General features: G+C 38.0%; 1 protein-coding gene and 2 long non-coding RNA genes across 3 annotated transcripts; all 3 read left to right on the top strand.

The window, feature by feature from the left end:
• Positions 1–17,219: 17,219 nt before the first annotated feature.
• On the top strand, positions 17,220–19,568 carry LOC118253109 (uncharacterized). Its single transcript, XR_004780331.1, has 3 exons — positions 17,220–17,322; positions 17,709–17,818; positions 19,289–19,568. It is a non-coding gene; the product is annotated as an uncharacterized LOC118253109 (long non-coding RNA).
• An 11,673-nt stretch (positions 19,569–31,241) lies between these two features.
• LOC126913409 (uncharacterized) lies at positions 31,242–34,421 on the top strand. The gene is made up of 3 exons (XR_007708643.1): positions 31,242–31,286; positions 32,177–32,750; positions 33,403–34,421. It is a non-coding gene; the product is annotated as an uncharacterized LOC126913409 (long non-coding RNA).
• A 28,465-nt stretch (positions 34,422–62,886) lies between these two features.
• On the top strand, positions 62,887–85,341 carry ZBBX (zinc finger B-box domain containing). Its single transcript, XM_050712588.1, has 17 exons — positions 62,887–62,980; positions 64,112–64,199; positions 65,036–65,149; positions 66,927–67,020; positions 69,318–69,366; positions 69,514–69,623; positions 74,015–74,182; positions 74,633–74,792; positions 75,998–76,118; positions 76,640–76,770; positions 76,984–77,087; positions 77,403–77,535; positions 78,492–78,659; positions 80,862–81,017; positions 82,726–82,962; positions 84,531–84,669; positions 85,249–85,341. Exons 2-17 carry the CDS (start codon positions 64,132–64,134, stop codon positions 85,322–85,324), a joined length of 2,028 nt encoding a protein of 675 aa, XP_050568545.1. The 5' UTR covers positions 62,887–62,980; positions 64,112–64,131; the 3' UTR covers positions 85,325–85,341.
• The last annotated feature ends 58,838 nt before the right edge of the window (positions 85,342–144,179 follow it).

Raw genomic sequence — 144,179 nt, forward strand, 5'->3', positions numbered from 1 at the left:
TCATTCTATAAATACTTACATGGGCATAACTAGTAAATTTAGGAAAGAACAGAGAAGCTTATAAAGCTGCAGAAACTGTTGCAGGAAGATCACTTCAAACTGAAGGAGCACAATGCTATAGGACTACTCTTCGGGTGTAAATGATGAATAAATATGGCCAGACTTCTCTTACACACTGGCCTGGTGCTGTACTGCTCATCTGGGGCGAGTGCCTTATCCGGAGTACACCAGCTGGGTCTTCGAATTCATTTATCTGCTTAAATGCTCTAGAAAAGAAAAGCCATGCATACCTGCTGCCCTCTGAAGTAGCACTAGATGGATAGCTAGGTGAAAGAATGGAAAGTCATGCAGAGTTTTTGGAACTTCATTTCGCTTGAAAAGAGTGTTTGGTACTGGGGAAGCTATGTCTGCCAATTTGATTCCTTGATGGTAAAATCAAAGAGGCTGTCAGGAAATGAACCGTTTCTGTCCATCAGTTCTTCCTATACCTTCATCTTTTATTGCATAAAGCTACCTAGTATAGGGCTAAGCTCCAGGTAGTCTGGCCAACGTGTCTTGTTCGTAAATTTACCGTGACTTTTTTTTTTTTTTTTTACCTTTTCAGTAGTGGAAAATTATTGTAATCCATGCCTGGTGATCGGAAAACTTGAAAATTGATACCAGGTCGCACTCTTCTACTGTATGCAATGAATACATATCTAGTAGTCTTAAAACTTTGCTTTATCTTCCACTGAGTACAAGCTGGGGCATATATTTATCTGAATTTTATTATGGTTTTGCACTTTATCTTCAAGTTACCCAAATAGCTAAAGATAAGTTTCTCTTAATGCATTTATAATACGGTAGCTGGTGTTGCAAATTGGTATCAGAAAACTTCTGCTGTGAATGCGGGTTATACTTGATATGATAATGTTAACGTACAGAATAAAACTTTGTGTATTTGTTAATAATGCAAAGAAACATTGTCTTAATCACTTCTTTTGATAGTCATTTATCTAAAAAGAAATGAAGAAAAACATTGACTTATTTCTGGTTAGCAGCTTCCTGCTTTAATGCTGAATTTTCTTTCTTTTAAAGTGTGAGATATGTCAGGTGCCCAGCTTCAATCAAAACTTTGTCTTGAGCTGACATGAGGTAGTGGGTGTGAAATCTCATGGAAGAAGTGGCTGAGGCCTGATGTCAGAACACCAGTTCATGCAGGCAGTAAGTTGGTCAGGTAGTATCAGCCTTGATTAACCATCATCTTTTCATGCAGTCTTAACTAGGTTACCACCGAAGTGTTCCCTCCGAGCGTTCTTTTCAGATCTTTGACTGTATGTCAAGGTGTTGTGGTTTAGCCCGGCTGGCAGCCAAACACCACACAGCCATTCGCTCACCCTCCCCCCTCCCTCTCCGGGATGGGGGAGAGAAACGGGAAAGTGAAGCCTGTGAGTTGAGATAAAGACAGTTTATTAAGACAGGAAAAATAATAACAATAATAATAATAATAATAATAATAGTATTAATAGTAATAATGTGTATGAAATAAGTGATGCACAATGCAATTGCTCACCACCCGTTGACCGATGCCCAGCCTATCCCCGAGCAGCCGCCCCCCCACCCCGGCTAGCCACCCCTATATATTGTTCAGCATGACATCAGATGGTATGGAATACCCCTTTGGCCAGTTTGGGTCAGCTGTCCCGGGTCTGTCCCCTCCCAGCTCCTGCTGCATCCCCAGCCTGCTCGCTAGCAGGACAGAGCGAGAAGCTGAAAAGTCCTTGGCTTGGTGTAAGCACTGCTCTGCAACAATTAAAACATCAGCATGTTATCAGCGCTCTTCTCATCCTAATCCAAAACATAGCACCCTGCCAGCTACTAGGAGGAAAATTAACTCTGTCCTACCTGAAACCAGGACACAAGGGAAAACATACCTTGTTTATTCTGCAAGTGTTATCTGGTCTGTTTATTTTTCGCCAAGGCTGTGCGCTGCTTTGTGAAATGGGTGGGGAAGGGAAAGGCTGTCTAGACAAGCTTGCCACAAATCTCAGGTTTAGCTAACTTCATTCTGAAAGGAATAAGAGGGAGCTAAAATAAACATCAGTTAAGGTGTGAGATAGTAACCATCACATTTGGCACGGCATTGATGATCACTTACCCGTGGAGCAGGCGCTGGCTGTTCCCGCTGAGAATATCGCTGTGCCAGGCACTGCCTGGCTCCATCTTCCTGCAGTGCCGCTAACCAGTGCCTTCTGAAACGGGTACTGCAGGCAGTTTCTGGTTGTGAACTGTGGGAGCTCTTCCAATTCATGTAGTGGTTCAGTGGCTTTGCTAACTTTGTCATTTTTCACTCCACGGTTTTGGTTTTCCCTCGTTCTGTTCTGGGCAGACTTTCCGTTCAAAGGAGACTAGTAGAAAATGCACTTCAGGAACAGAACCACTCCTGAGTTGCAACCTTAGGGCTAAAAAATAGCACTCAAAAGATGGTCCTGGGTCATCAAGCTTGGCTTCTTACCGAAGTTAAGAATTACCTACCGTATAATGTTGGTCATAAATCTATCGAGTTCTATTTTAAACCACCTTCCTTGTCCTCATTCCTCTTGTTAGGTATCATTTAAAAATGGTGGGGGGGGGGGGGGGGGGGGAAGAAGCCTTCAAATATGGAAGCTTAATATCTATCATAAATTTAATTTATGATGAAGAATTCACTAACCTTGTTCACAACCAATTGTTCTTTTCCCCCTTCTTCACTTAGCCTTTTAATGTGTTATGAGGGTCTGATTGTATCCCATCTTGGGCCTCACTTTAAAAATACACCATCCCAAGTTTTTGGCCTTCTCTAAAAAGAGTGGAGGCGTAGGCACTGCTAAGTTTGCCCCTTCCAGGCTGATATTAAACAACTTGTCCTCATGAGGTGGAGAAGAAGGGCTTGGCTTATTTTGAGATGTCCCTTCTTAGTGTCTGTCTCTCCTGCCCTGCCGCTTGTTTGTGATCCTGTAGGCATGGTGCTTGATTTCTGAGACAATGCAAAAGAGTTCTCACTAGGTACAACACGGTTGGGTGGTGTAAGCCTCTTCTCCATAACTTCTCATTTTGTGCCTTTTTCTCCTTCGCCTTCACCCAGATACGGCTGCTACAAACAGCTCAGGAGGCAGAGCACGCGTGCTGCTGGGGCTGCAGGCAGCGCACAGACACATCAAGGACTCAGGCAGTGCTGGGAGAAAAGCTCTTCATTTACGCTGGGGCTGACTCCTAGATGCTCACGTGTGATTTTCTTCTCTAATTTTGCACACATTGTTTGTCTCCACTATTTTTTTCAAAACCTGCCAGCACATGGTTCTTCTTTACACCCATTGCAAGGATGAGGAATGCAGCTTGCTGACATTTGAGGTGCAAGGATTGTTTGTGCCTGCATTGCCCTCATCATAAAAAGCTCAGACCGTGATAACGATACCTGGACACTATCAGAGTATATGATTATAGGACAAAGGGTTTAATCTCTTCCCTTCCATCACCTTGCAGTGCTTTTATCACAGCTCAAGTTGTGTTAAGATCAGTAAGGCTTGACCTGCAAGCACGAGCAGTGAGAATCTGTAATGTTAGGAGTCTGCCGTTTGTGCAAATGTGCATTGTGTAAAGATCACTTTGGTTGGAAAGTACCAGTTTAAAATCTGTCTTTGTTTAGACTTTGCTACTGGTATTCTTCTAGAATTTTTCTCACCATTAAAGATTCATGGGTGCTTCCTTTTTCAACCGGTAACTGAAGGTTTCCATGGAGGAACTGCTTATTTAGGGATTGTCGGGGATTGTGACACCTGTGAGCACCAAGAGCAAGGGATGCACAACGACTGCTGCTGCAAACATTAAACTTTTCTACCCTAGAGACACGAGTGTTCCTGCTTACTGAGTGTCTTCAAGAACGAACTGGAATTAGAGCACTAAGCAACGCGTTATTGGTGACAAGGTGAGCAAAACAGGTTTTCAGTTGCTGATTTCTAATGCGTGCTCAGATGTGTTGTACCAAATGTTTGTGAATTTGCTTTCTGTGCCAGTCAAAGACATCATTGTACCAGATGGATGTAATGACTGGAGAGAATATTTTGTAGTATTTCACTAAACTAAGAAGTTTAAAACACTATATCTAAATTAGGCATTTGTCTTTGACATTTTATTATTTCATAATTGTAACTACCAGGCTTTTCAGAGTGGGTAATTGCTTTTTTCCTGAAGCTGTATTAGTCTTCAAGGACAAGTGATGGGTGAAATAGAAGCCTGAGTGCCTGAAGTTTTAAAATAAAGAGAATCAAGTATGAGCTACAAGTATAATTCACTTAAACTCCCTTTCAGCTGCTGGGTATCTAATCTCAGACAGAGCCACAGTGAAAAATGCTGTGGATGAATTTGAAAGCAGACTGAGTATAACCTTTAAGAAAATGCAGGACCGTTTCATGGTAAGTGAATTTTCTAATTAAAATGTTAATTGGAAGGATTTTGCATTGCTTATCGAGAAAGTGTGGTAACCATTTTTCATTGCTGTTTGCATAGCCATGTGGTATTAATAATTTTGTGTGCTTTTCTGCATCTGCTTAATGAGAGTGACAAACAGAATTTTCTGAAGTGGTTCATAATGGAACATCAGAAATTCCTGTCAAGGATGTCATGCAATAAAGATATTTATTATTATTCTGCAAAGGTAATGATGGGCCACAAATGGAAAGGCAGATGCTTGAGGAAATTTCCAAACTTTTTGTGTGGTTCTAGCGTAACGGTTCTGTTTTCTCTGGAGATGCAGAGTCACTCAAGTCACCCAAATGCTATCAGGAGGCAAAGAAAAAAAAGTGTAAAAATGCAGTAGAGAGTACAAGCTGAAGTTTCCACTCTGAGCTACTGAGCAGGCGTTTGTTTACAGAAAGCTTTGTCAAAATCAAGTTTAAGAAAAGTCCCAAAGGAAAGTTCTTCTGGAGTTTCACAAAGAGCTTTGGTTGCTGCAAGTAGGGGAAAAAAATCCTATTTGATATGAACTATCAATATCTAAGGGGCAAAGGAAAATTAAACTGGGGCTGAGTTTTACTTGCATTTTTCACATTGCAAAACTTTAAATGTGAAAAATTTAAACATTAAACAGTGAAACCTTGTGCAAGAAGATATTTTCTATCACAGAAACATCTCAAACGAGAACTGAGCTGTTCTTTCCAAAGAGAAAACGTCAGCATTATTGAGGCATAAAAGCTAAGTGTTTTTTTTTTCCTTCTAGCAGAAGGAAAGCAAAATATTGCTTGTATATTGTGAAATAAAAGCAATAACAACTGCTGATGATGCCAAAGTAAGTGAAGTTCAGCCTGTTGACCTCTTACTAGCTGGAGCTGTTTCTCATGAACACGCAATAATGCTGCTGTAATTCTCTGCCAATATACGGAAACAAGTTGCATTAGCGGAGTAATGCATATGGCAATTACAGCTGAGGTGCAAAAAACCCTGTTGTAATCATGTCTTTGCTAGACACAAATTAAACTGCGAGGCTGGCGTACTGGAATAATTAGAGATCAAAACTGCTATTTGGCCAATTTTCATTTACTGAGGTGTCAAGTGTGATGGGTAACCTTGTGCCAGCGCTTCATCTGCAAGGACGCCGGGCCTGCGGGACACGCTCCCTCTTCTGCTGTCTGCACTGGGGGAGGAAACCAGCGGCCCCCTCATGCTGAGGTTGCTTTTGTTCACCCAACTCCCAAAATGCTCGGCGAGCAGCCACTGCTTCTTCCTCTGCTTTATATATGTACGTATATATGTGCATGTATATATATATATATATATATGATGATCCTTATGGGTCCCTTCCAACTCGGGATATTCTATGATTCTATGATTCTATGATATAATCTCAATTCTGGAATCTTAAGAATAGGGTGCAAACCTTTCAGACTCTCCAGAGAGCATGTATTTACTCATTTCAGCACAAAAATCGTTCTTTACTTCTGCAGGCCACAAATCAGCCTCGTAGCTGTTGGGTTTAGAGCAAACACTTGTGGGCTCTGGGTATACAGCTGAGGGCAGGTGTGATGGGGAGGATTCTGTGGCCGTTCTGTGTGAGGCCTTGCCCTCAGGTATGCTCAGTGTCATACCTTTCAGCACACACTTTTTACTTGTTTCCAGCCTCTTCTGTGGCCTTTGAGGCTGGTTGAAACAGATGGGGTTCATTTGTTCAAGGTACACCTACATACTGCCATTTATTTTCATAACAGCAGTCTTTGGGCTTCCTTTTGTGTGCTCAGCCTGCAAGCTCCAATTTCTGTTCTTCTCCAGGCTATTCGTCACTGTCCTTCGAGCCTAACTTTAGGAACAACTGGAGAAGTTCATCATCAAAAATTCCTAAAATAAATGGATTTCGCTAGGGGAATGGCCCAGCTGCAAACCAGCCATTTCTGCTCATCTCTAGTCTGTCACTCTGAATCAAGTGCCTGCAATTAAACTGCCGGAGCTGGCAGCTTTGTGGGGTTTCCGATTTCATAAAGTCTGAATTTTAAACCTCTTCCCTCAGCCACTTGTGCACCTTGCATGCAGAACTTTTTGTCACCTCTACATTTGCAGAAAATTATACAGAGAACATGTAGTAGAACTGAATGAAAAGCTTGGTCGTTGCGTTTGTTTTCTTGGCCTCTGAAAAGTAACCAGTGTGTTGAATGCCTTGGGGAGGAGAGGGAACGAAGATCTGTTCTTGGCCCTGCTAGCAAATCTGCGGCCACTCAAGATAAATTTCCTTCCTGTTCTGAGCTCTTGCATGCACACAGCTCATTCCTTCTCCTGTTTCTGCTGTATGGTTGACATCAGGTCTTTTCTTAGAGGTGGTGGACTGGTTGTTTTGTCTCTACTTTTGCTGCAGTTTTGACATCTCAGAAAAGACCGTCAGAGAACGAGGACGGGCTTCTTTCAAATGGTGGTCGCGCTTCCAGCGATCCTACCCTTTGTGTGACCTCGCCCAATGTGCTTCATTTCTCTGTGCCTCAGTTCCCTGGTCATTATTTAAGGAGTACGCACAATTGGGCCCTGATCTCTGCTACATTACTGTAATAATAATAAAATTTCCCAAGCATAAAGGAAAGCTTTGCAAGCCAATGAGTCTGTCACAATTTTAGAGTGCCGTATAGTCTTTGGAATGAGAAACATTTTAATTTTAACAAGGGCAAATCACATAGAGTATGGGAGAATTCAAAACCTAGATGGTATCTTTTAAATATCTTAGAATTGAGGTAAAATAGAGAAGTTAGTGTCCTTCAGCTAAAGGGCTCGGATAATTTTCTGTGTGCCAGAGAATATCAGAGAAGCAAATACTGGGGGAGAATGGTCAGAGCTTGCAGAATATGGTTGTGTGAAAGGTGAAAATCTTTCCTGTCTCATTAAAGTCTGCTGCCTGGTTTCCTCCTGGGAATACTGAAGATACTTCAGCAGCTTAGATTGCTCCTTCTCCAGCTGAGTGTTCACCAGGACCTGCAGAGGTGCCAGGAGGAACTGATCCATGGTTCTCTGGGCTGCTATGCACCATTTTTTGGGCATCCTGCAGCCACCTCACTGCTGCCCGTGCACCCTCCTGGCTTCAAGAGGCAGCACTGGTACACACCAGCCTCCGAGACAGCACCGGGGGGCTGCTTTATAGGGTGGCAGCACCCTTGGGGCAGCGAGAGAGGAATGAGAACGGGAGAGATGGTCTTACCCACCTTCCCCGTATGCTTAAATAGGTTTCATTTATGTGGCAGAGAGAATTTCCGAGCTTCGCCTTTTTTCCCAAAGATTGTTTGAAAAATGTCTAGAACTAAAATGTCACCTCTTATTTCCCTATTTCTTTTGTATCTTTTCTATTTTAGGAATACAGTAGGAGCTCTTAATCTTTATGAAAAATTACTCCTAGGTGGTCTCTATTTCAACCTTATTCTAGAAATGTAGCATAATTTATGATATTGAAATACCAAAAGTTGTCAGCTCAGAATGGGGTCCTGTTATGCTTCATTTTGTGCAGAGACGCAAGATGAATTAAGGGTGAAAGAGCTTGGAGTTTAAAACAGTGTGACTCACAGAATCGGGAAGAAAGGAGTTGTGCCAAAGATCACTGGTACAATGTACGCAGAAGCCAGGTTTCTTTTGCCCCAGCTTTTTGTTCTATTGAATTATGTCACTTCTTTACAGACCAACCTGCCTCTCTAAGGGGAAAAAGTCCTACAGCTTGATTTCAGCAACAAAAGGCTGTTAGGACAGAAAGTCACAGAAAATCATGCAAAAGTAATATCGTTTGCAGTATAACATAAAATTTAAAAAAAATAATAAAAATCCCTTGATGTAAGGTGGCGGTAGTTGAGAACAGGCTCACCTTTGACTTCAAGTTGTAGTCTGGTCATACACTCTACCTCCTCTTAACCCTTGCTTAGCATTACATGCTGATTACAAGGTGAAAATAGCAGAGAGTAGGGAAAATTGGCTGTGTTAAAACAATGTTTCTGATCATCTGCTTCGGAGCCTATTCACCGGAGCTGGCACGGATCTTGCTGTATGTATTCATTTAAAAAAAATTACATTTTGAAATTGAGTCAAGTTAACTAAAGTATGGGATGAAAAAAGTGGAAAGTGAGAGGAAGCTGGCAGTGTCAGAAGGAACAGAAGGAAATGTTTTTATATTAAGAGTCCTTGTAGGTTACACTGATAGCCCCAATTCTGAAGACATTTTGGCACATACAGTCGTTGTGGCTAAATATGTGCTTAGAATATGCCAAGTTGCTTATCTATGTTTTTGCTTAAAAAGACTTGTATACAGTGTCTATTGAAAATAAAAAATGAAACGTTGAACATCTTGGGAAATCATTGCTCTAATACTTTCTTCATGTAGCATGCACGTGGTAACTACCAAATGCTCTTTTTCTCTATACTGCAGTGTGTCATTTCTAAGCAGCCTGACCATCTGTAGAATAGAAGGTGACATTTTGAGGGTCCCGTGCTGAAAGAGAAGCAGATTTTGTTCATATCCTAATAGATCTAGGTCAACTTGCTTGAGTGCAAAACACCTTAGGGGGATATCTTGCTTGAGGAGTGGCTGTGGTCGGCAGTGTGAGGAAGACCTGAGAAAGGGTCCCATGATTATTGCCTTGAAACAGAGTGGGTGAAGCATCTCCGGTATTTTTTCTCAGAGAAGTATGTTATAATTGTAAGGGACAGTGGTTAGATGCAAGATGGAAAAGTACATGTATGGTTCTGGCGACCTCTGCTCAAAGAGATTGCCTTCAGTGGAAGTGGAACCAGAAAAGTGTATTTAGGAAGATCAAGGGAGTTGGTTAATCTTTTTGTGAAGAGAGATTAAGGGTTGGGCTTGTTCAAAATGTTAGCAAGGTCAGAAGAGAGATTATAAATTCCTACTTAAATATTTGAAATAGATATTAAAAAAAATGTCTAAGCTAAAAACTGGTATGATTGTATGATCAAATTACGGCTACATGATGACAGCAGTTTTATTAGCTACTAAAAGTGGGGTTTCCTCCTTGCTTGAGGAAGAATTTGTGTTCCTCCAAACATCTCATGAGGAAAAAGAATTAAGGTGGAGTTTAGCGAGTTCTTGGAAGACATTGTGTAACTGAGCACGAGAGCTTCTGGGGACAGGAAATTAGATGAAGCCTATAAATATCTGAGGCTTATCTACACATAAGGCAAGAGGGTTAAAGGTTGTTGGGTGAGTGCTTTCCACACGGTATTTGCACTGCACTCATCACAGGCTTTTGCTGGTCACTGGCTGGGGCTGGGAATTCACTTTTCTCCTCCTCAAATGCTGTCATTTCTTTTTATTTATTTTTGGTGTCTGTGTGTGTGACGGGGGATATTTGGGCTTTTCTCACTTTCTAACTAATTTGCCTGCAGTCAGCCAGGTAGCGCTGGTGCTCCTATTGGCATAAATGTTTAAGCACCTGGACACTGTAAACTTACTTTGTATGTGTATATGATGTACTTTGGGGATATAAGATGATGTCAGTTCCGTTTAATCTTCTGTAAAGGTCTTATAAGTTGTAAATTTCTAGGCAGGCTGCTGTGACCTAGAGTGTGTGGTGATCTACGGAATAGATGTACTGAAGCTCCGTTCTCTTGTACAGTTCAGTGAGCTTCAGAGTACAATTTTTTTTTTGGAATAAAAAGTGCCACTTTGGACTGTTTGAAACTACCTGTAAATGTGAATCAAATTTTGTATTTCAGCAAAATAAAAGGGGGGGGTGGTGAGGAAGGAGGAACATTGCTATTAAAAATCATAGAGCCATAGAATGGTTTGAGTTGGAAAGGGACCTGAAAGAGAAATAAAATAAAAATCAAGATTACTTATCTTAATGCTTGCAAAATAAAGTTTTACCCCTTTTAGAAAGTGACATTTAGAAATTTAATTTTTAAGTTTTGTTTTTGTTTTGTTTAAATCTGTATTAAAACATTTCTAACAGGAGAAAACCCATGATTCAGTTTGGAGGACTTTTTTATACATCTTAATGAGAAAAATGATTTTGTTTCCGTTTGATTGCGGGTTCAAGTCACCAAGCCACAACATCAGTTATTCTGTCTCTGCTCGTACTGTCCTGCAAAGCATTTAGTGTAGATTACTGAGCACCTTAGAAAATCAGGCTCTTTACTTTTCATGAAGCAGAGGTCCCTATTCTTATGAGTGAAATGCTATTCCTCAAATATATCATTTGCAGTCTAGACTATCAATGTAAAATACGGACTTCTAGAAATAGCAATAACAAGATATTAATAGAATTGACCTGAGTTTTAGTTGGGATTTTTCTACATAAATATTATGAAGCTGAATTTCACTTCTTTCTCTCATATTTTTATTTGATATAAATACGAAAGAGTACTTGCTAGTCTAGACAGGGATCTGCCGTAAAGACATGGGGTTGTATTCCTAACTTTATTCTCCACTGCTCTCCCCCAGGCCCCCCGGCCTGGAGTAAGTACATACTTTTTGTTGATAAAGGACAATTGAAGAAATTGAGGTAAAATGTGTGCTTTGGATAATTGCCTAGGAGATTACTGATAAGATACAGCAGCTTCCAGCCAAGTTCACCAGATCAGGCTGAGCCCAGCAACCACAAATCACTGCCATCTGACAGCTATTCAATAGATCATCTGAAATAAGCTTGTGGTCTCAGGTGTCCAAAGCTCAAAAAAACTCATTAGAATTGGAATTAATTTGCACCTTTCATACTTTCAGCAGAGTGCCTGGCCCACAAAGAAGGCAATACCACTGCATTCCCCAGGGAACCGAAAAGTGTTGGAATTACTTTTTTTTTTTGAGCTGAGTAGCATGCAAGAATTTCACTCTTGCCCTCACAGTTGTAGATTTTAGCAAGTTGTTGGGTCTGTTTCATCTTTTTACTGTGGAATTAAACTCCTCCTCGAACGTCAGGAAATTTTCCAGAAGAATCAATTCTGTCTCAAGTTATAAAAAAACATTTCGACATAAATTCTATAGTAGCTTTTAATTTTTCAGCTTAAAATAAAACAAAAAATCTCTCTGATTACATTAAAAGTCAGACTCCTCATTGCTGTCATAATCTGGCACATTTGTGGGCATTTTTTGTTTTGTTTTTTATAAGCCTGGGGTTATCCGGTAAGTCTTTGTAGGCTGAGGGAAGCTATGATTGCATTCATATACATTTTAAGCTAATAAAAGAGTAATAAAAAAAACCAACACAACAGTTGGGTGAAAGGACAGTACTAGCACATGAACATTTATTAATTGGTCTTGAATGATTTAGGTAGGCAATTATCATTAGGGGAGCTAGTTTCAGTTCAGCTGTCCAGTGGGAACTCTAAAAAGAAAATATAAACTATCAAGCAGCAAGAAACTATCCAAACTACATTAGTCAGATTATTAAATTTCTGAAAAGATTTAATAATACGTTGCTTGCAGCTTCAGAGGTTTGGACCCACTGGCCTAGGAGGTTTGTTCTATTACTGTACCTATGCATGACCTGAATGAAATGCAAAGGTAGGCAGGAAATATCTCCCTGAATCATAAGATGATGGAAATTACAGGAGAGAAGATCTCTCATGTCATTTAGTCCATTTCCTTGACAGCACAGAACATGAATTCAGCCTCACTGTTAGAGCTTTTTTCTAACATTCAGGATAAATTACCCTCATCCTAGCTGCAAGCCATTACTCACATTTATAATCATCGTACCACACTAAACAGTTTTTTCTATTTACGTTGGCCGCCTTCAATGACTCTCACACTTTGTCACCCCCTTATTTGTCACATACCCAGGCTATATACGTTTAGGTCTTTTAGTCTCTCCTCCTAAGCAAAAGCCCTTCTGCCTCATTAAGGAAAACAGCCGTAGCAGTCATACTAAAATGTAAAGAGCTGCCAGATAGGAATTGTTAATCAGGTAGGATCTCCATGCTACACTTGGTGCAACTACCTTGTGCTGATTTGAAATGTCAAGGTTGACAGAACTTTTCTGCTTTTTCTCCCCTCAAGTTAGATCTTTGGCAGGTACAAGTTCCAATTTCCCTGTTGAAATGATCAGCTTCTTCTGAAGAAAGCTGCAAAATATTTTTATTGAATCATCAACTGATCTTTCCACCCACAATGTCACATTATTGAGGTGAGCAGTTACGATTGCCAGAGTACATGCAAATTCAGTCAAAACCCCTAAAAAAAAAAAAACACCAACCACAAGATATTGTGTTAGTGTGGGATCCATGGCATGGATATCCTAATCCTTTGCCCTGCTGGTACTACTAAATGGGGTCCTGCTGGATGTAGCGGACAGCTGCTGGAACCATACCAACCAAGCACTAGCAGTGTTGAGGAAAAACATTGTCAAAGCCGGTTTATCTTGGTTGTCATTGATTTTACTTGGAAAAGTGCCCTGAGATTTAGTAGGAAAGGGCCTGTAAACTTGATAGATCTTGAACCAGACCCCTGTTTATTTGGATATGTAACTGATGTACAGCCTTATCTATGTCTTATTTTTATAGATGTAGAGGTTGCATGCACATCCTAGGCCACTGAATGAGGGAGAATTTAATTCTTATTTTCTGCCTTTTTATAGTACAGTGACCTTGGGGGCCAGATCTCCACGCAGTGAAACCCGCAAGTCACTGGAGCTCTGCTGGTGTATACCTGCAAGGAGTCTGCTCCTAGAGAAGGTTTTGCCGAGTATCCGAACACTTCTGAAAAACGATTTCGAAGAATGAAGTAAGACATCGCTGAACAGCTGAAAATCAAATGCTCTGCTTTTTAAAGTGGATTTGACGTTGTGGTTTTCATAGCAATATTTGAGTTTTCCCTCCATAATTGATGTTTGAGCACTGCCATAAAGAAATTAATTCCGTCTCGGCCTGCTCCTTTTCCCCAGTTTTCTTCTTTATGAAGTTTTTAATTTGTTGCGTACTTTGATGTTATGGAAATTACTTCAACATCACCTTTTAGTCAGACATTCTCTGAGGAGCATGACTTAGAATACAATTTAGTCAGAAACGAGTTTATGTCTTTGTAACAAACTGCAAATTACCAAGCTCGTGAAACACAACTTCTCATAAATGCCACTTACAACCTTGCAAATTCGAGTCCTCAAGCAACAGTCTGAGGCTTTTAAACTTTCTCATTTGTCCTTCTGTACGGACTGCAGAGCAAAAATTAAAAATTCATTTGGATATTAACTCAAAAAAAATAAGATGGTGATTTCTCAGCTAGTTATGCATTTTGATCCCATCATAATTATACTGTAGAGTAACCATGTATTTGTGGGAGAATAATTAGTGTATATTGTAAATATTAGATACTGGTTTTGCTTTGCTGAGTGAAGAATAACTAGCCTAGCAGGGTGGACAAAATTGAGATAATTTAAGAGAAATCACTGCAGAACCCTGTTTGGAAAGAAATGGTAGTGGTTTTGATGTCAAGTCGATGTCAAGTCAGTTGCCACCGTCCATTCTGTCTGTATGGATCATAACTGTACCAGTATGCTTACTGCCCAGCAGTGTGATGTGTTTCACCACGGTTGGTTCCTTTCTTGGTCCATTCTAGGGCAATGGATATCCTACAACCATCAGTCTGTAAGAGCTGATGCCACTGAACGCCTCACAGGAGTAAATGTATGTTTTCCAACATGTGCTCAAGTCCATGTCCTTGTTCTCTACAGTCATATCAAATACATATTAAGAACCCTGGAGGGTCTCCAGAAATGCACTAAAGCATGTGAGTAGTCTTGACTTAAAGCATGAGAGCTTGGGAGCTTGCAGGATCCAGCTCTCTGGGATTTATTCAAGACAAATACATTTCTTTGGAATGTGGGGAACATTTTTAATGGTCTTGGAATCAGCATGTAGCTGAAGTTTAACAGGTCTTTCTTAATTATGTGCCTACTTCTTTGTGGATCAATTCTTGAATCTTTTTTTTTTTTTTTAACATACTTGTTCTTCATTAAATGCCTTTATTTCAAGTGTAGCCACTGTTATTAATGTGCCAGTATGGGGAGAAATACTCCCTTTTACAACTAAGTGTTTCAATATCGCCCAAGGAGCTTACGCTTTTAATTTCCATTCTCAACTCATCTTAACTTTTATGGTAAAAATATTCGAAATTAATTCTCTCTACTAATTTACCATGATTTATTACAATGGGTAGGAGTGTGTATTGTGCCCATATTTCTTTTACCTGTATGCATATTACCCATCAGAGTGAATTATCACATCGGTCACAACAGTGTCTGTGATTTCCAAAGACAAATCAGCTTGCAAAAAGAAAAGATAGTTTGGAAAATCTTTGGTGAAGTTTCAGGTAATGGAAGGCGGAATTAAAAGAAAAAACATTATGCGCTATTACCACTATAATAAATATAATATAAAATAAAATATTTTAAGAAAAAAGTGGATGACAGCTTAATATGTAAATATATATATATATATTGAGAAATGAGATAGTTCATTAAGTAAGGTAATTCCTCCCCTCTGTTCCTGAGTCCTTCTTGGTTTAATCTATTTTGGTTTAATCTCTTTTGCTTTTTGATGTTGAACAGCTACTGCTGGCATTAATCTTTGGGACCACTATGTCATGACAAAGCCTACTGGTGCTCTCAGACTACTCAGCCAATGCAGGAGATGTTCCCATTTAGGACACTATTAGCATTGACTGGAGCACGCTGACTGGGTGCAAATGTTGCCCTTTGATTTGGTTGCTCAGCTTCTGTGCACATACCTTGTCGGGTGATATTTATTGAGTATTTAAATTACTCCTAACTCTTTTGTGTAGTGTTTGCTTTAATGTAAGCTGAAATCTACAAAACATGGAGAAAAGGAAGGCTGGAAGAGAGGTGATTATCTAGCAGCTGTGGCTGCTTCTTGCAGTCACACTACGGAGATTTTCAGGTGAAGCCTCATGAGAACAATCAGAGAACACCTGCGTGGCAGCACAGAGGGAACAACTGCCTCAGTGGCTGACTTGTAGAGCTGCAAATTGCAGGCCCTTAGGATTACTAAGACACAAAGGTGGCTAAAACACGAAGATACCTACTGCATCATGCAACAGAAAAGATTGAGTGTTCTTAAAACCATCTCCCCAGGAGGTATTTCAATATATTTTCAAACTTAATGCTTCAGATAGTTTTTATATCCAGGCCTTTTCCAATGCAAAGGCAAGTAAACACACTTCCAATAGTGTGTAACATTTTAAAGTAGTACTAATATTAAAGACTTTTTGCTTTTCAGCAGAGTAGGGCTAATAGATTTTACTTTTCTGAACTGTAGCAAGTACATGATGTTCTTAGCACTAACACAAGCCTGTTTGATGAATCTAGGTCTGTGTCTCAATCTTCTTCACTCTGAAGGATGTTATTTGAGCTTCTGTCAGAAGGAAACTACATCTAAAGTCTTCCTCTGTGCATTACAGTTTTCCTTCCTTTTTTCCCAACAAAGTTCAGCTTCTGAGAAGGCGTAGGTGTTGACAGCCTGGGAGAAATTACTGGCGTCAGTGATGCTTTGTTACAGGTGAGACATGAGGACAGCATGTGCTTGTCTTCACTTGGTAAGAGCTGTGTGCTAACACTTGAATTTACTGCTCCAGCAAAAGGCTGGATGCAAAAACACAGACCCAGACCGTCAAGACTGCATCAAGGCTTCTCTGCCACTTACTGCAAGTGAAGCCTAAGCAGGAGATGTGTGCCAAAACACCACTGAGGATTTCAGCTGCAGAGAAGAGCTCAGTGCCTGCAGAGGCTGTTTGGGATGGAAAAGGCTCCTCGAGTGTTTGCTGCTGTGGGGCTGCAGGTGGTCGTGCTGTGTGTTCCCCTGTCCTGGCTCCCAGGTACGTGTGTCCTCTAGGCCCCTGCAGCCACAGGCCTGTGCTGTGACCTGCCTTCCTGAATTGCCAGCAGCTAAAAATTTGTCAGGCCCCGGAGTGGAGGCACCAAGAACTTACAGTGACACAGGGGAAGCTGTTTGATGACTTCTCTGTTTGATCTTGATGACTTCTGGAGTTGAATTTCTGATGGTGTGGGCATCTTGGCAACTCTACTTCTATTCTCTGCCTCCTTTGGCCTTGTGCAGGACGAGCCCAGTGTGCTGGGCTATCGATACACTGGAGCTGCAGGTTTCCAAGAGTGCCACAGAGAGTAGGCCTGTAATCTGTAATAGTTATAGCCATATGCTTAATAAAAACCCTTCACAACACACCAAGTAAATAGTGGTTTAGGAATTACCCATTCATTTATGTGCACAGTAGACCATGATATTTCCATCTAAGCTGTCGGTCTTTTGCAGCAGGCCCTATGTGATTCCTCAGGAGGTTTTTTTATCGTATCGCTTCCTAAACTGCATTATTGGCTGCAGAGCTCATGTTTAATATTTCCAGATCTTTGGAGACCCCTGCAAAACGTAGGCCTGAAAACGCAGTTTCAAGTTGTTTAAAGTTTTCTCTGTTAACTCTGCCTCTAATTGTTTTCTGCATGCCAGAGCAGGAGATTTGTAGAAATAACGATTTTGCTTCCTCTCATTTGCCTGATTATAAAACAAATGTTTCAATGCAGATGCATCAAGTGAGAAAGGCATGAACTGTGGAAAAGAAAATAAGCGTGATTCATTAGCTGAGACATTGCATTGTATTGAGATCAGGAGCAGGTCTGATTACAAACGTGCCCTTTTACCTACTGTGTGACCTTGGATAAATCACCTATTTGCTTTTTGTCCACCCTTTGAACATGCAGTATATAAGCCTGTCTAGCCAAAGACTGTGTCTCAAGAACAGATGACTGCAAGGGCTAACTGGGCTCATGGAGTTGATTCCCTTGCAATTGCAGGCAGCTGGGCAACAGGAGTTTTGTTGTAAGTGTCCTCTCTGCTCTGCTGCATTTATCCTAGCAGAGACCTCTCTGCTGCTCCATATGGCAAATGTAAAATCTTCTGTAAAAGCATGTGAAAGCCACAAAATATAATGTGCCAGAGTAGGAACGTGATATCACTGGAATATAGTTTGTATTCATACAATGAATAATAAATAGTACAACAAGGCCCTGGCTATTGATATAAAACAAATAATAATAGAAAATGGTCGTTGACAACTCTTTACAAAGCAAACCAAAATGTGTTTAGTGGTAAATGAGGAAAATAATAAGCAAGGCAGACCTTCTGCCGAGCGAGATATTCATTTCTGCATCCCATTCTCAAGCAAAAACTGGAGATAATTGGTGATTTCTCTATTATGTTCACAGGTGTTGAGGATCTGGGGGCATTCAGCATCAGCTGTGCATCCAGAAGATTGCTGGCTTGTTCCCAGAGATCTGAAATCCCATTCTTCTCTCTCTTTTAATGGAGCTCAGAGGTACCCCTTTATCTCATTTGATAATTGACTGATGTTACTGAAAAGGAGCAGGAAGCTAGTAGAAGGGTCAGAGGCAGCAAGAAAGTTGTTAATTGTGTGCTGGGTGATTTAGCTGTGAAGTAGGTAAAGGAAGAAAGTGAATCAACCTTTCTGCATTTCTTTGATAAAAAGCTTGAAAGTGTGTCCTTAGAAGAGATTTCCAAAAGTTCAGAGGGATGGAAAGAAACAACCCTTTACTTCAGAAAGGAAATTATCTCATACTGACGAAGCCTAATTGTGGTGCTTTTTGACACTGCCTGGAGGGGAATATGGGTAGTTTGCTTCTCCTGAATTTGAGTTGAACTGGTGCACTAGCTGAAGTCCTTCAGCCTTTCCCAGCTGAACACGGCTTAGTTTGTGATAAGGGTTCAGTGTTACAAAGAGATACCAAATCTTCACGTGTCCTGTGCTTCAGTGAAGCACCGATAACAGAAACAAACCCCCTGATGTGAGATGTTCTAGGGTTATCTCTGAGGAAAGCTGCTCTTCATGTGACTGCCAATTGCAAATGAACTTGGTTATAAAATTCGTCTTTATTGCCACCTTTCCATATCCCTGAGGTTAATTCTGAAATATGCATGAAATATAATTAGTGCAGATCCATTTCTGCCAGCACGTTTTACATAAGTGGCTCCCAGTGGCAGACCTGGATGTATTCATAATAAAATGATTCAGTTAAATGTAATACCACTTGGTATGCAGCATGAGTGTTGTTTGTCTTCACAGTACTTTAATGATGCACTGCAGTCTTTGGTATCGAAGCACTACCTGCATCTCAATGAAGAGCCATGGTTGCTATACAGGGGAACGCCTCCAATAACATTTTCTTGAGCTCAGCCAAAACAGCATTCTTTATCTCCTGTTTGGGATGCAAACTTTGGAGCATATTGTGTACTGATACGGGGTATCGTGACTTTTGTCATCACTTTGTTTGATGCAAATGAATGTTTATAGCATGGCAGCAGTGCTACAATCTGATTTAAAAACAGGGGGGAAAAATATATATATATTTTTTAAAAAGAAATAAAAGAAAAGCATGCAGTGATCTAGTTTGCTGTCACGGCTGTCTGTCTGTGTCCACCTGTCTGAAAGTACTCAGATACTCAGAATCCTTTCCCTCTGGACAGGGTATTTGCAGGTTAAAGAAACAAGTGTTTCTTAAAAATCTCACTTGAAGATTATTTTAAACTGTTTATGAGAAGTTACTTGGCTGCTTCATTAACGGGGACGCTAATGTAGTCTCTTCCTAGAAGCCCGTGTGGTTAGCAATTATCCCTTTACAATTTCTCATTGTCCGTCGCTCAGTGCTAAAACAGCTCTTGGAATCATTGGAGCTTGTGCTGGGAAATCGTAGTCTGAATTGTCTTTCTGCAACAACTTTTGGTGCACTTGAAATCTATCATCATGAATTGCTGTTTGTGTTTGGATCAGGTTCGGAAGGCGAGCTCGCTTGAGAGTTTTTTCCTGTCTTCGGAAGCTGCATCAAAATGTCACTTGCCAGCATGTAAGCAGAAAATTGTTTGTCTCCAGCTCAGTAGAGATGCATCATGCCACAACAAAAAACAATTTTGCAAAGTTAGAGCCAAAAGAACCAATAACAACATTCTGCAAGATCTTATACCATATGGACGAAGTCAGTGTCTGATCTGATAAGGAGGAGGTACAGAGCTTGGTCGTGATGCTGGGGTAAATGTGCTGCTGAAGGGAACAGCATTCAGACATGGTAGGTAAGCTGAACCCCATGCAGTAGCTGGGGAAGTCACCCAAAAAGTGTCTTTAGCATTGGTATCCTGCCTGGTTTTCAACTATGACTGTTGGATTTTGCCTGTACAAGTCCTCTTATGTTTATAATTGACCAAGGGTTTTTCCTTTACTGCCATGCTGCTATAAAACACTGGTATGTATTCATTGTAGCAGCAGCAAAACTCCTCTGGGCAATGGACCAATTCCTATATGTTTTCTATGAAAGACTTCAAAAGAAATTAGGATTGGGAATGCTAAGTATAAAATTAATTTTATTATTAGTAAAATTTCCTTAGAGTAACATTGTTCTCAATGTACATATGTTTTCAGTTTAGCTGTTGAAGTTGAAGGCTCTGTGAGCCACAAAATCAGAATCACAAAGAATGGGTGACTAATTCCTGTAAGAGAGAATCATCAGTGGATGCTTTTATTGCAGGGACAAAACCATCTATAAGCCTTTTTTGGTAGTGGTATTCAAAAGTTTGACGTATGTCTGAATTTGGATAATTAATTTATTCTGAGGTAACACTGAAAAGATAAATACCCAAAGCATAGACAGTAATTTATGATACAACCTGTTGTTGAGAAGGTGATACCAACCTTTTCAATTTAAAAGTTGAAAAAATCCCTATCTAAAGTGATGAAAAATGGTTGTTACTATTTTTTGTTAGAAAACTTTTCCCTTGCTGCATAACATTTACCCATCCCTCTTTTATTTCTGCATACGTTCGACATAACTACTAGAGACATTCAGAGGAACAAGCTAAGACGTTGCTGCATGATGATCTGGGAATTGATGCTTAAATACCTCAGCTTCTGGCTGCAATGAGAATCATGGATTTGACAGAAATGTTGCATTTGTTGTCCGTTTTTCTGAAATTAAACGTTTCTTCAGGAAAGCTTGTAATAAAATATTACCTGTGTGAGGGAGAACAGAATCATCTCAGAAAAGCGTAAAACACAAGTCTGGTAGCCTGTTTAGATGAATCAGGCTCTTCCGTAGAGCTAATGTCTCACACCTGTAAATGCAAGTAATCTAGATTGATTTTCCTCAGCTGATGAGGGTAGCTGGTATTTAGACTTAAACCTAATATCTTGCCCTGTGGCTGTTGTTTGCTATTGCTAAATAGAATCTGTGAAACTTGCATTTGCTGAGTTTTACACCTGTCTTCACTTACACTGGTGTAGGGGCCTTGGATACCCTCTGTGCTGTGTTGTATTTTCCCTCTGTTATCTTCATACAATTATAGATGCTGATTTTCTTGAACTGAGCAGTGCCTGGGAGGACCCAGGAGTACACCTGCTGGGAGTGCCCTGTTCAGGATCACCCACTGGTAGGTGCAGGACCACAGTTACATGGGGACAGCCCCACCAGTCTCCACACCTGGGTGACCTGCTCCGTTTCCACTGGCACGTATCGCAAAAACAGAGCGGTGTCATTAGAATATTACATCTGCCTGGTATAAAGAGAAGATTTAACCATGGAGCTAGGCACTGAAAATTGTTTGCAATTAGCAGTAAATGTGTTAATAAAAACACCTATTAGAAATACGTTAAAAAGGAGGAAAAAATCCTCCTATAACCTCTCACCCAGAAAAATGCTCTTTGCAAAAGCTAGGAAATGAACCATGGAATTTAATGTTAAATTCAAAACCACCTTCACCATCCTGAGTGGTGATCATATCCCAAACTGCTCCCACAGTGAGCAGGGGTGAGCTTGCAGAGACTCCTTCACAGCAGGAGCCAGGCTGCTGACTTTGTGCGATGCTTGTGAGGCCAAGTAAATCTTGAATTTTTCTGCTTTTGTAATCTAGTCTCCCAAGAGCAATGAAGACATTTCAGTGCTGAGCTTCTAGATACTGTCAGGAGCTTTACCTGTAACTGCACGGTCCTAAACTAATTTCCTCTCCTTTCTGGCTTTTTTATTAGGGCACAACCACATTTTCTGGGTCTGCTATGCCGTTTATCTGACAATCTCAATGTAGTCAGCAACAGAGCTTATGTTTCTTGGTATTTATTCTTCGTTTTAATCACAAGATATGACTTTCTGCCTCTCAGTCCTTGTTTAAGTCACTGCAGTGAGTTAATCACAACCCTGAGCGTGTTGGTCCCAGGCCACAGAAGAGCAGAGGGGTCCCAAGAGGCAGCCCTGGGCCATTAGAAGTAGTTCAAACATTAAAAACTTCTGGTAATGGAGGTTCCCTTCATTCCTCAAGTGATTTATTCTAGACTTACTTTCTCCTTAATGTTAAAAAGCTTTTTCTAAAGTCTAACTACATTTTTCTTCCTGCAATTTAAGGTCCCTACTGCCTGCCTTATCCTCCCATAGTCATGGACAACAGATTATTCCCTTCTTTTAGTGCAACAGCCTTTAGTAACTGAAGATGATTATCATATATCTCTTTGGTCTCCTTGATGCTAAAATAATCCTATACTTTGCCTTATTTATTTCCTCGATCCATATCCTTTTTGGACCTCTCTCCAGCACTGGATGTAGTGTTGCCCTGGAAGCCTCCCCTCTTCAGAAGTCTTGCAGATATGTGAGCATATCTGTCATAACCAAGGCGTTCTGTATGAAAATGATCATGATTTCTAATTCATTCTCTAATGGTAGGTCGGGAGTACCCCCACATCCACATCACCAATCCTTTCCATCATCCAGGTAGTTAATGAAATGAGTGAAGGGAGCCAGACTTCTGCCCACCTTCAGACCTGCAATGCCATAACACCCTCCCACTTCGAAAATAAATCCCAACAATTATCCACCTGCTTTGCCTCTGTCCCATAATAGTTTCTTCTTGACAACTAATTAGGAGAATGTCTAGCTAAAATCAAGATATATTCTTTCTGTTATGCTGCCGTGAAAGAAAAAGAGAAATGCTTTGTTCTTGATGAGTGAATGACGGCCCCTGCTCGCCTCTGTTACCCTCTGCTGCTTACCAGTAGTATGATCATTTAATTCCTGATCTTAATTCCTGATTTTTTTCAGCATTACACAAGTGATGCTGTCTTGTTCTTGTTTTCTCATCTCTTTTCCCCCTTTCCTTCTCTTATAACAGACAGAGAGAACAACTGCCTTTTCAATTTCCTGATACCGTGATGTCCATTTACAGCACATGGTAGCAGGAGTTTGTCCTCTCTGAGCAGGCTAATGTCCACTGGCCAAAACACAGAAAAGAAACAATCACAGTGTATTTTATGTAAACGTTCTCCTAACTTGTAAATCTGATCTGACTGATGAATTCTAAATCTGGGCTGCTGTCTTCTCAGTCCCCTTGAATTTCGTGGTCCAGATGCTGGTAATTCATTGCTCAAGGTGTTGGTTAGCCAGGGGAAAGAAAGAAGGTCTGTCTAACCACCACACACCTTGTGTTAGATGTGTCTCCCAAACTGTGGGTGCTGTGTGGCTGCTGTTTGTGGGGGTGCCCTGTTTCACGCCTGCTGATGACTCCAGAGGAGCCAGTCAGCTGTCTTTCTGTGAGCCATAATAGTGTGGGATCAGACATCTTTTAATGAATTGAAAAGGAAAAAAAATAAATCAATGCCAACTGCTCTGCAATTTGCATTTCAGACGTTAGTAATTCTGCAAGTTCGGAGCAAATATGTACGAGATTATTGTAATGAAGACATATATAGTGAGACTTAATTCTTCATCACAGTTTCTGTTTTTCCCTACGTAATTAGCTCAAGCACAGCATCCGCTGCTGTCTTCCCGGTGACTGGCAGTGGGCAGAAAATCCAACAGTTTACCGGTTGTCATGGCAATGCTGAGTTTTCTAGCACTATGGCCCTGATGCAAGTGAGATGAGGCTTTTAATTGGGAGCACAAATGGAAACGTAAGGGTGTAGTAAAGCTCATCCTTCTCCTTTAACCTGTCAAGGAATTGGCTTCTCTTGCAGTTTTACTCATCCTGATACAAAATGTCAGAACAATAGCAGATTTTTCCACTGCCTTGCAAAGAAAGATGATGAATTCTTAGTGCTGTTGGAAAGTTTAGTTTGGTGTCATTGTTCTTCTAAGACCCTGGATAAACACAGAAACCATGGCACATAATCCTTGCTCCAAGGAATGTGCAACACACAGTAGAAATCCCATTTTTCTTACTCAAGTATTTGCAGTCAGCAAAAAAAAAAAAAAGGCTGTATCAGAAACCATGCAGGGATGTGACCTCAATGCTCCTGGCTTCCCTTTAGTGCAGCTTTCTAGCAGTCCCTATAACATGCCATGCCCTCTGTAGTACGAGGCTCTTAAAAACCAAAGCAGGATGTCTCGTTGTAGGATGTCTCGTTGGAGTACTCATCACTTAGAGCGATGTGTCACCAACTGGTTAATAGGGCTACAACTACAAGATAAATATTTTGAAAAGGGAGCTAGGCTGGTAAAGATAACGTGCTAATTTCTACACTGCCAGTGTCTGTTCAACTGGTGTGTCAAAAGGTATTAAAAATTAAACAGGTCTGTAATGTTCTCAAACGTTTGGCCATGTTGCAAACCACCTCACGAGCTAGGAAGACTTTAGTCTTGGACCCGAGTGTACATGCTGCAGGCGAAAATAAGTTTTGCAAAGAACTGGCCAGTATGTAGCACTGCTAATTTTTAACCTGAAGGCACACCCAACTCTAACTTACTGACCAAAGTCACCTCTTCAGAGGGGGCCAGCTCTGACACATCCCATTTCATTTACTAGTTTTGTAATAGAAAAACATCATATATCAGGAGATGGTAGCAGAAAATCCATATGCAGGGAGTTCACAGTGCTACAGAACAGAGGGCAGTAGTGAAAAGTGTGCTAGCTGAATAAAATCAGTGCAGAAATTCAGCAGCTGCTGGCCAAGGAATCATTCTGATGGTTCCCAACACAGTGCTTGCTTGCTAGACCGTGCTGTTGCTTAACCTTTCTACTGGGGTTTAGATAGTCACTAGATTTGTCTCCAGACGCTGTCTATCTGGCTTATTCTGGGGATTAACCCAAATTAGATGGACTTGAAAGTCTGCCACAAACTCAGTGAAAGAGGGGTGCACATCCTGTAGCTATAGGAAATATGGCAGCCTAAGTCAAACATACTTGTTCATATATTTCTGGTATGTCACAGGCAAAATAAAACAAACAACCAAACAAAAAAACCACCTGTATATAATGACAAACTCTTTTTATTACTATGTTCTGCCTTGACTCAGTGTTGTAACCTAAGGCCAAGCTTATGCCCTTTTGCCTTTCCCTATTATCCACCATGCTGACGCTGAGGTTGATGTGCAATAAACTCTTGGCTTTGCCTAAGAAGAAATGCTCTTAGAGGAACGTTACTTCAAAGTAACTCCACCCTAATAATAATAATATGCATTTCCTGGAAAGGAAGCTTCTCTTAATGTTACATGAGGACTTGTCTAACGACAAATATTCTGACACTTTAGTGGGATTTAGTGACCGAAACGCTATACACAACTCCGGATACAATACAATTACATCGCGATATCTTACCCCTTTATGGAAAGAGATTGAGCTATATTTGCAGGAATGTAATAGGAAGATTAGGTCTCCTTTGTCTTCTTTATTGACTTTTTTAAAAATAGCAATACAAAACCATGGCCCTATTTTAAATAGGTAATGATAAGAAAAAAGCAGGTACATTGGTGGTGTTCTTCAAAGAATAACCTAAGCAAAGTTCACCTTTCAAGAACAGAGTTTTAAATTAGTGTCTTGAAGCTGAGATCAAATGTTTCCAGCAGGAATATTATAGCAAGGGAATTCCTTGTTTCAGTTTTTCTGTCTTGTAAATAAAAGTGGAAGATGAAGCCTCCCTGAATCTTGCTTACATAAAATAAATGTATGCAACACCTTTGAAATAGATTTCTGCCACTTAATATGCATAGCTGGAATAGCAAGAGATGAAATACATTCCAGCTTTCATGGCAAACACATCTTAGTTGAAATTATTGTCAATATAAATTGTTGCTACATGAATTATATTGCTTTTAAAATAAGATGTACTACCAATATTTCCCCAAACTGCATCTTTTGAAAAGCTATTCTAATTACTAGAAGCCAGAGAGTAAATTAAAAAATATCTGACTAAGAAAAGCACACATATATGTGTGGCAACATACAAACCCTGCTTTATTGGTGTTTAGAATGATGTTGGGCTAGTGTAGGAAGAACTGAGTTACAGATGAATAAAAAATCCTTGCATACAAGGTGAGCATGCTGGAGCATAGCTGAGCATTGATCTAGGAGGGGGCGTATCGATGGCCTGAATTTTCTTGGGCTCAGTGGAGATCGGTATGTATTTCTGAAGTCCTTTGAGCTATGATAGAGAGAACGGTGAGGCATTGGCCCTCCAAAAGGGTCATGTGTGTCCATCGGTGCTCCTGCTTTTGTGGCGGGCTCCTAACTTAATAGTATACCGTCAGTCGATGTTTTATATTGCACACCGAGCCGGCAGTATCCTGCAATCCCAGGTGAACAGTGTGCCCAGCCAGAACAAGGTATGCAACGCATGCTGAATCTCTTATATCCCAGTACATTAATTTAACTGCACGTGGAATAGCTGCTTCCACATAAAAGCAATGTCTGCCATATTCTGAAGGTGTCAGAATTGCTGAATATGTATAGGATTACCTGAAAAAAACAGAGGAGTTTCCTTCAGAGCACTAAACTGGACAAATACAACCATGGGTATTTGGATAAATTTTTTGGATAAAATTGTCTAACTACCATATCATCGGCTCATCTTCTGCCTCTGATATTCAGTGCTGTTACTGTCTCAATGACCTGCAACATGTAATTTAAATTTTGTCTGGTTAAACTGCCCATGCTGTCAGTACTGCTTTCTTATGTGTCTTGATGGATAAAAGTCCACAGAGCGAGGTAGCTGTAGGATGTGACACAGTAATTTCCACAACCTATTTTTTTTTCGCTCATATCATTTTTTTTCCCATTTAATCCTTTTGTTTTCCATGCATCATCTTTAATTTATAACAAATGAGACATGAGATGCATTCCTTCATTGCCTTATTGATTCTGAAATTACTAGAGCATTTTTCTGCTTTGCCTATACTAGGAAGTTGTTATCATTTTTTTCTTAATTAGAAGTTTGATTTCACTGTTGGCATAAACTTAGTGCTGGAAAGGACAGAGCAGTTGCGGACTCTCAGGTCCTGGTACTAAAGAGGCCGATATTGGTTGCAGGTTGTGACAGGTACATATATGTTATAAGAAAAAGTAGGAAAAGATATATTCTTGAAATGTATTGTTTGCTTCATTTTTTAAAGATAAAATCTATCAAAGTCTAATTTTCTCAAAGCTTAGTAACTCACTGGTTGGTTGGCAGCTTGGTTCAGGAAGAAGATTTAGGTCTGGCTGCACATCACTGGGGAGAGAATATTGCTTGCAAAGTTGTAGCCCAGTTGAGGAAATGACTTCCCATATCTCTTACAAACTACGGCACCAGTTCTGCACCGATGAATCTCGAATCCTGTTTCAAGCCAGGGGTCAGTCCATATTCAGGCTACTGTAAGATTTGTGTTTACAGTTTAGGATTGCCCCAATATTGACTTTCTGAGGCTTTGTTCTCTCTGCTTTGTAGTAGAGGAGGAAGTGCACTTTACCGTTGGTCAGGATCATCAAAGAATGGAAACAATAAATACATGTAAAAGCACTTTTTTATTTTTTTATAACATATTATGAAAAAGCAAAACATAATTTGCTAGCATTTCATTTGTAAACTTAGAAACTAAAAAAATACAGATGTTGTACTTAAAAGAGATGACTTACAGAGCACTGGGAGATGAGGAATAAAAAGGGTTACATTGCTTTTGTGTTTTTGTTGTTGTTGATGTTTTCTGAAGCTTTCAGTACAAATATTGTCTTTCTGTGCCTTTTAGGATATAAAATGAGCAAGCAAAATCCTCAGTTTTGGCCACAAACACATTCAATACAATGTACTGGAAATGGGGAAAAATGCCTTTTACTCTCAATAGTACCTCCCCATAGGTACACACACCATAGGTGCCAAAACAGTTGTCTGTTTTCTCTGATAGTACCTTTGCCATGTCCGTTTTTCTACGATCTTGCTATTTTGACCCCTTGGGGGAGGTATACTTTTTGCTATCATCTGGTTCAGCTTGTCGCCTTCTAATCAATAGGGATATAGAAATGTGAAGAATGTAATCAATGAAGTGTCTAGCTGAAATTTCCTTGTCTTTCATAAAATTCTGTGTAAGTACAGGCATCTGCTTAAGCACTGTTCATTGGAAAAGCATTGACACCGCTTCTTCAGGTGGTCAGGTCTGCACACCCGTGGGGTGGATCTGAATGTCACCTGAGGTTGGGATGTCACTGGGCTTTGTAGGTAACATGTTATGACATATTCACAATTAATACTGATATGTCTGCTGAGAAGAACATGCATCGTGTTAGGTCACTACAGCTGCACGACACGCAATGCTCGATGTCAATAGGGAAGCAGCCTCTGGGGCGGTTACTGACTCCTTTGATTCATCATCAGGCAGCGTTTTATGGCATTTCAGTTCAAAATTCAGATCAGCCTATTAGAAATAATCATCCTGTTAAAGTCACCACTGATAAAGCACTTCTCTGAAGTAGTAAGGTGTGACTAGATTAATTTGCTTCTGACTGGCTTATTTGCGCATCTTTTATGAGGCTAATTACAGTCTTCCACCTGAACAACAAACGTGAAGCGATTTTCTGTCTGAGCTGAGGGAGGGAAAGGAGGGGTCTCGGTATCACATCCGTGCTGCATTTGACTGCCAGGTGCTGCTGATACAGGTAGCAGGATGGTTACTGCCTGCAGATCCTCCTGAGCCTGCCATCAGCAGCACAGGGGCTGGCTGCAGCCCTGCACGGCAGGACCACGGCGCTGGCTGGTGGCCAGGCCACACGACTTACCAGCCACCACCACGTCGTCCTGTAGCTATTATATCGAGTTTGGGCACTGTGGACGAATATTTTTGTCTTCTTATGTAGGCATTGTTTTTCCCAAAGTGTGTATGTACGTGTGTGATTTACGGTGCGGTGACTGAAAGGGCATCACACAGGCTTCAAAATAACATTTGCCGTGTAGCACATTATGCACAAAAGTACAGCGTGTACCCAAAAATAAAATAAATGAAGGATTTCATAGTGCTATATGTAATCTTTATTCCTTATTGGTTTCGTTTGGAATCTGTACGTTTTAGCTGCTTAAATAATTTATTGGCTTAGTTGGCATGTGTTCCTTAGCAGCTTGTTGTAGCAGAGAGAGCAGGTAGAGCATTCAAGCTTTTAATTTGGATGTTTTATGATACTGAAGATCGCAAGTTCAATCTTTGCTAGTAGAATCAGCAGTTACACAGGCACTGAGAGAAGACAGGAGCCTCAGCTCTCACTGATTTTGAGGAGGCAGGACTGAAAGCCCCTGGGAATGTGCCATGTTTCTGGCCTCAGAGGGTTGGTGAGAAATGCTTCCCCCTTCCTTGCTTCTTCCATCCACCTGCCACAAAGACTGAAGGAATCAGTCCAGGCAGGAAACCAGCTCAAAGCCATCAGGCACCCAGCATTTCTGAGGTGCTCCCAGATGGAAACCTCGTAATGCAGGGCTTCACGTTCATGCCACAACTCCGCGTTCTCCTTCGATCACACACACTTGTCGTCTTGTGAGATAAGAACCTGAAAAAAAACCTCCTCCCGTCCAAGGATAGGGGAAAAGCAGCAGGGAGTAGGAGCTGGGAGGGATACACAGAACAGCATCGTTCCCTTTAGGTCCCCTTTCTCACTTTAGAAAACCGTTATCAATATTCCAGTACTCTGATCTTTATAAAGAGCCCTTTTCTCTGTTTCTTTTGCAGTGACCAGTGTTGCACCTGTATAAGAATGCAAATTCCCTTCATCTTTTAAAGGTGAACTTTCATACGGCACATCCATATACGAATTCTGGTAAGAAATCTTTTTCGTGCTATAAGTTTGGCATGCAATTGGCAGATATATTGAAAATTAGTGTTGTTTAGACCAGGGAGCTATGGTGGAGAAGTTGTTTGGAATAGCAATATGGAAAACGCCTGCCTTCAACTTTGCTTCAATCCTCCCAAGCCTCTGCAATCCAAACCAGCAGAAAAAGCAACTTATCGAAGTGATTTTGTTGAGAACTGGAGGTGACATGCTATATTCTCCTGTGCATATAATATCCTGGGTGCTACTAAATTACTGATAATTGAGTGCAGACTTGGGGGGATTATTTACAACGCTGTCCTGTCAGAATGACAAAAAGCAGCCTTGAGGTGCTGCTCACTTTATTCACCTCCTCACTCTCAATATATTCTCAAGGCTATTGCTTCTGTCTACTGTCACAGACCTACATCAGCATTTTCATATCATCACCTCCAGCGAGGAGCATTCCCTTAATTTCTGCCTTGTTTAGTCCTAGACTATAAATAACACTAACTGCTCATGAAGCTGAGCCTTGCAGAGCCCTACCCTGGAGACTGCTCAAAACCTGAAAATTTCATTGGTTTGACAGTCTTTCCAGACTAACACCTAATATATAATAATCCTTATGCCAGCTGGAAATCCATAATTACGGCCCATACTCAACTGTAGCACAGTAGAGGAGAAATAACGTGGAGTACTCCACTGAATGAAGTGTATTGAGAGTATTTGTCAAGCCATTTTCTCTGTAAGGTTCTTATTTTGGCTCCCTCTCCCCTGACTCCCCAGTGAGTATGATGGGAAAATAAATACGGATATTTATGTCCATTTCCAGGAATGCGGTTGCCTCCGCGCACACAGCACCCAGGAGGGCTGTAAGGAATAAATTAGTGATCTACTGCGTGCGTACGCCGGCTATGATACATCTCTGTTGGACTGCTTCTACAGAGCTAAATATTTTAGATGAGGAAGACTTATAGTGCCGTGAATGTCCCCAACGTGCCAAAGGAATGATATTATTCAGCTTTTAGGGCTCTAGTCTTCAGCCTGGTGCTGTTATCCTGGGTAAATCAGTGTGGGGTTGTTGGGGTGAGTGAAACACCAGTGCTGGCTGGGCTGGTGCTTGGGCTGCTCAGAGAACGTGGCCACCGCTGGTCCTGCGGTCCCACAGCCACCCTCCAGAAGTCACCATCCAGCCCTCAGGCGGCAGAAATTCTCCACCTCTGCCGATCTAAAAGGAGCGAGGGCAATTTGTGTTAGCTGAGGATCTGGCCCCGTAATTAGGTAACGCTTTTTCCCTTCAGACAGCTGCTGGTGTGTAGACAACTCATTGATGTAGTGGCTGGGATGTGCAAATGAGGCAGCGGCTGTGTTTTGTGCTCATTAAAGAAGGCACTAATAATCTCGTATGGCCACCATCTGCCACCTTGTTTGTTGAGTTTGATCGTTAGTCAGTGAATGGTTCTGTTGAAATTCAGTGATTAAACTCCGGGATATGATTCTCTTTATTTTGATGAAAGATGGCAGAATTTAGCTCATTATTATAAAATTGTACAAACGTGAAAGTTCTCCTAAAAGGAGATTCAGATTCGTAAAGCAGATAAGTGCAAGAATGGAAAAATTAGCTGTGAGTTTTTGGAAAGCCTATTTACAAACCAGAAGCTCCTTGAAAATACCTGGGAATGTCTCTTGTAGGTGCCCGATCGCTAAACCAGCATTGTGGCTCTGCTTAAGACCGTCTGCTGGAAGGCACACCATGCCCGCAGGTGATTTTAATGACTGACACCAATTTCAACAAGATATTATGAGCCTTTTCTTTCTAGACAGTAGAAGGAATATTTCATTGACAGGTGTTTTAAAGTATTTTCTGTACACTGGCTTGGCTCAATTTGTCTATAATGAATGAAATGAATTTTTGGGAAAAGGGGATTATTAATGATTCTAATTTATTAAGCATGCAGTGATCTTTAATTTTCTCCTCCTACAAAGAAAGGTTCACTTAGAGACCTTGAGATTTTTAATTGCGTGTTGGATTTTTTTTTTTGAACAGCAAAGCATTAATTCTTGTTATAGACCCATTTCTCTTTTTACGTGAAATGATTTGACCATAACTGATGCTGACGGGGAATATAAACACTCTAAACAAAGTCTGGCAGCAAACAGAATTGTAATAAGTACTGATTTATAGCCCATGAAAATGCTCTAAAGTCAGGGAGGTTGCGTAGGATATAGATGATGGCACATTTTGTTTTTGTGTTTGTATCTTCAGCTGTTTTCTGTCTTGAGAACGTAAAACACATTCCCTGTTGCTTTGACTGGGCACTCTTTGAATCTGCATTGTATGTCAACAAAAGGAACTGAAAAGCTGCGGATTTTTTTATTATGATTGAAGAAATCTCTTCAAAGGACTATTGATTTTTTTTCCCCGCATCTATAAAGTATATTTGTTTTCACTGTTATTTTCACTCTAATAAAGAAAACTGTTTACACAGATTTAGTTTGGATCACAGTATCCATGAATAGAAAATAAAGGTTAAATTTCTGAAAGAGCATTTTTTGTCCTATAACTCTTCTGTATTTTGCATCGCTCTGGGAAATGAATGCTTCTAGCAACTAACTTGCAATATATACTCATGTGGATGGAATTTATTTGCAGATTTATCCCATTCAATATTTAAAAACTGGCTGGAACAAGGAGTTCATGCACAGCAGAGACTACTGCTTCAACGCGGAGTTGCCCAGCCTGCCCATTTGGCCCCACTTGTGTTTTAGGTGGAGCAAATTTTGTTTCCCATGGCAGCCCTGGCTTTGCAGTACCCTGGGGAGGCAGCTGACGGCAGGGTGCGATGCTGGTGCTACAGCTGGATCCTCACCACACCACCGATAAAGTGGATCAGTATTTCCTAATAGGAGAGCTGGCAGGGCAGGTGAAAGTACAGAATATACAGGTAGACTTCAAGAAATCAGTCAACTCTTTCTTTTTGTTCTCTAATTTGATAGGAAAAGTGAATAGCAATTTGTTTTTTTCTTGTGGTTTTAATTTTTTTTTTTAATGCTTCAAACTGCAGGTCAAAGCCACTGCGCAAAGTCTACAGGAGCCCTTTATTGACTCTCCTGAGTTCATCCAGGCAGCTAAAGAAAAACTATTTCCCCCTCCCTGCTGACCATAAAAAGGGATTAGCAGAAGGAGACTTTTCCTTATCAGTCCTCCGGGGCCAGGATTACAAGCAGTAAGCAACGACCCTTTGCAAGCTTTCAGACTCCTAGTGTCTGTATTTGGATGCCCGTAAATTTTCTTTTTGGGCCAGGACTGATGTCTGGGTCCCAGTGAGACGGTGCCAGTCACATCCCCTGCCCGGGGTGTCCCAGGCACCCCGGTTCTGCCTTTCCCCAGAGCCCTGCATGCAGAGGGATCTCTGCACCCGCTCTCTCTGCAGCTGCAGCGCTGCTTCTAGCAATATGGGGAGCACTTGCACACATCAACATAATTTTTAACAGCAAAGATATGGCCTGGTTACTTCCCATCTCCTTAATAAGTGACTTCCTTACTTCTTCACAGCCCTTTCTGTGTTACCGGGGAAATGTTCGGGGTCTCTCTGTTCCGCTGTACTAGCACTTTCTGTGGAAGGGCGGAATATTTTAGGAACGACTTTCCCCTCCTTAGACAGTGCTTGCGTAAAAATATGAAATACAAAAAGCGAAAAAGTAGCAGCTGTGGCATGGTAGTTGTTCTCACTTTTAAAACAACACCTTTTAAAAACTGCCAAGGTAGAAATAAATACTATAGCTCCGTGGGTGCCTCAGGGGAGAGATGTGCTTGCTTTCTTTGTCTTTTTTTCTTTCAGGAAAATGGTGACAACTGATATATTTATCTTTATATAGAGGAGAGTCTGCCTATTTTATTTGAAGACTATAAGAAATTATTCAAGCTTCAAGCAACTCTGTGCGCAATGCTTTCAGAAGAAAAATCAGCAAATTGAAAATATTATTGTCTTCTAAAAGAAGGATGTTACCAAAAAATGTACAAGTAAAAAGGTAGAAGAGGATGAAGATACAGAGAAAAAACACTTTTTCTTGACAACAAATCTAATTTTGGTGTGGAGGATGAAGAGTGTTTTTTCTTGTATCTTACAAAATGTGGGGTTTTGCAGTGGTACACTTTAACCCATTATGTCAAAACTGGATAAAAAGCCAAAAAATATGGGACTCTTCAGGTTCAATTTTTTGGAGCATATTGGAAGCCTTCCATATTTTATGCTAAAGAGTTCAAACTGGAGACAATTTGAGCTATTTGTTTGTTAACCTAATAACATTTAATTTTTAAGTAAATTTGTGTACTTTCTCAAACTTTTTCATGCTTGACTTTCCCCATCCTCCAGTAAGCAACACGATTCAGGCCAAGTGCAAAGAGCAAATGGAAGTTCCCAGCATCACCTCCATGTCAGGTGCTGAGAGCTTCTTGTCTACGTGCTAGAAAATGTCTCCTTCAAATGGAACGGGAACGATACAACTTGCTAATAGAGAGTATTGCTAATATAATATATTGCTTTATTAGTATATTTATGGACTCCTTCTCAAAAATAATGTGTGGTTTGTTATAAGCTATTATGAAAGATAATGCTTTGACCTGCTGACAACATGATGTATTAATCTTTATCACTTTGGTATGCTCTTAAGTGTCTCATTCTTACTTTCTGTAGCATGGGCTGTACAGAATACAGAGTAGAATGTAATTGTACCAAAATAGTTTCTTGTATGAAACTTTCTGAACATAAAATCTTGAAACACAGTATTAAAATAATTCTTGGATAACATTCATACATTTAATCTTCGCGATACTTGTTGCTTTGAATAATCTAACCAAAATAAATTAAAATTGAATTTGTTTGTTGTTGTTTTTGGAGTCATTTCTACAAGGGTTAAAGCATTTGTTAAAGATGGAGCAGCAGATAAAGAACACCAGTATTAGAGTGAAAAACACTATTAATATACTATTTTCAAAACACACTATTAAAATCTAGGCTTTAATTTCAGAGCATTCCCCCATATTTCGCTTCATAAAGCGGTTACAAATCAGACCTGAACTGAGCCCAACACGTGTCACTTCCAATATTTTTATAGGAAAATAGCAAATCGCTAAATAGATACCATTTTGTGAGCAGAGCACACGCATGTCTCAATCACCGAGAGAACCATCCAGCAAAACCTTTGTGCTTGTCAGGTTGCAGGGTCTGCATTCTTCTGAGGAATTGCTATTTTTTGCCGATTCCCAAGTGCTGCCTCTGACACGGAGCGGTGCCAGCCCCTTCTTCCACTTCACAGCAAAGCAGGTGCCTTGGAAGGCCTCTTTAGGGAGGGAAAGGCAGAGGGCTTTGGTGTGAGTCTTAGAAGCGTCTAAAGATAAATAGATCTAGTTGTTCCACTTCTGCAACATTTTCACAAGCACATGAAGAAGCTGGCTTTTGGGTGTTCTGGTAAATATTTTACTAGAAAGTGGCCTTATGAGGGATTCTCTCTTTCGCTAGAGCCAGATTCCTCAGAAATAGTGCTTTTAGTAAAAATTGCTTTGGGATCACATCAGTGTGTCCTAGTTTCCAATCCTTCAGTGAGGCATTTCTTAGAGTATGGACTTTTTCTGGAGACATTTATGGTAATGTATAAACCTCTAAACTGGTTTACTAGCTTTTACATAATTAACATTTCATTAAAAAAAGATGATCGGGAGCCTTATATAAGTTGAATTTCTGGTTCACTTGCTAAACATTTAGCTTATATCTGCACATGAGGGGGTCATTTCGCAAATGATTTGCAAAGAGCTGCTGGCCTGATCTCAAGCCCTCCCAAATTGCAAAGATCCTTTCTAGTGCATTTAAAGGGCTTTTCATCTGACCATAAATTGCTACAGCTTGTTGTTGCTTGTGCTCATTGAAAGAGAAGCTGCAGACTTGCAGATATATTTGTGTGCTGTATCGCTCCATCATACAGCAGCAGCTATTTCTGCAAGGGGTAGCCACCTCAGGATAATGATAGAGCACAAGCAACCCTTTGGATTTTGTATTTAGCCAGAGAGTGGTTTATTTTGTGGGAAAAACTGAGAGTAAAAAAAACTTTCCACCTCAAAAGAACATGAAGTTCGGATGTGGTAAACAACTATTTTGACATAATTTCCCCTAGCTACCTGCATATCTAAATACAGAATATTCTGGGCTTACTTTAAGTTTTTCTTCTCAGACCAAATAAAAATAAAAACCAAAGGTAAAACCAAAAGAATAAGAGCTTTCCTATTGAAGGGTAGTTTCAAAGCTCTTTCTTCGGTTATGTTATAAAAGGTATCTGCCTAAAAGCAGCATCCTTGTGGCTGTGTTTAGAGCTTACAGCTTGGCTGGCAGGCAGTAAAACTTATTCTGCAATCTTCCCTAGAGGTCTGTTTCATGCCATATGTACATATACATAAAAAATGCCCTCCCCCCCCCCCCCCCCCCAAAAAAAAAAATCTTTTTATGTACTGATTAATCTCACCTTTCTGTAGCTAAGGGGAAGATGGAAGACAACAGCGCACACAACATCAAAATGTAGATGTTGGCAGGCAAATGGTGGATAGCTGCTCCTCAGATCAATACTTATAGATTCCTCCTGTGAGCCTGACCTTGAGGGAGATGCTTGTGTTTGGCTTACCCTGGTCGGGGATTCCTTGAGTGATGTGACTTGTGGGTTGTATAGATTTATTTGAGCTGTGCCTCAGGCGTTTTTTTTTGCTTTCAGTGTGGGCCCAAACTGCTTCCCAACTGACTCTTATGATTGTTGTTTCAAATGGCACCTAAATATTTATTTTCCTTCCTCAACAAAAGAAGCACAACACCTGAAGTTTCTTTATGCAGTTGTTTTCATAACACACCATAGTAATTAACACTATTAGTTATCTTCAAGAGGCCGGCCCAATTTCCTACATGTACCTGTTTCAGAGTATCTGGGTTCATCTCGTTTAGGAACGACCCTATCTATGCCAGGTAGAGTTTTGGCTTTTTAACTGAAGTGCAATCTCTTTTTTAGGAAACAAGGGCATTTTTTCCCCCTAAAAGACGTTGAAGAATTGACTATTTCTCAGGGACTAAAAAATTATCATGGTTTTATCCTACATATCTGTTAAGAGGTTCTGAATGCTTTTTGCCTTTAACTATATTGTCTGCCTGGTAGAATAATATTATGAAGATTAGATGAGAAAAGTTAACTCATCATAGAAGCACAATTGTACTTAGTTTTTTAGTAAACCTGGAGTTTTAAGGTGTGTTTAGGGCCTTGAACATTGGAGCCCTCAAGGAGATTGATGGTGCAAACAAGTCTGACTTTGTTCTTCTCCCTGAGAAACACTTTAGGGAAAAGATAGAGGAGAGGTGCTCTGAAAACCCGAGTCTTCCCAGCCTATTGGAAAATAAGTAGACCTTCATTATATTCTCATTACTCCAGCTCTCAGCACAGAAAGGCAAAAAATAAAGGTCACTAGCTTTTACCATCTGTGCTAAAATGAGATGAAGGTAATAGAGGACTCCAAGATTTATTGCTTAGCTGCTGATCTGAGGCTTCAAGTAAGTAATAAGACGTATAATCCTATCTCAACAACTTCTTACTTCGTATGGGCATGTTCCATACCCCACTGAATTTGATTGGAAAATCAGAATTTCTTTCATCAGGCGCTGGATTAGGCTTTATAAGTTAATTGAAAAAATTAGTCTGAAATCCTGACTTCAGAATTTAGGACAGAAGAATAGAAGAATTTTAATTCACAAGCAGATTTTTAAAGAATGCATCTAAGAGTATGAGAGACAAATGGTATTTGTATATAGTACCGGATGATTTCTGCTGAAGTATGATGTCTAATAAGATGATAGACTTCCCTCAGTCCATTTGGGGAAAATAACCTTCATTCAACTGTCAAAAAACTGAAGATAGGAGAATGATAGCTGGGCAAGAGGCTGTTTCAGCAATCTTGAGAAATAATTCTTGCTGTAGTGTAGTTACAGCTGAAACCCAGCATCTTGGGACAATTCCTCTTTTCACTGACCAGTGCTAAATGTGTAAGCAAGTGATGATGGCTTAATTGGCTTGTTAAAGAGAAAATTTTAATGGAATGGCACAAAGTTGGAAATGATTCAGAAGTAAATATAGCACTAAAAGGGAGGGTGTAAGACAATTACTTCTGTGCTCAATCTTTACCTAGCACCTTCAGACAAATACATTACGATATTCTGCTATGTGCATTCCTATTTAACAAGTAAAGTCCCAAAGAAATGTCAATGATATCCATCTCAAAATAGATATTTGCTATCTAGGTGTTATCTTGGTTCAGAGAAACATTGCTACTGTTCAAGTCTAAGTGGCTCTCGGCAAGGTTTGTAGAATGCTTAATTTGATTCATTAAAGTAGCTGATTTGTGCATTCATTAGTGTCTTTGCATTCTTGATGAGATGTTCTGATGGCTTTGCAAGTTGTTTTGCAGTCTCTCCCTATTCTTTACAAAACCTCCTACTAAAACATAATTGCTAACAATCTGACTATGTTATGAAGAATATACAACACTTTGAACCATGCACCTTATAATAGCCAATGGATAATGGCTTATAGATACAAATATCAGCTATTTGAAGGTCAGTATTTGGTGCTCTTCTGTGAGATACTATCTGCTTTTGGAGAGATAGATAGCAAAGGTCAATTGCTAAGTTCATGAAAAGAAATGAGGTGAAAGAACCTGATTGTTAGACATTTTGCAGCTGAGTCAGCAAGGTCAAACGTACAATCTTTAAATACTTTGAAACTCAATTGTCATACAAGCTTTTTTTTTTTTTTTTTTTTTTTAAAACAACCAAGTGCCCACTTTCATATGAGCAAGGGATTTTATTTCTCAGCAAGGATTTAATTAGCACTCTCCTTGCTGAGAGCACCTCTCCCTCCCCACCTCTCCTTGCCTTTCCTGTGAAAGGCAAGGTGTAAAAAACTGTGCCTGTAATGTTTCCTAACTTTCCCATTATTTTAGCTTTAACTATCCAAAACTCCTTCTCTTCCAGCAAAAAAAAGAATAGGTCTTACACTTCCACATTACTGTGAGTTGCTCAAAATGAGAGGTGAGAGAGAATGCCATAAAAATAGTGTGGGCAGTGCAATATTAATAGCAAAACACGAATGAGGTGTTAATTGCTATGTGTGAATATCACCAGCATTACCAAACTAAATAAGCACAGGGGCTAGTAAATCTGAATTTTATTTCTATGTGGATTTGGCTTCTCAGTGACTACTGTAGAGAGGAAACAGCTAGCATACAGACTTCTGGTACAGATCTCTGTCATGTTGCTCCAGTATGTCACAGCATAGTTTGAATAGTTTTGCAGCTCACTTTAATGACAATTCATGGTCAAAAGTGTTCAATTTAATTGCATGTTTAAATTGCTTTCTTGTACATGAAATACACAAATTCAGTATTAAACCCTGGTAATGTATTAAGTAGCTGTTTTTTGGTTGTTGACTTTTTTTTTTTTTGAGTTTAACGTACATTTTAATTAACTGGAGCCAGAGATGCAGTTTACACCTTTGAAATTGTAATCCTTTAAATCACTGGGAGTTTCATCCTAAGCTTACTGAAATCAATAGATAAACTCCTGATGCTTCCCCAAGAGCTAAGCACCTGCAATTATAGCTGTAAGGTGAGATTCCACAGTTTGACAAAAACTTGTCTTGAATTTTTTGCTCCTTGGTTTCCTACTCTGCATGAAGGATATACTTTCCTGCCTACACAGTAATGAGCAGGGCTCAGGGAGTATTGTGTACCTTTGATTTTTTTTTTCTTTTTTTTTTTTTTTTTTAATGGTCTCCACGCAGCTAACAGTCATTTGGGAATAAAACTCAGCCTTTGCACACTGGACTCATAGCTTGTTAGATGTAAGTAAACTTTCAGGTTAAATGGCTGCAACAAGTTTGATCTCTGCAGCTCATCTATGTTCTGATGGGAAAATGTTCATCATTTTCTTAACAGGAGACACGTATGTAATTCCTAACAAGTTAATTCCTCAGACTTCCAGTCTGCACTACTCAAATGAGATACCATCAGCTGTCATAGTAACAGCTCATGACTATCATTTAATTCTTATTCGTAAGCTAGGCTGACTTTAGTGGGAGGGATATGTGTGCATAAGAAAGAGCCTTGTCCTTAATCCAGGACTGTAGGAATCCCTGAAGATCAGCCTGCTGTATGCATGTAAATAAATTGTTGCAGGGTAAACCTGCTCAGTCATGCAGACGTTCAATGAACAGTTTTAATGCTCTTGTTTCAACAGAGGATTATTCGATATTTTATGAATCCTTAGTGGCAGGAATGAAGCTATAATAAATTTAAAACATGGGGGATTCACTGCCTCTGTGAGGAAGTAAAAAGTGAAGTTGTCTCCAGGTTGGGAGGGTGTTGGTATGAGCAACGTGTGCAGGGAGGCTGAGAGGCCTCTCCCTTTGATCGCTTCAGGATCTCTGGCTGAATTTTAATACACAGATTGAAGTGGGGAAGAAATAAATTATAATAAGCAAGTAGAAGAGCACCCGTGAAGCCACTTCTTCCAGGGATTTCTCCCTTGTGATTGTCTGGGCCTGAGTCCAGTGCCCTGCGAGGTGCTGGCTCGGCCTGAGGGCTCTGCAGGGCCTGGGGCATCCCTAGAGCACCATCCTCCTCCCCTGCTCCCTGATAGGCACAAAGTTACCTTGCTCTGCTTCTCCAGGGGAAAGCCTTTCCCTCTTCCACCCAGTCTGTCTATTTTCTCGTTCTGTAGGAATTAAGTTCTCCCCAAGATCTTAGCTCTTTCATCAGATTTATTAGGCCTGGCCTGAACTCAAGTGCAAGGGAGAGCCAGACACAGCGCAGTCCTCAGGACTGCCCAAGCCTTGTTTCCCCAATGGGAGAAAACTACCAAAAAGCTAAACTTGCCAGCAGAACTGGAAGCAGAAAATTCGTTGTTGTTCTCTGAATTACAGTGCTTCAGGTCTGCTTCTTTTATTTCTTCCTCTTCCCACATCCTGGTTTTCACAGTGCATCTCAACAAATGCACAACTGATTTTGATGTGGAGTTCAGACTTGTTTTGTTGCCTTGAAAGTTGCATTTGATGAGAAGAGCCTGTTCCCAAAAGAAATTCATGATCATGAACAAAAGGCAAGGCAACTCTGCGAGTGAATGTGCAGTTGATGGCAAGATAAAAAGAAATAAGCAAGCAAAGCTGGAAGAAAAATAAACCTTCTCTTACAAAGGGAGGTGTGTATAAAGAATGCCACATACAGAGTGAAATTGCCTTTGCTACATGCTGTTATTACTTTTTACAGTGCAGTCCCTTTTTTCTTAGGGGCAACATTTCCAGCCATTACTAGGGACCTCAGCCTTAGGCATCTCTTAGGTCTGAACTGGGACCCCATCTCTCTGGCTTCTGTGTGCTTTATTGAAGTAATTGAGATCAATGAAGTTATTTTTATGCTTTTTTTGTCTGTTTTGGGTCATTTTTTTCTGTCTGAAGTCCAGATGAAGGTATTTGGACGTCCTTGGAGTGCTTTAAAACTGAGTGCAACAGAATCCAGATTTGATTTAGACCAAATTGTTTGGGTCCAGTACAGTTTTGGTATTTATGTACCCCTGTCCAACTGCAAGGGTTCTGTAAGAGGTTTCTGTTCTGACCTTAAAAAGAGAAATGAAAGTGTGAGGCCCCAGAAGAATCTTGTGTTTACAAGCATTTTCTTGCTAAGCAGGTGCTGTCCTCAAGGTTTGAAAGTCATTAATTGAGACTAAATAAGTACTGACCCAAACTTTATCTCCAACTTCTAAGCAGACATTCCTTTGTATGTGTGAAGGCATATGCATATGACAATTAGCAGCTGAACTGGATGCTTGATTGGATTAGGTGGTGTCAAAACATCAATCATAGCAAGCATGGCTCTTTTCCCCTTGCATTAAAAAATGGAAAAATATTTTGTATTTCTTCTGGATATGAAGGCATCAATATTCTGACACTGTTTTTCCTCCAATCTCCTTTTTGAATCTGAAGGCCAAGAAATCTCTGTAGACAACCAAATTTCCTACATTTTCTATCTTAATACCTGTTCTGGATAAATGTGGGGAAAGTACTTGACTATTCAAATGCTTGGCTAAATTGAGGGAACTGTTTTAAGAGGTGCTTTTTCTCTAAACTCAAACCCTAATTCTTTCTCTGCCAGGAGATTTGCTGTTCATTGCAGAGCAAGGTCGGATTATAGGAAGAAAACAACTAGCTGGTTTTCAACCTCAGCTGCAGCTTCTGGTCAGGAAATCCTGCAGAATACGCTTGTGTGTTTGTCCTTATTATTTCTACTGGAAATTTTTTTCCACTAGAAAATGGACCTTATTCAAACCAATTTACATATCTTACTGAAATATTGTTAATATTTTGGCTTAACCTCAAGTTTAAGTTAATCTGCAAAATATCCTGTTGATGAATAATTTGCATGTGCATTTTTCCAGACCAAATCCTGCAAAGATTTAAGACAGGTTGCACTGAATTCAGAAGGACTATACAGATTTAGATAGGTTTAAAGAAAATATCTCAAGTGTATAGTTGTTTACAACATTATTTTTTTCCCAGTATTGTGTAAACTTCAAAGTAAATAAAATCTCCTCCTACGAGAACGCAGTCACATGGTAACATGATACTAGTTAATATCAAATATATGTTTGTTAGCTCAGAGCCATTTTAGCACCTAGTGGCGTGGGCATAAAAATCAGTGGACAGCTTCATGAAGCAAACCATGCTGAGGAAAGTTAAGTAATTAAACCAAAGGCTTGAATATAAGAATTTCAAAGTGGTTTTTTTTTTTTTTCCCAGAACAGTATCAGATCTCATGCCTGTGATTTTTCTTATAATTTCCTAGCATTCTCCTGTAATGTTGCTTTAAACGCTTCAGGACCTCAATTACACAGATACTAGATGCTTGATGCTTTCTAAGCTGTGAAAAATTATCCCTGCTATGAGAAACTCTAAGGTAGATAATTAAAGTAATCAAATGCCAGAGTGAAATAAAACAAGCAGTTTGCACACATACAGAAGTGTTTAGGTGGATTTGTAAATGGTATGGCAAAGATCAACAGGATCTTAAATGCAGGGTAGGAGCAGATAGGTTTTGGCTGACTGCCGCATGGTTAAAGGGTGTGAAGAGGCACGGAGGATTGTTATGAAGGGCGACAGAAAGATGTATCTGCACGCACGGCAGGAGCAAAGGGTGCTTTCCCTTTTGACTGCCTGATGCTCACACAAAACATTTTCCTTTTCATATCAGTTAAACTTAATTTCAAACCTGAGGAGTTTCAAGCAGAGGCCAATTTTTAAAAATTGATCTTCTGTAGCGATGCCCTTTCTTGCCTCCCAGAAATGGCAAGCAATTGTTGCTCATCTGCCCCCGATTGGAGTTATGCAGGTCTGAGGTGCAAATGGGCGACAGTTCTGCTGTACCTGTGGCTTAGGCTTGATTATGTCTGTCCTCTGGGCTTGAAATAAAAAGTTTAAACTCTTGAACAAAGAAGATTCCTGCCTTCCCACAACATCTACTTTTAGTCCTAGGAGATCACAATATGATGGGCTTTCAACTAGCAGCACCTTTATCTACAGAAAGGCCCGCTTGGTCATTCTCAGAAAGTTCTAAAAACTTTCTTATGGTACTCTCTTCCTTTAAATTTTGAGCGAGCTTGAATTTAACAAAGGTGGAGTGACAAAGAATGTTTGTAAAATGTGGTGTAAGGACCACACGGACACCAGGATTTCTTTTAGGAATCAATAACTTGTTCTTTATTGATGACAATAACTTCAACTCCTTTATTGAGGACAGGCTCCCTTCTTATACCATTAGCTCTACAGCAGTACTTTTCCACTAACTATTCATTGGTTAACAACTTTGCCCGGCAACAGCAAACAACCAGCAACTACCATGTCTTAATGGTTAGAGAGCAAGCAGCTTGAGACAGCAAGATGTCTCCTGAATCATCCTTCTGTGTTTCTTCTAACTTGTTTACATGCCTCATGGCTTCATCGTCATGAGTCCGATGTTATCACCAACCATGGGGCTTTTCAACCCCCATGGCAATACTCCCACAGTAAAATGTCCACAAATGATGTACAAATAACGTACAGACACAGCACACGCAGACTGGATAACGTTACTGAGCTGAAACGCATTTGGGACGACTTGCATCAGACACAACAACCTTACCTCTACCTCATACAGATTAAAAGCTTTTGAAATGCTCTATCATATATTTCCAGTGCTTTTAGTGTCACAATATTTCTCCATTTTAGATTATCGCTCTTAGGTTAATGCTGTTTTGTTCATGTGCGCCTGTTCAGCTAGTAATAGATTAATTAATTACTTCATTTACAGTAAAAAGCCCCGAGTTGAATTACAGCTGCTGTGCTGACTAAGGAGGATTACAGCAGTTGCTTCTGGTTCTTTTTGCTATGGGAAGAGGTGGAGGGGGCAAGGATGGGAGAGCGAGCCGTGGTTTCGTGTTGGTGTGCACCATTACAAACCGTCCTGCCCTCCAGCGACCGGAAGCTCCTAGAGTTTACTCTGGGCTCCATTTTGCCATCCCACTGAACCCAAACGTTGTTCCCTCTGTTAAGTTCTCAGCGAAGGCACAGCACCCAGCTAATATTGCTGCTTTCAGGAGGGCAGCCTCTCGTTACAAAGCCAGTGCCCACCTGCCGTGGGCCTTGTTGCATCAATCAAATAGGGTTTCATGATAACTATTGCTGTGCCCTTCTTTTAGTCTTTGTTTTTCAAGGCAAACTTATTTTAAAACTTAACACAGCCCTGAACAGTAGGCAGGTGTGATACTGTTTTCCAGGTAGTTGTACGTGTTAATCTTTTAAATGGCTTTGAGAACAGTTAATGTATTAGTGATGGTTACTCACATGAGACAGCCTAAGTGTTAGCAACAGTAGTTAGTGACAGCTATTAACACAAGAAAGCTAAATATTTTAAATGGTCTTCAGTATTGTCACTGCCTAAATCCAAGTTACTTTTGCTTAAGCTTTCAGCAGTACAACAGAGTGGTTAGCGTAGCCTTAATCTCTGCCTTCCCTGAAGACCAGTAAGTTTGCTATTGATCTCAGCAGAAGCTGTTTTGGAAAACTTGACTGAATTAAATATATATTTATCTCTGAAACTCAACATGTTTGGGCATTGATCCAAAGCCCATTAAAGTAAATGGGAAGAGTCCCATTGGTTTTATTCCTTTTCAGATGATGCCTTTAGGGCCGAGCAGGTGATAAACAGTATTATGGGCTTGGTACAGGACTCTCAAAAGAGTGGAAGTGAGATGCTTTTAAAATTCCTGCCTTCAGCTCCCTAACGTGATTGAAGTTTATACTCTAGGTTAACACAGGAGAGAGCTACTATTTCTTTGTATAGTGCTTGTCCAGTGAAAAATAAGAATCCCATAAAAGAAAGTAAATATGCTGAGGCAATTCTTTGAATGGAGAAAAAGGGTGTGTTGGTGATCCCTTTGAAGTGTGCTTCTAAGACAGTATCTGAAACTACCATTTCTAAGGGAAAGTTTAACTTGGGCTTCCAAGTGAAAAAAATTTTATCCTTTAAGTATCGCTTGAGGTAAGATTTATACCAATCACCTTTAGTCATCTTGATTTAAAATTTCTGGAAGGAAGCAGCACTACACAATTGAAAATCTGGGGTCCTATTTGCCAAGAGAGCCACTCTGCACTAGCAACAGAGTATTCCACAATAATTAAAATAATGCATATGCTTGGTATTCTTGTGTATGTAAATGATACACCATCTGTGTACATAGCATTTCCTTCTCAAATCGGCGGAACAAGTCATTCACTGAACTCGGTTCTCCACGGGGAAGAAGCTCTCTTCTAGTTGAGAGACTGTTTTCAGTGTGTCAGTGAGTGGGGTGAAGAAGTATGTTACCCTAAGGCAAATTATACTTGTAAGGAAGCCATAAATATGAATTTTAACTTTCACTTATATGGATTTTTGTGTAATTAAATCTAACTTTCATTCAGAAGGTTACTTTAGATGCTTATATACACAAGGTCCTGTTCCAGGTCAGAGATAACACTCCCAAAAGATGTAGACAGGTTCCTTTTCACCAGGCTTACACGTGAGACAAAGAGACTGAGCAATAAGACTTCAGAAAAGTTAGTGCTATTTTATCTAATTTTCTCAGACAACTGTAGTGCTTTAAAGTCATTTTTCTGCTTTCAATAATTTAATTTGTTTCAATCATTCAGAGGGGAAAAAGCTGCAATAAACTGTGCTATAATGACAAGTGCTTAATCGCAAAGCTCTGCTTGCATTGCTCTCGTGACGTCCCTGGCTCAGAGATCAACCCAGGCCCGGCGATGCCGAGTGCTGTGCAGCTGGCGGTGGGTCTCCGTCAGGCTCTTCACCTGTCCTGTCACTCTGCTTCTTCACACAGGGCAACGGGGCGAGAGGGATGAGCACTTCAAGCGAGCTTTGAGATGCCAAGGACATTGGGAAGCAATGATAGTGAGGATCTCTTGATCTGCTGTTGTCAACCTGTATAGAAAAGGTGAATTCACGTTTTTAAAAGCAGGACTATTTGAATCTCAAAATTTAGAAAGCACAGTAAGACTATTTTAATTATTTTTTATCATTCTAATACAGTCTTAACAAGTACAGTCACTGATTTGCACTTGCAATAAAAAGTCGGAGGCATGTTTAGTGCTACTGTTTCCTACCGTAGCCTTTTCTAGACTCACAAAAATAATAACTTGCCAAGGCTTTTGTCATGTGTTCATAGACATCGGGTCCATGATGCTAGTCTACTCATTGAGGCAGACGATTACTAGCTATTATAACTTGTTCCCGTCAGAAATATTTAAGCAGACAAGTCGCCTTAAGCACCACCTCTCCGACTGCTGCTAAGTGCCCTGCAGTCAGCCCCTGGCAGGAAGGTCCCTTTCCAGGCTGCCTGTGGATGCAACATGGCACAAGCAGAGCACTGACAGTAGGTGGCCAGCGCACTAAATGAATTTCTTACCCTGTGTGCTTGTAAAATGACAGCATCAGAGGACTAGAATAAGATGAGAATGGAATTTAAGAGAGAAAAAAATACCATAATAAGCTGAACTACCAAGTTACTGGCATAAGGCAGTTTAGCCGTAATGCTAGTGACATCAGTAGAGGTGCTTTGGAAGTGCAGCTGATTCAGGCTTCAAAAATAGAAATTAGAATCAAATATGTAATCAATAAGGTAAGGATTTCAAAATACAAGTATTCTCAACAATGACAGCCAAAGCACATAAGTGACTTAAAAAATCACCTTTATGCACTGAAAATCAATCAAAGACAGTCAAACACTTGATATTTTCAGCTTCTGGCATCAATTTATTACAGAACCAAGGAATCTAATTGGCATGTTTCCTTTAAGTTGCATTTTTCACGTTTTGCTTTTGAAATGAGTTTTATTCATAGTATTATTTAGCATTGCTCTTTGAAGAAACTCAGCGGGTTACCAGACAGACTTTGCCATGCCTATGCCGAGCTGTGTGTTAATTTTCTGAGTAGTCCCTGCGCCTGCTTGTGATGTGAAGTGCGTTTTAGGGGAGGAATGAATTTGGCCATAAATCACTTCACATGTCTGAGTTGCAGAAGGATAGATTAGGTCTTAATGCTGAAGGGGTGGCTTCATTTCATTTTCTGCTCTACACAGGCAGGGTCGATAGCGGTTTCAGAAGCCATCAGATTGTATTTATGGGAGGGCTCTGGGTGGGGGCCAGGAGACAAAGCTAATCTGACCGCCTCTGTCTTTCTGTCATGCTGCTCATTGTGAGGGTCAGAGCCGGGGTGCTTGCAGCTGGAGGCATGGTGGTGTGCAGGCAGACAGCACATGCAAAACAAACAAAAAAGCATTTGCTTTCTCATTCTTTTCACACTCTCGAGCCTTCGTTGCTTTCCCTGTAGCTGCAGGTAGCTTCCACCTGCTGGGGCTGCCAGAAAACGACAGGGCATCCTCTTTTGTGTGAACCAGACAAGGATGTTGCCAGTTTCCCCAGAGATCAAATTTCCTTGCCTATCACCTTTACAAAGATTGTACTAATGGGCTGTTTCAAAGGAGAGATCGTTATTGATCGCTCTCAACTTTGTTTCATTAAAACAGACCTCCTGGCATAAAGGCAGTGTTCAGACCGTTGCTGCTCATTCTGAGAGCAGCCTTAGTGGTGCCGTACTGTGAGTTTCAGGGGATTATGGAGTGGGTTTTGTGTATGGCTAACAATGCCCTGACACAGCTGCTTTATGTTGTTCCAGTGAAGACGATACAAACCAGTTATGTTTTGGGGGTGAGGAATTGTCCCCCTCCAGCCACTGCTCTCTGTCACACTACAAACAAAAAATTTAAAAAAATTAACATTTCATCTTGCCAATGTCCTCTACCTTCAAGAAGGATTCATTGTGAAAGGATTGCATTGCCATAGCAACGAGGACTTTTTTTCAGACGGCTATAAACCTGGTGAATTTCCAAGACACAAAAGCTTGCTCAGAGCCCAGAAGTACCTGGACAGAAAACAAAACAGATGGTAAATTCTCTACAGCTTTTGCAGAATCATTTTTTGCCAGTTTCTCCTATGTCCTAAGCGTTTGTTTTACAATGAATTCGTGATCCGTGACAGATTCAAGACTTTGCTCAGTGGGACTGGAAGTCAGCACCTCTTTTTCCACCATCGCCTGTCCAGCTGAGTGGCTAATCTGTAAAGGACAGGGGAGCTCCTGAGCTGCTCTGAAAACACCAGTGATGATCTTTTCATTCTCAGCCACTCGAAACATTTCTTAATACTGTTATATACAATGATATTTCCTAAAGCTTAAGGGGTTGTGATACTGGGGACGGTTACTTCTCACAATGCAAAGAGTCCCTGTGCTGTAAATGACTTCTAAGGACGCACCGGAACATTACTGCAACCCCCAGATTTGACTCTCAGGAGGGAAATTTTCTTTATAGTCAAAGGTTTTTAAACTCTGGAAGATGGTGTGGTACTGATGCAAAGATAATCATCTACTTCTCTGAAAGGATATGTGCTGGCAAGTGTCGCAAATTCTTGCCATGAGCACAAATGAGTTTTCACACGTATCAACACTTCAGCTCACTTACACAAGTAAGGAGAAATTTTCTTCTGGCAGGAGTGACAGACTCCTGCAGACAGGCTCCGTGTACTATCTGCTTTTTGATGTTAATTCTCATTAGCAGACGGTGGCTGATGTTGTTGTGATCGTTCCATAGGAGATGACTGCAAATTTTCTTTCTCTGGGCAAATTAATATGAGAAAATCATTCTGAGTGGGGAATGTGGGCTGGTTAGGCTTGTCCTGGTGAAGTGCACTTCACAGGCGAGTGAAGCAGCGTCGGAGCAGAAGCTGCCCGTGAGCAGCTTCATTAAGGAAGAATTCTTCATAGCTGAGGTATCAAGGATGCATTTTCCCCAGAGAATGAAAACTGCTATTTTAATATAAGTGGGGTTCTTCATATATATCAAATATTAACTATTGCCGAATACCAGACATACCATTTTGACTTTATTCTAGCTATTTTTCTGACTGTCATGAGAGCTATTGGTGTTTGGAGCTGCCACAAAAGAAGAAGAGTTCAGCTTAGCCCTAATGCTTCCGCAGCAGCTATAGCTGCAGATGTAGTAGAAAAATGCATTTTTCAGTTCTGCTGATTTGAGACTGGCCCACCGAAATTCGGGAGGAAGAGTTGGAAGTAAGTCTTCCAGTTAACGAATATATTTTTGGTATTGTACTTCTTTCCATTACCTTTTGTTGGTTTTCCTGTATGTAAAAATTGAAGGTCTAACATACAGAAATTATGAGGATGTTTGCCGTGTCAAGCTCTCATCTTGCTTCTCTGAATTTAATGGGAACTTTCCTATTGTTTTTGGCAAGCAGAAGATCCAGTTCCTCCTGGGCTCGTTGCCATCCATCCCAGACAGGCAAGGACCCCTGTTCTGTGCATACAGAAAACCCTGCTTACTTCTGAATATTGCAGCCTAGGAACAAGGAACTCTCCTGCACTGCACAGCAACAGTGAACCCTGGCCTGCTGAGACCTGTTGGCTGGCACTGCTTTTGTATTACACCTTGGGAATGTTAATTTTGCATTTAAATTAATTTCTGCTCTAGTTTTCTGGTCCTTAGGCTGCTCATGAACTTGTTTTAATGCAGGAGAAGTGATTTACTACACGTAACGAGGATGTTAATAGGGAACTGGAGATAACATGACTTTATTTTAATGATGGAGTTTGCCAGTATCAAATTTTAATTCTTAACCAGCACATTTTCAGTTGTAAACCACTGTTCTTGAGCATATCCTTCATCACTTAAATGGGCCTTTTTAAGCCTTCCATTTGCCAAATGCCTACAGAGAAAGTAATAACTGTACTTAAAGCAGAATATAGTTACAACATGCCCTGTGGATAAGTTTTAAAATGAAATGCCATGTCTTGAGTGGAAGAAGTTAAAATCATTTGCTATTTCAAGGCAGTTACTATCAATGATTATTTGTGCTAGGTCTTAAAGAAAAAACATGTTACACAGCATCCAGATAAAGACTGAGAGAGATTTTCTTCCTTGGAATCGTCCTTCTGCTGAGATTTTTCACCTTCTCTAAATACAATTAAGTGTTAAAACAAACAAGCACTTATACTGGAATATTTGTCAGAAGAAAAATCCTAATCCCTTATCTCAGCTTTTCTTGTTCTTCATCCCGAGACAGTTGAAGAACTTTAGCACTGTAGTATCCTAATGCGAGGGTTTGGCAGTGCTCAGCTGGGGAGCAGTAATCGTGTTTCATTTCTTTATCTCACTACTAGAAGGCAGCAATTCTGGCACTTCTGCACAGCACCATATGATGGCAATCAGCAAATGACTGTGGAGGGGGAAACAGGAAATTCCCCACACCCTTACACACTACAATTTTTAACAATATGGCTTTAATGAAAATTTATACTGTTTTATGATCTGCGTTGGATTTAAAATGTCAAAACTAAGATACTTCTTAAATTATGGGTTTGAATCAATGACAGATCATTCACAGGAGATGCAAATGGCTGCCATAAAAAGCAGAGAAATTACTGTTATTTTTAATGATTACACAATCGGTATTTTTGTCGGCGTGTCTTCAGAAATGAATTATGGAGAGTCTCTGGTAATGACAGGCATTTAGGGAACTATGTAGGGCTAATGTGTCTCATCACAGATAGATTCAGATAGATGAATGTCTCTAACATTGCGTGGTTGTTCTGAAGGATTGGGGCAATGCTGGTCATTTCCTTCCTGCCATACCTTCCTTCTCCAAAATGCTAAATTTCCGTGTTCTTCACAAAGAAGAGTGAAGCACTCTGACAGATGCAAGTGCGGCTCAGGATGATGATCAGACACCACACTTCTGGGTGGAAAATAACAGGCAGATGGTACAGTTGGTCCATCTCCTCTTGTATCTGTGAGCAGAGCCTTTTGGGATGCTGACCAGTGTCAGAAAACTGGAGTCAGAACACGGTAAATATGTAAACTTCAGGGAGTAATGAAAGCAAGGAGCTACGTGAGGAACGTAATGCCAGTAATTGGACCTTAACAGCAGTTCTGTACCAAACAAGAACTGAACAAGCCCTAATGGGTAGCACAAAAGCAGTCAACTTTACATCAACTTGAGAGATGTGCAACAGTAGTTTGGCTATAATACATGTTATATGTTTAGATTTTCTTGTTCAAATAAATATCAAGGGCAGGGCAGGGCAGTTTAATTGGTAAGTAAAATGGAATTTTTAATGTTCTGTGACATTACATTTCACTATGGTATTTTGTAATGCCAAGGAAATTTAATAACTGATGAAAAAACAAAGTTCACAGTAATGTTTACTTTTAAGTAAGTTTTCTTCTCCTTCGAGTGGTTTCTGTGGGGAACACTGAAAAAGCCTACCAGATCACAAAGTGGGAAATGGGGTAATCACATAAAGGTAAACGGATATAATTTCCTGAAATTACAATCTGATCATTAATAGTTAAGTACTGCTTTTATTCATTTAATGCTAAAATGATAAGAAATTTTGAAGTTCAGAATAATATAAAAAAGATATTTCTCTTGCAGCTTATTCTTTGTCCATACAATAACTGTCTGCTTGTTCATCTTAATACAACTATCAAGAAGATGTATTTGAACTCTGTATTGATTAATTCATGCACACTGTGACTTGATATCTAATTCTTTCTTTTGTCAGCTTGCTGGAATTGGAAGAAAATGTCTGATCTTATTCCTCTGCTGTAATGACTTTTCTGTGAATTTTTTAACAATGAGATCTTCACTTGTATATACTTGCAGCACTAATGTTTTAGTCTGTAACTCTGGTGTGCCAGCAGAGATGATTAAATTCTACTGCTTTTGCTTTTTGGGACAAAACAGAACCCCAGTGAAGCTCTTTTACAGTGAAACTTCTTCTTTTTCTTTCTTTCTTTTGTTCTTAATACCACAGCTGTTTTGTGCTTTCATGTTTATTTTTTGATTTTTTTTAGACACCACATGAATCTATTTCTTCTTTATTTGTGGTATTGTCAGCAATTTCCTGATAGATCTTCTGTCTTGTCTTTTCTCAATAATGATCCAATAATTAGACCACAAAATTTACACTATAAAGAGATCTGTGTTTATAGGCAAATATCTTAACGTATGCTATTTGCTTGGGATAAAATTTCTGGTGGGGCCATGACCAAGGCTGTAATTTTAACACAGATGTGGCTAGCAGCCACCCTCTATACTGACCTTATTTAGCCATGAGTAAGTACTTTTTTTGTGGGCTCTGCTAGGATTTTACTCAGAGAGAGGGTTCATTTGTAGGGTACTGGTGATTAGAATGATGATGTTCAATTACGGCATTCTGTAAATAGTTTTCTGTGAAGAGCAATGAATCTAAGATATCTATCCAGTAAATGCTTTTGGCATCTATAGCAGTATTTAGGCAGAACTGAAATGCCTAAGTTCAAAATAATAATTAAAAAAACACTCAAAAAATTAATAGTTAACTTTGATACTAAAGTTCTCAGTTCAGCCTGTGCTTGGGGGTGTCCCAGTCCGATTAGCTTGATGTTCATTATCAGGTTAACATAACTGGGATCCAAAAATTTCCTTGGCTGAATCTCTTATTCATTATTAAAGCAGGCACAGTTAGACAAACATAAAGCTGGTCACTTAAAAAGAGGCCACCGCTGACAGTTCAGAACAAAGCACAGAAACAGAGCCTTAAGGAGACTGGGGAAAAGCCACACACCAATAGGAGAATGCAAAATGTTTTTATCTGAATTGCTAATTATGGAAAGGAAGAGCTCTTAGGAAGGGGAAGATGTTCATTTGAGATCTCCTTGACTGAAATTATCAAAGGACATTCTTCCCCCTTTTTTGGAGGGATGTAAAACAGAGAATTTTTAAAGGTGGATATATTTACACTTCAGTTCTTAAAATGAGAAGAAATTCTTGTATAGAATGAAAGAATTCACATAATTGTTGCTTTAGATCAGCTGCCTGAGATGCTCACCTCTCCCATGAATTGTGCACTGCATTTAGATAGCTTATCCAGGGAGAGAGATACCACTCTGGGAGCCTAAAGGGAGCTAAGCATATCTGTTATTAAATTGATAGAAGGGAGAAAATGTTCCAAAGTTTATATCTTGCAAACCTGTAGAGAACTAATACGAGTAATTTCTCTAGGCTTTCTGATTGCTGAAGGCTGGCTGCAAACAAGTCAAGAATTAATTACAGAACTAGGAAAGTAGCAAGGATTTATTTTTATTTTTTTATTTTTTTGGTAATGGAAAGTTTCCCAGCAACTTAAACACAGGAATCAGGCCAGTTCTTTCTTTAATATAGCAAAGGCTTTGGCAATGCAAAAATCGGTATCTCAATGCAGAATTTTTGCTCCATCACCTTTCCTGTCCCACCTACCACTAGTAGCAATGTCAATGACTGGTCATATTTGTCTGTTGATCACAACACTTTCTCTACAGCTTGTTAAAAGTTATTCAGCAAGTTAGAAATGATAGCAATATGACCTAAGATACATTTGGTCCTAAGAGCTCATGTCCCTACAAGCCCAGAAAAACAGGATCTGGGGTTTTGATTTTGCCCATTTCAATATGCTACTGCAGGGACTGTGCAGTGAAAGGGCTATAATACATGCAGACCCAAGCATCCTTATCGACATTTTGCACACAGTGTACTGAACACATTGGAACTGAAATAAGTGGATAGTAAAAGCCTAGCAAAAGTTTGCGAGACTACAGTCTTGTAAAAGACAAAAGTCTATAAAAATTGCAAGACTGTAAACTTTTGCAAGACTGCATTATCTTAAACATTATATTAAAAACCTTCTTTTCTGGAGAAGCATTTCTCACTTTACAGACCTGCTAAATAAGATATATTTTCTTAAAATTGTAACCAATGACAGTGTAAGTTCTTTAAAAGATGATATGTTGGCGTTCTGGCTGTAAAACTTTACTGTGATCTGCATTCCTCTGTGTCTTATTCCTTCACTTTTTTATATGTATGAAAAAATGGAGCTATTTCTACTAGGGCTAAGGGAAATAACTTGGTATTGCTGTTAAAACCAGTCATTATTCATGTATATACAGCTCACTTAATGTTTCTCATATCCAATTTTTGAATAAAATATTGATGATGACATAGAAATACCTTGGCAAGACTTTGAGGAAGCTCTACAAAACTATTACAGAAATAAATTACAAAACTGAGGTGCATTCAGTAACTGTGTCAAGTGAAACTCAATATATAAAGTTCAGTTGATGATTTTGTAGTTTGAATCCTTCTAGGAAGTTCTTGTAAACAAAATTCATCTTAGACAAGGTATCTCTTGATTTCTGGTTTTGCTCATTGCAGAACTGAGAGAAATTAAGTTGCTCCAGTTGTGAAATTTGGAGGAAAATGTTATTAATCACTTCAAACATCCAAATTGCGCAGTTCAGTTTAGGTAAACACTGCCGTAAAACAGATAAGATCTTATCATCTTATCTTGTAACAGAGAAAAGAAAGCTCTCCTACCAATACCCTCTGGAGCCCTCTGCTGAAAGTTGCATTGGTTTCAGGCTGTGGAAATTTGGTGTGAGTGGGCTGTGATGGCAGCTCTGAACTCACGAGGTGGACCTGTATTAATGACTACTTAAAAAACATGTAGATCAGTAACTGAGGAGAAGGAGATAACCAAATTCACTCTGTCCTTTCTTAAGAAACCCAATTGCCAATGCTGTGTCTAGCCAGAAAAGGAAAAAAAAAAAAAAGCTGTTCATCTTGTTTGAATACAGTTCTTACATGGTAGTAGTAGTCTTCAGGCAGCCTGGCTGTATCTCATGATGCACACACCCGGAAAAATCATTTGTTGGTATGAGTGTGACAGCAAACCCCATTCAACTACTGGTATCACTGGGTTTATCTTGCCGTCTGTTCTGCCCACCCACTCTCCACTGAAACGCCTTTAGGAAAAGGCCTTTTCCATCCACCCTCCTCGGAAGTTCGGGCCTAAGAGAGAATTTTCCTCTATGACTGAAGATTTCAAGTGAAAGGGGAGGGCCGTGATTCTAGGCAGAGGTGGAAACTTCAGGGGGGCTGAAATTTGGAAATCCTTCAAGGCGATGATTGCCAACTTGTCTCACCATGTGTTCAGCAAGTAACTCTTGATTCTCCCACTATAATATCAACATACAAATGAGAAGCTATGCTTGCACTCTCCTACGGCTTGAGAGAAAAAAATGCTGTTTTTATTTGTCATAGTTGAATATGCCTGAATACTTTGATATTCGTATATGAAAAAGAAGATCGTTTAAACCCCCAGACAAACAAATGAGTAGATAAAGGAAAACAGTTGTGTTGTCTTTGGCTATGAAACAGCAACTAAACGGTTAAGCCTTTATAATTTCTTAAGCCATCCATAACTTAATTTGCCTTCTAAAGAAACTGTTTTGGCTGCTGTTTTCATTCTTCTGATCTTTTATTTTATTAATATACATATATTTTTTATTTTCTTAGGGCCTTGCAATGAAAGCTACTTTAATCTTTGTAGATAAATCTTCAGGTTTGTGGATTTTTTTTCCTCTTAAGACCTTAGCTGTCTTAAGTCTTTCCATTTCATCATGTTTAAATATTTTAGACAATTTGAAGCCCTATTTATAAATGGATATGATTAAGATTAGACTAATAAGTGCTAATCTTTCCCTCCAACCAGGGAGATAAAGCCTGTCTTAAACCTGGATGGCTTAAGACAAGTTAATTTTTTTTTTATCCTTACAAAGTGAACAAATAAAACACTATCCAGCAGCTGTATTCACAGGAAGCACTGAAGATAATCCCTTCCATTTATTATTGCAAAGTGCTTTTCTTTTTAGGTATCAGACTGCTTTACTTTCAAATGTGTAGGCTGCAGATTACAGAGCTGCCTGAATCTTGGTAATGAAACCTGAAGCTCACCTGGTCTCACATCAAACCCAAAGCATTGCTCTGTTTTTTATACTTTTGATTGAATTTTGGGTGAAGCAAGGCCAATAATAGCACTAGTGTCTTCTTCTCTGAGGCATTTATATGCATAAATTAATTATCTAGTCTGCTCACCACTCCTCAAGGTGAATGATATCTCCTTTTGTCACGTAAATTCAGATGCTTTGATGTGCATCCCTCTGTGCCGTTTTGAGTTCAGTTCTGAATGCGCTTAGCTGAGCCCAAGGTTTTTAATTGAACAAGGAGCTCTGCCTAAGCAAGGTAATCCTAATTTATGAAGAATGGTAAAAAATTATTGTACATGACAATGTAGCCCTGGAGTTCTGGGAAGTCTGAAGGACAGTTTTGACAGTAAACCAAACACGTAATAGAGTCTTTGATCTCAGGGTTTTTACTGAATGACAAGCTGAAATACTGGAATGAGTATTTTATGACAAGGAGTGTAAGTTTCAGCACACAGACCACAGTGGTCAAGTAAGCTCCCTGGATAACTGGCATGTTTCCCCCACCATCCTCCTTGCATGTGCACCCTACTTGGGTTGGACTTCCCAGCAGACTTAACCAGCCCTTGCCCATCAAGCAAAGGGCTTGCTGTTCTGGGGTCAGCCGGCATTTAAATAGCTTTAATAGTCCTTAAATGGGATCTGATGTGATGAAAAGTATAACGTGCTTCACAGCTGGTTGGTTGGCATCTTTCATTCCGTGCATCCATCTGCAGCCCAAAATGGTGGAGTGGTGGAGGAAGGGGAAAATAAGGTTCTTGCTGTATGACAAAGTGGAGCAAGTAATTCACAACTCGTAACTAACCCCGTCTCCTCTTGAAGACTGAAAATACTCTGCTTTTATTGGAAGTGTATTAGTAGTGCATGGTCAGGTAAATAAAACAATATTATTTCTATTTCTTGCCTGGTCATGAGACCAAGATGTTCCAGAGCAAATTTAAAGTTCATTTCCTGCAAATATTGGTCTATGAGATTTTAAAACTAGCTTTTGGTTCATGAAACTGGGATTTGAACTACAAGAATGCTTGTGGAAAGGGATCTTCAGAAAAAAAAAAAGAAAAAAAAAAAAGGTATTTTCTTCATTTTCAGTATTAACCTAACTTATTGCTCCCCAGCACAGCAGGCCTGAAATCTTGGGTCTGGGACCTTGCCTTCACAGAAGGCAGTGTCTCCTATCTTTTTACCAGTCTCTGCTGTAGGAACATGGTGCTACACAGGCGGGATGAGGAGGGGACCTTTCCTGGAGCGGAGCCTCCTCTCCTCCTCCGGCAGCTCCCCCCTGCAGCCCACCTCTCCATACTGGCGTGCAGCTGCACGCAGTGACTCATCTCCTCTGAGAACGGCAGGAGGCTGGGTGGAAGTAAAGTCGGACAAATCAAGCCTGAGGGCCACAAACCATTTAACATTCATCTGTCTCAGGGGTTGAGCCTTATTCATGGTATGGAAATGTGGTCAGACAATGTGACGCAGAGAGCTGACTCGGAAGGCCCAAATAACTGGTTTTCAACAATGTAAGATGCCCAGTACTGAACTGAACAGACTTCCTTACTTTACCATGTGTCTTCCAGCTCTTTCTACCTCTGTAATGAGAGTGCTAAGTCCTATGTACCTTACCTAAAGCTACAGGGGAAATCCATTAAAAAATGACTTCAGTTTCAGAGTTCCTCAGTCATGATCCAGTGAAAGCTGCTTCCAATTATTCCACAACGGGAATAAACGTTATTTGATTTTGTTTGAAACTGAAATAAATTTAAGGGATTGCAAATCAAAATAGGAATGTGGGTTGGTACCAAAGCCTGAATGGCAATCTTGGTAAGATTATTTTGCCTCTGTGCTCAGGTGTTCTTTCTAACTGTGTCTTTAAATAAAGAGTTTCAAATATACTGTCCCAAAATATTTTAATATGGATAGAATAGACAAAACCTACAAAGTTATCAAATCTGGTTTTGCTTGTTGAGAAGATTGGTATGGGTACAAAGGTAGATAATGGCAACACGCAAAGCCTTAAGAAACTCAGAAGGTTTATAACTTATAGCACAACTCCACCAGATGGATTTTAGTTGAATTTCAGTTGTTTTTTTGTCCTTATAAACTTTATGTTTAGTTCCAAAAAAAGTGACTTTGAGAGAAACTATGCATCCACTCCTTTATTCTATGTGATCTGCATTTGTGAAAGTTGAATGCAAAAATATGAAATGATGTTTGAGTATGAAAATCAGATCTAAGTATATAAAACAAAGTATAGAACTGAACACCGGGGAAGACACATAAAATGGCTGAAATGTAAATAATCTAATTATAAATATGTTGATGTGTAGAATGCCAGCATCAAATTCTGCATTACTTCATCTCCCAACTATGTAAATCTAATGGTCCAAGTCTCATACAAAACAGGCTCTTGATACTCTTCCAGCTAAAGTACTTCATCCAAAGCCCACAAAGTCAGTATGAATCATTTAAATTTTGGAAATCAAATGCCAATTTTTCTGCAGAAAGTTATCTTACATATAAACTGAAAGTTTTGCATTTTTCTGAGTGGAAACTTTGAAATCAAAAGTAGTCTTGAGCATTGTAACAGTGATTCAGACATAATTCATCTAGAGTAATATTAAGTGTTTCATGTACAGGCTACTGAAAGACATCATTACAGAAGATGTGAAGAACTGTATTTAGGTGGCTACTTAGGATTTTCCTACAGGAAATAACATGTTTAAATGCTACAAATGTGCTCCAAATACGGTCCAGAATACACATCAGCTATTGCTAATGATATATATTGCACTGGAAACTCCTGCTCTGTGCAGTCATAACAGAGCCTAAACTGGTTACAGTTTGCATAGTTTGAAATTATTTTATTAAAATGAATATCAATTTATTTGTACATTTTCATCAAAACATCCACAGTGAAACAGAAAACACCTCCAAATTTGTTTCAAAGAAGAGAGTATTAGGACATATTTTTAAATTTACACATATTATGCAAACTATGATTCCTTCTCAAGAACAAAAAATCCATATGTGTTTCCACAGGCTCTCAACACAAATTGCCTGTCACAGTAAAATCTTGAAAACTGTACTGTAACCAAGATGATGAAGGAAAATTACTGCCAGACAGATTATACAGTCAAGAAAAACTGTGTAACTTATTTTGTGCCTCCTAGCTTGACTACATATGGGACAAATGCAAATTCTCCAGATGAAGTACAGCTCAGTGTACATAAATTTCAACCAGATAGTAGTTTGCACTTATTAAAGCTTGGCTTGGATCATAAACAGAGTGGTTTTTTTTTTTCCTGAAATGCCAGCTTTTCTGTAAAGACTGTTTTTTTTCCCCTAAAGGAGCATCCATTATAAATAATGGTCTAGCCACCAATATTGGAAGGGCTAGACTCAAAGCAAATAAACTGGAAGACATGATTGATTAAAACATGATTATCCTGTCATATATTCTAGGTATCCTTGGAGGGGATGGTTTGGGGGTTATTGCTTACTGGCAGATACATAAATTCCTGGTCTGGAATATGCAAGACGTGATGTCAGGGCTGCACTGATCTACGGGATGTGTGCGCGTAGACAGAACTTTTCCCAAAAATTAAATGTCTCAAGCAAGCCCTATAGCTGTCTGGGTCCTGCTAATGGGACAACTTGTATGAAAAGTTCTTAGAAGCTCTAGGTTGATTTAGATTTAGCTGCTTAAAGTACGGAGCTAATCAGCAGGAAGTGTATATCGATTCTTCTAGAGAGACAGTTCTAAATAAACAATAATTTTGAATGAAAATATGGAAGAGCCCACATTCAAACATAAATGAGGCATATTTTGTTGCGGCCTAGGGTATCACGGTTGGAATGAGATGGGAACACTTGTGGCAGAAACAGCATGGATGTTGTGGAGAGGATGCGGCCTCCTCTTGCAGCACAGCCATGTATCCCTGCCCCAGGGAAAGTCTGTGTCAGATACAATTTGAGGTAATTCCAGTGCTGCCAAGCTTTTTAGGGTACCTAAAGTTATCACTTCTGCTTGGAGGAAGGTAGTTAATACAAATATTACCTCATTCAGTGGTGTAAAAAACACCTGCCACATATTGTTGTTTTTACTGAATAGAAACCTCTGCACTTCTTGTGGGGAAAAAATGTGAAGAAAGTATGTCCTGAAAACTTGAAAAGTCAGAGGATAGAAGTGCTGTAAAAGTATTATTGTGGCTCAGGGTTCTTGCTGGGCCTTGCTTTTGACTCCTGGGCCTGGTGTCTGCTGTGTGTGCCAACACCGGCACTGGGTTTACTTGATATGAGAGGACTCTGAGGGCCAAATTTAAGTCCACACATGTGGGAAACTGAGAGGCCCAGACATCTAGGTTGTAATTGAGGAGACATTTCGTCTCAGAAAGAGCAGTCAGGCATTGGAACAGGTTGCCCAGGCAGATGGTGGAGTCACCGTCCCTGTGGGTATTCAAGTAAAGGTTGGATGCGGTGCTTACGGACACTGTTTAGTGGGTGATATTGGTAATAGGGTGATGGTTGGACCAGCTGATCTTGGAGGTCTTTTCCAACCTTAATGATTCTATGATTCTATGATCTGTGTCACAAGGCCTGGGCGCTGCTCTTCAGCGGCTGGAGCTTCCAACTCTGGAGTCCCCCATAGAAACAGCAGCAGGGCTGGATGGCGCAGGCTGCGGACGGGTGGCTGACAAATAGGGGAGCTCACAGCGCTGGCCCTGGGTGTGACTTTATCTAAAACCCAACGTGTCCCCGCCTGTAATGGCAGAGGACCAGGGCCCCACAGCCCTTCCCCGGCCCCTGACGAGGGGCGGACACCTTCCCCTCAGCGCGGCCCCGCCTGCCCCCCCCTGCAGGCAGTAGGCTCTCCCCGCTATCCCCTTCAGCCCCGGCGCCGAATGGACTCTCCTTCTCCGCGCGTCCCGCTGCCAGGGCAACGGCGACGGGGCCGGGACTGGGCCGGGCCGGGCCGGGCCGGGCGGGCCGCCGGGGGTCGGTGGGGCGGGAGCTGGGGCCGGGGAGCCCAGCCCGTGTCGAGGCAGGGCCCTGTGCCCTGGCCGTGGGTCAGGGCTGCGGCTGTTTGCTCCTGCCTTGCTTCGGGCTTCGGGGGGTGGGACGACAAACAAACCCCAGAGCCACCGGTAGCGAAATAAACGAGCAAAGAAAGAGGGCCGCTGTTTTGGTAACAGGTTTGGTAACAGCCTCGCCTGGCAGAGCCTCCAGTCTGGTCAAGGCAAGTGCTGCCCTCGATCCCCTCATTCACCCATGCTGTCCCCACTCAGCAAGGACCCCACAGGGCCCTTCCTGGGGCTCTGTGACACTGATGAGAAGGTGGTTATCATGAAATGTCCTCGTGCATTTTTTTGAGAAGACTGCATGGAGAGACTGTTCTGTTAGCATGGTCTGTATTTGGAATTAGAATAAAGTTGAAGTCTTAGTTCTGTGTTTAAACGGTGAAGATATACCACAGGTGGTATTCGCTTCTCAGGTGTTCGCTTCTCAGTCCCTGTGATATCTTTCCAGTGTGTGATAACATTAACTTCAAAGGGGTGGCTGACAAGTGATGCTAGACAAAATCTTGGTTACATTAAGAATTCTTCAAAATAAATGAAGAATAACGAAGTTTGAATTATTGGTAAGTGGCCAGGACTCAGTCTAGCATGAAATCCATGTTCATGGGTATGATAATTAGATGCAAGTCATTACATATACTGTATATATGTAAAATCCTCATGGATTTTATGGGTTTATTGATAGGAGAAAGCTGTAGGAATTTTGTCAGCTCTAGTAAAACTCATGTACTCTGAAATAAACTACAGTAATCTTTAGCTGTTTTAAGTTATAAAGCTATCATTTGATTAGGAAGAAATTTGAGCTAAGCTGAGATACAGGGTAGATGGTGTTTGTGTTCATTTAGCTTTGCAGACTTAAGCTTCATTTAGCAGAAGCACCAGTTTTTGCTTTCTTCAGTTGCAGTGCATATCAATTAGCAGCACTGAGGAATCTGCTAGAACGATGAAATTTGAGTACCGGAGTGTGTAGGAGAGCAGGCAGAAAGGATGTGGATATTTACTGCTTGATTTATCTGCATCGATGAGTTGCTTTACTCTCTGCCTCGCTAAAAAAGTGTTTTATGTGTTGGAAAGAGAAAGGATCCATAGGCAGGCAACAACCTCTCGGAAAAAGTGAACTCTCATCTGTTTTTGAATTACAACTTTGTTTGAAGGTACTGGACTGGTTTATGAGGAGTTACAGTTTGGGTTTTCCACAAAAGTACTTAACTTGCTTTCTGTGGAGTTCTCTGGCAGTCCTCACAGCCCATTGCACGGGTACTTAAGGATGTCCTACAAGCTTAAGGGCGTGCATGTTTCCCCAAATGGTGCATGTTTAAGTTTCAGACTCTTACACTGAGACCATAATATTCAATGTTTAACAGCTGTTCCCATGAACATTAGGGTTGCGTTTGCTATTACAATTGACTGATATTTAATAACAGTTAAATGAGTTCATGTATTTTATTGGAACGATTCAGGTTTATGATCCCCTGCTGTCTGTCCATGACACCTGTTATCAATAACTTCGTGCTTTTATTTCCACCCAGTATTACTCTGTTCTTGAAACTTTGTGGATTGTTTTCTGTCTGACACTATCAAAACTTTAAAGTTACCTCTCTAAATGTTCTTACAGTGGAACATGTTAAAGTTTATAGAAATAATGCTCGTGACATGAGTTAACTACTTTCCCTCGTTGAGCTTGTTAAGCTGGCCCCAGTAATTTACCTCCATTTTTACTTTTCAGTAGTCTTCAGGCTACATCAAAACTAGAGCGTTATCCTGCCTGTCTAGATGCACTAGTCTCGCTAGCACACTGGAAGAACCTTCTGTTCTAAGGTAACAGATTCTCATTTTATCTCATAGTATGATAAAAGAATAATTGTTTTGAAATGACTGGGAAGAAGGAAGCGCTTGCTTTTTCCACCACAGTAAGAAACTGTGTGCATGTTTGTGTGCATATTTGTGTGCATATCTGACTTTTCTGTCAGGGCTGAAACATCATTGTTTAGGTTCCACCAGATGTTTTCAACCTATGTTATACATCGATGTGCATTTTGCTTCATGAATGGGGGTATCGTGTGCATGGCCACTAATGGCCATTTTCAAGTTTAGGTGTGAACATACTGCTGAACTTTTGCTCTTGAGCTCAGTTATATATTTGATGTATTTCAAATACTAAGCTTCTCCACATCATTTAAGTCTTGGTTTCAGCTGGAATTTGTTAGCCAACCGTTGAAGAACAGTTTCCAAATGGCCTGTCTGCTGGAAGTCTCTGGACTTTGGCACTGTGCTTGAAACTGAGTGTTGGCATGTTTCTTCCAGCAGCCTTCTTAGCCTCTACTAGTTATACTGCAAACATTCTAGTGCAGGGAGGGTATGGATATTAAGTTTTGTTTTGGACTCTTTGCTGTATAGACTTGCTCGTTGGAAGAGTATTTTACAACCTTGGGGGAAAAAATATCTTTAAAACATCACTGTCTTGAAATTTTGAGAGTAGGTAATAACTCTGTCTGCTCTGCAAGTTATTATGCTATTTTGAATCAATTTGTATAGGACTGAAGACATTTGTCATTCCAAATCAGATGAGATGGTTTTGTAGCCATTGTTACTATTTTCTCCTTCTCTGTGCTTTCTATGAGTCTGGTTCAAGAAACCTGAAATTTGTTTAATACTAAGCTGCTTTCTTTGAACTTTAGGGAATTGCCCAAAAGAAACAGACGAGTAAATATTTTCCCTGGTACCATAAATGTAATAAAAAGTTTTTCTTTCAGTTAGATTTAATCTAGAGTTGGTTTAGGTTTTTATTGACATTTCATATAAACCACTTCTACTCTTTGTTTCTCTCTTTCTGTGTATTAATACTTCTTGGCTTTGTAACAAATTTTTACCGTTTTAATTTCAATCAAATTCCCATTTCAACAGGTTGCTAACTGTAGATCATTCAAATTTTCTCTCTTTCTCTTTCAGAATAGATTGTACTGGGAATCATGAACAGCAATGGTTTTGTAATACTCCCAGGTTCAAAAAGTGGAACCTCAGTGAGATTAAAAGCAAAGTAAGTGCATTTTATCTGAATATGACCAGACATTGTTTCAGCATTTTCAATACGTTTTAATGAAGCATTAAGTAGAAGAACTTATTTGTGTAAGAGCACAAAGAATTATCATTAAAACATAAATTTGATCATGCAGTCTTCACAAACTTCACTTACATGTTTCACTTCTGGCATTTTCCCTATGCTTTTACACTTGAGCCTTTCTTCTTTCTTAGGCTTTAATCTACTTTCTGAGTAACTTATAGGTCTTATGACTCTGTATGCTAAAGTATACGTACAAATAGTAATAAAGCATTCTCTGGGATAGTTTATTTCATCATCATTAAGCAACAAATCTTTCTGAATACAGACACAATTACATCAGTTTTACGTTGGCACTATAAGCTTATATTGGAGTAGCCATTATCTCTGTGAAAACCAAACAAAAAAACCCAAACCAGAAACAAACAGAACAAACACCAACAAACCACAAATATCTTTATAGCAGTGTGGGTTTTGCTGTATAATCTTTCTGTTCTTATGGCTATATTGTGAAGGTATGCAACTTGGCAGAAGCTTAGCTTGCCTGTCAAATAGGATGACTGTGCCATTGGACTGTAGAGGTCCTAGCTAGATGAGGAGCAAACCCCATCTGTGATGAGGTGTTCTTGGGTGCAGGGAGTTAGCACCAGACCTGCAGTTCATTTTCCACAGCTGTTTTTAGTCAGAAGGGTGACCTGCCTTCAATGACAAATTTTGCCTTTTTTTTTGTCGTCTTGCTGCTTTAAACTCTTTCAGCTATCTTAGTGTCTTTCACATAATTTCTGTTGCATATTTGATCATTTTAACTTTTCTAGAACTGTTCGAGAATTGCGGTTGGAGAAGGTGCAGTTAGAAATGGAGAATAAAGAGATGGAGAAGAAATTACGGCAACTGCAATCCAACATGAGCAGAGAAAAAGAAGAGAGAAAGTAGGTGAAGTTTCTGTTTAAAAAATGGAATCCAGTGAGATGCTTCCTTTGCATCTCCCCCATGCCCAGACAGGATCTTTTGCAAAGTGTAGAATTCACAACGGTATTCAGTCTCCTCTCTCCAATCTTTCTTCTCAGTGATAAACTTGCTATCCTATGGCTTTTTTATTTTTAAACTCCCATGTGAAGATTTGACTTTTTAGAAGTAAATTAACAAACTCCCAAGAGGGATATTCCTTCAGAGGCAGAGATCCCTTTTCCTCATTTATTCTTTTCTTCTTTTTTCCATGTCCCATTGGATCTGTCAACTTAGTTTTAAAGGAGGAGACAAAAAGTAGTTGCTCTTGCACTATTCCTGTCTTTCGACATTTCTGGAGAGAATCCTGTTCTTACTATTGCTTTAATCCTGTTTTGCATGCATCCGTGTAGCTTCTTGGGAAGCTGTTTTCTGTGTGATGGAAAACATGGCTCAGAAAGTAAGCATAATGTAATGGTGCAAGTGCTAGGGTGGAAGTTTTAAGTATTGGCCGTGTTACTGGCGCACTCTAAATGTTAGTGAATCTCTGCAACAGCTGCTTCTGCTTCCTTGTATTTCTTCCTGATGTATTTTGACCCTGGAGACACACCTACTGTTGCACAGTGCCTTGGATACCTTAGTGCCTTAGTCTTGGTAACGCTAAAGACTTGCTTTTGGCAGCTCTGTTAGCTTTTAACTGAGCTGTTGAGGCAATGTTTTCCAGATACTGTGTGGCATTGTTTTTCCCCATATTGTTCTCCTGGCCTCTTGCAAACCCTGATGGTGTTGTTACGGTGAGTTCAAATGATAGGAATCATTGGCATTTGTACCACAGCTGGGAAGATTGTTCCTTTTTCCTCCAATAAGTTTGCCTTCTTGTTTTGTATGCTTTATTATTATTTTACAGGAAACCAAACAGTGCAAAACAAGGTAGATAATAGTCATTCAAATATCTGCAAAATAGTATGCAGTAGTGTATTAAAAACCCATGAATGTGCAGAACCTGCGCTCAACTAGCATACTACAGCGCAAATAGCATTGTAAATGGGAATGATGAAAAGTATATAGTAGTAGCAAAAAGCAGGCTGAAAATAATCAACACCCTCCTGACCAGTTCCTCTGGGGACCTTGTTGCTGCTCTTCTCAGCTGGCCTCCGAAGAAGGTTTTCCCTGTCCTTTTTCATCTCCCTTTTTAAATATATATATATATATATATATATATATATATATATTTATATGTAATATATTCCCGAAGTAACCTTCACTATTAGAGTTGGTGGCTGCCATCAACTATGGAGTCTGCTAATAAATCTCTGTGTGAGTGAACCTGTCCTAACATCCTTTATGCAAGTGTGCTAAAGCTGAAAAATACCATCTGATCTCCCTTAGTCTAAATTCTTCCCCACTGTCTTCCGTGTTAGTCATAGTAGTTAATATCTAAACTGACATTCCCTGAAATCTGTATTTTAGGTGTGTATGCATGGCTTGTTAAAAGATGTTGCGTTGTAGCTGTGCTGGAAGAATGCCCTAGGGTAGATTGGGATAATGAAGACTTATCTAAAATGCACTCCTGTTACATGTTTATTCATCAGTTAAAATTCAGTGGAAGGGAGGGGCTTGTGTTTTGGGTAATTGGTGACCGTATAAACCAGTGTTTTTCGTGATGCTCTGTTCTTATATAAAATCCCAAAAGAAAATGGATATGCTTCTCTTGTTTCCAGAAGACATGATGAGTATACACTTTCTTGCCTTGGTTCATAGGAAATCAAGCGCTTATCACTGGAAAACTGGACAGGCAGGACCAATGACCATCCAAGCCCGAGTTTTGTCACAAAGCAAAGAAAAAAATAATAAGGTAATAAGCTATCAGTATATTTGCAGATAAAGCTATTTTAAACAAAAGAAGATTTAGAAAATTTATGCTACAAAATATGGTAACTTTAAATACTGTAAAAACAAAAGATTGAGCAATTCTGAGTAGAATTTGTAGCTGTTTATTTTTCCATGCCAATCTTATGTTTCCCTTTGAGCTGGAGGAACATCAAGTTCTGTTTGGTGATCTGTTGTTTTTTAATTGTAATAGATACTGAATTGGTAAAAGTAATGATTATTTACTATTGTAAGAGTTTAATTTGGTACTGGTGGAAGTCATTGGGAGCCTGTCTTTCAAATTAATTAGGCCTTGTCTAGTGTCTGTTATGAATCTATAATAAAAGATTCCATGTAAAGTTTTGAGCACAAGTTTATGATCTTCACAGATATTAACTGTGAGAGAGGCACACCATATTTAAAAATACTACAGGTACATTTTTTTCTTTTCCTCAGCCACTGTGTAAAGTAGTACTGTCATATGAATGGCGTAGTGGAATGCGGTTCATTCTCTGTTTTTTTTTTTTTTTTTTTTTTTAATTTCTGTATGTCCTAAGATCTTAAGATGCTTCTGCATTTCTTCCTTCTCAGTAAGTCCAGAAGGAGAACACAACTTGTCATGTGGTCCACAGTACACGAGAGGATTCCTACATTTGTCCCTTGAGGACTGATGCTAATGCGTCAAGTGCTGGCTAACCAGATCTCTGAAGCATTCTTTTTAACAAGGGACAACTAGGAGTGGATGTTTTGAAATGTGGATTAAATTTGTCTATGGAGTCTTGTTCTATGAGGTCCTCGCTTGGCCCTGAAGAGAGGGATGTAGAACTTTTCTAGGCAGCCATTGAAAGCCGTTTGCTTTTTTGTATGTACAAAATAGGGTGTTTCCTTATTTCTTTTTTAAAATGACTAGGGCAATTTTGCAGAAACTCTCCAAACATATTAAGTATAAAGCAGATGTGTCTTAAGAAACTTGAGCTGAAAGTGGTTAAAGTTGATCAAATTTATAAGCAGCCTTTCAGACAGTGTTATCACTTCAAACTGCAATAACCTAGTCTCAATATTTCCTTCTGTGGTGAAATAAAATGATCACTTTAATAGCTTAGGCTTTTGTCCTTGAAGCTTTATACATCTTGGAAGCAAGCATTAGGTATTTCCATGATCAAACAATGTTCATGAATGCTGTTAAAATACCAATTATGATAACAGAACTGATGGTTTTTACTCATTCCCTGAATTAGTGTGAAAAATCTGGAGGAGATTTCCAATCCAAACTACTTCAATTTAGAGATACTTCCTATTTCCTTTAGCAGACATTGATGTGTCTGAAGAGGCACAAATAGGTCTGAATGGGACATAAAAAGAGAGCTTTATGATTTTTTTTCTGGAAGCTAAGCTATGTATGTTGTGGTGAAATGGGAGCTGTTAATTATGAGAGACCATTCAAAACTGGCTGAAATGAAGCTTGTGTAAGTCTAAAACGAAAAGCAGACAATGACAACTTCAGACTAAGCCATCACAGTTGCTATTTGAAGTCTTTTGAAGCAGCAGCAGTTTGGTGTGAAGGTCTTTTTCAGCCAACGCACTCAATTTCAATAAAATTGCCTACTTGCCTCTGAGTAGAAGAGAGAGGATCGTAATGAAAGGGGTTTCTTTAACCCGTCTCTTTCTCCTTCCACTTCTCTGAGACAAGTGGCTTAGAGCTGTTACTACTTCAAAGACTTCAGATTTCAGCTGTGTTGGCAAAGGAGAAGAGGCAAAATTTTCAAAATTAAAATGCCTGCAGATTCACGAGGGGGTGGGGGTAGAGGGGTGAGGGCGCAGTGTGAACTCTCTGGAGTAAAAAAAAAAAAAAAAAAAAACAAGGAAAGAAAATGTTGAAAATGATCAGTTACTGGGGTGCAAGATCCTGGAAGGATGATGAGGGGAAGCAGAATGAAAACAATCTAATTGGTCCCTTCTGGCCCCCAAGATCTATAGGTAGGTGTATGTGCAGATGGCTGGACAGATTTTCAGTCTGTGCAGATGACTTCACTGGTTGAATTTTGAGGTTAGGTCACTGTGGTTATGAAAGTTCTGCAGGTCTGTACATGTGGAATACACTTCCTATGTACCTAGTAAATAATACATGCCTAGCTATTTTCCTAGAAACAGTGAATTTTTAGTTGTGTAAGTTATATGTGTATTCATTTTCATTAGCACCTTAAGCTTCTTTTTAATATTCATACTCTAATACCTTAATGCCTTAATGTTTATATAAATGTATGTAAATATTTTTTCATATAGGTTTCTTTGGGAAAAGTGAAGTTGCAAATACTGAAAGAACAGATGAAAGGTAAAGGCATCTTTGTTAAATTAAAACTCACAAAATTCAAAATTCTGATAGTGTTTGATTCTGGAAGGTTGCTGCAATTAAATAATAAGGTGGAAATCAGAGGTCGGAATCTGTTTTTTTTTTTTTTTTTTTTTTTCCCTTCTCCAGAGCCAGTGAAAGAACCATTTAAGCATGAAATGTCAAATTCTGTAGCTCATGAAAAATCTGAAGTGAAGGAGCTAGCGTGTGGACAATGTGAAACTAAGAGCGGGCTGCTGGTAAGTAAATGGTATAAAAATTATACACTATATTCTGTTGCTACAGAGTATACATAATAGCTGTGTAGTGGTATCCAGATGTACACATAATATATAGCAAAATGAATTATATTGAATTTTTCTAAGCTGTAAACTGTATGTGGTCTACAGAGACAAGTCAACTGATGTGGGATTCGCTTCCAGGCTCCTTGATGAAAGGACCTGTATATGAAAATACATATGTGTACACCTAAAACACAAGGGCAAGTCTAAATGTTATGTTAGTGTTGCATGTGCTAGCTTTTTTGTACAATGTGCTTGTACTGTGGTAGTTAATGGAAGTTGTATTAGCTGCCTCCTGCCCTTTTATTAAAAGGAATTATTTTAATGACAGTATTGCCACTTTGAAATTATAAAGTCAGGGAACTGGTCTGAACTTTTCACCAGAAAAGCTAAGGCCAATGCAAAATTTTTATACTTTATTTTTGCCTTTTGTTCAGCTGCTGGGACGAGTAAGTCATTAGAAGGATTCTCTACTTCTCTTAAAATGGTCCATTGGACCATTTGAGGTGCCAAATTCAACTATTAGACGCACAGCAACTTAAAAAGAAGAAAAATATAGTGAAATGTTTGAGACTATTTTGATCATACTTTATTTAATATAATCTTACTTTGCTGGAATTGAAATTATAGTATTTTTTTTCCACTTGTTTGTCAAAATATTTTGGTATGTTCTATATGATTATATCCATGTTAATTCTACGATTGCTCTCAGTGATAACTACTTAGTGCATTGAGGTAAAGGAAGGTTTTACATCCTGATCTCATGAATGGCAAAGAAACAGATAACAGTTATTTATCTGTTTTTTAACAGGGAGTTTCTTTAAGTTGTATTTTTATTAATTGGCCCAGCATTTGAATGTAGCTGAAGACGACTAAGACCACCACCATGTGTTTAAAATAAGCTGTATGGTTGCAGGCAAATAGGGTAAATTGAATACTCTGTGCACACTCTGTAATTTTAAGTACTTTGATAAGCATCAGGGCAAGTGGTTAATTCTGGCTGCTTTCTGAGTTGGTATTTTCTGGCTATGTTACAGTGGAAATTAGTATTATCAAGTATGAGGTGATTTTTATTTAATAGAGTTTGCCTCTTAGCAAGTGCCTAGCCTACAAAATATAAGATAGCCCTTTACTATTCAATTATTCAATTTCTGAAGTAGTTTGTAGAAATAGAGTAGATCTATTGTTGAATGAGGAAAAGACACTTTCTTTTAAAGAATGTAGTACATTTTTTTTTTTCCGTGTAGTACATGCTATGCTATATTTGAATCACTTATGGCAAATTAAAACAGTTGGAGCAGCTAGTTCTCAAAAGAAAAAGACCTTTTTTTCGCTTCCCTTAGGAAAAAACACGTGTGGATTTTAAATCCCCGTGAAGATCACCGTGCACCAAAGCCACCTGCGTTTTGCGCCCTTGGGATCTTTGACTGATTCCCTTTGCCCGTTCCCTCCCTCAGCCACGAACTGCGGCCAGGTGTGTGGGGAGCCGTCCGGCTCCGGCTGCCCCCAGCCCCTCGGGCTCCCTCAGGGGCCGCGGGGCCCGGCCGGGCCGCCAGGGGCCGCTGCGGCTCCACGGTGCTGCCGCCGCCGGGCAGGCCCCGGCCCGGCCCGCCCAGACACCGGGCGTGTCTGCCTGACGGTGTTTCTGTGTGTTTCTGAGGCAGTGGCTCTTTCACCTCACGAATATTTGAAGTAGTCGCTGGGCTAGAAATCCGTGCTTCTGGGATGAGTTAAACTACTGCTTGCTTTTCTCTCCTCCCTAAATTCACCTGGAGCTATGCTTCAGAGTGCTCATCTCCTGAGCCCAGAAAGTCTCCCGTGCTACCACTGGCTTTGAAGACAAAGCGGGTGGATAGCGAGGTGGTGTTTTATCACACCTTAGGTTACAAAGGCGTTTCTTTGACACTATTGAATGTGACTTTCTTATTCACTAGTAACTGTTGCAGTTAAAAATTGTGATTAGAAAGAATCAAGGTTACTTTACTGTGAGAATAAAAGCTAACTAAAATAGAGAAAATGTTGGTAGGGTCTTGACTGAGTGCAAGTCAATTTAACGCTTTCTGTTGTACCATATGAGGTTTTCACGAAGGCAGATTTTGCTTTTCAATAATGTCACTCAATATGGTGTTCTATTATTCCTCTAAAATTTGATCATTTTATTCCGCTTTCCTAGGGAGAGAGTCCTTTCAGTAATGCAGTAAATTATCAAAGTTATTGGTCTGATAAATACATACTGATATATCTTGATATTTGTAATGCATTCTTTTTTAGATGATTTTTTTTTAAAGGAAATGCTATTTATCTCATTTTTGGTGGTAAACTGAATTGAGATGTTGGAAGTTTATTTGTGAGGATTAAAGGTCATGCAGCAGTTCAATGGAAGAATACAGGGATTTAAAATGAGAGTCACAGAGTGCTGTGAGCACTTCATCTGTGTGAGGAGAATTTCACCTTAATTGTCTTTTTTTTTTTTTTTTCCCCTTTTACTTGTCTACTTCCCTCTTTCCAATCCTACTCTGAAACTAATTAGTAACTGTTTTTATTAATAAAGGGAGCTAGCAAAACAATGCAGGAAGTGCAGAGATGCAATTTTTTTTTTAATAGAAAGCAGTAGCTATAATTCAATTTTTCATAGGGAGAAAGATTATTGCAGTCCAAGTGAGAGTCTGCAATTATTAATCTAAAATTTTAGCTGTATGATTGAGGAGTATTGGATGTTTTTAGAGAAATTGCACAGCAGAAAATTTAAAGGCAGTCAGTCTAGTGAGAATCTAGAGTAGTGTTTTATAAATTTCTTGATGGGTCCCATTGCTGCTGCCTCTCACTCTTTCTTGTCCCCTTCCTACTGCTGCTTTGGGAGTCGATGTATTTGATACCTGTGTTGGTTTGGCATCATACTGGGAGAAAATTAGCATCTGAGTTCAGCTGCTGGGCAGTTTAACGTGAGGCCAAAACAAATAAGCTTTGTAAGGATTCTTGAAAATCAGCTTTGCAATTCTTGCAAATTGCAAATTCTAGCCTTTTTTTTTTAAGCAGTTGAGCAATATGTGAATAAAAATTTCACGTTGTTTAAACAAATAATGCAGGAAGCTAAGTCTTACAAAGATTGATCAACTATTATATACCGTGTGCTAGAATACCAAAAAGAACCATACATAATGCAACTGTTCTTTCTCAAGGAGAGTAGTTGCATAAAGCTACGTCAATAAAACTATTTCCTTGAAACGTGACTTTTACTGAATTCTACTGTAGTGCTAAGATTATTTTCTTCATGTGGTGAAAGAGAAATCAACACAATCTTTAGCTGTGTACTTTTGGATGCATGTGCATTAGAAAACAGAATGAGCCAAGGAGAATGGCAATTACAGAGACAAATTTAGCTGTTTCTCCTTTAGTATATGTTTGTCATCGTTATGTGTTTTAGCAACATGTTGGTGAAAAAACACTTGCCATCGATTATGGATGATTATGGACTATCAGAATTAAGGAATATGACAAAACATGGGTGTTCATACAGTAAGCATTGAACCTTATTCATCCAGCAGTGCAGTATAAGAAACAGAAGAAGACTGCAAAAGGAAAAAAGAAACAGCTATTTGAAGCAGTTAGTGTCCTGGCATGCTCACTGGTATGTCACAAGTACCATTTAATGCGTAACCAGCAATTGCAAAGTTGCTGGGTCGATTATAGTGTAGAGTAGGTGGAAATGAGACGATGTGAGTAAATTCTAGTTTTGCAATAACTGCTTGACATCTTTGACTCTTTCAGATTAAACTCTCTGCCTGTACCTCTTCTGCTCATGTGTTTTGGTGGTAAGAATATGTGGCTTGCTCAAGGACTTCATAGACAAATTATCCTCCCTTTTGGTCTTTCTCTGTGTAGGGGGCATACAGAAAGGATCGACATAAAATATTATTTGTTCCTGCTTGATAATCATTCAAGAGTCGGTAATCAAATTACATTCATATTACATTTTAACAGTATTTTTTTTTTTTTTTGTTCTACTATAGGTTGCACATCAATGAAGTTCTAGTGGAGTAAAACTATTACTCTTGATCTGTAGCTATTTTTAGTCAGTTATCTAGTTTTTCATAGCTAGGACTTTCCTGGACTTTTAAGTGCGAACTGATATTCCAGTTGGTTTGTCCTGTGTCATACCCAGTGGAGTATTCAGATTATTGACTTTTGTTCACACGTTTGCACTGGGATTATTAAAATAAGTATGTGTTTGCGTCGCCATCATTCTGTTTTCAATATGCAGTTCTCTTGCTGCCTTCTATTTTGCTGTTTGGTGGAAAGTTGGATTATATTAATATTAAATTAAAGGTTTCATAATGTTCTATTAACAGACAGAAGCCAATATGCATTTTGGAAAATTGGAAGTTGTCCATCACTTCACCAATGAAGTAAATCTGAATGAATCTAAAATTAATCATGAGGAGAAGAAAGTAAACTGCAAACATCAGGTCACTTCAAACAAATTTTCATCTTTGCCAGTGTCAGTAAGCAGTGCTGAGGTAGTACACAGTTCAGAAACAAAAAATAAAAATATTGTTAATGTTTGTGACATCTTAAACAGAGTGGTCTTAGGTTTCTCACATTGTACTAAATGAGGGATCAGGCTATCAGACTTGCTCAGTCTGTTAACCTCTGGGCATAATATCTGTCCTATACATACGATGTGGGCTATCTGTGACTATTGCTTTTTGCCTACTAAAAATATTTAAATATATATTTTTGTGTGCTTATACCGAGTGTTTTTTTCTTATTTTGCTCTTGATAGAACGTTACAATTCAGACATGAGCAAGATCACTTGAAAATCGAGTAGCTCTGATTACCAGGGCAGCTAAACTAAGGCCAGAAAACATTTCCATAGCTGATAATAAAAATGTTGTTGCTGTTATGTAACTGGGGAGAGGATTGTTATCAGAAGTGCTATATTAATTATGTTGTGGAACTGATTTAGGAACTCTTCTCGGAATCAGCCTGGACAGGCCTTGACGATCAGGACAAAGGGTTATTACTAAATGGTACATTTAATGAGGAGGAATCTGCAAAGTCTTTTCATGAAGCTTTGATTCAATGGAGAAATGGTAGTTGTGATCACAGAAAAGAACAGCATGCTGGCAAGGTCCTATCAGGTATGAATTTTTCTATTTTAATTGCACATTAAAAACGTGAGCGTCCATTTTGGTGAGTTAGCAGCTAGTTTAGTTAGTGAAGATAGGCGTTCTGTTAGAATAGTAAATGTTTCTTAAGTTTTTTTTTCTCTGTGTTTTGTTATAAGTTATCATCAACCTCTGAAGTTTTTTTTTTTTTTAATAATGTACAGGTTGGTGCTTTATCAGAATTTTTGTAATTAACTGTTACCTTGGCCAGATTGTTCAATCTGCGTCTATACTTTTCTATAGCATTTTTTTCTCATTTAAGAGTTTAGTGTGAATGGTAATGCCAAAACATGAAGTCCAAGCTTTTAACTAAGACAAAGAATGTGCATGGCTTGGGACTTTGTATGTTGTATCAAAGTACATTTTCTGTTTACATTCCACAGGCTCCTAATATTTCTTTGTTCCAGTGAAAAAATGCAATCACTTCAAGTATGCATGGCAAAATACAAAATAACTTGTCTGATTGAATTTGTGCAATTTGTCTTCATTCTTTGTGTATTTTTGTACAAAAATACACAGTACCGTTGTTCCCCCCTGCCCTGTTTTGGCTTTCCCCAGTTTGTAGTAGTCTTCCTTTATATGCGAAGTTGCAAGGAGTGAGGTTTTACTGGCTACTGCCACTGCTAAATGTATTGTGTAAATATGATTTTTAAGATCTCATGCATCTAGGAAGTAGATTTCTGTGAATTAAAGGCAATCGTATATGTCAAAGGATTTACAGGTGCAATGAGAAATGTGTTATATATCATTAGGTGCAAGGAATGCTTGCATATGTTGCTGCTTATCTGTAGAATATTTATGTCTGCCTTGAAATTTATTTACTGACCTTTTAGTCATAAAAGGAGAAGCTGGGTAACCTTTAGATATGCAGTCCTGTCTAAATCTAAGCAAAGACCGTATTTTCCACAGATTCTGACAGTTTGTGAATTCTTTCCAGCTGAATCCAGGAAATCCAAACAAGATAGCAAATTATTTATGTGACTCAAAACTCCCTGTTTGTTTTTGTCTACTGGAATTATCCTGACACTTTAAATTTTAGAATTATGCAAAGACTCAGCTAGGTATAAGCTACTAATGTGACATTCATTCAAAAATAATGTATCTAAATAGCAAGTTTATAAATCTGAAGTGCTGTTTTTTTTTTTTTTTAATAATTCTACTAGAGTCTGTGGGAATTTGTGAGGTACAGACCAATCTGACTATTGTGAAAGAACATGTCCAAATTCAATTCAAGGAGGGTGGCCTGAGCTACATGGAGAAACTCTTGCTTAAGAAATACAGAAGGTATTGTAGAAATTGCTGGTGCTAGTGAAGGTCAGAAACGCTTTATAGCATTAACAAAATTGCATTGAAACATTTTAATATTAGCTATATTACCAAGAGTTAATTAAGGTGTCATAGTACTTGATCTTAAAAAGCAACCATTATAGCCAGAGTTGATGACTTTGTATTTCAGAATTACAGCAGAGGGAGTATTTGGAGAGATTCTCTCTGCTATCAGTTTGTTGTAGAATTTGAAGAGCAATAATGATAGTTGGAAGCCTGTTTTTGCTACAGGAATTTTATAGAGAAAAAGAAGTACGATCTTCATGATACTTCTATAAATATGGCAGAGTTACTTTGTTAGTCCCTGAGGTGTGAGGTCATTGCACTGAAATTAGGAGTTGCTGCTTTTTAGCAGTGGTAAATACTGATGCAGTAAATAGTGTGGAGTTTCTTTAAAAAAGGAAAATAATAGAAATACTTTTTTTTTTTTAAGACTGGTTTCTTTTTTTCTTTTCTTTTTTCTTTTTTTTATTTTTTAGAACTGCTGTTGATGAAATATCTGGTAGTTGCATTAAAGATTTAAGGCCTATGCAAACACAGACTGTGTCACATCAGGCTGTGGCTGGAGGAGGCGAAAAAGGAGATGATGATGATGTCAATGATTTAACAGGTATAATTTTTTTTTAAACTAACTATTAAATATTTGGGGGCGGGATTTTTTTTTTAGTATGATTTCTGAACAGTTACATACTTAAGCCCTTTCTACCTTAAAAAAATAAAAATAACAATAACAAAGAAAGTAGCAAAATAAAAGGTTTGCCTTTTTATAAGTGTATCATAGCTGAGAAAAAATAAAATGCATCAAATTAATTATATTTCATAGTTGAAGAGGTGAAGAGATACTGGACATCTGTATTTAGAGAGCAGGTAACCAAAACTGTTCCTGAAAGTGCAGAGCCCACTCTGAAAATTGAATTTCTTGATGATGTAAGTATGTAATAAAGAACTTCATGAATCTTCAGAGTGATCTTAAATGGTTTTGTTTAAGTACTGATCTATTAAAAATTTAAATTAACAACAGTTAAATAGTTTCTAATTAAAAAAAAAATATATATATGTATATACTTGGTCCCTTTTGTAATAATTTTCTCCTGTTGTGTCCATGGACTCTTAATGTATAGAAATTATACAAAAAAAATCTATACAGTTTTAATCACTTGAGTTCATATTCCTTTTAGTAATCATAATCAATTGTAATTATAATCAATTGCTGAATATACTTTTTTTTTTTTTTTAACTTAGTCTTATTGCACGGACTTGGAAGAATCATGTAACTTTTTGGTGACGGAAGCTGGGGCTATAGAAATGAATAACCAAAGAAAAACTGAAACACTCGAAGAGTTTGAAAGGTATGAGAAATACAGAGATAATTTGGAAGAGAAAAGGAAGTAATCCTAACTTCTGATTTAGTTATATTCCTAAATAACAGGTTCTTTTCTTTGCAGACAATCATACTTCATATGAATGGGGAGAATCCTTGACTGTAAATTGTTTTAAAGCATGGTTAAAATATGTCTGCTCATCCTCATCACAAGACATAGTCTTTGCCAGTGTCATGACACTGTCAGTTACTACTTTCCCTTCCTTTACATTTCTTCCAAGATACTGTCTGAATGCTTTTTGTTGTCCTTGAAAGTTTTTCTCCTCACCTCCCCCTCCGTATCGTAGAATCACAGACTGGTTTGGATTGGAAGGGACTTTAAATCCAGTCCAGTTCCACTCTCCTGCCATGGGCAGGGACACCTTCCTGTAGATCAGACTGCCCAAAGTCCTATCCAGCCTGGCCTTGAACACTTCCAGGGATGGGACATCTACAACTTCTCTGGGCAACCTATTCCAGTGCCTCACCTCCCTCATAGTAAAGAATTGCTTCCTATCATCTAATTTAAATCTACTCTCTTTTAGTTTTCTTGTCATTTGAGTGACCTAATGATGTGATGACTGTACTATTAACTGTCTATAACTGGAGATATATCACTTTGAAATGTCTTTATTTTATTTGCTTGATCACTCCAAATGTTAAACCATCTAAGATGTATTCCTTCATATGTTTGGAATTAAAGGTAGAATTACTCTTCTGTATGCTCTTAACTAAGTAGGAGCAGGGACTACATGCAGGCAAATATGTAACATGTCAGTGTTATGTGCTTTTAAGATACTCATATAACTAATTTTGTAACTCCTGATGAAACTTAGAGCCCTAATATTGACTGTCATTTTAAATGATAGGTGTGATTCTTCTGACGTGCCAAAATATATTCGTGATAAGATGTGCTATATTTTCTTATAATTTACTCTTCTGATCTTTCCTGCTTTGTCTGTTTCAAAGTTGTCCAGCAGTTGCAGGTCAGAACAACACACTATTAGACCTTTTGCCAGAAGAAACCGTGGGCACGATGAGAAAGTCATCGTGTCATTTAACTGCCACAGCTGACACTCCGTATCTTTTACATCTTCCTATTGACAGAAATCCTGTTTCTTCCAAAGAAATTTTGCAAGGTAAATTTTGAAAGCTATTTTTACTATATAAGTTACTACTTGGTCACAGGATAAAAAGTAAAATAGCTATGTCTTGTATAAACAAAGCAAAACAGTATGTAGAATTATTAACTGTCTAATAAATGTGTTTCAAACCATTAATATAATTTTTAAAGAAATATTACAAAATTGCTATTATTGCAATTTTTGTGTTGACTCTACCTAGACTATAATTCTAACTGTAACACGTATTATCATAGAGAAGTTTGAAATATGTTAAGAGTATTATCAAGATCTCTTTTCATGAACAGTGATGTACAGGAACACATGCATTAGATATGGAACAGGTCCTACTACCTGGTAAGTCTGGTCTGTGTATGTTAGCATCAGGATATCAGTCAGGAAGCTGATGAATGTTAACTTTTCTTTTTATTTTATGCCATAATGAAAGCCATGTGAAAATTAAAATGTAAAACTTGAATGGAGGTTTCGTGTTTTAATTTCATCTCGTAGAAAAAATGGTTGTCTGCAGTGTTCTTGAAAGAAATGCAGAACAAAAGGACATTGTTGAACTAAAGACTGCGGGAAGATCACTCAGCTCCTGTAAACTACTTGAGAAGACCTCTGACCCTAGTGAACTAATGAGCAACAACTATCTCTTTGAGATACAATTGCAGAAAAATGATAATGATTCACAAGAACTGGATGGTGGCTGCAACGGCCAGAGTTTGGTTATGCCTGTAATTACAACGTCCTCAGCGGTAAAATGTTATACTTAGCAATTAAAGATATATAAACTGTAGCGTAATCTACTTTCCCAGGTTATCATGAGGAACATTACCCTGTTGCTGAATCAGTTGAGAGACAGTGATAGATGTATAGTTACCAAAAAATACTCTACCTCTATTTCCCATTTTCTTCCAGAAAATCCCTCAAAGCAACCAACAGTATAGATTTCATCAGAGGATTGTTATTGCCTCCCATATTTCATCTGAGGGAATGGAGACTTTCATAACTTCTGCTTTTTGTTGTCGGTCTATTGTTGATACCTTTTTTTTTTTTAATGGGCTTCTCTGAGAAGATAAGATAGCCCTTCTCATGTTAGTATCAAGGTCAATACACTTATCTAATCTAAAATATTCAGAATGTTCTTTCAGTTTAAAAAAAAAAAAGAAATGGAAAGAAAAAAACTGTGGAGAAGGTTGGCACATTAGATTTGGAGTCACCGTTAGGAAGTATTGCTTTAGCTGAGGTACGCAAAGATATTCGTTAACAATCAAAGAAGAGCCACTTCTAATGTCCACAGTCAATCAACAGAAGAACAGACTCAGACTCTTGCAAAGTTAGCAATGGAAGCTTATAGGATTTGAAAGCATTATATCATGTAAAGCCACCAGCCTTTTGAATATCCATTACACTAGGCTATCAGAATCATTCCAAGTTTTGTAAAATGAGCATTTTATTAATATAAATTTGCCAGGGCAACTTATGAAGTATTTTCGTGTTTCTAATCTGTTTGTGTTTTATTCAAGTTACAGGATGGAGCCAAAAGACAGAAATCTGCTTCTACACAGTATCGGGGACTTGAAGGTTTCTTTGTTGTAGGTGTAAACCCTAAACAAGTAATGCTGGAAGCAAGTTCTTCACAGCGTGCAGACTCTAGCCCTATGAACAGGAGTACCCCATTTCCAGGTACTAACGTATGAAATCCTCAAACACAGTACTTATATACCACTACCACTGTAAGATGCCCCTCACTTTATGTAACTTGGATCCAGCTTACTTTTAGAAGTCACTTTGGAGTAACAATTATGCCACCATAAAAGATGAAACGAATTTGCTACTATGAGGTAAATCGCATTAATTTAGAGCCATACATTTGTATCCTCTGCATCACCTGAAAATTTGGTACCAGTATTTCTGGAAATTTCTGCTTTTCCTTGTGCTTGATATAAATCACCAAATGACATTGTCATGCTATTGCTTTTAATGATATATGAAACAATATGTGACATGATTGGCGGACATGAGTATTAATTTGATTTAGTATATCACTTGAATTTAAAAATTATTATTGTTATACACTTGTTTATATTATGTGCAAAAAAACTTGATGCATGACTTCTTTAAATCACAGAAATTAAATGCAGCAAATATCGTAACAGTAAATATGTGTAAACACAAAATCAGCAAAGATTTTCCTCTAATACTTCTTAATTTCAGGACGTAAGAAGTGGGTTGCTGCCAGGAGCTTAAGTGAATACGCTGATGACTCTGTAGTTCAAGGTGTCATAGAAAGTCAATTGAATAGATCTTCAAGTGGTCTTGAGACTCAAAATAGAATTTCTCCCCTGATGGTAGTGTGCAGATCGTATTCAGGTAAGGATAATAAATATGAGGCCCTACTTCAATAGGTCATTTTACCTGATACTTATTTTTAAGGATGTTTGTAACCTTGTTTCTTTTAAGCAAAGAATACAGTTTAGTGATCTATTCAGTTTGGGTGCCAGTGCCTGTAAGCTGGGAGTTGTAGCATTGGCTCCTTCTCTGTTAGGATTTTAATATTTTTGTATAACAAATATTTTTGGAATCTGTCCATTTTTAATTTGTCTTTTGAATGGCAACAACTGATGAGGAAGAATCTGACAGCACAGAATCTTCAGCTTAATGTTGTTTTCTCTGAAATAATGTAAATCTGTAAAACAGCATGCGACTGTCAGTGCGCAGTATGTGACTCCCCATAATGCACCACCATTAAGCAGATATGGCTGTGGTCAGGCCTTGTAAGCAAACTGCTGCTTCCCAGAGATGAAAACAAATATTTGAAGTTTTGGTTTCTTCAGTTGTATTATTTAACAGAAGTCATGCCTATAACTTGTGTTTGATAGAGCTTTCGTATTCCTCTCCATTACATACCACGATGTCTGTTGTGGTCTCCCCCTACTGAATGTAGTGCAAAGTGTGCGAAGTTTTACAAAATTTATGATGAAATCATTTGAAAACTTATAATTGACTGTTCTGTAGGAATTCAACTTTGTAAAAGAAACCTTTGTACCAAAGACTTAACTGTCAAAAATTCATCAATATTTTGTCTCTATACCAAATATTCAGAAAACATTCCTCACAAAACTCCATTAGGGGATTGATAGTAACACGTAACTTAGAGGGGAAAAAAAAAAAAAAGAGAGAATGTATCCCCCTGTTTTTGTGTTTAGAGATGTGGAACTGACAGGTGACTTTTTGTTCCATATGCTGAATAAAAACAGAAAAACAAACAAACCATTAATATTGCAAGCATTCTGGAGTTTTGGCAGATATTTAAATCACCATGGTGGATTCAGCTGCTAATAGGAAGACATTAACCAATACTTGTATAACGTTTTTCTTTTATAAATGTTCTTCACAGTCTTGCATTGCTTTAAATGAGCAGAATATGAACAGTCACGGAAATATCAGTCTGATTTGTTCCAGCTAGAAAGAAGTACAGTTTGAGATTTGTCTGTACTGGCTGTTCAAAACTGTTCTTGCCTTTCTTCTGATGATATGTCATATTTTCACTCATTAAAACTACTGTTTTATGTAAGCATTGATAATATTACAAAATTAAATGCAATGTCAAACGTGGTTTCTAATACATTGACAACATAACCACCAGTTGCACACAAGGCACACTTGTAACACCTATCATAACAGAAGTTCTCTTTTTCAGTGACAATCTGCATGTCTAAATCTTTGAGCTTTTATGAATGTTATCATGAAACGTCGTTTTAAATATGAGAGGAAAATTATGCCTCTTTTTTTTAATTTTGTGTTTTTTAAAATACCTATTAAAATAATTTAAGACTTTAAAAAGCAATTGGAGTAAAACTTTCTTTTGCAAGATTTCAGCATTTTTTTTGCTTGATGTTCTGTCCTGTGTGGACTTCTGATCTGCTTATTTAAATATATAAATAAAATTAGAAGCTTGCTCTGTGGCGATTGTTTTGCTTTTAGGTGATTTTTATATCTTCATCTATGCATTTGTATTTTGGGTAAAATGACATTTACTTTGCGATTTGTTAGAAGTTGTGACTTTTTGTGATTTCAGGGAATGATTCCAAAAGACCTCAGTCGGCAGATATGCCACACTATAAACTGACTAGAAATTGTCCAAAAAACATTCAGCCAAGACCAAAGAGTTCACCTATGCATATGTTTAGAGTTGATACTGAGATACCAAAGCACGAGTGCATTGATGTAACTAAGCAAGATGAGGATCATTGGAAATATATTGCTGACCAAGAAGCCCTACTTACTCTGGAAAAAGAATTACAAAGTTATGCAAGTAAGTGGCAAAATCGCCTTTTTCCCCCTTTTATGCTTGTAAGTTACGTAATGAAAACAAGTAGCTATTTATTTCGTTATTATTAGACCTAACTGATATTGGGGCAAATGGGTACTAAAGCATTTGACTATGCGAGACTCTGTGATTTAAGATTGCTTCTACTAAATTAAAGGTAGGTTGAAGTATGATCAAACAGAAATAAATCAAACTGTTTCATGCAGCTTTCTTAATTTTTGTCTACCTTTCTCCAATTTTGTTGGAGAAATCTACAGAATATGATAGGTACTCTTTCAGAGCATGGATTTCTTTTAAATAAGTATCCTTTCCTTTGGTATTTAGCAATGGACACCGTAGGTGGTGGTAGAAGCTGCTTTGATGCGAGGGAAGCTGGAAGGGGAAAAGGTGGGCCGAAAATTTTATAAATCAATCCTGATGAGAATTGCCGCTAATAGTGCATTATAGACCTGATCCTGTGTCTCATTTTGGGTTTGACTCAGCCCCCTTTCCTCTGGCTTTTAAAATGTTTTCTCCTTCCTACAGAAGGTCAGTGGTTACAGTTAAACAGAATCAGTCAAAAGAGTGAGTTCTGTTGCTCTTTGAATAGAGGGAAAAAAATGGTTGAGATTTTTCTGTTCCATCTCAATGAGGAGATGATTCAACTGTCTAAGAAACTTTGTGCCATAAGCAGCCTTGAAGAACTACATCTCTTAGGCTGTGACATGGGCCATCCCTCCTTAGTTGCTGTAGTGCTTTTATATTGGCAGCTCCTGGCTTTGAAGCATCTTCAGTAACCAGAACTCATCTGCATTCCAGAGTGTTCTGTCTTTCAAAATGTTTTTACCTTACGTTTTGCTGTATATTTTTTTTCACACAGCTCTTTACTCAGTCTTCCAATTATCACATTTCAGGACAGCTGTCCTTCTTTGTTTGATAAAAATTCACCAGACCTATGTTTTTTGGAAGAGTTTCTCATGTTAATACTTGAAGAATGAAGATGCATGCTGAATCCAGAGGAACATAGGAAGGAAGTTAATAACTTTTTAGTTATTGTTCCAGTCTTTCTCTGTCTTTTCATTCCACTTTCTTGGAATACCTTTCACTTATTTAGAAGCTTATAGTAGAAACTTACAGCTGGCTGGAAAAATAGTAGTGTAATTGCAAGTGGGTTATATATGAAGCATTGTCTGTGACCCTAGTTGATAATCTTGGATTGGCGCATGTGCGATATATCTTGTTACTCTGGTTTACATGCATACTACCGTTAGTTAGCTACCTTCGTTACTGTATTTTGAGATTGCATAGGGGCCCTACATACAAGGTTTCATATTGCACTGGCATAAATATCTTAGAAGCAAACCCTCTCTATTACTTCTGATAATACAGGAATCTTATAATAAAATGTCCTAACTTATTTGAGGGCTTGTAGTGACATCCTTCACCAGCTACAGGTTTTTCTGACACTTCTAATGTCAAATTTTTATTGATACTGTGAAATTCTTTAAACTTGATAGTATAGATACTGCATTTTTTGTTTATATTTGTTACTGAAATAATTGAAAATATTTCAGGTTCACAAGAAAAACTTTACAGCTTAACTTCTGAAGATGTAACCTCTTCCAGCAGATGCTTGAAGAAGATATATGGAAACGTTACAGATTTCCATAGAAACTTGGAACTAAAAGACCACAACAGGGATGATATGTCTGGGTAAGTTAAACTCCCCAAATATGTTTGTATGGTACTATAAGATGCTTAATGTGCCAAATATATTGCCAGTACCAAAATAAAGTCTTAACTTTCTGATTTTACTTTGTATCCTGTTTACAAATGTTAACATGACCTATTTTGTATCCTGGTGTTTTAAGTCAGTACTCTCAAATTAAGAGTAAAGTGATATATTTTGTTGTTGAGACCCTAAATTATAAATTTGGGGATATCTGAAAATTTTGAAAAATAAGGTCACTGATTTTTTTTTTTTCTGAAAAGAAGCTCGCTTTCCTAATTTGCCCATCCTAGGATGTGGGATTTCTGTACCTAGGCATAATAGTGACAGTGTTCTTTTACCTTCTTGTTTAGGAGGTGAAAATATATGTGATAAAAGCTGAGGGGGAAATAATGAATATAGTAGCTTGCAGTTATGTATACTTGCATACTTGTATGTATACAGTAAAAACTATTTTTCTGCCTTTTATTTCTGTGTGTACGAACATACGTCTGTATGGCTTTAGCTAGAATAGCTTGAAGAATTTGAGCTGCTGATAATCACTATTGTGTATTTCTTTTAAGGGGCTGTGATGAAGGCCAAATGGATGATAAGGAAGAAATTCTGGAGGATAAACGACAGGTTCTTGCGTTACAGTGAACATGCAAAGAATTGAATGTAATTTTTATCTTTGCATATCATACAAAATCAAGAAGCAGACAGAGAGGTATCTTGAATGCTGCTGATATTATTTATTAAAGATTATTTTGTCAACCTGTGAATAAAAAAATGTTAAAAATCACTTGGTTTTGACTCTTTTTCCTGGTATGACGAAGTAACAGAATAATAGAAAACTTAAGTCTTGTACTATTTATTATTCTAGTGTTGAACTTGTTGCATCTCTGTTGTATCAAAAGGTTTAGGGTTTTTAGGTAGGCATCAAATGAACTGAACTCCATAAGTTTTCTATGCCAAAACAAAGTACTATTCAAGTGGAAAACTAAAAAGAACAGTATTTAAAAAATAATGTTAGAGCAGATTTTTGGCTGTCTGATCTGTGTGTTTAGGGGTGGTGGTAGTTCTTTCCACCTTCCCAGATAATTTAAGGTTAATGAAATCAATATAACTTCAGTAAAAGGTGCTTGACTGTTACATGCTGCATTCTGACATGATACTGTAATGTAAAAAAGGTTTGGTTGTTTTATGCCTGTGTGTGGGTTTGGCAGAATGTAAGATTTCTGTCTGATTGTGTTGGAAAATTTTTAAAGCAGGATTAACTGAAAGGTTTGGTCTGACAATTGCTCTCACCTGTTTTTGGATAAATCACTTGGCATGGTTAAAATTAATGGTTAATATTCACAGAAGCTTTCCTATAGAAATAGAAACTTTACATCCTGGCTTACATCTTCCATCTACATTTCACTGTTATCTCATAACTGGTTTACACGGGGAGTTTGCGTAAGATGCAATTCAAAGACCAACACTGTACATAGTTTGGACTATATTATTATCTGTTTCATATTTAATGAAAGGATTATGCGTCTACTTCAGTCACTACTCACCACAGCAACAGTGACACAAAATGTCATGTTAGAGGCCTTTTATTAAAGGTCATGATTTTCATCACTACATTGGTTAATTAACAAATGTAGGTAGTTTAAAGAAGTTAATTTTGTTTATAGCCTCAACTGTTTAAAGACGTCATTGAGCGCTCATCCTGAAAGCCTCGTGATTTTATGTTCAGGTGGCAAATGACCTGCATTAATGTAACGGTGGAAACATTCCAATATATTATTTGGGTTCTGATAATTAAACACTTGTTTGCATTCTCCTTAATGCCATAGAGCTCTAATGTACTGTGCATTTGTTTTCTATCCCCCTCGTCAGTTATGCACTAGTACCATACAGCGTAAACAATTTCTTTCTACAGGAAGAAGTACTTCAGTATCCCTAGTTCACAAAAATTAGAACTGTTGGGCTGAACAGGCCATTGATTTGACTTCCTGCCTCATTCTCCTCTTTAAGGTGAGGGCTTATTTTTTCACTTTAGTTTTCTCGACAAAGTTTACCATATATTGATATTTTATTACAGTAGTTTGCCAAGAATTCTAAGAATAAAATCAGAAAGCAGGTTTCCTGCTTTGTAGATTAAGGTCAATGCTTCTCTCTCATGATTGTAACCTTTTCTTTATTTCTGAGTTACTTTTCCAAATATTCTTATTACACTCATTTCCCTTGCAGAAAGGGAACAGATAGACTGGCTGCTTCCGTGCTGTTCCCAACCCATTTTAACTTGTAAACCACTGGAGCGAGTGCTACTGTATTGTGTGCCTAGACCCCTCAACAACCACATTAAACCTTTGTGTTTGAGATCGTAAGAGAAAAACAAAAAGTCACAGTCTATTGTCAACATCTGATTTTAACAGCTCTCCCATGCCATTCCTTTTTCCTGAAAGAAAAAAAAGTTTGACAGTACTGCTAACAAACTTTGAACAGACAATGAGCTTATTTCAAAGTAATAGTAGTCTCCCTGTTTAGTCATTATTTAAACACATCTCAGTTTTGTATTCCTAGTTTTAACACACCTCAAGATGTCTTTGTCATAAGGATTTTTTCTTCAAGATGCAGTAGTAGGACTGCTGTCCTAGCTAGAAGACCAAAAAGAGCATCAGACCTGATGCAGTTCTGTGACATTGATTGCTTGTTTTCTGTTGCATATAGAACAAATTCGGTGCTGAAAGCTCATTGCTTTCAACAGTTTGCAGATGTGATTTAATCCGCATTACTTCCTTGATACAAATGCATTGTGCAATTGGTTATGGTTTAGTGTTGTTTTTGCTTCTTCCTCCTGTGCCAGTTGTAAGGGTGGCTGGAGCTGAACCCAAGCGTCAATGGATTTGCATAGAAAAATGATCTCTTCTGGCCAATAGAGAAAGAGAAAAGAAGGAAAAAGGTGAAATACCAGCTTATATTTTTGAGCTTCTAGGGTGAGTCTACAGGTCTTTTTTGTGTACATTGACTTTTAGTAACATTTAAAACGACCTGATTTTATACAACGTAGATCTTAAGAATTACAATGGCAATCAATTTGTTTTTTGTAATCTGCTTTGAAGTGGACATCAAATTCATTATATATTAAATTATTCTAACATTCATGTGGACACATCTACTTTAGTAGTCTGGCAGACTCCAGAGAGACAAATCTGTATCTGAGCCCTTGAAGTAGGTGTTGGAAACAGGATGGTGGAATGCTGCTTTTCTACACCGAAGAAAGTCAGAATCGGCTTTCAGTCACTCTGTGTGCTCTTAAGTGTTGTCAAAGCAGAAATCATGTTCGTTGTAAACAGCATCAGTAACTGGGCCTCGGAAACAGGCCAGAAATGTGTTAGGGAACAATTAGGACAATGTTTTTTAGAGTAGTAATGGCTCTAACTGTAGCTACAACTATAGCTTTCCTCTCATAGCCTTCCCCCACCCCCCCCCCTTTTTTTTCCTTATTTTCTAATCTCTGCATTTTTAAAGGTGACTTTGAAAGCTTGTGTTCATTAAAAAGATGTAAATTGGTTTTGTTGTATATTTTTGGAGATGGTGGAAATGGGAACAAGGTTATGGACTGCATACTTTTTACTTTCTTTAAAAAGAAGGCAGTATCCTGGCCTTCCTTTCAGCAGAGATTATGGAAATGGCTTAATTTTGAATGATGGAATCTTAAGAACATCCAGGGACAGCCTATCTGTTCTTAATAAAGTCTCGGGGAGTCTTGCCAATGAGAAGCACATCATGTTCTTAGTCACATTTTTGCTTTTAACGTTTAAATGACTTTGGAATCCATTTTATAAGATGTACTACATTATGCAATATTTTTCTCCGTCATTGTAATGGACTCCACTGTCTGCTTTAGCTACTGCGTCCTGGACTTCATCTGCTTTCACCCTAGTCAGTCTGCCTACTGACTATACAAACTGTGTCTCAACTGTGGGGTTTGCCTTTTGCTTACAGGACTTAGATTTGATGATGGGTGTTTATCATTACTGTTTTGTATGGTATATACATTTAACAAGGCAACCAAAGAATGTTAAGATTTCTTTTCTGATAATTTTTTAAACCCAATAGGATGTTTAGAGCTCAACAAAAGCTTTTATTATTGTTATTATTTAGTGAAATGCCAGAAAAATAATTTGAGAGTTTTGTTAGTTGCAGCTCACTCTTGCCCAGACAGCTGTGCTCTCAGCATGTTGTCAAAATAAGACTTGTCTCAGAAGCCAAAGCAGCCTAGGAAGCTAATCAATTTAAAACACCCAGCAAAAGTTATGGGCCTCTCCAAAGTATTAACAGTATTTAGCAGTCTGTCAAGGCATAGGAAAATCACTGTCAGAGTAATACCATGTTTTTCCTGTTTGGTATTAAGACTGTTACTGCTTTCTGATCTGCATTCTGGAAAACAAGAAAACAGCTAGGTAAGGGCAGTAATGATTAGTAACGGTTCATCTAGTAAGTGAAGATGATGAGAGCCAAATGTCCTGTCTAAGAAAAGCCCATCTGGAAGAAGAGCTCCAATGGAAAACCTCTGAAGCTTTTAGAAAATTGTCTGAAAGAAATAACATCACTATGTATTTTGCTAGCAGTATTTGTTTTCTGTAACTGTGGGACCAAATTGCACATCAGTGAATCCTCTATGGGATGGGGAGGGCTACCTGCCAGTGACTGTGTCCAGGAATTCAACAGGTGCTTGAAAAGAAGCAGGCTGAAAAGTGCTCCGTATCCTGATGTGTGCTATTGCTATCTTTCATTAATTAAAATCACTCAAAACCCCCACAATATTTATAAAAGCATAACACCTCCTTTTGGTAATATCTATTCTATAGTTGATGCTTCATTTTGATTCAAACTATGTTGTCTTACAACGTGAGAATCTCTGTGCTTTTTGAAAGTCCCTCATAACTTACAAATCAGTTAAACGTTTTTGCATGAATGACAACCAAGGATTTGTGCCTGCAAGTATCACTGCATGAAGTGGGCTATTTAAAGCAAAATCTATTTGCTTCAGATAAAAGGAAAATGCTCTGAATTTGAGTGATATGTCAAAATGTCAACCAAATTGTCAGCCAAATGTGGCGGCTGTTCTATTCTTAGGTTCATTTTATATAAAAGATAACTGAGGAACGTTGTAGCTGGTTTTGTTTAGGGAAAGTAATTTTTTTATTAAAAATGACTTTTTCAGTAATCATCTTTGACAATGAACAGCTGAACTTTTATCTAGGTTTCTGAAAAAAACACCTGCCTGTTTCCAAAATGTTAAGAAACCTGTATCTTCTATGCAGAACAGTGTTGAACACTATGAAAGATCTAGCCCAGTTTTCTCCTATATTCTTCTGTGCTTTCTTCTGATGTTCTCCAGCCGCCCCTGCTGCCTTTCATTCCAGCAGTCCTAATCAAGGTGCAACATACTGCAAGGTAAAACAAGCAAATATCCGTGTGTAACCCTTCTCAATTCCTTCTCCATTTCCTTTGCCTCCGGTTATAGGAGGCATCTATTAGTTCCTCAAACTTTGCATTTTGTCCTTAATCTATTCTTTTCCTTCCCATGGAGGCCTCCCTCCCCCTGCCCCTGCCCTGCTGCAGTCAAGGGAAGTTGTGTTTTTTCTCGATTCCCCACTGTTAGCCAGTGCCTTGCCCTCTGTTCCTCAGCAGGCTTTCAGTCTGAAGCCTTTGTTTTGTTCAGAGCTGTTCCTCTTTGCTCGGCAGCCCTCAGCAGGGATGTTGCTAGTACCATCTAAGCACTTTGGATAGATCTTTGTTCAGGAAACTTAAAAACAATTGATTGTCACACACACAAAAGAATAGCAATCACGAACTAAAAGCTCTCCCAAGATGCACACGACACGACTCTTCCAGTACAAATTCTAACTTAAAAAATGTGCACGTTTTACTCAAATGAGAATGTTGTACTTACCTTGGGTTATTAGAAATGTAACATAACAACATAACAACACATAAACAAAACGCTATTAAAATCAGTATGAGTTCCAGGTTAGTTTTTTAAGAAGATGAGGGGAGTCAGCAAAGGAAGGATAGAAAGAAAGACAGACTAGATTTAATTGTATAAACACATGCAGTAGGCATATATGGCTGTGTAGATAAGGAATTATATGTTGGCAAGGTGGAACTAGATCTAAAATGGCAAGATGGCATATTGAAAGAGCAGCACTGTGTTTACGAATGCTCAAGCCTACGTTCATATGTTTTCAGCGTGTGTGTATACAAGGGGTGTAAACGGCTAATAAAGGCAAATCATTTCCCAGCGATTCTGGAATATGCAGCAGCTTTAGTATTATGGCTTTGGTCAGATTCCCTCATATACTTCCCTCACTTAATCCAGCTGGAAACACGGTTTAAAAGCTACATCCCCTAGTAAAACAGATACCACAGCTGTAGTTGAGTTCTTCTCGGTAAATTATATTGCAAATTGTGAGTTTTCTGTAGGGTTTGTTGAGCTGAATTGACCTTTTGTGACACAGCTCTATTCTCTTTAGCAATCCTCATGTTTTGAAACCAATCGATAAATTGAGCAGTAACAAATCACCAGGACCAGATGGTCTTCACTCAGGACTTCTAAGGGAATTAAAATGTGAAATTACCAGACCGCTGCTGTGGTATATCACTTAAATCTGCCTCATCGCAAAGAATAGCAGGGAGTAACTGTTATGCCGGCCTGTTCAGTGTTCCGGTGGGAGGCTGAATTCAAAGACAAGTAAGTCTGACTTAGTACAGCATAAGAAAAAAGCATGGTGGCTGGAGAAATGGACAGACATATGGCGGAGTGCCATCAGCACAAACAGAACCTGGAAGATCATAGTTCCTTGGAGAAGTTAACATGTATGTTGATGTGGGTTACACAATTTACACAGTGTGCTTAGATTTTTATTATTATTATTAATTTTTTCTAAAAAGCCTCTTACAATTACAAAAAGCCTTTTAGGAAATTGAGTAATCATTGGATTGAAGAGCAGGCCTTTATGCATTTGTAACTTATTTTAAAAGCATAATTGGAACTGCAGGAGAGGATCGTATGTTTTCATGTGGAGGAACTTTATAAGGCTTGGACTATGCAACAAGTGTGGTCTGGAAAAGGAGGCAAATAGGTGTCAATTTGCTGTTGCTATAAAATGACTCAATGTTCTAATTAAATTTGCCTGTGGAAGTTTACAGAAATGATTGGGTGACAGAGGAAATTGGGTATTGATAAATGAAGTACTGTCTGTGGGTGGGAAGGAGCCTTAGTCAAAGTCCTGGATGAGCTTTAAATTTGCTAGTTGGGAAATAATCATTGTCTATAGTTCCTTGAAAATGTTGGCTGAATGGCAATCAGGCTACCACATATGTAACTCTTTATGTAGATGCTAGTTATGCTACATTGTTCAGGATACAGCGGCATTACTGATGTAATGATAGAAGGAAGATTAAAATTAGAGGCCCTGGAAGAAGCAGTCCTGTATCAGCAAGTCTACTTGCTTTGCTGGCAGCAGGTCACACAATCTTTCTTGAAGCTGTTCTTGGTTGGTTGGTTTTTGCTGTTGATACCACGTTTAGGAGGTGCTTCCAGAACCTTGCTGCTCTAAGAGACAAATTAGATCCTTCATCTCATTTCCAAATTAACTTTGTTTTTATTTATTCACTTATTGGTCTGGAGGTGCTTTTTATTTTTATAGCATTTTTAGTTTACTGTTAGCATTTTTAATTTCAATGGATCTTCTCTCTCTGTTAGAACTCTTCTTTCAATTCCCTGTATCTAGTGAAAAGCTGCAATTAAAACTTAAAAGACGGTACTTAGCTAAGCTGCTAAGCACTCTTCTTCTTGAGATCCCCCTTGGTCCTCATAAGAGCACATAACTAACTCATTTATTTATGAATGCAGCTATGTTTAGTATTAAAGGTATGCTAGACACATTGTTTAGTAACATAGTTAAATGGTTTAGAGGCGTTTTAGTGGATCTATCCACATGGCAGAGAAAATGATTTGAGGTACTATGAAGACTGACTGCATAATGCAAATTGCAAAATTCCTGATTTGTTGCATAGATAAGAAATCTGGCATTTGGCAGAGCTAGAAGAAAGCATTTGGATGCTTTTGATCAAAGGTGCTTATGGAAAATTGTACTGCAAAGTACCAAGTAAGTGATGAGAATATAAAATGGCAAAGTTTAAGGAAGAATGAAGCTGTTGTCACAGACAGTCGTGAATTTGGGGGAAATTTTCCTCCAGTGAAGTTGGATGCTTGCACGTAACATTCAAAAAAGATGCTTTAAATAATGGCTTTTAAAGGCTAGAAGGTGCAGGCACTAAAGCTAAAATTTATATAAAATTAAGACAATTGGCTAGAGAAGGATGGTTTTCCGTAGCATGTTGAGAAAGAACTTTCGAATTCCTTAAGTGGAAACTAGCTAATTTTCCCACTATTCAGTGTTCAACATTTTTGCAAGGATAAATTTATTTTTACATCTAATATATAATATTAAACTAAGTGCATTATGTTCTATGTGTCTAACATGGTCATACCTCACAACTTGTCTTTTCATGCTGTCATTATGTAACTTCTTCCATGTTTTATAGAAGTGGTGGATTTCAGAGAACATTTAGAGTGAGATTTTCACTCAAGGTAGCTGTCTTGGTCTACCAGTTCTCGAGAGTGTTCCAATCCACATATTCAGATGTGATAGCTGAAGTGGTAGTGAGGCATCTGAGCAAACAGAACTGTTGATAGGATTAAATTTGGAAGGCATTATTATAGCAGAAATATATAATCTATACTCTTGCCCTGTGCACTGCTATCCTGTCTATGATGTGGTTGATGTTGTGCTTATATGTGGGTAGCATCTAAAGCAGAGGTTAGAAGCTACTCTTGGACTTTCCTGGAGTGAAATTATTGTTAAAGAGTGCTTGGTTAAATATAGAGGGAGGATTTGTATATGTCTTTTATTTTGATCAGTGCTGCATGTTTTTATAATGTAGTTTGAACATTGAGATGGGACTTGAGACTCTGATTTTTGAAAGAAAATGGAGCAAAGGAATGAATGTGAGCAGAATTAAATAAGCCCGTTCCTATCTTGAATGATACAAAGAACAGGAACTGTCTGAAATGCTGCTCTGACATAAAATCCAGCACAGAAAGTGAAACCCAAAAGCCCCGTTACCAAACAAATTTGCTTTGAGGGAAGATGAAATGTTGCCCATGTTCTGAGGTAGCAGTATTTTGGCTGTCGTGTGATCAGCCCACTCTTTGTGTCTACACTCCAAAGCCTACGAAATTAAGAGCAAAAAGAAGCAAACCAAAAAAAGCTCAAACCTCATTTTACAACAACAGAGTACTGAGAATGATATGATGTGAGTTCTCGTTTCCTGTTGCATAACGTGCTGAATTGCCAGAAATGGATCCATATACGATCAATTCACAAGGTGCTACAAAAGAGGTTGGTGAGATACCTTGGAAAAGACTTGGCCCCTTTTGTTTTTATCATTGCTGCATGATATTGCTTTAAAATACTGTACGATCAAACCAACTATTTCTTCTGGCTACAGGGAAGGATTAAGAGAGGAAAAAAACTAATAACCAACCCGTCACCAGTATGAGATGCATGGAACCAAATTAAAGCAGTCAGAAAATATAATGGAAGCTGAAGCAGCAACACTTTTATGAGAGTTGATCCACAAAGTAGGGGCCTCAGGGCAGCCCTGCTATTTGATCCCAAATCAGTCACAGCTCTTCAGCTGGAGAAAGTAACTGAAACATCCTCTGACAGAGACAATACTGCCTGGTGTGTGATGGACACCTCGTGACACCAGTGCTTTACAGTCCTCAAACCCATCCACACCAGTGCCTTTATACAGGCACTTGAGTGCTTTAAGTACAGCGACATAGCTCGTTGTGGTACCAGAGACAACTGCACTGAGACGTACGGCCAGATGGGTCACCTGGGGTTTTCAAATATGGGGGAAATGCCAGGCAGTGCTATGAGACAGTTGTAGAAGGAAAAGCTGTTTCATTCCTTGTGCCACGGCAAATGCTTGCCATGTCACATCAAGTACTCCAAAAGCTGCCTTGGCTGCCATAGGAAACGCAGAGATAACCAGAACAGGGAGTCCAGGTAAGTGCTGTGGCTCTGGGTGAACTGTGCTGTGAGGGTTCCACAAAACCACCAGTTTACCTGACTTGCTATTTTTAAATTATTTTCTTTTTCCTTTCCTTGTCTGAGAGAATTCTTAAATGAATTATATCACACAACGAGCTTTGGGATGCCTAAGGCAACACTCAGTTTTTTAATATTTTAGCTGCAGTGTGTCTGTAATATGTTAAAGGACTTCTTCCTTTCTAAACTGTGAACATTTTGCACACTTACTGATATCAGAAATACCTCTGCTCTTGCTGTGCTACCTCCACTGATAGTGATGTTATTTAGTTTTCATTCAGCCTTGCTGCAGTCAGTTTTTATTGCTTAAGGGCTTGAAAGAGATGATTACTTAAGTCAGGGAGCAATTTAACATAGGTAGAATGTGAGGAGCTTTCCAAGGAAGGAGATAATGGAGTCAGTTTAACTCTTGCTGCACACAGCAAACAAAATTCCTGTCTGTCCTTCACAGACTACTTCTGTCTGTCAAAAATGTTATCGTGCATCTTGCTCGCTTACTGCAACGTTTCCAACTTTATTCAATCCGTGAGATTGAATGAACATATAGGGAGTAATGAAGCAATGTTTTATGGTTGTTAACTTTTTTGTGACAATATGTATTTATTTGGAGACCCACAGGGAACTCTACAGAGGCCTTCTGCTGTCAGCGTCAAATGTTTGCAGTCCTAAGACGGGTATCAAGCACTGCTTGGAGTCCTTATGGTCTGCTCAGATTACTGGGAGTAGCTGTTCTGTGTAAATAAATGTCATCTGTAGAATTTAACAAATACATGCCTTAGACAGGTACAACTCGAGGTCAAGTTCATTCAGTAAAGTCCATTAAAAACACTTTCTCCTAAGGGAATAGGAGTAGTTAGTTTAAATGAATAAGATTGAATTAAGACAACTGTAAGATCTGTTCATTGTGTTACATTTAGGTTCAAGTCCACATATCTAGGGCTTTGCTTCTGATTACAGCCAGATGTTGAAGATGGGTGAGAAGAAACTTTAGGCAGTCCCTTTGGTTGTGGACCTGTTGTCAGCTAAAAAGCAAAGTATCCTCTCTCTATTAAATGAGGATGCCGGAAAAAAAAATCAACAGTGAAACAGGAGATTCCTAGATTTGTTATACCTCCAGAGTGGGGTCATTCACTGTACTCTTGTCATGAAAAACTCTGTGCACATGCAAGCGTTCTGTTATGCTGAGGTTGGAGAGCACTAAAATGTTTTCTATATATGAACAGTCCATTTGTCTAATGGATTTGCTGAAATTGCGTTGTTTAACATGTTGTGTCTCTAGTTCTTACAATTTCATCCAGTTTCAGAAGTGTGTGTTGTAATTCTTACAAAGTAGGAAGATTGAGATTGTTGCACTTTTATCCCAGAAGGCTCAGTAGTATCCTCAGTACTGAATTTTCTCCCCATGAAACAGATGCTAATTTTAAGAGATATTAATTACAATTTTATATTGGGAAATGAAATGAATTCTTTTTTTAATTGATTCAAGATCTTCCACCAAAATCTTTGAAGGAGTCCTCCTCTTCTGTGAAGCCTTTGATGCCATGCTACTATTTAACTCTTTGTTAGCCATAAATAACTAAAAAGTGTCAAGGCCCACTGGGAAGGGAACTGTAAGAAGAGGAGGTTGTGTTGGCTGGAGCATGAAGCCTGGGGAAAAGAAAATAGGCACCACATGCCTCAGGATTTTTGCTGAAAATGAGAATAGTGTTTAAAGTGTCAGGCTTTGATTGTCCAACAATATGATATTAAATTAATTAGCAAGAGTTCTGAAAGTGGCTTGTAACAATGAAGAAAACATTAACCTCAAAAGATGCAGTAAATTAGAGCATTTCATTTTGACCTGCTAAAGAAAGCGGCCTAGAATAAAGAAGTATTTCTGCCCTCTGCAAAAGCAAAATCTTCAGTGCATTTTCAAGAGAAAACACATTGTATAACAGATATGCAACAATGCAGAGTAGTCAATAGAAGATTCCAGAGATGTTTCTTTTTGTAAATTCAGCAGTGCTGCAGGGAAAAAAAAAAAAAAAAAAGGGCTGATCCTTGAAAACTGTAAAAATTAATGCTTCCGAATAAGTGTTAGCAAAATATATTCAGCAATTAAAATAACCAACTTTGCTTGGAAACTTGCTATTAGCTTGATTTTTCTAATATGACTACACTGAAAATATTTATAAATTGGGTCCTAAGAGATTAGCATGCAGCATTCAAAAGCTTCTCACTGCATTTAAAACAATACATACTGCATAGATATACAACTGTGCTTAGGCATCTCTTAACAATTATTTCTAACCTGATTCTTTCCTGAGTCCCCCATTTTAACTATTTTTTCTCTGTAGGTGTCACTATAGCATAGCAGATAGAAAACACTTCCCTTAATGAAAATGTAGAACACAGGCAGATCAGAAGCAAGCTGTAATCTGGTTTACTGTGCCATGGTTGTCATATCAACAATGAGGTTTCCCAGCAACTAACAGAATAAATTATTTTATAGATTTATTTACTTATTCTTTCCGATAATGATCCTGATGTGAGAGACATTTTTTCTCCTTAAAATTATGTGTCAATTAAGAAAGGCTTCCCAAATCATTTACGTTTTGTTTTCGTGTTAATACTGACAGTTAAAACAGTTCCTGTTAATATAATTGGAGCTGATACAATTAATGAAGATTTTGCCCTTGCACAAAAAATGTAGCCGTGTTATGTTTCAAAACTTTCCATATTTCTACTTAACTGATTGCTGAGAGGGGAATAAATTATTAGTATACATGGATTTGATGGTGTTGCTTTTCACAGATATTCAAGATATGAAATTTGCTTGGCTCCTCTTGGTGTTTTCTCTGCTTCTTAGATTATGCACTTGCATCAATTCTTGAAGAACTGTTAAACCAGGGTTTAATGTTTTCAAGTATGGTTGAAGGAGGTGCTTTGAGGCTGCCTCTTACAACCTGGCAATTAGAGCATTCCATGGGACGTTGGAAACCCAGCTTTAAGACATACTTCAGCTTAGGTATAAATTCATATTTCCAAAAGAATCAGTTGCTGGTAGTCTGGTGGTTAAGGCACAGCTGTGGAGGGAGTGCTGGAAGCCATAGTTGTGGTCCCAGTTTTCAGAAAGAATTCTGCACTATGAGCGATTTCCTTTTTAATCTAATGTTTGTGCAGCACAAAACGTATGTGCAGTAATGAGAGCAGACCTAGGGTCACGGTTCCACCTTCTGGCAGAGCGTCATAATCAAAAGGCTTGCAGCAACGTTGTGAATTTTACACTCATTCCTTGTGGCACGCTAATTTGGCATGATTTTGCAGAAGCATTTGCCTTCCTCCTCATTCTTTTACATAGCCTAGTCTACAGGATGCTCACTCGGGCATCGTATTCAGCAGTGAATGGTGCGGCCTTGAATCCTCTCTGGAGGAAGATTGTATTGACCCGTTTTCACTTCCCTGGAGGGCTGTTCTAATTTTTAAGCTATTATCTAATAAAATAGAAGTGATACTCTGACAATCATTTAAAACCAATAAAGTTCATCTAGTCTGTAGTGCTTTGAACGTGCTTAATAGATCAAGGTCTCAAGGGTGCCCAGAGCCCCCCTGCTTAATTGCAAACTTGGGATTTATGTGTCTGGCTCCTAAGGGTTGGGTCCTTCTAGAAGCAACTTTAAAAGCTTTCAGAAAGAGGTGGAAACCAGAAAGAATGGCTTTTTTTTTTATTTTTATTTATTTTTATTTTTTTATTTTGGGGGGGATGTAGTTTTGACTTGAGCTCTAAAAATCTGTACCAAGCCTTTGGGAGCTTGCCTTTGTGCGTGCGTATACCTAATGGATTAAATTGCTAGCGATACTGAGCTGTCACACTATCATATGGTCTTATTTAAGAGCTGAAAGCCTAGTTTTGGCCTTTAGCCTCTCAAGAAATAGGCGTGTTTTAGGAAAAAAAGGATTTATTGCACACAAACTGTCTTGGATTCCCACTCTGTTCAAATTACTATGTAATTTATACCACACCTCCTCATAAACTCTCCCTCGGCTTCCTTGGAGAATACAGCACTTGAAGTTAATTAAATAGAGAGGCTCTGTGAAGCTCAGAAGAAAGTAGAACAGCGCTGATTGTCTGACTGGAGGAGATCATCTCAAGCTTGCATTTGGGCACTTATTAGCAAACCAGGAAATTACATGCTAACATCCAGGGGTTGTATGTGCTGTGTAAAATCTACAGAAAGGCCTTTGTCTACTTCTTGAAGGAGAAAGAAAAAGTGTTCAGTAAACAAGTCAAAGGAAATTTAATCTATATAATAGAAATAGATTTACTACCTCATCTGGGGGCATAAAAGCAGAGCTTGTGTATCCATACGAGTCTTCTAAATGGATTGAAATTGAGTCTACTGGTTTACACTGGTTTTAAATGGGATATTTTCAGAAGATTGCTCTTGGGGTTGGAGGTCTCTGCTTTCAAAGTTGTCTCCCAGCCTTTTTGTAGCTACTATGATCTACTGTTATTGAAAGAAATGGAATTAGTGTAATCCTGCTGTAATCGTTTGCCTAAGATGCACAGATATGTTGATGCGGGCAGGCTTGTAAAACTACAGACAACTTGTCTGCAGTTTTGTGTGTTCCTGTGTGGTTACCTGACAGAATGAGGTAAATTTTAACTACTTTAAGCTGATCCAGGTAATACTACCGTGATAAATCTGAACCCTTTATTTTAAGGAAACTTACTATCTTACATGGGGACTTGCCTCAGATACTGGCACGCTGTGGCTGCTGTATCTGTGGTAGCCTGGCGCTAAATGAAACTGTTCCTCATGTGAAATGTTGGTTTAACATTGTTTGCTATCATTTTTTTAAACTTTTTACAAGTTTTATCACTCCATTTCTACATGTGTCTAATGTATTTGTACACACAGTGTGTACACACTTTGGAGCTTCAGCTGCTTGTTTCCTTCCCATGTCCCACCCTTGAGCCTCAAGCACCATCTTAATGAATTGATTCATAAGATTTTACACTTTTACTGATCCTCCCCCACCCCCTTTCACTTCTGGAACCTCTCCATGATTTTTTCCCTGTCTTTTTTCCCTTTGATTCTGGCATTTTTGGATCTCAGTTGCTATATAGCTTACTAGTGATATTCCAAGACCATTCTTAATGTGTAGCTTTGACTCATTGTTCCTTCATGCTAGGGTTGTTTCTCTTAAGAGACAAGCCCTAGAATATAACGGAGTGTAAATCCCCAGAAAGAACAGGACACTGTAATCTTCATAATGGGAGAGAAGAGATGTTGAAGTCTAAGTACTAATTATTAGCTTTAGGCACCTCCTGGTAATTTCATGGAACCTAGATATATTTCTGAGCAATTCAGCTCAGCATCTCCTTCTGGGAATTTTGTGATCACTTTCATATAATGTATAGCCTTTAAAATATATACTTGATAGATACGAATGCTTTTGAAGGACTAATAAATAGCATTAATATTTACTGATTTTTTTAGCTGCTTATTTTGTGTTAAATCTTCACTATCTGTGAATGTCTTTATAATAAATAGAATGTGAAGGAAACATGTTTCTGAGAGTCTGTTCTACTTAGCCAAAAGCAATAGAGTCATTTATTGTTGGCAGAGACTACTTCATCTCTGTTTGTCCCAATAAGACTCTAAATCACTGGTGGGGTAAATTCATTTATCATGAATATAAGAATACAGTCTGCTGTTCCACCAGCTAGGATAAAATTACCAGACTATTAGTTCTCATGCTGCAGGATATAAATAGATCATTAGATATGTTCGGTGTTTTTTTCTTCCTGTACTAGCCAGATCCTTTTTTTTTTTTTTTGACAGTATTAGATATTTTACTTGAAGCACGTGATATTAGATATTTTACTTGAAGCTCGTAATGTTGGCTAGTGCTGCAGATAAGTTGAAGCTGCTAGGCATTTCTTGAACGTTCACACCTCAGGGCTACATCAATCTCGGATTCCACTCTCCCTCATTGTTTTTAGTCTGTCCTCACACCAGATAAAAAGAAAGAAATTGAAAAAGGAGGATTGATGAAAAAGGATGAAATTGTACACAATACATTGAAATTACAGTCAGGATACTATACAGCGCTTAATTTGTTATACTTATTTTGTGGAAAAGTCAGATGTGGTAATCTTGAAGTAAGGACTTTGTTATACAGGATATAGAATATTAATACAGTATAGAGCAAGAAGAGAAGGAACTAAAAAATAGGAGAGGAAAGAAATGAATAATTTATAAGAAAACACTTTCTTCAACTCATTAAAATGGTCTGACAGTCATGGAAACCTAAGGTTTTTCTTGTTCAAGATGAAAGTAGAACACATGCAAATGAACTTTTTAAAAACTAATCAAAAGAAAATTTCTCCCCCCTGTCTTTAGAAAGAGAAAGAATATTATTCAGTGAGATATTCCAGTTTAAAGTTTTTACTGTTTTCTACAATGATATTTAAATTTTTGTGAACAGATTACTGAGTAACTGAAGCTGATGCTTGAAAAAGTGACCTCACTCCTTCCAATTCCCAGTGACAGGTGAGTGCGTAATCACAAAGAAATGACAGACTTTTTTCTTCTACTTCAAACAGTTTTCAATATATGATCTGGGAAGAGTACGGGTTTTGCTCTCTGATGCTCCTTTTTGGGAGATCTTTACGCAGATGATATGAAGAGCCTACCCAGGAGTGTTGGGGTAGTTCTACCAGCTTTCTTTCAAGGCTCAAGGCTTTGTTTCAAGACTTGCCTTCCATTGAAGTGGCGTGCCTTGCCTTTGCACTCTTTTGCTTCTCCCCTAGAGTTTAGTGCTGATGGCAGCAGAGGGATTCTCAGGTGTATCTTTGGCATGAGTCACGCTGCCATACAGCTGGAAGAAGAGGTGGGGAGCTGGAGATGTTGAAGCTTTGCACAGACGGTTCCTGTCTCAGAAAGCCCTAGGGTTCAAGAATACTACAAATCTTGGAACTTAAAGCCTCTCACCAAATTTTTCTACTTAAATTTTATAAAAATAGGGGATTTTCATAAGACTTTTTTTTATTTATTTATAGAAAGTGTTACTTTTTCTACATAATTTTCAGGTCTTTGTCATAAAAATAAATACTTGAAACAAAACTGTTTTTAAACCTTTTTTTTTTTTTTTTTCCTTCAAAATTTTTAAATGTCATTGATGATTCTTTTGGTGTGGAAAACTTTTAAAGGATGGGGAGATGGAAGAGCAAGTGTCTCACAATTCTAACTACCTTAGGTTACCGTTTTCAATTTAGGACAGAGGGAATATAGTCAAATTTCCATTCATTGTTTTCTTTGAATGCTGTTATGGATTTTTTTTTTTTCTTCTTCCTGAAATAAGCCATCCCAAGTATTTCATCAGAGTTCCATTGGAATGAAGACACATTACGCCTTTCCCTTCCCCAAAAGAATGATTCAGTCTGCAATCAGAAAATGTAGCGCATCACACCCCCATCTAGTGTCAGCTGGGTGAACTCCTGGATAGTCTGCAGACAAGTTACCATGTACAGGTTATGCAAAGTTCTAGGAGCAGAGTAAAAAGTTTGTTAGTAAGGAACAGTAACAACAACCACATTATCTGATGTACTCTTCTAGGTTAGCAAGAAAGCAAGCTAATGTGTGTTACAAGGGATCAAGGCCTGAAGAACTCGGAGGAGTGAAATTAAGGTAGCTGGAGATCTTTTTCCAAAATAGCATTTTATTTTGCGTCTTACAGATTTTTGATAGGCTTGACAATAGTGCCTTTAAAAAAAAATAAAAATCTTGAGATATTCCTTGCATGTGTTTTTGATAGTGATATGAACCAGCAATTTTAACTTCCCCTTAGCTTATTTTTTTTCCCTATAAAGGGAAAAAAAGATTTATAAGGGCTACCATCCTGCAGTAACATAAAGCTATTAATTGTTTTGGCTCTTTTTGACTGTTATTTCCTATTGTAAAGGTACTGCAGGTAACTTTTATATCTCTATTGCCATTATAATAAAAGCAAGGGGAAATAAACCAAGAGAAGATACTTTTTTCTTTTGAAGATACTTTTTTTTTTTTGAAAAGAAATCATCTAGTCATTGTAGCTTAGATTTGCATTCACCTTCTATCCATCACTTGTACAGGATTATTTGTGCGATTGGTGTTCCTGATTTTGCTTTACTCCAATAAGTTGTTTTTTTTTTTAATCTTCTTCTGAATGTTGGTCAAAAACGCCCTGAGAAATTATTCCTGTTTCTCGGATGGATACTCTGAGGTTATGCTGTGTTTGTCTCGGTGTTGGACACGTAGCAACCTGATCAGTCATAGCTGCTCTGCTGTAAGTGACCTGTTCGGGTCCAGAAACGTTAGAGCTGTCTGCCATGCTTATGCAGATTTTCTCTCAGATCCGCAGCAATTCTTGTTGTCCAGGAAAGCATGAGACTTATGGCTAATTTGTGCAAATGCAGTGTGTCTCCAAAATGCTGCATTTAGTGCACAATACAGAGCAGCTATAACCACCAGTCCTAGAGCTGAAACTGTTTCATTTACACATCTCTTAGCAAAAGAAAATACTTTAAAACATAAAATGATTTTTAAATGTCTGCCTTAACTAAGTCTGCTCATTTGGCATACAATTTTTCTAGCTTTGTGGCTTTGTTTTCCACTGAAGTACATCTGCTTAGAGAGCTAAACTCTTAACCCTGTGTCTCAGTTTCAGCTTGAATTGAGTTAATCAGGACACCCTGCGTAGTTGTTTGTTCTTCTAGTTCAGAGAGAAGTACATGCAAGGAAGGGATAATAACCTGAAACGGCAATAGGTTTTTGCCTTGAGAATTTTTGACCAGCAAGTTGCTGAATACTGATGTTAAAAAGAATGATCACAACTGTGTTGATTTAGATGATAGGAAAAATCCTACTTAACAGTGCGCAGGTCACACTTGGCACACACACACACAATTGACCTGGAACTATGCATTGCACGTCCAGTAGTCCAAGGCCAGTTTGATCCTATTACTTTCAAAGATGATGTACATTACTGCTGTCTGTTTAGATGGTGCCTTCAAAATAAATAAAACTGCAACAGCAGTTTAATGTGTAACAATGCATAATGTGTTATCAGGGCCCTTATTTCCCGCCTTGACTGGCAGTTTGCTCAGCTTTGTAGGAGATGAGAGATTAAAACTGTTGTCCAAAAACTGGACTGTGGCTGCCTTTGGTGAATATTGTGACCACGATTCATTTTTAGCTGTATGCTTAGGCAAACCAGCTATCTAATCTTTGCTCTGTCACGTGCCATACAACAAAACCGTGGCTGTTGATTTCACACCTTTCATGCGTTACTAACAGGATACAACGTGATTTTATGTACTTTGTTTTCTTATCGCACATGTCTTTAACTTGGAATAGAAAGGCTCTTTTAAGATCAAAGATTTTTTCATTTCCTTTAAGAGCAGAGGACAATTAATTGAAAACTAAATACATCTCCACGCTTATTCCAAAGTAAGCTGAAAACAAAGGAAAAACACCAAAAAACCACCAAGCTTCTCTATTTGTTTATCCATTAACGCACTCTATTTGTATGTTTAACAATGTTGCTGATGTTCATCTTTTCTTGTTTGCACATCCTTTGGCATTCCCACACTTACTTCCAATCAAACATGTAAGATTTTTTTTTCGTTGAAGACAGTGGACTATATTTTTAAAGGTGCCATGCATCTCTTGCTTGAAGAACTTATTTCTGAAATATGTGTTTTTAAAATATTTTTAATTCTTACTCCAAACTTGCTGTGACAAATGGAAGGCTTTAGACATCAGACTGACCAATCTGTTAATATTTTTATGAGCATTTGTGCATTTTCAAAGTAGAAATTTTAAGTCTTCTATGCTGCTCTTTAAAGTCTTTCATAGATCTTTTATATAAGAACAGTCAGCTAGATTTTCTTTTTGTTGTTTTTCTAAACCTTATTCTATTTTTCACTCCTACTGAAAGAAATACATATAATTGTTACCAAGTATATAACTGTTCACAAGAAATTACAGTTCAAATCAAATTCAGAGTTCCTACTCTGGAACCTCATGGGCCTCAGCAAGGCTCTATGACGCTGAACAAATTTCCTTGAACAAAATCAAAACAGGGAAGGAGTCAGCTGGAAAAGTTCAGAATTCAGACCATGTTAATTTCTTACATGAAAGATGTTAGTAACCTCCGCTGTTTCCTTGCTAGAGGGCACAGAAGAAATCCTGGGTTGCAAAGAGTGCGGAAATCAAATTTTTAGAGATTTTATGTTCTTTTAACAGAAGTGGCACATCTTGTCAAGGAAGAAAAGCCAGTTCAGAGAGGCACTGCTAGTGGTAACACATCCTTCCAAAGATCTCCTTTTGGGGTTATATACTTTGGTGGTCTAATACTGCTAGAGCCTATGACTTAAGCCATTCTTTGGCTCCACAGTGATGCCACTTGCAACTTTCTCATTTCTTCATTACTAATATTTGTCTTACAGCTCTCCAGCAAATACCGTCATGTCCAACTTTACATGGCTTCCCTTCATCTTCAGTTGCTACCAATAGCAACAAGAGAGGTTAATCTTTCTGGCCGTCTGCAGCTGTGAACTGACTCAGCTTTTGCATTTCCTGATGACAGGCTGATAAAAGTGGCATAAATCATCCTCTTGAGAACTGTGTATAAATACATCTTGTCAAACACAGGAGTTTTGGGAAGACTCAGAATTAGACATTGACAGTGTAGGACTCCTCCCTGGAGTCCTACACTGACTCTCCATTGTAAACAATTTCTATAGACAGTGGCTGGTTTTACCACTTAGCTATTTTACTTCTGCTCTGATTTTTCATGTTTTTGGTGTCTTGACAGACAGCATTGGATAATCCTTTATACTCTACATGAGGTTGTGTGTGTATGTAGAAGAATCAAATGTCTCAGGTCAGAGCTCTTTGAGAAGACAGAAATTTATTACTCCTTTCACACAGCTTTAAGTTCTGCTATGTGTAGGGTAAGTCACAGAGCTAGTGGGATTTTTTGTCTGCCTCTTGCCTTCCTTGAGATGAATGGATGGATGTTGCTTTTATTCACAGACTGTGTATGTATTTGTATAAGACCTTGGCTAACTTTCCTTTTTCTTGGCTACAGCTCAAGCCCTTGAACTTCTAATACTGTTTTACCTTGCTGGATCTGTTTCAAGATTAAAATGCAAAGAATGTCAGCTCTTCAACAGGAATAGGCTTCAAGTTTTACTCAGAGAACAGACTAGCAAGATGATTTACCTTCTGCCCTAATTATTTTCCTCCTAAAAATGTTTGTCATTTGACCAATAGCATAAGTAATAAATGAGCAACCAACCTAGATAAATAGTTGAAACTGAGCAGTCAAAACAAATAGTCTCAGACTGAACTTTATTGGCCTCAGCAATTTAGCAAATACAAATAATGTGTTACTTTTGAAGACGGTGAATCGAATGTATGCCCAGTCTGAGACAACAAAGGTGAGCTTATGCACACCACTGTGCTGTCAGACAACATTTTCTGGGTGAAATTCTGGGCTTTTATCTCCTTAGAGATGCAGCCTGTGAAATGATGTAAGGCTGAGACAGGCGGTCTGAGCTTTAACTTCACTTTTGTCCTCTGCTTGGGGACTACGTCTCCCCTGCCCCTATGAGTGACCTGGGACTGTTGGGCTTTTCCTCTCCCTTCTCAGGCATGCTGGCCTGGCACTTCTTCCTCCTCACGAGGAGGCTACTTCCTGCTAGTCTTCCTTCTGCTCTTCTTGCAGTAATTTTTAGGCTCCCCAGATAAATTAGCCTTGAGGGCCTGCCTTCATTGAGTGTCATTAATATATCTGCCTTATTGAGTACACACAGAGGTTTCCTTCTTGTGACTTCAACTACAGTTTGTAAAAGGGTCTTTGGAAGCTTGTGCAGGTCTTGTGCCTCTCCCTTTGATCAAGGGGAGGCCTGAAGTAGATCTGTATAATACCAGTCCTTTTATATGGCCTAACATGTTTGGAGTGGAGCAAAAATGTTTGTTTTGTTTTTACTCTTTGTTTCATTTCTCTCTGAACTGGGACAGAGTTTCATAGGAAGTAGCTACTTAGATGTTTGGAATGAGGAGCTTCTAAATGCGTAGAAGAACGTACACTGAGGTGCTAGTTGAGAACTGTATTGCAAAAGAACCAGTTGATTTCATTGCTTAAAGGCCATTCTTACACTGGAGAATATATAGTCCTACCTATTTTTGGCATCTTAGTTACAGAATGTTGGTCATTATATACAGGTATACAGGTAATCTGAATTTCAGTGATGAATTTCATTTCTATGATGCTAGAAGTCAGCAGTGATTATTTGTAGCAGTATGCCAAGCTAGAACCACACAATTAGAAGAAAACTGATAAAGAATGAACAAAACTGACTGTGATAACACCTGGGTTGGTAGTGCTAAAGAATTTAGGTTAATAACCTCTGCCTGCTGTGTTACCTAGTTTTAATCCAAACTGTTGTGTTCCATGAATACACCGCTGAGTTTCACAGTTCCTTCTTCAGGCACCAAAGCAGGTTAAGAAACCCCAAGAACGTTCTGCTAAATGTATTAGGCCATATTCATTTATATGTTCTGGCTAATTTGTGCTGCTCTGGTGATGCAAAGCAGCCATAAACCTGGATTACTGCAGTGGAGCAGTGGGGAGACTATAGTAAAGAAAGAGGAAGACTGTAGTTTGCTGTGGTAATTGCTCCTCTCTGAGACTTGTATCATTAATTAATTGACCAACTTAATAAAATTCTAATTCAATGCAGTTCAATTCTCCCAGGAGTCATGAATATAATTTTTTTTTGTTTTCTTTCCTGGAAGAGACATAGACTGTATGTAGGGGTAAGTCTTCATCTGTTTTAATTAGTTATTACTCATAGTCTTAAAGGATTTGCCCTTAGCTGTGAAAAATGAACATGCTTTACTCTGCATCTGCACAGTTTTGCAGAAGCAGGAAGGAGATGAGAGAACAAGACTGAGCATTTGCTCTATATCCATGGAGAGAAGGAGTAAGTTTTTTTCTATTTGTTTAAAAAGTTGTATTTGCTTATAGTCAAAGGGTATAAAGAAATAAAAGAGCTTACGGAATCTGAGGTCAACTTCTAAGGTCCGTGATCACCACCTTTGACTAAATTAGGAAGGCAGTGGGAGTATCTTGTCTTGCAGTATTAGACTGTCACAATGCCTACCATGAAATAGTGAGCAGCTGACATTAAACGGATACTAAAATGGGAATCTTTATTTCTAAACTCTTAAAATTATATATGATCCCATTCTAAGAAGAAAATGGAGGATGCTTTGCAGAAGAAAGATAAGGCTAGTCTTAAAGCTAGTACAACACAATGTTTTATACCGCCATTTTCTCCTTATTATATTTTATTTGCACTCTCTGTCAGCATAATGAACTAAATCTTGGGAGACATAAAAATTCCAGAAATAGCTAATAATGACTCTTGTTTGAAACACAGCATAAGTTAAGTAAACTGAGCTGAAGTAGTTGTTAATACTTCATTTCCTTTATATATGTAACTAACAAACCTACTTTTACGGTTAGACTTTTTTTTCCGAAGAAGAAACAATTAATAAAAGACAGAATTTCATAACTTCAGCTACAGTCTGTGCACATGGCCCTTGCTTCTGTTCCTTGATTGGTTTCCAGTAGGAAATTGATGGTATCTCAGCTCAAACTTTTTGAGCATTAGGATCAGTCCCACAGGAATGAACTCGACAGCATCCCCCCCTGCCACACTGAAGCAAATATATGCAGTATCATGAATGCAGCCTTCCCCCTTTTTATTGAGATTTTCAGAAGTCCTGAGTTTTTCAATTTGCATAATTTACAGGAAGTCCACATAGAAATTAACATTAATTACATTGTTTCTTATGCTAAATTTATTCTTCTCAACTAACTGCCAGGTCAGATTTGATGCTGAGTTCTTCAGAGCTGTGCTTTGAGAAGCTGAGATGTACAATCTAGCAATGCCTATAGCTTTTTATATTCATTCTTTCTGTATTCAAAGCATTACTTGCCATAACATTAGGGCTTGTTCATATGCATTACTGTACCTCTTTAAATTAAGGTGTAATTTAAAATCAGTGTCATTAAACCAGTCCAATAGACTGTGTTGCCACTCTTATTTCAGCATAAACTACATTTATTTCAGGTTAGTGTAAATCAGTTAGGAACACTGTTAGCTTAAGATATAATAATCCATTAAATTAGATTAAAATTGCAGACCTCACAGGATTTTGCACTGGTATACGCTTGCTTAAATTAGCTAGAGCAAGTTTATGTGTACACAAGGAATTAGAAATGAAATCAAGAACATTGACTCTGTCAGTGCTTCTCTCCTCCAGGTAAGCTGCCTTCCACACCTGAATTTGTTCCTTCAGCTCAAACTGGTGCTGTTTGTACATGACATTGCATTGGGTGGTGTAAATGTAACCAGAGATACTGCAGAAGTTTTCCAGCTCCCAGCTTCCCAGAAGTTTCCTCTGACTTTTTACCCTGTCACACAGCCAGGCTGCTGTCCTGCCTGCCCCGTCCCAAGCTGTCTGCTGGGTTCCTGTGCCCTTAACTTCAGAGATGGAGGTGGGAAGAGAAGAGAATTTGATTTTGTGGTTCACCCAGTACATTTTGCATGCTTGTTTTTCTCACAGCTCAGTCCATCTCTCTATTCACAAACATAATAGAGAAGGGGGACAGAGAGGGTGAGTAATACTTGGAGTGGGTTTTTTGCGTGAGGAATGGACTGTATGTTGTTGCTCTTCTGCAGAATTTTTAGGAGGGAAATATGCAGGTGCAAAATGGTAAAAATAACCTACGCTCTATATCTGGAAAGTTTATAGCACCATCTGTGCTTTGGCACAGCTTTCATCAGCAGAGAAATACTGGACTGCTTCCTCACTACTAGTGAATTCTTTTACCAAGTTGCCATTTAAAACAATAATGTCTTTGTGTATTTAGCAATATTTGCTGAAATATTTACTACTATATTTTTCTTTTGTTCCTTGAAATGAATGAGTTCAAAAGTGCGTTTTTTGGGGCCTGTATTTTTCTTCTGCTTAATTTAGGCTCAAATTATTCTTCTATTTTAGCTGAAATTCTGAAAAGACTCAGCAGGAGGGGTAGAAGGAAGGGGCATCTTTAGCCTTTAATTTAGGTTCCAGTCTCTTATTCGATACTTGTGGAGCTTTACACAGTGCCCAGCTCTGAAGAATTGCATTGGGAGCACTGTGACGGTGGTGCCCTCCCTGGCCGGAGTACCCCCACCAATTGAACTTCCTTGTTTCCATCACAAAATTCATGGGGGGACAGAAGAGGTCCATCTGCAGCTGGCATCATTGAAGCATTTTCTCTTAAGAGCAGTGATAAAGACAACCAGAGTAGCTGCTATTGTCTTATGCTTACAGCAGGTGTTAGTGCAGCAACCTCAGTGATCATCATGAGGGCAGCTGCTCGGTATCATATTGATATTAAGGAGGAAATAAAGCAAATACTATTTTTTTTTTCAATTTATATTATACTTCTCTTGGTTGCATGTTAGCACCAGTAAGGACACCAAAACAGCTTTCTCCTAGTTTATTTATTTATTTATTTATTTTCATGCTGTGAAATAAAGAGAAGAGGCATTTAGGCTTCAGTCACTCCTACTGCTTATGTGCTGAGTGTGATCTGCATCAGAATAGATATTTTTCTTTTTTATCTATAAATTAATTTACGCAATATTCCTTGGTATACAAGTTGGGACCTGACTTGTGCTGGTATAAGAATTGTTGATGTTATGAGATGTCTGAGGTTTTTGTTTATTGTTCAGGCAACAGGTATCTGACGGTACAGCTTGTTAATTATATAGTATGCACCTTGTCAGCTCCACCATCTTGATGCTGTATGAGAGGAGCTGCATTAAATTTGTACCCTTATGAAATATTATTTGGTCATCAGCTGCACCAAGATATTGGAATAAGAGATCGTTTTTTGTAATACAAAAACAAGTAGCACTGTTTTCAAGATGAAATTGAATTAAGGTTCTTGAAATGCAAGCTCCTAATCTTTGGGAATGCATGAATGTAAGCCCCATGTAGATTTTATCTCCTAGCTGTATTAGAAGAATGAGCACTGTAATTGAAATATAAAAACCAAAATAATATCAAATTTCCTTTATTTGATGGCAGGTTCTAGAAAAGGGAACCCTTGAATCTAGCAGTTTCTGAATTCTTTGTTTGAGGGGGGTTAAAACACTTTGTGAGCAAGCAAGTAGATCTGCAAGGATCCGCTGGCTTGATTAGAAAGCAAACTCAATGAAGGTGGTATTTCGGAGAGTTCTCCAAAAGGCTCAGTTTGACCTGAGGTTCTTACTGTGAGCAAAATGTTTGCTAAGAATGGTCTGGTGACTTTAATATTGCTAAATCGTTAAATAGAAAGGAAAGTCAAGTTGCTTTTGTGCTTAAGATGCCTGAAGAAAAACCACGTGTTAAGTAGGTTTGGGATCTTGTGAACTTTGAATATGCTACAGCTGGAAATCCAAATTATTTTAAACTTTTTTTTTTAAAGAAATCATAGTTTACTGACAGATTGGCTGTCTGACTTCTGTTACATTGACATTGTTTGCCTTTAATTTTAAAATGTAAATAGCTCTAAAATGTTTACAGATCCTCAAGGAAAATATAGTTTGGTGCTATATATCTTCAGGGGCCTATGCTGATTTAAGGAGGATTACTGAGCTAAACTGTCTTTTATTGATCAGGTGTGTACAGCCTTTTAATTTTTATTTATTAGTTTTGCAGCACCTTCAATGTATTTTGAGCTACCAGACAGAAAATACATTGTCTTCAGATGCTCTCCATTGTAGGCACTGATTCTGAAAACCTGTAAGTGTTCATTTAACATAGCTGTCTGGTGTCTTAAAAATATAGCTACTGTATGCGTGAGTAAGCACTAGCTTGTTTAAAAGCTCCTGAAGACTTGTCTTAAGGTAGAGAAAGCATAGTCAGTTATATATACTTGCTATAGAGAGTTCTTGATTTCTACATTTCATTTGATTAGAGAGTGCACTCAGACTTGTTCTGGGTTGTGTATGTATATATATTGTGGTAGGTATATTGATTGTGAATCACAGCTAACATTTCACACTTGTATGTAAAAAAATAAATAAGAGTAATATAAGCTCAAGCTTCTGAATGCTGTGAAAGCAAGGTTGGTTTTCTTTGCACTGTAATCCGTGCTCTTTTAGCTGAGACTTCAAGTGATGCACTTACTGCTTTTGTATGTATATTCATTTGTTTCTGAGAGAGGAAAGGCAAACTCAGAATTTACAAGACTGATCGATGCTCTTTACATGAAGCAATCCTGGGAACACTGTGTACAAATGCAACCAGGATTGTGGTTCTTGCTCCAGAAAAATAAAATAAAATAAAATAGAATTTTTGGCTTGCTGAAGACAATAGGGAAATGTAGCAGTACAGATTATCCAGAACAATTTGTTCTTTCTACCTCTTTATTTCATTTTTCTACAATGTGCTGTAAAACTCAAAGTAGTGTTCCTGCCTCAGAATGCAGAAGGCCGTGAAACTAGTGTTGTGAGGACGCGATGAAACTGGAAGCTGTACTTCTCTCAGAGATTACAGAGTGAGACCTGAACTTGAATTCCTTATATAAGGGAGATGTTCGTGGCATGTTTAAGCCCTACCCTATTGTGACAAAAGAAATTATTTGGCAACGTAGTAGAGCAGCAAGTAATACAGGATGGTCTTGCCACCAGTCAAATGTTTTGACTTGGTAATGAATTTTTTCGTATCTTACTGAGGTTTTGGACATTTTAAAGAACCTTTTCTTTTTAAAAACAAAAATGAATGTCCTTAACTGTCTTGCTGCTAAAGGATTAAGTTGCCCAAGAAGGAAATGTAATGCAGCTATGACAAGTATTTGCAAGGATGGGCTGATTTAAGACACTAATTTTGGTACTATTTATACCAGTGGTTGGTTGAGTCAAGGACAGAGTTTTTTATAATTCCATTATTATTGCAGACTTGCATCTCCATTGTGATAGACTGTCTTCTCTAGAATGCATGTAGTCATTTGCTTCATTTCCATGGTTTGTCAGGAGTGAATGCAGATGCACTGTGATTCAAAGTATGGTATGGGTTGTCATATCTTGTAGTAACTTTTGCGTGATGCAGCTGTAAGTGCCTCTTATAGCCTAATTATTTTAATGTAGAAGTTTTTTTCTGAGGCTTATTATGTCTATGTGAGACGTACTGTATCCAATATTGAATAGAAATCGTAATTATTTAAATTTATTGTTAACCAGACCATTCCCATTTACAGTGCAAGCCTTAACATGTAATAATTTAGCTTATTTTGAATCTGTTTATCATTTACAGTGATGAGTAATTACATAATTCATAACTATGTTGCTTTACAGATTTCAACAGCTATGTTCATATCCTTCTTGTCCTGGTGCATATATATATATATATATATTTTTTTTTTAGGACTCCTTGTCAATTTTTTTCTTTGTTGCTATTCTGGTCAAGCTGTATCTGTGCAAAATAGCTGGTACCTGGCTTAGATTTATTAGATTTGCTGTCAGCTGAATTACCCATTCCATTAACTAGTTATGTCTTCAATTTATTTGACACTGTTGATGAAAGTGGGAAAATGGAATAGATTTCATGTGCTCATGTCAATTTCTAGAGTACAGAGAGCTGAATTGTGAGTTACAGGATAGCTTTTGTCCTGTTAATATGACAATGTGATCCTGTTATGCAGCTGAGCTTTAAGAGTTGAGAGATCTCAGGGCAGTACCGGTGAGCGTGTGTCTCTGTGCACATGCTGCAGTCTGGGCAGGTGGAAAATGAAGACATCGCTGAGACTTAAAATAGCCAAAGAGAGAACTGCTGGAGATATCGGCAGAACAAATTTGGGGTATGACATTAAAACACACACACACACACACACACACACACACACACAAAACTCATAGCGAGACTTAGCTGAAACAAGAAATTCAGTTTTTACTGATCTATACAAGCGATAATGAGGAACAAAATCTGATACCTTATGCAAGGTGTGAACTCTGACCTGGCTGCCAAAGCCATCCTCTGGAAGGATTTATGTACCGATCTGCCTATGCTGAACTGAAAAATTTCCAGTGGTTGCCTAGGCTCTCATAGAAGATGTCATTAAACCTCTCCTTATTGAGAAAATAGCAGCTGAACATGCACTACAAAATGCTAATTGGGCACTGCATTATTGTGGTTTGAGCTATAGCAAGACATCGATAAAATATGCCAAACCAAGTGAATTATATTATTAGACTTCACGATTCAATCAGGAGAACAGGCATCTTATTAGAAAATTTGGCAGTTCAGTCAATGCATTATGAATCTCAGTCCCCGAGGTATATGGTAAAGGAACGACTGCTTTAATGTATGCAATCTGATCATTAAAGTATAGAAACATTTATTGAACTAGCAAAGTATGTGCTTGAAAATGGAATGAGTTCTGTCTTAAATGGCATCTCATAACAAGGATCAATAAAACACGTATGCCATATGAATCCTTAAGATGACTGTGTACCTATGAGTTGTTTTGAGCTGGTTTATTTTCTCAAGTTGGTGCAGACAACTGTATAGAAAAAACAACAACAGTGAAAACTGTCATTCAAGTACATTTGTTTTCATTCAGCATGATAAATGAAATCCGTTTGAAAATACTATGCACTTGAATGCATTTTAAGGCTAGGAAGGTTTTATCTGCTATTTTGTGTGTGTGTGAGGTTGGAAAAAGATTAAATATAAGTTTTGTGCCCTGTTAACTGTGCATTTAACAAGAGACAAGGAAGACAAGTGCAACACTTTCTTAGCTTTATACCTGTGTGAGCAGCTGGGAGGCAGAATTCTGTGATGGGACTTGCAACCAGCAGTCTGAAGACTTGGCTCTTCTCAATTCTGCTGGTTATAGGCTGGTTTGTGTAATCTCTTGGTCAGTTACTTCTCTATGCTTGTTCTTCCACTTCTTTTCATCATTATAAACGATTGTTCAGTAATTGAACATTCATTGTAGTGTCAAAGGCTTTATTAAGGGTATTTGGAATGGTTTCTCCTTGATATTTCACTGATCAGGATGATTATGAAATGGCTGAAGTCTTCCCATACAATTCGTTTATAGTTATGTACTATTAATCCTTGTCACAAAATTGGTGAAATATTTGATTTCAACTTTTCACAGCAGTCGAGTACAAATAACATTCACTTGTGTATGGGGTTTCTTCTCATGATTATTTGATTTTTAGTTTAGATTTTGTTATATATTTATCATAGTTGTAGTGGAAAAAATACAGAAATAATCTGCAAAGAATTTATGTCAAATAATAATAACTACTGTTCTTTTTTTTTGTTTGTTTTGTTTTGTTTTGTATCTGCACAGGGGCTGAAAACTGCAAATTTTAAATATGCATCCAAAGATGTCTATTGCTAATTTTATCATCCGTAGGATGGACTGAGAAAATCAACAAGCGTTTGGGCTGTGCAGTCTCTCATTAATATGTTTTGGCTTCTGGGATGACTACTCAGAGGACATATCGAGATAAGTGTTGCAATACTTTTACACAGACAAGAAAAAGCTGTCAAGAAAATTATTAATATGTGTGCTGAAAAATGCACATGGATATATATTCTAGTCTGAGAGTGGCATATGTAAGGATTATACATATATGTGTATAAGGGATGTGTGTATATGTATAAATGCATATTACTTCTCAAAATTGAGAATTGATTGAGTGAGATTGGAGTTGTTAATTCTCATGGCAATGACAGTCTAAAAAGATAAAAGAGAAACAATGTATAAACAATTTCTTGAAAGTAAAGTCTGTAAATAATTTCTAACCTCACCTAGTCCTAGCTCTGTTACTCTTCCATTACAAAAGCTATTTTTAACAGTTTTTAATTGCTTATCATTTGCCACTTCCTAGTAAATCTATGAAATACTGAAGAACAGACAGATAGGAGGATTTTTCTGTCTTTTCCAACTGAATTTTTATTTCACATATGGATGAGAAATAAAGATTTTATGGTGTGTCTGACTGTTACTCTCATTATCTAGTATTTTTTGGGAAGAAGATACCTTCTAAGGCCTTGGTCCCTTGCCCTCTAAAGGTTAGGAGGGGAGGAAAGGGAGTACATATCATGAGGTGAATCAACAAATAACACTCGTTTAATGTCTCAGTAGTTCTCTTAATAACATGATTGTTAATAAATGATAAGAACTGCTTTTTTATTTTTATGTTTTAAGACTTCAGTTGTGAGGAGAATTGGAAATCCTTATTTAGAATCAAACAATTTTTTGTTATGCAGTGTGGCTGAGGGTCCAGTTTCTTACAAGCTTGCATACCTACCTCCAGCCATGTCTGGTACTTTGAAACTCATACAGGACTGTGGGATACCTTCACTAAGGTTTTGCAATGAATATCTGTATAAATTTAATCCTCCATTAATACTGGATTCTGAAAATGGCTCTATAAATGGATTAAAGTTTACAGGTAATATAATTTTGAAGGGTCAATCGTCACTCTTCAGATGTGGTCATAAGCTCAGCATCCAAATCAGCTTCATACAGTTGTTACTGTTTGTAGGTGAATGAATATAATAGAAAAAAATAGGGAATTATTCAAATCACTCTAAGATTGCCAAATAGTTATCTTAAATTCCTAGAGACAAACTGGGCATTAAACTGAAAGCTAAACATTTAATATGTGCTACTAGATATTGAAGGAAGTATCAAGGTAGTTGATTTGCCCACTTTTGCTATCATCTGCTATTTTAGACTCATCGTGCTCTTCGGAAAGCTGAATATGAAATGACATAGGAATAATCTGGATAACCAAGATCCACGGTATTTTGTTACTGTTCAGTGACTTTGCTACTTACCATTATGGAGATGAACTATACTGAGGTAGGCACAGTTTATTAAAGTTCGTGTTTAGTTCTGGCTAGCGCTAGAACTTGGTTAAAATTCCAGTGCTAAGGGTCTATAAGCTAAAGATTAGTTCTCAAGTCATCTGCTAAAGAAAGTTACTTATTAAAAGCATGAAAGAACCATGTTCTCCAAGGCATTATTTTAAGCAGTAGGAAATTGTGTTGAAATCTTTTTAAAGAACATTCTAACATTGCCATTTGTCCTCATTAATGCACAATAGCAATACACATTTCTGTTTATTCAGATTATATTCTAACAGTACTCTTACCTGAATAAATTTTGAGGTGACAGACACATTTTCAAAACTGCTTATTTACTCCCATCTTTTACTTTAACCCAGAGCTTCTGCTCCTTTTTCTCCATCCCAGAACCAGTAATGTGTTTTCTCTTTGGGAAACATGATTTTCCAGCTGTTACTCCAATCTTTCAGTCTTCTCTGCTTGCTCCCTTTTCACTCATTTCCTGTGTAGTTCTAAATGTTATCCATCCTTTAAAGTTTGGTTTGAGTTCCTGAGAACTTTTTCTGCTTCTATAGATTTGTATCCTCAAAGAGCTCTCTGCAGCAATATGCTCTTCAGATTTTCCTACTTTGCTTTCCTTTTTCTGTGCTGTTCTTCCTCTTTTCCATTTTATCCTCCTACCTTTGATCCGAGCAGCAAATATCCTTATGATATTTACAGGAGAAGTAATATTTGGATAGTTCTTTGTTTGGTATTTCCATTGGAAATATCACAAGCAGTCATGTTTCCATGATATTTCCATTGACATTAACTTCAGAATGACTTCCTTTAATCGGGCTTATGGGGGAAGAAGCTTCATATTCATTAGCAGCATTGCATGTTTGCTTTATCTTTTTAAAAATATTTTCATAAATGAATGGGGAGGAAATGATCACAATCAACTTGCTTGTCTTTATTCTGATTGAAAACTATAGCACATGTAACTTCTGCAGCTAAGTGATGTTCGTCTTCAGGAAGAATGTATTGAGGTGATTTTGATTTTTATTTTTATATATATAAAATCATTCATTGAATAGTTAGTCTATCTAAATGTTATTCTTATTCCTGGAATAGTTGTTACTGCTTTTATTCTAATTTGAGGATCAAAGATTTCAGAATGGTAAAAACTTATTTTTTGCGATATTCTCTGTCTGATCACCGTTACATTTTCAACTTGTTGTTTTAGTTTCTGTTCCCTGTTGCGTTGCATCTTATTTTTCCTCTAGTTTTTGATACTGCTTTTCTTTTTTCCTTCTTCTTGATGCTTGAAATTGCCTTTATTTTTTTTTCAGTTTTGTACTTTTTTTTTTTTTTTGACAAAATCAAGCATGACAGATTTACCAGTCTACTTCCTAAAGGTAAGGAAGTTAAGAATTGCTAATTTTATATTAAAAAAAAAATATATATGTTTTCAAGGGAACTTTTTTTTTTTTTTAAAAAAGTCTCTGAACAGCTTAAGATCAGTTTAGTTCTGCAATAATTGTGTTATAACTGTGAGATAGTTACTGTAATTTTATGAAAGATAATTAGGAACTGGGGTCTTCTAGAGTCTCATGTGGAAGTTAGAGAAGAATATATAGAGAGATTTGCTGAGGAATAAAAAGGATGAGCATTTAAAAAATAATTACATTTTTTGAAGATTAAAAGCAAAAGTTTAAAAACAAAAAATAGCAAAAGCATTTCTTCTTTAAAAATTATTGGTTGTGCATGAAACTTGGCATAATTGAGAATTAGGAATAATTATGAATGTAGGATATTGGGTGGTAGAATGACACTGTGTCTAGCCTGTGTCTTGATGTCTCTGAATCTGCAGTAAGTAAACCTTTGACAACATTGTTCATTTTCTGTCATATGCATTTTTATATTGCAAATTTTAGGACTTAAAAAAAAAAAAAAAAAAAAAGAACACGGTAACCAAAAAAGTGGAAAAATAGAGAATATGCTATCTTGCTTTAGGAAGAAAGAAATTGCTGTTAAACATTCCTTTTAAAATCTATGGAGGTAGCTTAGGTACCTCAGCCTCGTTAATGAAAAGTAGCTACCTCAGAGTTAGCTACTTTAATGAAAAATTAATTATGCATAGTTTTATAAAATGCTTAACTAAAATCTTCTCTTCTTTGAGATGAGAAATAGAATGAAATAGAAAATAGTGAACATATACTGATTTCCCTGGTAGGAAATACGTTGTCCCATTTATTGAACCTGTATGACTTGAAGACGGATGACTTTATGGTGTGGGTTCTTGGGCTGGGAACTGGCAAATAGTGTGCAGAAAAATGAGTTATTCTCAAAAAATGAGCACATGGAATGGTCAAGAAAAGTTTAAAAAAATGTCTTTATGTGAAGTTGTCTTGTGTTTTATCACCAAGTTTATTAAAAGCTTAAGCTGCTGAAAGAATACATTAAACCTAATGTGGACATAAATACAGGCTAAGCTTGGAAAAATAGTGTTTGATTTCATGTACTGAGAAGTTTTAACTGTTGTCCAGACATGAGATGCCTTGTTTTAAGGCCTGATTTTTAGAGGTTAATTATTCAGAATTTTCTGGATAATTACGTAATTTCTTTTGGGAATGCAAAAATCATTAGCTACGATTTAACACTATTCATAGATCCACAGATTGCACATATTAGAGTTTCTAATAGTGAGGTCATTTCATGACAGAAGGCAATGGTAAGAACAGGGATGGGAAATATCTGGGAAGCTGTCACGGATGGTGGTTCTTAAATTCATTGATGATAAACAACATAGATATGCCATACATGAAATCAATATAAGGTATATCATAATCTTCGGAATAGGAATTCTGTTTTTTTTTTTAAAGAACACTTTAAATAAAATATTGATTTTAACAATGAGAAAGTCAGCTTGTGTTGAGACAAAAGTTTAGATTTAATTCTGAAGAGAAATAAATCAATTATATTGATCAAGAAATAAGAGTAATGAATTTCTGCATTTAAAATTTGCATCTGCAGTGTGCTATGCCTAGAAGAATGGTTATGTGGAGTTAGGACATGTGGGTTCTGTTCTTGGCATTTTCACAGAATTACCGAATTTCTGTAACTCAGTCATTTAATTTCTATAGTTAAGGAAAACATCTTCTCTACTTCATAGGAATGTGAAGTGAATATTAATTAATGATTGTGGGGTGCCAGGAGTAATGTCGGCTGTACAAATGTTTAACTAAATCAAGGTTTTAGGACACACATTTGCATAAAACTATACTAGAAAATTAGTTAGAGCCAGCCATGAAGCATCTTTTTGATTCTGGATAACATTTTACCTTAATTTGCACCTGGCAGAATTTATAGGCACAAATGGATTATAAGGTGGGTGAAATATCTCCCAGTTTAAATGTAAGATGCATCTTACTGTAGCAGGTGTTCAGACAAATATCAGTGAATCAAAATACGCATAAAACCATACAGCCTGTTTGAGGTTTCTCACATTTTTCCGATTGACTTTGACAGGTTTTCAATTGCTTTTTTAGAAATGGTAGTGTCCTGTGATGAATGGCATCTAGCTAACAACGTAGCCCTATTTTTACCCCCAGCTCACTGAAACATGAATTCAAATTACATAGGAAAAAAAAAATAGAAAGGAAGATTAAAATATTTTGCAATATTCAAACTGGGAGGTCTTTTGCAGAACAGGAGTTCCAATTTCTTTTCTTTTCTTTCTTCTTCTTCTTTTTTTTTTTTTTTCAAAGTTGCTTTGGAATTTTGCTTTAACATTTGCTTAGTACTTTTAAAGCTTCTCAAAACCATCAGAAGCACAAACAGTTCACCTGAATACCTAGCCATTAGGAGGAATGCTTGAAAGAGGCTGTTAAGGAGCAGGGGCACTGTTTTTCCAGAACAGTTTGGGAAAATCTCATTATATAGAGAGAAGGTAAGGATCTTCTTGAAGCCTGGGTACTAAGGAGCTGTGATGGCTGAGGCTGAAGATCCTCCTGACTCTGAGATACTTCTGTCTCTTTAGCAAACTGAGCAGATACCAAACTGAGGGGAGAGGTTTCAATGTCAGGTGTCAGCTGCCTTTAGTTTACGTGAAAATTCTGCCACAATGATAACTGTCACATACTATGTCTTGATTTCAGCATCAGAAGTTTTCATAGTAACAGAGAATTGTTTAGACATTAATTAATGAAGCTTGGCTTCCTGCAGATTTGCATCTAATAACTGACTGACATTGAAATATGAGAAGCCATAGTGACTTAATTCCACTGCCTTCTCCAGTTGGGACTCTCTGCCATGTGGATTGGATTCTTCATGTAACTTTTTTTTTTTTTCTTTTAATGAGAAGCAAATTATGTTTCTATACTTTTAATCTGACAGATCTGACTGAAATTGGCTAACAGTTCCAAAAATTCCTTCTGAACCCACATGCAGCCCCCAGACCTTGTTTGTCAAGAAAAGTCAGCCATAGTATTAGCTCATTTTTTCACGTTTTTTTTTTTTTTCTTCTTGTTAATTCAGTCACCCTCAATGATGAAGTAAGCCCCAATATCTGCTCTTTGATATGCGTTGCAATAGCTTACCTATTTCTTTTCTATTTGGAGTGTTTCAGCCTTGGATGTTTGTTTTCATTAGCCAGCATGTAGAATGGTGAAAAAGGATAAATGTTGTGAATTTGTTTTCAAGTAATCTGTCCTGAGCATTTTTTTTGGCAGCATGATATAATTCAGAATCAGGAAATGCCTGTGAAAGTCATGGGTGACAGGGACTGTGTTTATTCATCAGGAATATAAATGTCAGTGACAGGAGGACTATTTTAAATGCCCCACCTCTTTTGACAAAGTTGTGACAGCCATACCAGGTTCATGAGGCCTGTAAACTTATAGGGCAGCTTAATTAAGGCAAAGAAAAAAATTGTATTTGAGAAAATCATAGAAGTGAATAAGCTGAATACAGTGCTTTGACAAGTTACTCTGAACTTTGTCCTTTTCTTAAGCCATCTAGTCTTTGGCTGATCACTTCGCCATCTTGTATTTCAAGAGCGTGTCTGCACCTGAGAATGAGATTTCCATGCAGTAACTCTGTCCTGGTTGCTTTCTGTATAAAACACCTGCAGACAGTGCTGCTATGGTAGGATCCTTCCCCTGGGACTGCCTCCAGTGAAACTGAAGAGGTCAAGGTCATAGGTCATCTAAAGAGCTTACACTCTCTCTTTACCTCCATAGGAAAGTACTTTGTAAACTGGTATCATAAATTTTAAACTTCTGAGTGGAAGGATGCCCAGGATGCCTTTGATCAGATTAGTCTGTGTTAAAATTCCTTTTTACCAAAAAGAAATGCTGAAAGCTATTTTTAGACATGTTTAATCAAAAAAAAAATCATTAGAAAAAAAAAAGCAACAACACTATTTTTGTCAGAAATGAAGAAATGGCAAAACAAAACTCCTCTAAGTTGTAATTTAAGAAGGAAAACCAAATAAATAAAAAAATAAATAAATCTAGCACTGCACTGTAACAGGATTTCCTTATCAAACACTTTCCAGATGCTGTAACTGTCATTTAGGCCATGCCAGTGACTGGTATCATGCCAACCTAATACAAGTTGGTTCCACTTGTCACCCTTTCAATTTCCCAGCTGGACCCAGTTTTAAAGGGCATATTAGCATTATCAAAGTAATCTTTAAGACGTGTACTAGCTTTCTTTTAAATCTGCTTTCTTTCTAAATCATATTAGTGGGGAGAAAAAATGAAATGCTGGAAAGATAAAAGGGATATTATTATTTTTGTATGCTCTCAAACTAAATGCATTCTCCTCTTCTTTCAAAAGAATATGAAATATCCAACACATGACAATTGAAAACACTTTATTAAAGAGTGTTCGAGAATCCTTTTTTTTCAGTCAGCAATTCAGTTAATATATACCCCCAGTTATTAAAATAATGCTCATTGAATTAGCTGAAAATGTTATTGCTTCTTAACTTTTCTAGAGTTTTTAGAGATGCTGGATGGAAAGTATTGTGCGGAAGATAAATATTTATGCACAAAACGATATTTTCTTTAATTCTGTCAAAGACTATGACATATTGGAACAGTATTTCTGTTAATGCATTATGCATATATTTAGAGCAACTCAGCCCTTTTTAAGTTGAGCACAGACCTTTATCAGACCTTTATTATCGGTAACCTCAGTAAGAGAGATATCCAGCTTCTGGCATTGCTTTATTTATTGTCTGTTCTGTTGGCAGCACCTGTGAACTAGGTGACTCAAAAGATCTGATTCGGTTGTTGGTTTTGATTTTTTTTCTATAGTTTCAGTTAATACAATTGTTGTTACAAGTTATTTCACAATGTGTGACTGCCAAGAGAGCTCTGTGAAGTAGCTTATGGAAACAAGACCCTGTTCTTTCTTTAAAATTTTACACGCTGAAATAATGGAGAATTACAAAAATTGAAAAGCAATGGCTGTCTAAATGCTCTCAACAAAAAAAAAGAATAAGGTCGCATAAATACCTTAGTAACAGAAGCTATTCTCTGCTTTTCCATCTATCCTATCTCTCTTTTTAAACTCTGTCTAAAATTAATTTTGCTAGGCTTTTTGTAAGACCTTTTTGAAATTGCAGTTGTGGGGAGGCCTTTTTGATAGCGTGGTTCCGTTCAGATAATATATTTGCTCTTCTTTCTTCAGTTCTTACTGAGATAATTAATGGAAATCTTTTGGTTACCCAGAGGCATTATTAGAGGTATTATTCATAAATATCAAGGCTTGCAGTTTAAAAGAAACTGAAAATAGCACTGGAGACAGGAAGTGTCATCTGAAAAGAAATGATGAACAGAGTAGACTCCATGCAGCAACCATCAAGAACATTGCTGCAACCAGAGCAGTTCAGTGCAAGTATATTCTGTGAACACAACCAGAAAGGAGCTAAGTCCTCTGTTTGTTCTTCCTGACAGGTGAATGAGTTGATGTTTAAACTAAAGACTGTTGGAGGAGTGGATGTAATGAGATGGAGGTTATACTGGGGTGAGAAATGTACCTTTTAATTGCAGTAAAGTAGTCACATAAAATTCAATAGTCTAATAAAAGGTGGAAGGGAAGAAAAACACCTGCCTTCACTTAAACAGATGGCAATAAAAAGTAATCTGTCCCCCCAAGCTATAGTCTATGCTCTGTGTGTAACTCTGAAGTGCAAGAGTAACTCCGTGGTCATCTGCTGTGTGGCAATTTTTTGCCCTGTGAGCCAAGGCATGCATATTCTGTACTTAGTTCACCCATTTTCTGTCTTTTTTGCCCTTGTAAATAGGAAGAAATTAGTAAAACTCATCAGAAATTGCTGCAAAACTCTGAATTTCATTTCTATAATAATTTGAGGTTCCACATTTTAGTCAATTCTGTATTGACATTCACATTGTGACGAATACAAGACTTTAATCTTTCCCCTGTTCCCCTTTCTTTTCCTTTTTTTCCTGATTGTATCCAAATGATCTATTCCCATCCTTTATAAAATATCCTCTTCTCCTAATTATTTTATAGTCAGAGAAGCTCCTGGTGTGGCTGACTATGCAGCTGCATGCATACATCCACCAGCACAGCGCAGGATGGTGAGTCACATTTGGAAAGGGAAGAGGATGCCGACCTCTTCAGCTGATGCAAGTGGTATTGCTGCTGAATTTCCTACCACAGACTCACCCTCCCATTACTTTCCTCTAGGCATTCCCTTCTTCCCCTCCTCTGGGCATTAACCTCTGATTCTTTCTGAAAGCCATGCTCTTGGCAAGAAAACAAATCGTTGCTTTCTTCATTTTAATCTTTCTTGTCACTTTTCAGGTCATTTAATGGTGCAAAATTTTATTTCATCTGTCTATCCACATATAAAATTATCTAGCTAAAGGCTGCTACGTTTATCTGCTCTATTGTATCGTCATACTTTAAGTATCTTGAAGTCAGTGCAGTTTTGCCAGTAAAATACTAACACTGATAAATATTAGTAACATTTGGTCTCACTTTTACTGGACTAAATTTAGAGAAATTGAATTCCTAGAAAACAGATAGGAAATTCCGTGATTAGCTCTGCAGCACTGAGTCACATCTGATCAAAAATATACAGCTTCCCTCACTATTAGTTTTTAAAGCAGTTTTGTACATTTTCAGTTTTCCCTTTAAGAAGTATGAGGAATTTGAAATTAAGGTGCCACAAGTCAATTAAAGATTAATAGAATTAGTGGTATTTGATAAAAATATTACACAGTTACTCATTATTAAATTTGCAGATGCAAATTCTGTTCCCATCAAAGATGATGCTTCAGTTTAATTAATTTTAATTTATGGAGTATGCTGGATAGCACTGCATGAGTGGGCATATATTTGCTCAGCAATATTACCTCTTAAATGCCACTCTGGAGGCCGGCAATCTGAATGGTTTTGCGTCATCACACACAACTTTTTCACCCAACACAGTAAAAATTAATTTTAAAGCACTATCACATTAATCTAAAGGCGCTCTCGTATTTTTAGAGCAGGCATCTTAATCTGCCTAAAAGACAAAAATCAGCGCATCTGTTAGCACATTTGAGCAATACATTATGAGTAGGTGCCAATAGTTACCACAGAGACAATTTCATATTGCCTTGATTACATTTGAATACTACTTGTTCTCCTGAGAGCCTGCTTGGATTAGTTTTAAAATATTGCTCATATCCTACCTAGGAAAGGTGAAACTCACTGTTGCTGGGAAGGTTGATGCACCCTGTATTTGCCTTTAGAGAGCTGCTGTTTATTAAATTGCACATAAACCGCTGCACTGGCAGCAAGCGTTTTCTCCTCAGTTTAGCCCTGCAGTACATGATCATAAATTTCAGAGAATATCTTGCCAAGGTAACCATCAGTCCTGTGTATCAGGCAGCAGAATCTAATTTTGTCTGCAGCTTTGATGTTGTCGATCCCTATCACATCACTCAGCACGTAAGCTTTTCTCTGAGTTCCAGAGCCATGTGTGATCCCTCATGATTTCTACTTAAATTTCAGAAGGATTTATTCTAGATGTGGGATGAGACGAGACTGAACTCAACTATATTATGGATTACAGAGCTGGAGAGCATTTGAGGGATGCGTGGGTGGGGAGAGGAGACATTTGTTTGCTGATTCTGAACATTACTGTACCAAACAGTTTTAGTTTCTGAGATGTGTGGCAGTGTTACATACAGCAGATCATAATATATACAGAGCGTTTGGGTCAATGGAAGTGCCTGCTTTCTTGAAATGTGGTAGGGGTTGCTGCTTCGCTGTCTTCAGCTGCAGCTGAAATACAATAGCGGTGCCCCCTGACAGAAGTCTGAAGGCTGTGATTTTGTGTGGAGGGTCAAAAAGAGAGGAACGACTCAATCTCTATCAAGCTGTGCATTTGTATGTGCACGGTGGATGAGTGATTTTCTTTTTATTGTTCTTTTAATGTTTATGTTTCCGTTTGCTTTCTCATTGCATAAGTAGCAGCAGGTCAAGTCAGTGAGTGGATGGAAGAGTAAAAACGTCTGCCTGGATCTGGCTGGGCAGCTCACTGCTGAGGTTTGTTTACATATGCGGATACTCTGTCTGGCTCAAAATGGACCACGATCCACAGAGAGCTGATACTTCCCCTCAAGATGTTTGCCCCGTATGCCTGTGTTATGCCTTAATTTCCACTATCCATCTCCTCCTGGCTTCCAGTTGCAGACAGGATGAATGATTAGATGGATCTTTGGTCACAGCCATTCTCCTGCTTTCTCCCTCTTACGAGAATGAGAGCAGGGAGAATTCACACGGAGATTTGTAAACTGAGGTTTCTAAACCAAGCTGTTAGAAGGGTGCACAAAATTTGCTTTCGATGTTGGTTTTGGATGCCTTTGTGCAGCTGGGATGCAGCAGGGGCCCAATTCAGAGAAGCACTTCTCAGTCTGCAGCAGCCACCTCAGCTCTTATTTCCCTCATGGAATGCAAATAATTCTGAAAGGATTTTCTCCCTGGAACCCTTGCCATATCAACATTTCAGTGTGTATTTTTGTCTATCTGTGTGTCTCTGTGTCCAAAGAACAGGCGTGGTTCTGCTCCTCTTCCTAGTGCCAGTCCCTGTGTTTGTCTTCAGCCTTCTTGTGAACTTGTCAGACCATTGCTCTTGACTCTCTCGTGTTCCAAGCTGTGCTATGTAGAAAATGCTGGAAAGTTTAGAGGCTGAAACAGAGGATGATTAGAAAAGAACAGAACTTTTATAGCAGCCAGTGCTAGTCACCTGGTCGTCAAGAATGATGTTGGGCAAATAAAGTAGTGCTCGGTCAGTTCAGAGCAGCAGAAAACAAAAGTTTAAATTTGCCACATGTCCTGTTCCAACATACAAAAGAAATTTGCATACAAAATGAAGGGTAGAGTCAGCAGAGACTGATTTTTGGAGACTAGAGAGCAGGAAAAGCGTTGGGAGGTACTCTCTGAAGAACAACCAGGGTACTTGCTGGAGTGGGCAGATGGTACCGAATCCAGGGCAGTAAATGTTGAATCCGTTACCTGAATGTTTGCAGTCTCATAAAAAAAAAAAAAAACACAAAAAAACCCTCTCTTTTGTAGGTGAGAGCTGTACAGCGCCGAGATCTTATATTAATGCCAAAACAAACACAGGATTTTAGGCTTAGCATGCTTTCTTCATCAGTACAGAATTTTTCAAAATTTTCAAAGGACTGGCTGAAGCAACTCTACATTGATCTTAATTTATTTGTTTTTCTAATTGTTTTTTGACTGGATAGGAAAAATATATGAATAGAGTAATAGTAATGATAGAATAATGAAAAGTGAATGGCAATATTTTGCATTGCCACACAAGGTGAGGTGGCACTGTCCAAAGACATGCATTATCTCAGTGCAATCCCTGTGGAAGTCACAAGGGTTGCTTTTTGGTTGGCTTGAAATTTGGCTAGAAGTAAGGTACGTCAGGTCCACTCTCACCGGGCAGCCGACAGCAGCTTTAACAGAAACCAAAGAGTCTTCGCCAAATATCTTCAGCTGGAATGAGAATCGCTTTTCTCTTTCCTTCTTTCCCTAAGCCCTAGGGATCTGGAAGTCCTAGAAAAGAGCACAGAATACCTGGAGTATTCTGCAGTCAGGTGTAGTTGTAGACATGTAGACAAGCATCTGTTAGCTGAGAGAGGAAAAAATAAAAAAAGGCTAGTGCTTCTGTCCTTTTCTCCAAAGTTCGTAATTAGAATTCTCTTCTGTGGTCTCATCCTATAAATATTTTAATACATGGTTATCAGTCTGGATTCTCTCTCTCTTTTTTTTTTTTTTTGTCTGACTTGTCTTAGCTTACCACTTACAAAAGTGAAGAAATCCAGCTATGAAGCAGAGCCTGGAGATACTTATCTCACCGAGTATTTTTGTAACTCTGTTGGGCTTGCACTCTTGGTGTTAATTGAATAATAGCATCAGGATGGCTGGGTCTGTGCCCCAGTTTCTGCCTTTCTCCACTCTGCACCTAATGAACGATATTAAGCTCACAAAGGAGGGCAGATCTAAGGGCCCAGAGGCAGTGAGTTCACTAGCTTAGGGGACTGTAATTGTTGCAGTTCAAAATGCTATCGTATATCTTGCTACTGCTAATTTGAAGTGGTGGATTTGCTGCTGGCCAGCAGCAAACTGCTTTGGGTACTGAATAACAGCTCCTTATCTCCAGATTCACAGATGGATTTGTGGATGTCCCACTTCTGATGGTTAGCATTGAATAGCAAGTTTTGTAAATGATTCTTGGCAGGAGTATTCATTACATTTCTATTGAGATTTATCTCCACAGCTGAGTTTTCCTTTCCTTTTTTTTTTTCTTTTTTTCTCTCTCTACCATGTAATTAAATGGGTGACCATCCTATGCAGAAGGAAATGCTTCTATTGAAGATGAAAAGAACTGAGAGTGAAGCCAGCTACACACAACATTAGGTTTTAAGCCAGCTTCACTTCAATTTTCAGTGAAAATGAGAAAAAATACATAGATTTGACATATTCCCAGTCACATGGTATTTTTTGAAAATACATGGTATTTTCATAAAAGACATGCGCATAAGTACATTGCATTCTTATAGCAACCTTTTGGACTGGAAACAGGTCCTTTCCCTTAAAGGAAACAAATGTTCTCAGTTTCTAACATTAGGTAATGAAAGCATATCTGTTGCTCTGCTGACGACAGTAAATATTTCCTGTAGCGTTCTCTATTGCCATTTTAATGGCAGTACTCCCAAAGCTGACTAGACACTGCATTTTGAAACTGTTCGGAGAGACACACTATTGATTGGAGAACCCAGCTATATTCGACAAGTTTATAAAAATGTGTCTGTGAATCCATATTCTCTTGAGCTGTTTTGAAAATGTAAATATTTGGAAATAAGCAAAACGACCTGAGTATCATTTAAGCTGTGCTTCTACCCGTAGCTGACATATCCATTTTTTTTTTGCTAAGAGGAAATTGAAAAAGAGATTTTTGACTCGGGAGAATGTTTTCTAAATCCTGGAAGAGTCACTGTTGACTTTCCTGGCTTTATTGGAAGCTGTTTTGGAACTCTAAATTTATGAGTGTGGGGGTTTTTAGTTTGTTTGTCTTAATTTATTTTTTTTTTTTTACATCCACCTTCCTCCCCCTCTCTTATTTTTTTTTTTTTTTTATTTTTTTCTTCATGTGTTTGTTCTGGTGCATAGGGGCAAATGAAGTAAAACAAGTTATTCCAAGATGTGCTGCTTAACAACGTGGAATATTTTCAGAATAAAAAAAAGCCATCATGCTGCTCTTCCGGTGATATTTGTAGCTGCATAACTTATCACTGCCTGTCTCATATCTTTCCACAATGGATGAAAAGAAGTTTGATGTTAAGTTTTCTGCAAAGTGTTGGTGAACAACACTGGTAACACTTTTTATAATCTTATTTCTACATAAGTCTTTCTGATAGCCAATGAAATATTTATTCAAAGGTTAGGGACATTGCCCATGGAATTCAAATTCTGTAAGTAAAAGCGGATCATTAGCTTTTTTACTTCTTTTATTTCTTTGTATATATGTATATTTATTATCAATTATGAACACACTACTTCATAGTTAAAATATTTAGCCTGTGCTCATCAGAAAACTGTACTCAGCTGTGAGTCGTATGTAATTTGCCAATAGGTGGCATGAGTGCATTGCTAAGTTTTGCAGGTGTAAACTGCAAATAACTGCTTATATTTAACTTTCTGAAGATGCTTCAGAAAGCACTGTCTGTCATGTTGGCAATCACCAGTTCCTGTATACTAACATCTGGCTGAAATCTGCAGCATGAGTACTGCATGTTGTTGATGATGATGAAGTATTTTTCTTATGGAAATAATATGGAACAAATAAATGTGAGTTAATGCATAATAGTTAAATGGAAAAGGGATGACCTGAAATCATTCAAGACTCTGAGTCCTCATAACCACACTGCAGCATGACGTTAAAAAAAAAAAAAAAAATGGCAGTAACATTTTCTTATTAATTAAAAAAACATTAATTTGTACTTTTGGAGGTGAGGGGGTGGGGAGCACCGGGGGGAGCTTAAACCATTTTAATAAAGGTTCAAAGCCTGCTCAATGAAATTGGAAAAAAAAAAGTTCAAGTCCATTTTAAATTATGCAGCAGTTTGAGAACCAATCTCTCCTGAGCATAGGTAAGAGAAATTTATTTAGGGAGGTTTAGGGTTTGTTTGTTTGGTTTTCTTTAGGTTCGGGTCAGGGGAGTGGAGGTGGTGTGGTAATTTATATGGAGCTGTAAATGTTGCAGTCCTACCTCAGTTAGCTTCAGACCTGAATCCATCCTGAGGGACTCTCCCAGCCTCATTTGGTGGCTCTGACCAAACCCTACCCTGAAGGCCGAAGTAGTTCATTGTCCCCTTCTGCCCTAAGCATAACCATACTGACCTGAAGCCACTTATTTCATACTGGCGCACTCAGTGCTAGGTTTAGAATGTAGAGTTGAGAAAACATTTACAAAAACATAAGCAGAATGAAATATTGCCTTTTCTTGTACTTTTTTTCTTCTTTTTTTTTTCTTTTTTCTTTTTTTTTTTTTTTTACTTTCCCCTGGAACTTTCTCAAGTGTTTGCTAGTTGAGATTTATCCATACTGGCTAACTTTCTAAATATGAATTATGTGTTGAAGAGCAGCTATGAGCCTGCACAAATTCTCATTTGAAATTCTTCACCCTCTGTTGTGCAAGTGGTCAATTAGGTGATTATAACCATCCATCTGCCTTTGCAGCCTATGAATTAATTTGTGGTGTAAGAACGTGGACAAAGTGTTTGGGAAGTGCCCATATAATGATTTTGATCCTTGCCCGCTGCTCCATTTCTTCACAGACCAGGTAATTATCCTGCATTTGTTGATTCAAAATGTGTGATTAGGAAAGGGACATTCCGTGAGTTAAAACAGGTGTGGGTACATCATAGCCCATTTTTGTCATATGTGCAAACTGGCAATGTTCGCAATGGCAGCATCCACTCTTCTAAACATATACATGCACTTTTCCCATCTTGGAATATTATAATAGTATTCAATTTCATACAATGCACCTTAGAACTGTTCAAGATTTTTTATTGTAGTAGCTTTTTTTTTTTTTTAGCAACAGTGTCTGGATTTCTGCTGCTTTGCATGAAAATTTTCCTATCCGTTCTCTTTACTCAGAGTTGATTCTGCAGTAGAATAGTTCCAGCCAAGCCAAGCTGTAGATGTACGTCAGTTATGTAACACCCTGAAGCTGGATCTTTTTGTTATTAATAGCATTTCCCCATGTCTTTAGGGAAGGGCAGAGAAAAGATGTTGCTTAGATGTTTCCATTTTCTCCCTCTCCTTGCTTCCTTCAGTTTGCTCAGATCCAAGACTCCAAGATATCCAAACAATTGGTGTCCATCAGTCTGAAAAAAATGAGTTAGGAATATAATAGCTTAACATTTGTCACTGCTCTGTATTGAGTTTATCACACAAAGTGAGTATGATAGGCAGTGTATATAACACAGTGTCTGAAAATATTCTTTCAACAAAGGCTGAATTCATGAGAGACAAATGACCAAATATGTTAGCAGTAACACCCAATGTGTTTTTGACAGCTGTATGAGTTAGAATTGGGAGGTGTATTTCAAATACCCTAATTCCTAGTCTTTGCTTTTGAGAGAGCAATTTTTTTTGCCCCATTAATCACAGGGCAATGAGCTACCACTTATATTCTCAGCTCTATCTTACTTGGTCTTCTTTGAAATGAGAATGAAATACTGCTTTAAACAGAGATGGCAACAGGTGGTCTGCAGGTACTTTTTGTCCAGATGTTGTTAACAGTAGAGTAGACGGAACAGAAAACAGTGCCCATAAGGAATCTAGAAACATCTCCTCAATACATACAAGATTTCCATCTCCACATGGTAGAAATAATAGCTCTAAAATAAATATGAATTACCATCATTCATCTCAGTGGGATGTTGATTTTTGAAGTCTAAGTGCTGAGTTTAACTTTTTCTATTTTTGGTCAGTTTAAAATGAGAATTTTTTGAGATAGTTTTGAATAGCAAATGTCCATGAAGTTTTTAGGCAAAAAAAAAAAATCATTAAAATTATAATAAAAATAAATTTGCTGGAGATCATTATTCTGGGCATATTATCTGTATTTAGTGTTAGAGACTCACAGCCTTTGCTTACCTACCCCTAAAAGCCCAGCAGCAAGGGGCAAGGTAGAACAGAATTAGATAATTCTTCAAAGCAGTGTTTTCCCTAATGTACCATGCAAAATGAACATTAATGAGACACAGGTTGGTTCAATTAAAATTTTGACATATTGAGGATATATCTTTTTCCTTGTTCAGTTTTGTCCTTGGAAACTATTTTCTGCTTTTATTCCTTTTTAAGTTGATTTTTGCTAAGTTGATGTATGGTTTCCACAGGTAGGAGACTTGAATTAAGAGAACTCTATAATCCGTAGAAACTGAGTATTTTTTTGTTTCCTTCAACAAAGAATCTTGTGTGTCTTGAGCTTAAAAAGAGTTAGCTAAAATGTATGTTGACATCTTTATAATACTAGCATCTGTTTATGTGGAGCCAAAATGTAATATATTGATTATATGGAAGACTATATAAATCAGTGGCATAACTGTTCAGCTTCCTCATCTAACCAAAATTCTTTGTTCTTCATAGTTACTGTGATTTAACATGGGAGGCGTCTAAGAACCACACAGCCATTTGCTCACCCCCTTATCTTTCGTGGGATGGGGAAGAAAACTGAAAAGAAAAATGCAAGAACTTGTGGGTTGAGGTAAGGACAGTTTAATGGGAAAGAAGAATAGGAGGAAAAAAGAAGAGAATTCAGGCCTTGGTGCTATGCTGAGGATTATGTCTGGCCTTCTGTGTTATGTGGAAAGAAACTGGGGACCTTCTGTTTCCCATCTGGTAAGCACTAAGTCTGTAGATCTAGGCAAAATGGCAAGCTGGTGTTTTTGAATGATGTCAGTAACCGTAATTTTATTTAATTTTTCTAACCTTTCCATCATCTGCGCTATTCTTCTTAATGTGAATTTAATGTCACTTCATAACATAGAAGACAGAAGTAAAATATTCCTTCTCCTGAAGATGCTGAAACAATTTACTGGTCCTCTTGCAATTACTTTGCTTTTGTTGTGTATGGGCTTGAGTGAAAAATTGCACCAGGTCCGTACCTACTGCTAGCTGGTGTAGTGTCAGTGACTTCAGCGGCTGAGTTAGGGCTGTTCATACCACTGGAATCACTGGCCTGTGGACTGAGCCCACTCGTTCAGTGGAAAAATACTGGCGTGAGCCCCATACTGCAGGTTTGGCTTGCAGACAGTCGAGGCAATACTAAGAAGTTTTTAGAAAAATCAGTGCCTGGGAGACAAAACTTGACACCCACCATCTTCTACAGCAGTCGTGCTCCAAAAAGGGCCGATGTGAGCTGGCACAGCACCTGCCAGGGGGCACACTGATCTGAGCTGCTCAGCAACCCCCGGAAGCCGGTGGGGATGCGCCCAGATGGGAAACAGCTCCCTGCAAGAAAACAGTGGCGTAACGTGACCTGGTGCTTGAAAAACAAAGTGAAGCAGGGGTTTTATTTGTCTCTGTTAAGCCTCCTGCTGCAAATTTATAGGCTTTTTAACTTGCTGTGCTACCTGTCAGTCTCTGAACAGATGCACAGCCTTCAGGCTCCTGGCACTTGCCAGCAACTGGCATCCTGCTGGGAACCGTGGGAGGACTTTCAGTATGAAGCAGGGCAACCTAATAATAGCACAGGAATGCATTGAAACCAGTGCTTGCACAAAGGAGGAGAGAAGGGTAACCTGTAGTTTGGCTCTTTTTTTTTTTTTTTTCAGCCAGCAGGAGGATGTATAGCGAGAAACCGTAGGCCATTGTCTTGAGCACTTGCTTAGCAGCAGGATGGTGAATACCTTGGCCAGAATAACCAGATGTTTGAATTTCCCCAAAGCTGAAAGAAGCCATAGATATGTAAAAATAAACTTTTCCAAGTAGATGTACTTCTCAGGCTGTTCAAAATTTACTAGATTTAGTTTGCTATTTGAGTAAAAACAGAGGGTTAGGATAATATACCTATATGAGACATGCATTTTTATTTTTCTTTTAAGTCTCATCGTTCTCTACCTTAGAGGTTCCTAGGGGTTTAGTTCAAGTGCTATCTCATAAGCCACGTGCAGTTTGAATGAGAGAATGATGTGGGGCTGAGGTACATTTTTTTCTGATACTTCAGCAGGAGGCCTACCTCTGTGGTACCATGGGATATCTTATATGGCAATAAAGATTCACATATTGGCAACTATAAATTGAGTCCTGGTATTCCAAAATGAAAGGCTTGGTAAAGTGTAGGAGACTAAATAATTTTTGTTGTTGTTGTTCCTGATGTGGCTAGGAGATACAGCTGCTCTAGACTTTCATTTTTGCTACAATTAACTTTTTAGGTTAGATGACTTCAGAGGTGACAACATATGTGAAAGAGAAGTTATTATTAACACAAGTGTAAGAACTCTTCAGTTGTGGCATTTCAAGGAATAATGGGAATTCTTGATCACCTTCTCACCATCTGTCAAGGCAGAATTTCACTCATCTGGTTATGATAATTTGTGCAATGGTAAATTCTTTATATTTATTTCTGTTTCTGGAAAGAAACCCCAAAATATTCAATTGTAAAGATTATTATTAAGATTTTCAAAGCAGATTCCTGCTCCTTCCTACCTCCTAGCATTGTATGTATTGGGAAAGGGCTAAAACAAGTTTATTTTTTCAGAACGTGGGGAAAAAATGTCCTGTTTCCTGTGAGGAAGAATTGAAATGAGAATGAAAAATGTAGTTTTAGGAGAAGTAACATGGAGATAACCCAAAAAATCCCTCTTATGCTTACTTGTTTGCAGGAGGGCCACCTTTGAATGGAGATAAATAGTTTAAGAAAAGAGCACTGAGAGTTATCAAAGCTGATCTATGAGCTTTTGAGAACTTTGGTCAGGAATTGATTAAGATTTATGGAAAAAATGTTCTTAAAGGTGTCTGTAGCTTTTAGAGTGAAAAACTATGTGCTGACACTGTCGCTTAAATATCAGCACGGGCATGTTTCCATCTTCTGCAGAGGGAGCAAGGTCTTCTGAGAGCCTCAGAAGTTTGGTGCTGCTCTTACAAAGCCTGGTACTTAAAATTCCAACGACAATACTGTTACTAATGCTACTTCCTGCAGCCTTCTCTCAGAACAGAAAATTTGTTTTGCTTAAAAATATCTATAGAATATAGTGAGGAGGTGGGGGGTGCGGGTAGTCTCTTCAGTATTTTCAAGGCCAATTGATTTTTTAATTAACATTAATGAAAATATAAAACATTCATTTCTGGAAATTGGTCTTTCCAGTTATTGCTGGAATTGTTTGGCAAGTCATATTTTTTAAAGTAGAAAATGATATTCTCATGCAGAAAGATAAATTGTTTAACTTCCATGCAAGTCTTTAATTCTTTTTACCTCAGATTTTTTTTTTGTATTTTGTTGTGTTTAGATATGCAGCATATCCGCTGTTGTGATTAAAGAAGTATAATTAATTTGAAATGCAGTTTCATTATGGTTTTCAATGCTTGCTTCAAATTAACTTATAATTTCCATCAATTTCTTAGGCATTTCTTCTAGATAGCTATTAGTTTTACTCCCGTAATATAATCAAGCACATTCTCAGCAACAGCAAAGTGTAAGTGCATACACACTGTTTGAAGTTTAAAAAAAAAAAAAAAAAAAAAGATGTTTTAGTTTACTTGTAAACTAAAAGAATTATGAAAAAGTTTTGGTAATTTGAAAATATTCATGTAGTTTTTCTGGACCTTGCTTTATTGTTACTAATGTAGAAAAAAATAGTTTAACTTATGCTACCAAAATTAATGTCAAAACTAATCGACCTTCGTAAGCAGATAATTTTATGCTTCTTTGAACATGGTCTGTAGGTTCACCGCATGGATATTACATTCATTACACTTTTTCAGAAATTACTTTTTCTATAAAAACTCTTACAGTGACTTATCAGAATAAAGTGGACAGAAATAGTAGACAAAAGTTCTAACTTATTTTGTTTGGTTGCAGAGCAGTCATTGAGGTGTGTGAAACAGCTCATATTGCGTAGAAGAGACTGGAAGGCTTCTACTTGAAAAGGGTTTTATAAAAAATCAAGTTGCGTATAATAGGAAGAGTGCATTAGTATCGGGTAAGTGTTATTAAATTGTGTTAATGCAATTTCATTAATCAATATTTATTAATGTATTAATATTTACTTATAAATGTATTGGTTATTTATCAGTATATCTTTCTCATCCACACTACTTTCCCATCCACTTTAATTTATAGATTCCTGTGAAAATATTTCAGTGGCTGTGTGCTGTTGCTGTTGACTTGTTTTCAGCATGGTCCCACAATGGCACTGTAAGGAGGCACAAAGCTATGACTTGCCTTGTCATAGCCAGGTGATGAAGAAATCTGAGATGTGTCCTACCCCGATCAACACAGTGGTTTCTATGGTGCTCGAGTTAGAAATCTGAAAAACGACAGTGATGATACACAAATTAAAAAATAACAACAACAAATAACAATCAGTATTTTCCATTTGTAAATTATCAGTAACTGACTGCTACATTCAATAGATAAATTATTCACAATGGAAACAGCAGGTTCTAATCATCTCCAAATTAATGCCTTCCTGGCTTTCTGTGTACTGGCTAACACAAAATAATTGCCTTGGCATATGCCATGCTCTTCTATGAATTTTTACAAGTACTAGGCTATTCTGTAATAGTTGTTATCCACAGGATAATACAAATCACCTACCTTCTTGGTAATCAGTGCTTTAAACTGTGTGCCACCATAAATTACTTGCACACCAGATAGCTCTCTGTCTCCTTGCATTATTATGAGGGTAACGTATCCTAGGTATGCCTCTCCAATTGCACTGCATCATCCTAAGCAAACTGTTAGCATGGCATTCACAGCTGCTCTCGCTATGTTGCTATAAATGATAGATGAGTACTACATTCTGTGGGTTTGAGTGCAATGCCAGTTCAGTACTTCTGGACTTGTTTACATGTCACTTTGAAAACTATGGAGATCCTGCAGAAGGGGTGAATTGGTTCAAAAACAAAGAAATTAAATTAAAAAAAAAAAGTATTCCCAGCAGGAGATTTTGTTCACACTTGATATAAATGTTTGAATATGGATACACTGGTATTTTTTGTTTCCATGTATTCTGTACACATAAATACAAAATTAAATTCCTTTATTATTTTAGAATAACAGGAATGGCAAAAGTAAAAATTGTTTGAAAGAAAATAGTTGGATTTCCTTGGTACTGTGACAAATTCTCTTCCAGAGACCAGCAGAGAGCAGATTTCTGAACATTTAAAACTTCAGCAAGATGAAAAGAGGTCACATAATATAATTGTGCACACCTTCTCTGCAGGGCTATTTTCAGTTTTCGTAACACCCCGAAATATTGTGAAAAACTAATGGGAAAGCATTGTAGTGAATCATCTTAAATTGGAGGAACTTTTGTCTGAACATCCTCAAATTTTCTTATGGAAATAAAATTTGATTCAAAATCTTCAAATGATCTCTTAATGTCAGGGAGTTTAAGCACACACTGGATCTGCAAGCCTACCTTTTGCAAAATTAGACATTGAGGTCTGAATTTTCCATTTTAAGCCCGTCTCCTTTTGGGAATGGGCTAGTTGCTACTAACACACACTAACAGATTGCAAACTGCAGGTAGCAGTTTCAAGTATAATTTTTCTTTTTGAATAAGAATTTCCCTAGAAGAGAGAGACTAGCTGTTCCTCTGTCTTCTGGATACAGCAGTTTTGTTAGTGCAAGCAATTTGTGATTACTCAAACATTAAGGAAACATTATTTTACAGGGAAATAGTGATCATGCAAAGTGAAAATCCCAGTTGTTTTGATCAAGGCAAAAATATTAACATTAAAAAAAAAAAAAGACCTGTTCATAAGAGGAGAATAGAATAAATTTATTCATTTAGCAGTTTATTTGATATATTTTTTGGTGTGTTTTTCCTTTTGGCTTTCGTGAGAGATTGGTCTAAAGTTCTCCAAATTCTGGTAGGTTCTTATCAGTGAGGAAATCATGGGTGCAACTGCATGGATATATGAAATATATCCATAAATATTATATATGGATATATTCCTATGTATATATCCCTATGTATATATTGCTATATGTATATGTTCCTATCCAGTAGCATGGGTGCTGGGTCCTCAGCACCTCTTTCATTCTCCTGTTGTCCACGCCACTTTTAAGTGCAGACATAACTTGTGGGTGTTTACTGTGCTGAGGAGAGAATGAACATTTTTCCCGTTCCCAAACTAAACTGAAATCTTAGTATTTTGTATTAAAAAACATAAATTGAATGATATATATTTTATAAAGAATGAGGTGGCAAAGCTAGTATCAAAAAATGAGACATGGAGATATAGTGATTTGCTTCATTGCTCTGTCACTGTATATCATTCTGAATTTCTTCATTGCTTTTTGAAATCTATTTTGCCTTGAAATACTATGGGTTTTATGTATAAAATTGTATTTCAGGTATTGATGTTCATGGGTTCCCAGACTTCAAGAATGCAATGTTCTCCTGAAGTCTGAAATGTATTTTGGGCATATAGGTAAGGGAAGATTTGGTACAGCTTTAAAATTTAAGGGTAGTATGGTCAGAGTTATTAAAATCTTCAAAGTACATGGAAAAGGTCCTTAGCCTCATATTAATGTCTTATAAACAGAGAATAAATCATGGAAAGTGCACTGGTCTGAGTCTAGTTAGGAGTCTGGTTTAAAAAAAAAAAAAAAAAAAAAAAAAAAGCTAATGTTTTAACTATTAAATTGTAAGACATTGAACCATATCAGTGCTTTTTTTTTTTTTTTTTTTTACTTTATGAAATTGGGTAATGGAGTTTGACTACAGCGTTTTTAATATAATGTATTGCTTTGATTTCATAATTGTTACAATATCTTTTTTCCATTCCTAATTATAACGCCTAACTTTAGTTAATCAATTCTTATTTTACTAATTATTTATGTAGAATCTAAACACATTTTTTAATGTTACTGTGATCTTTTTGATAATGTGTGGTATAAAAAATTTCCCCAGCCATATCAGGTGTTGTCGTGAAACAATAGAGTTTGAAATGAATCTGTGACAGGAGAACAAAACATTAATGAAACTGTTCTGTTGCCTTGATGTTATTCTTTAGCATTTTTGTTGCAGAGCCAGAATTAAAACTCCAAGCTTTCACATGCTCTGCTAGGAAAGTTTCCTTTTATCTGAGCTTTGTGATATCCTCTTAGCCTATATTTTTAATAATTCTTTCCATGTTATCAAGTACCAAACTTCTGTTGATGTGGAACTATGCAAAATGAACAGCAGAGTTGAACACTATTAATCTGTGGTTGTCTTTTAAATTTAATATTTCTTCCCAGATCAGTAGACTGAGGTCTGCTAACTATTACCCTGCATAAAAATCATTGCACAAATCTGAGCATAATGAGACCTGGATTTTGGTTTCATGCTGCTAGTAATCAGAGCTAAAGTGCAAACATTTTTTTTTTTCTTTTTCTGAGGTAGCTCCTGGTCCATAGCAGGATAAGTGTGAAGATATATAAATTTTAACAGATCTGCTGGTATGATAGTTCATTGCATACTAAATGAAGCCCATCAAAATTTATTGAGTGATTCCTACATCAATTCTGTATCTTACAGGTGAACGAGAACCTTACAAAGATATCTAATCATAATTTAAAAATTTCTAAGTGAGACAGTCAGTCTACAGCATCCTTCACTATTAGTTACCTTTACTATCAAAAATGTATACTTTAGCTCACATTTATCTTGATACAGGTTTTTGTCTGAGTTTTTCCATTACTTTTTGGTTAACTTTCTCCAATCCAAAGTCAGAAATCTTAGCATTCATGGAATATGAACCTGTGTAGTTTGTTAGACATAAAATACGGTGCAGATAATTTCTCTTTTTATTGTAGTCAAATTTTTAAACTTCCAGAGTAGATGCTGGCAGGGAAGAGATTCTAAGAGCTACTACACTAAGGGCATCTTTGGAGTTTGGTCTGAGTGAACTCCATGAAAAAAATATTAATTATCATTATCATCACCACAGGTCTTCAGATTTTGAAGCAAACAAAATGTTATCTGATGGACACAAAGCAGAGCTAAGTTTTTGACAGAAGTCACCTGCATCTTGTTAGTATATTCATGTACACACATTCAGGCTAGTTCTGTCTCAAATGAATTAAATTCCTGGAGTCCCACTGACCACATGAAGAAGGAAAATGACCTGAAATCATAGGTTGAACAGGTAGGAGAATTCATGAGCTGTTTGTAACATAATATGAACTAAGTCGCTGGCAGATTCTGGATATTCAATAAGAAAAGCAAACGTATTCTGGAGATAAGTCACTTCCTCTGAGATTTTTTTTATTTATACATTAACTGAAATCGGCAATAATTTTAATTAGAATTAATTACAAAGATTTACAATTCAAATTATATAGTTTTTATTTTATTATTATTTTTAAATCTTACTGTGCTGTTGCGTGAATTTAATCTGTTTCATCACATGCTGAATTTGGTTTAAAATTCTGTGGAAGAAAAAGTAGCGCCTATGGGATAGTTCACATATGCAAATTTTCCTGGAAACTGCCTCTTGTTTGGAACTTAAGATTATTTGTTTTCTCTAAATTTAAGTAGCAATTTAAGAAGTGACACTAGAAGGAAGCTGTTTTGCTTCATCCAAGGTGACAGTAAAAAGGAGCTCTCCCTCTCTCCGCTGGTGGAAGGTGCGAGGAGTGGCAGGATCCAAAGCCAGAGATTGCTGTACCTAGATCAAGAGATCCGGTAGCTATTAGAGCAACCAAGGGGACTAGACTGCTCGATGCCTCAGTGCATTCATGCTTCTTAGTGGCAGTTTTAATCTGCTTTGCAGTACCTTATTGTAAGTGTCCAAAGAACACAACAGTCTTCTAAGGTCAGTTATTCTCAATCAGCAAAGCTTGCCTCAGAGGATATTCTTTAAAAACAGTTGTGGAAATTGTTGACAGGAAGCCAATTAAATCCTCTGCCATGACTGATTGATTTTTCTGATGCCTAGAACCAACCAGAGCTTTCTAGTCTCTTATCAGTGAATAATTCATGTCCTGTGAGTGAAGAACCCAACAAGAGTAAACCAAAATGTGCAAATATCTGTCTTTAGACTTTCACAGCTCATCGTTGGATAAAACTATTATAAAGTCATTTGGAAAAAGAAGCTCATACATAAAAATGAATGTTGCCATGCAACAAGTGCTAAAGAAAGAACCACAAGATTTGAGCCTTAATTAATTTTCCATAGCAGCTGGGAATGTTCAGGAATAAGGAAATTTGGGAGCACCGGTCTTAATTAAACTTCATTTCCTACAAATCTGTGGTTTGTAGTTGATTGACTTTAATGTCTGAAGGGATATAACTCCAACAGATACTTTTTCATGATTGCAACATTTGTTAGTGCATACTCTCCAATGAAACTTCCTTAATATCTAATAAGATCTAATAAGAGTGTAGGTTGCGGTCTCTCTCTATTTGAACACGTACTACCTATTGCACAAGTGCCCATTTTTTCTAAATTTGTAGGAGTATAGTCATCTCTAAGGTCTTCAGCACCTCTGTTTAATTTGTGTCAGTATCTTGTAATAAGACCTGCAAAAGCAGATGGCCTGAGGTCCTGTGAAGTTATTGGGCTCCTCCACGTGGATGAAACTTAAACCAGCATTAGGGCTGGTGTCTGTAAGAGGGCATAGCTGGATGCAAATTTCTAAATGCTGATGTCATACTGGAAAAAACAAAACAAAACAAAACAAAAACCATCCCTATAGTATTTACTATTTAGCTGACAGAATCCTCTGCTTCTGGTATTCATGAGAAATAATCTGCCAGACTGTGATTCATTAGTCAGAAGCTGATATTGTAGAAAAGGAAGAAATTTTGAAAGACACAAATTAAACTTGTCATTTTGTCTTTTTGTGATTCAGTTCCAAATAGAGAAAACTGGATGTACCCATCTGGGAGAAAGGAGAGCAAAACAAGGTCTGTTGGTAGAAGTCTCAAATATTATGGTGAGTTAATGATCATAAAAGCATGTAAGTATAAACATGAATACCTTTCATTCAACTATAAAATCTAAGCTTCTTAAAATCCTACAGTTGGAGCATGCATGACCAGAATGGACCTACTGTTTCCTCCATGAAATTGGTGCATTGTATGCATACAGTGATTTTGGATATTTGTGACATTCAGTAGGAAACATTGCAATTAGATCACACGTGCCTGTGACATGTTATTTTTCTCATTGAAGGAATTAATTTTTGCATCACTGAAAACAAATAATTAAGAAGAGTTGATTCCTCTCTGAGCTGCTGAAATGATTGTTAATTTTTGAGTGCTTTTCAAATGATCCATGGAATACATGAACATAAAGGTTAGCAAAGTTATGCTCTATGACTGTGCTGCAAAGGGCAGGTTTCTAGTCTAGCAGGTGGTGAAGCAAGTGGAAACATCCCATTTCAGAAGCTGACACAATTATGGATTAGGTAGGATTAGAGAACATTCTGTTCATTTCTCTTATTTCTCTTTCCTGTCCCACTGCAATTGCTTTTGTCAATTGTTATAAAAACTCATGGGGTTTGAGTGCCTGGTGGAAGTATCTCAGTTTGAATTCAGATGGCAGTGGATAGAGCCTGACTGAGTCACTGTCACTTTTGACCTTCACTACAATGTTAAGCCCTGGAAGTAGAGTCTGTATCTTTAAAGGGATTTTTGTTTGTTGTCACCAAACATGATGCTTGCTTGCTGCAAAAGGATAGAAACTGAGCTTCCTTATCTTACACAACAGGAAACAATATTAGCCCTGATAACACACCCACTTACACTGCTATCTTTTTCAGTATCAAATTTTGTCCATCGTATTTACAGTAACAAAATGTATTACAAGCTGCTATGTTGACTGTGACTTGAGAGGAAGTTTGAACAAGAATCGTTGGGGGTAATATTCTCTTGGATATGATTCAAAGCACACAGTTCAGAGATTAATAGATAACATAAAATAAAATTACAGATCAATGTGGCAAAGGATCATTCTAATGTACTTGTAATCATTTTCTCATCCACTGGTTGTGCTATCTCCCTCCTATATTGGCAGGGCCGCTTATCTTGTGGTACTGTGGCAACTCTGAACGTTTTATCACTTACTTTAAAAGTGGAATCAATTACAACTCTAGATTAAAATAGTGAATGTACTTCAGGGAGTAAAAAAGATATCTTGTTATGTGTTTTCTGAAATTGCTCGTAAGGCCTAGCTGATGAGTCATAACTGGAAACTTAAGGAAATTAATAGGATGGCTTTGGAGTAGATCTCATCTTGGGATGGATGGAGGATGCAGATTCCTTCTTCCCTGAGAACCTGTGGCAGCCAAAACTAGTAAGAAAAGAAGGGACTTTTTATACATGTACCATGTATATCTGTGGGAGAGATTGAAATACATGTGTAATAACATGAAGACAAGAAATCATGATGATGGAGGGTGCAATATTTCACCCTTGTAGAGACAGAAAAGACCTGAATGCACCTCTCCTGGCCTAGATTTGTCCTTGCTGCTTTTTTTTTGCAATCCCCCTCTATGCTGACTTGCTAATTTAGCAACAGGAGCTGAAACTATGTTGCCTACATTTTCTCATTTGAGTTTATCATAAAGGAGAGGTTCTCTTCTTCAGGATGAAGTTTTGGAAAATATGAACACGAACTGTTTGT

Source organism: Cygnus atratus, chromosome 9 (genome assembly GCF_013377495.2).
Source record: "Cygnus atratus isolate AKBS03 ecotype Queensland, Australia chromosome 9, CAtr_DNAZoo_HiC_assembly, whole genome shotgun sequence".
Taxonomy (NCBI): domain Eukaryota; kingdom Metazoa; phylum Chordata; class Aves; order Anseriformes; family Anatidae; genus Cygnus; species Cygnus atratus.

Coding starts and splice junctions, on each gene's coding strand:
- ZBBX (XM_050712588.1), top strand. CDS start 64,132: ATGAACAGCAATGGTTTTGTAATACTCCCAGGTTCAAAAAGTGGAACC. Junction 65,150..66,926: donor AGAGAAAAAGAAGAGAGAAA/GTAGGTGAAGTT, acceptor CTTGGTTCATAG/GAAATCAAGCGCTTATCACT. Junction 82,963..84,530: donor AGAATTACAAAGTTATGCAA/GTAAGTGGCAAA, acceptor AAAATATTTCAG/GTTCACAAGAAAAACTTTAC.